The 144,179-nt window shown below is 41.5% G+C and overlaps 1 protein-coding gene and 1 non-coding gene across 2 annotated transcripts; both read right to left on the minus strand.

Annotated features, from left to right (window-relative positions):
- Positions 1 to 23,792: 23,792 nt before the first annotated feature.
- Positions 23,793 to 98,562, minus strand: RYBP (RING1 and YY1 binding protein). The gene is made up of 5 exons (XM_074313295.1): positions 98,359 to 98,562; positions 97,501 to 97,626; positions 24,952 to 25,128; positions 24,763 to 24,861; positions 23,793 to 24,359 (listed from the first exon to the last, which is right to left on the minus strand). Exons 1-5 carry the CDS (start codon positions 98,388 to 98,390, stop codon positions 24,107 to 24,109), a joined length of 687 nt encoding a protein of 228 aa, XP_074169396.1. The 5' UTR covers positions 98,391 to 98,562; the 3' UTR covers positions 23,793 to 24,106.
- A 3,724-nt stretch (positions 98,563 to 102,286) lies between these two features.
- Positions 102,287 to 102,450, minus strand: LOC141567402 (U1 spliceosomal RNA). Its single transcript, XR_012489986.1, has one exon. It is a non-coding gene; the product is annotated as a U1 spliceosomal RNA (small nuclear RNA).
- Positions 102,451 to 144,179: the final 41,729 nt, after the last annotated feature.

Below are 144,179 nucleotides of genomic sequence, written 5' to 3' on the forward strand. Positions count from 1 at the left end.
ATCACCACAAACTTAAAACAATATAAACTTACTCTCTTACAGGTCTGGAGGTCTGAGGTCCATAATCAGGACGTCAGCAGGTCTGCGCCCCTTCTGAAGTCTTCAGCAGAGAAGCTGCTTCCTTGTCTTTTTCAGTGTCTAGAGGCCAGCTATATTCCTTGGTTTGGGGCCCCTTTGTTGTTTCACCGCACTCTCTTGCTTCCACTTATGTTCACTTTGCCTTCTGTCCCTTGAATCTCCCGCCTGCCGTTTAACAAGGACCCTGTGGTTACACTGGACTCAGCAGGATGGTCTCCCAACCTCAAGAGCCTTTATTCGTTACATCTGTGATCACAGTCTGCCTCAGGGCCTTTGCACTTCTTTTTGTCATTGCTTGGAATGCTTTCCCCCCAGATATCCATATGGCTCATTCCTTTACTTCCTTCAAGGGTCTGCTCAGATGAAACCTGTCACCCACTTGCTGGTACTCCTTGTTCCTCTGATCATGCTTTACTTTTCTCCATTTCACTCATCATGAACTGGTATATTAGAGACTTGTGTATTTGTTCATTGTCCCTCACTTCCAACTAGAATGTAAACTGCAGAAAGACTGGGATTTTCTCTACCTCATTCACTGTGGTATTCTCAACACCTACAATAACAAATGAACACATGGGGCAACTGAAGTTCAGATGTATAGAGAGATTGCCCAAAGTTACACAGCTGGCAAGTGGGAAAGCTAGGGATTTGACCTCAGGCAGAGCTGTTTCCCATACATTAATTGTTTGCCTCAATATTGCCTGGCAGCCTCTTAAAATTCACGAATGTGGGTACCAGGCCTCCAGGCCCTGCCCTCTGCAGTCTCCTCCAGGCGATGCGTAACTGTGGGCTGCTGTGTGATTCAAGCTAGGGAGTCACCAAGAGGAATAAAAGTACTTTCTGTTGGCCCGGAGCGTTAGATCTCACAGCAGATTGAGGGCACTGTGAGAGTAGGGAGAGTGACTGTTTCACTTGGAACTGAATAATCAGCACCAGACACATGGCTGGCACACAGTGCTCATGAAATCTTTGTTGACAAATGGAGGACTCTCACTTGATTGCATAGAAAAGACCTGCTCCACACCTCTTTTTGTATCTGTGCGTCCTTCCATTCATCCATCCATCCGTCCGTCCATCCATCCATCCATCCACCCATCCACCCATCTTTCCTCTCTCACTGGTCTTTGGGAATCACCCATTTTTTGACCTGAAGTCCTGGCCACATTCCCTGCTTCTCTGCACATCCCTCTCTCCTCTGCCTCGCCCGGGATGGTCCCACCCAGCAGCTCCTCAAGAGGAGGCCCTTCTGCCTCCCCTGAAGTCCCTGCTCTCAGAGGTCAATGCCCATGACAATGACCCCAACAGCTTGGTGGTGGAAAATGCCTCACATTAGCATCCCTGCCTCTCAGCCTGAACTGTGCCCAGGAGGTGAAGGCAAATGTGCTCTCAGACTTCCCCATATTTCTGGATCTATCTGTCCCTTCCCCAGCCAGGATTTTCAAGAAAAACAGACCCTTTACCCTTCTGTACAGTTTCCTTCCTACCAAGCGACAGAAAGAGAAGTTTATAAATCGCCCACATTGGGAGATGGGAAAAAAGCAACAGGGAAAGTATAAACAAAGATTAATTAAACCCACATGTAGCTCTGAGGGGTATCCTGTGGCAGCTGCAGCTGCAAAGATATCTCCCAAAGGAGACAAAGGGTGACAGGAGGGTCAGTTGGGCTGGCCATGGCGGGAGGTGACTGATGCCTCATTGAAGAAAAGGGAGCAAGATTAGCAGAAGGAATGTTGGCCTGACTTTAGAGGAGGCCTAACCAATGTCACTGCAGCATTCATTCAATTCCATACAAAACATTTCAATCAACCACTAAAGTGCCACAAGAACCCAGCACTTGGTTAATTCTACTGACTCCATATCCTAAAGCCTTTGTTTTACAAATAGTAATCATCTGCCTCCGAGTAAGAATAGAACAGCCACTAGTGTGTGGCCACCGTGGGTCCAGCACCTACCACAAGCCCAGGCTCTGCACTCAGCACTATCTCCATTAATACTCAGAAGTTTCTGGGAGGTAAGGTGTGCCCATTCTACAGTGTAGAAAACTGAGGCTCAGAGATGTTAAGTCACTTGCTCAGGGCCACAGCGCTCTTCTGTTTTCCATTTTGTTACCCTTCAACAGGACTCGGCAAACCACCACTTATAGGCCAATCCAGCTACTGCCAGTTTTTATAAAGATTTTTGTTTTGTTTTGTTTTGTTTTGTTTTAAGGAGGGCGCAGCTCACAGTGGCCCATGTGGGGATCGAACCGGCAACCTTGGTGTTATTAGCACCACGCTCTAACCAACTGAGCTAACCGGCCATCCCCAGTTTTCATAAAGTTTTATTGGAACACAGCCATACGTGGTTTGATATTTCTTCTTGCTGCTTTTGTGCTATATAACAGTAGAGCTGATTAGTCACAATGGAGACTGTATGGCCCCCAAAGCCAGAAATATTTACTGTCTGGAACTTTTCAAAGAAAGGTTGCCAACCCCTGCCCTATAATCTATTCTCTGCCCGTTCCCTAAAGGGATCCTTTAAAAATCTAACACAAGGCATGACACGACCTGTTTAAAATCTTTTGAATAAAATCCAGATTTCTTCCCACAGCCACAGGGCCAGCAGGATTTGGTGTTTGCTAACCCCTCTGACTGCATTCCAACATAACGCACATTTTTCATTTATCTAATGTGCTGGGTTCTTTCTAACCTCAGGACCTGTGCACATGCCGTTCCCATGCCTGTAATGCTGTCCCCACCTTTAAGTCTTAGCGCAAATACAGTTTCCTCTGCAAGTCCTCCCCATGAGTTACTCTTCATCCCCACACCCAGACTATTTTATTTCTAGCAGTGAGACTAGTTTGTCGTTGTTTATCTGTCAGCTCACTTGTAAGCTGTCTTTAGCCCCAGGTGGCAAGCCCATGAGGGCAGGGACTGCTGTCGGGCTGCTCAAGGCGGCCCATGGCAGATGACCTGTAACTATGTGTTGAGTGACAACAGCACACGCATGTTGGCCTCTAAGCCACATTTGTCATGCAGACACTCTTGTCCTGTCTTACTTTCCACAAGCACTCAGAAAGCAATATTCATAAAAGTCTGCAGAGGGGCAAGACAACTCCAGAGAGGTGGCAACCAGGCTCACGTGCTCAGTCAATTCTCCAGGGACCAGATCCTCCCAGTTCACCCCCTTAACTTCTTCAGAAATGGCAGCCAGAGAAGGAAGGACCCCGTGACGGCTGCCTGGGAGAAGCACCCTCCCCAGGAAAGACTGCTGCACCTTACTCAGGCCCCACCAAATATCCCCACGATTGCCATCCCCCGAGAGGCTTTGGGACATAGCCTGGCTTCCCTGGAGACGTAAGAGAGCCTGGCTGGGGTTGCTGCTTCACAGGGCCCCCCTCCCAGGTGTAGTGGGTTGAATGGTCGCTACAGAAAAGATCTGTCCAAGTCCTGACCCCCAGAACCTGTCAATGTGACTATTTGAATAAAGATTCTTTGTAGATGTAATTAAGTTAAGGACCTCAAGATGGAATCATCCTGGGTTAGCTTAAGTCCTTTTTAAGATAAAGAGGAGAAGAAGACACAGATGAGAAGACCGTGTGAAGACGGGGGCAGAGGAGATGGAGTTGATGTGGCCACAGGCCCTGGACTACCTGGAGCCGCCAGAAGCTGGGAGGCAGGAAGCTCCTCCCCTAGAGCCTTCAGATGGGGTGTGGCCCTGCCGACACCTTGATTTCAGATGTCTAGCCCCCAAAACTGTGAAAGTATACATTGCTGTAGCTGTAAGCCATTCAATTTGTGGTTAATTTGTTACTATAGCCACTGGAAACTAAGACATGCTTTGGAGGTCACAGAATTTTCACAGGACACAGTCACCTGGCATTTCTTAAATCCAGGCTCCACGTGACCACTGTTTCCACATACCCTTCTCCCCTTAGTATTTGTCATCAAAATGACTTACCTCCATTCTGCTCAAATGGATTTCCAGAGAGAACTTTTTGTGAGTAGGGAGAATCAGCACCAGCGCCAATTCATTTGTCCCACCCCCCACTCACGTACGAAGGCTGACAATTAAGTCTGTGAACTTGTGGCAGCGATGTTGTTAACCTTTTTTGATATCAGAGGGATTATTCATTAGGAATTTGTACTAACTGGGCAAACAGTTAACCAAGTTTACTATTTGGAAGTGCTGAAAATGCTGCATGAAAAAGGTAGACGACCTGAACTTTTCACCAACAATTCATGGCTCTTGCATCACGACAATGCACCAGCTCACACAGCACTGTCTGTGAGGGAGTTTTTAGCCAGTAAACAAACAACTGTATTGGAACACCCTCCCTACTCACCTGATCTGGTCCCCAATGACTTCTCTCTTTCAATAAAGGAAATATTGAAAGGAAGACATTTTGATGACATTCAGGACATCAAGGGTAATACGACGACAGCTCTGATGGCCATTCCAGAAAAAGAGTTCCAAAATTGCTTTGAAAGGTGGGCTAGGCACTGTCATCGGTGCATAGCTTCCCAAGGGAAGTCCTTCGAAGGTGACCATAGTGACATTCAGTAATGAGGTATGCAGCACTTTTCCTAGGATGAGCTCACGAATGCAGTTGTCAGACCTCATATGCAGTCAACAGAACGTTTAGGAAGCTCTGGGCACTGTGCAGGGGCGGACACAGGCAGGAATCCCCGTCCTTGTGGGTCAGGCATTCTCATGTGGAAGTGTATGGAGGGTAATTGCCTAAACAGATACAGAGCTGTTAAAATTTAAAAATGTCCATTAGCATATTTTCGAAAATTGTCTGTGACCCCCAGGGATGCAGGGTGGAGGCAGAGACCAAGGTTTGAATTCTGGTGCATCACTTTCTGGCTCTGAAAACCTCGGTGTCTTCCCTCTACCAAAGCAGAAGGGATTCCCAGGCATCTCAGAGTCTTGCTACTGTGACAGAGAGAGGTGTGAGCCTTCCCCAGGGGCAGGCATGGGACTGGTCTGTGGGGCCAGGATGGCAAGTGTTTCCAGGATGCTGAGCCCTCTGGGCCCAGAGGGAGAGGTTCTGGGGGAGAAGGGACAGCTGCCAGAGCTCAGAGTTCGAGCCTACCCCATTCTCTTGCAGGCTACAGGAAGGAGTGTCCTGTGACTTGTGGGATCTGTGGGCAAACAAACTGTGAAGCAGGATGCTCTCCCAGGGAGGACAGGGAGCCTGCTCCTGAATCTTTTTGTTATAATAAGCATCCACCATTCATGCAGTGACTACAATTTGCCAAACCCAGACGATCTCTTTTATATGGGTTAGCAGCACAGCAATCACCAAGGGGAATATTCGCAGTTTACAGATGAGGAGACGGAGGCTCAGCAAGGCCACACAACTCTGTGACAAGACCAGGATTTGAACTCAGGGCTGATCGTAGCTATCTCCCTCTACCACCGTTAGCTCTATTTCTGAATTAGTAAGGTGTTTTCAGTTGCAAAGAACAAATATCCAATTCAAACTGGCTTCAGCTCACCTCCATCCTGAAAAAGAATTTATTGTAAAGTTTAGGGTTTTCAGGCACAGCTAGATCCAGATGTCAGTATTCTCATAATTTTGTCTCTTCTCTGAGCTTGTTTTCCTCAGTATCAACTTTACTTGATGGTACCAGTGGTACAATGTGGCCACCTGTGGCTCCAGGCTTCCATTCTGCTTCACAAACTCACTGGACCCTTTGTTCTAATAGTTCTAGCACAAATGCTGAATATCACTGTCATCGGTCCAGTGTGGACCAGTCATTTGGTCAAGGTAATGCAGTATTCCCATTGGCCAGAAGTGGATCATGTGTCCACTGCTCAAATTGGCAGGTAAGGACAGCAATCTGTCACCCCCAAATTACGGAGACTGAGAATGGGGCGAGGTGATTTACCAAAAGGAAATCTGGAATCATTTACTAGCTGAATGGATTCTTGGCAAGCAGAATCTATTACACCCTTTCTGTGTTCCCGAGTCTTTGGTAAAGTTCCTTTGGACAATCTCCAACCTGATCCTCATGGAAAGAAGAGGCAAAGTCTTGCCCACTCAGAAAGGCAAGATATCCTTGGGTGAGTGCCTTTGTGTAGCAGATGGGGCGTAGCGGAAGTAAGTTGTAGAGGAAATGGGTTGTAGAGGAAGTGGATTGCAAAGGAAGTGGGTTGTAGAGGAAGTGGGTTGTAGAGGAAGTGGGTGGTATAGGAAGTGGGTGGTATAGGAAGTGGGTGGTATAGGAAGTGGGTGGCATAGGAAGTGGGTGGTAGAGGAAGTGGGTGGTAGAGGAAGTGGGTAGTAGAGGAAGTGGGTGGTAAAGGTAGTGGGTTGTACATCTCCCACATCGGAGGATTGTTGGCCATTGGACTGTTTTGGGCCAGCAGAGGGTGAGTGTGCAAGCAGAGGTCTCAAATGAACTTGCTTCATTTGTCCTGGTCTTCTGTGCTTCCTCCATTTACCATTATCTTCTGGGTAAGCACTGGTTGCAGAATGAAGAAATACATAGAATGTGTCTGATTATAGACCCAAAGCCTAAAGCAGACCTACCTCAGATGACCCACAGACCCAAGAGCAAGACACATAAATGGTTGTTGTATGTGCCTGAGATTTGGGGGGAGTTGTTTGTCATGTGGCATTATCACAGCAAAGTCTGACTATCACACTTTGAAAGGTCTGGAGGTCTTACGTTGCAGGATACCACTATTTTTTGAAGTACACAGTCTTCCAGGCACTTAGTACTCTGAGCTATGGCCAGTCTATACTCTGCCAAGATGCTCTAGTGACCCAGAAAGGCATCTAGTAACCCACCACATGTTAACACAGCAGCCGTATGTCAACTCCCACCAAGGGAAGTCTTCACAAGCCAGAGAGAGTTTCAGCATCTTTTCTGGAGCCCTGCAATTTGCCCTACACTCCATTCAGAGTCCCTCAGAATCTTTACCAGCTATGTGACCTTGAGCAAGTCATTTGCCCTCTCTTGGCCTTAGTTTCCTCAACTGCAAAGGGGAATAATACTAACTCTCAGCTTTTCGGGGAACTAATCTAGAGAATATATAAACACAGTTATAGTACCCGGTACAGTGAAATAGCTCAACAAATGTTAGTCTTATATTTGCTCATTTTAAAAATTACCGGAGGAGTAAAGATGCATTTAAGTGTTCAGATTGCTCCTCTTAGCCTTGGGACCATCATGCAATAAATCACTTCCCATAGTAAAGAAACCTTGAGGTGCCTGAACCTTGGAGCAGAGGGATCTAGAACACTGGCAAAGCAGGTTTTCTTCTTTTTTGTTTTTTGTTTTAGTTACTTGAAATCATGAGCCAATTTATTTACTTTGATTGTTCATCACACAAATAAAAGTAAAGCAAAGAAAACAGAATAGTGACAGCATTTGCTACAACTTTAACCCATGAGAAAGAGCAATGGCTGGAAGAAAAGTCAAAATTCCATTAAATGGGAAAGCATTGAACTCCCACATTTTATTTCCATTGGAAATTTTCTGTGAGGTGAGATTTCAATGCCAGTTGACAAATAAGCCCCTGGTCCAGCCTTCTCCAGGTTCTGCCTTTCGTGGCCTCCCATCCCCAGCCATGCAGTAAGGACATTGGCGTGAAATAACGATCTTTGTTAAATGGCAGCAGCAGAGCAATAGCTAATGCGGAGTTCCCCAGGTGCCAGACACTGTGTTACATGCTTGATGCAAAATTTATTTAGTTCTCACTATATTTCTGCCAGGCTGGTAAACATTTTATCTCAGATGAGGAAACCGAGACTCAGATTTTATGTGATATGCCCACATCTCACATACAGAGGGGAGAAGATCCAGGACTTGAATTCATATCTGATGAAAAAGCTTGTGCCTCACATGCCTATTTTAGGCTGCACTGCATGGCCTTGGGCACAGCCATACAGTCCCCGGGGATGCTAGGTTAGGGAGAGTCACCTCAGTCTGTGTGAAGCCACAGACAGAAGCTCCAACGTCAGGACCTTTCTTCCCCTCACTCTGCACTAACGGTCCCAGCTTGGGAATTTGGACCCATGGCTCCCCCTCTCCTGGGATGGATGAATCCAAAGCCACAGATACTTAAAGCCAAGTGGCCACGTCTAGAAAGGGCATCCTCAGAACCCACACCTCTGCCCTCACCGCAAACTTCCCTTGGGGGTAGGCAGACTTCTTCACTGCCAAGAGCACTGCAGTAGGGCCTGCAGACCCACGACCCACTGTTGGTGAGACCTCTTCCCAGCTGTGTGGCCTCAGGCACTCAATAATTTCCCTGGGCCTCAGTTTTCCCATCTCTAGAGTGGCACGCAGTTGGCTCAGTGGTTTTCAAACAGTTTTCGGCAAGGCCACCACTAGTGAAAGTGCACGCAGACCTCCATGTGTGAAACTGGTGGCAGGCCAGCTGTTCCAGATGACACAGGCCTGGGTCTGGGCACCCTGCTTCTCCACAGGGAACAGCTGGAACACTACCAGCCTAGTGCATCCCTGGGGCCTCATCCAGCTCTAATGCGCTGTGATTCTTGGATCTTGATACAGACTCCCAGAGAAGTTTTTCTTCCCAAATGTGTTCATCAAGACCCAAACTCAATTCAAACTAAGTTAAGCAAAGAGGGGACTGTATGAGCAAAGTCCCTAGAATTCCATTTGTTTTTTTCAAAGCTGGCATTCCTTGCTGAAAGCCTTCTTGAGCGGCTGGCTTTGCAGAGCCCCAGGCAACGTGCATGCCTTCCTACACCCGCAAGCCCCTGCCTGACCTGGCCCCTGGTTGGCACTGCAGCCAGAACCTGAGCCTTTCCCTCCTTCCTGGCGGCTTTGACAGGCTGTGCCTTGCACCTGGGATCTTCTTCCCCAAGCTGTCCGTGTGCAGCTCCTTGTCACCATCCAGGCTTCAGCTCTTCAGAGAGGCCTTTCCTGCCACCTTGACTTAGACAGCCCCCAACCACTCTCCTTTACCTCACTTGGCCTTGTGTCCTACCAGTGTCCTGAATGACGTTATCTGGGTGAGCATGTGCTTGTTGTTTATCTCCCCAAAGAACATCCACTACACAAGGCACTGCGCGCTCTTTACCGCCATGTCCCTGAGCTCTAACACACTGTGTGCCATGTACAAGTACTCCATGAATACTTGTGGAATGAATGAAGGATTGAAGTAACTCTTCATGCTTTATCAAGTCTAGACTCCTCTGCCTTTATTTCAGCATGCACCTGCTGTAGCTTCCCAGGGGCTCTCCTGGAATCCCTTCCTGCCCCACTCCAACCTGTTCCCCTCAGTGCAACTCAGATCACATCATCCTCTGCTGGAAAGCTCTCAGTAGTGTCATGTGGCACATTCAGGAAGCCCAGCTGTCTCCTTGTGGACTACAGGCTCTGCATGGCCTGCCCCTTGGAGCCCACCTCGAGCCTTCCTGATGCTCTCTTTCTGCTCCAGCCCTGTGTTCACCGGCTCCTGCCTCTGGCCTCACAGAGCACTTATCACATTTTGTTCTCACATTCTGCTGTGCCTACTGCCTCCAGTCAGCCTGCTCCACCTCACCTATACTCATTAGGGCAGAGACTTAGCCTGGCTTTGCACGCTCTGCTCAGCCCTGTTCCTGGCACTTAGTGGTGCTTCTTAAATATTGGTAAGTGAATAGACGAATAAATGTGGTTGAATGCTTACTATATGCCAGACATTAAGCTAAACATGTAAATATATTATTTCATTTCATTTTCTCAGCAATCTTGTAAAATGGGCACTATTATGTTTGATTGTTTGAGCACATGAGTAAATGAATGAATGAATGAACAAATGAACAGACTTTTAAAAGAGGGCAGAGCCACAGTCCAAAAGCATACAGAGGTCAGTAGGGAACCTAATGGGGAAGGCTAGCGAATGGAGAGAACCATGGAGAAATGAAGCACATGACACGTCCCAGCTTGAACTGCGTTCTGCCAAAATTCCTATGTTGAAGTCTTAACCCTCCGTACCTCAGAATGTGACCTCATTAGGAGACAGAGTCTTTGCAGATGAGTAAATTAAGACAGGTCATTAGTGTGGGCCATAATCCAATACAACTGATGTCCTTATAGAAAGGGGGAACTTGGACACAGAGACAGACACAGACACAGGGAAGATGATGTGAAGGGATCCAGGGAGAAGATGGCCTTCTACAGCTGAGTACAGAGGCTGGGGCGGACTCCTCCCTCACAGCCCTCAGCAGAGATGCCGCGAAAACCTTGGTCTTGGACTTTCAGTCCCCAGAACTGTGAGACCTTAAGTGTCTGTTGTTTGAGCCACCCAGTCTGTGTACTTTGCTATGGCAGCTCTCGCAAACTAATGCAGCATGCTAAGACATTCACATTCTAAAACATTTTTCAACCCTAGTGGGCCCGATAAGACTTACTGAGAGAATGCATTCTACCCGAGGACACAGGGGGCAAGTCCTGCAGCTTCCCGTGTCCCCAGAGCACGCTCTGTCCATCAGGGAACTGGCTCTGTGGGAAACTGAGGTCAAACAGATCAAATGGGAATTCAATTATGGCTTGGAGACAAGCCCATGAGGTCACAGCTTCCATGAGGGCAGAGACTGGAGCCCAGCCTCGCTGTGGCATTTGTGCCCCAAGCTCCAGAGCTGTGCAGCTGCCTCTACACAGAGCCTGTTTGTCAAGTACAGGAGAAAACCCGAATTAAAAAGAAAACAGACTGAATCAGTTTAGACATGGCTGTCGACTAATACTTGCATATGGTAATCAATACTCTGTAAAGACCGCTGGAACTGCTATTTACAAGTATCTGTTCATTATTAAAATTGAATCTGTTTTTCCCACTCCATTTAGTTGAGAAGTCTCATGTTACACAAAAAGGTTAATTACAAACCAACTTCGAAGAACCCTTTGTTGGAAGCTTCTGTTTCATTTGCTCCAAAAGGAATCTTTGAATTCCACATTTGGGAATGCAGACTTGGGCTGGTTTAGCGAAATCATTTCCTCAATCCAGCAGACCCCTGACAGAGCAAACCTCTCAGATGGCCTGATGGAGCTGGGATTAACCAGAAACCACTTCAAAGAATCCAAAACCATTGAAAATGTAGGTTTTGTTAGTTTTTCCATTTAGGCTGAAGACCACCATCTTTTTAACATGTTGTTCTGGTTGCAAAATTAAGAAGGTCTCAAGTTCTCGAACCACAATGAGAGACATACAATATTCCAGTGGCTGCACCAATTAGGTCTGTTTGCTCCCGACTTTGGGGAAGGTAAATGGTTCATCACTTGGTGGGTAATGCATACCACATTGTGTTCCTCAGCCTCAAGGAAGCCTGAGAGACCTCACTTTTCTAGTGATAACTGGAATTACATGGTACAGAGCAGGCCTCCAGCACCAAGGCTGAGCCACCCTTTGCTGAGCCCCACCATTAGCTGAGCTAAAGAGCTTCCCTGTTTTCCATGGCCCCAGCGCAGCCATCCCTGAACTCAGTTCTCTCCAGCCATGTTGAGAAACGTCCGGTAGAAGGTGAAGGCAGGGCTGGCCTGGTGGCTCAGGCGGTTGGAGCTCCGTGCTCCTAACTCCAAAGGCTGCCGGTTCGATTTCCACATGGGCCAGTGGGCTCTCAACCACAAGGTTGCCAGTTCAACTCCTCGACTCCCGCAAGGGATGGTAGGCTGTGGCCCCTGCAACTAGCAATGGCAACTGGACCTGGAGCTGAGCTGCACCCTCCACAACTAAGACTGAAAGGACAACAACTTGACTTAGAAAAAAGTCTTGGAAGTACACACTGTTCCCCAATAAAGTCCTGTTCCCCTTCCCCAATTAAAAAAAAAATCTTAAAAAAAAATACTGAGTTTAAAAAAAAAAAAAAAAGGAAGGTGGAAGCAGTGCTGGTTTTTGTCTGCCTGGCCATTTTCTGCTTCCTCTAGCCTCTTCAACTCCATGTGTCTTCATGTGGTCTCCCCAGGCCGCCATTTTGGTACGTGGTTCCCTGAGCATCATGCTGGGCCAAGCATAGCATATATTCCTCTGTTTGGGTCAACAATGAGCCCATGACTCAAACTCCCTAAGACTTGTAGCTAGTGTGTGACAACAGTCCTCCTCTTAAAAAAAATTTTTTTAATCCTATACTATAGGTATATACACCCAAGCTTCTGGGAACCGACTTTCTTGCCTGATTGAGTGTTTCTGGCTGCACCTGGATCACAAAATAAATAACGATGATAATAATAATAGTTAAATACTTATACAGTATTTACTGTTCCAAGCACTATTCTAAGAACATGACATGTATAACCTCACTGAATCCCCATATCTCTCCTCTGAGGTCGGTACACTTATCACCATCCCCATTTTATATACACTAGGACACTGAGACATAGAAAAGTAACTTGCCTAAGGTCACCTAATGAGTAAGACTGAAATCCAGGCAGTCTGGCTCCAGAGCCTTTACTCTTGACCACTGCCATAGAGTTAGCAGGGAAAGATGGAGGGATGACATCAATTAAGCTCCTACATCCAGCCATGCCTGAGTGACACCTGGATGTCCCAGTAACACAAGCCAATTCATTCCCTTTGCTCAAGCTCAAGCTGCTTTGCTTTGTTGTCTGTCTCTTGCGGCCAAAGGAGTCCTATTTAACACCCCTCCACAGCATCCTTCCTGGGTAGAAGACAGGTGCAAACCTCCTAGTGTTTCCCATAGTCCTTTAACAGGGCTCTCCCTGAGAACATCAAATCCCTTCCTGTGGTTCTGTTATTAATCTTATTCCACAGACTATGAAACTGAGTCACTCATCAAGTCACTCATCCGAGAGTCCCCTCAGGTCCACCTGACCCACCGTCCCTGACCCTGACCACCTCCAATCCGTAGTGTTATTACGCTGATATGTAACACTTAGCCCAGTTACTTCCAAAAACAATACAAAGGGTTGTAGCAGACATGAAGTTGCCAGGGCAATTAAAAATCAGTGGGGTTTATTTTAAAACACAGATTTATTTATATGTAATTCACATACCATACAATTAACCATTTAAATGATTTTTTAGTATAGTCACAGAGTTGTATAAGTGTCAACAAAATAAACTTCAGAACATTGTCATCACCCAAAAAGAAACCCTGAACAAGTTATTCCCCATTTTTCTTCAACCCTCTCCCCAGTGCTAGGTCACCACTTAAGTACTCTCTCTGTCTCTATAGATTTGCTAATTCTGAACATTTCATGTCAATAGGCTCATACAATATATGTAATAAAGGTAGAGCTTCCATATGTGAATTTTAGAAAACACAATCCAGTCCATAACATGCAAAATTCCTTGTTGATCTAAGAGATTCTTTAGACTTTGAGCGTGTTGACTAGGGTATATCCAGGAGCATGCACACGTGTGAAGTTATCCTGTTATAAAGCCAGAACTGGGGCACAAAGTGTTGGGCTACTCACAGATGCGGTTAAACATGCACTTCTTATGAGTCCTGCCTTTGGATCATCAAAGGCAACTCATTGTCAAATGCTAAAAGACGGGCTAAATTCACACAAAGATCTTCTAGAGCAGAAACAATTAAACGTGCAACTAAAACTACATCCCTTCCCCTACCCAAAACTGCAGACCACGAAACTCCCAATTTCAGTAACATTTCCCAATTGACACTTTAGAGGAGTCTAGCTGACCGAAGCAAAAAGGTGACTGGGAATATGGAACTTTGCTCACCACCAGCCTGGCCCTTCCAGAATACCAAACCTGGCTTCACTTTTCTTCCACCTTTAACAATGCAGCAAGAATGGAAAACCAGGGTTTTCTGTTCAGAGTCTTTTCTTGGATACAGGGGGAAGAGGTGAGGGGAGTGGAACGGAGGAAGCCAGGTTAGATTTAGTTCTTTCTAGTTCGTGGTCAGTTTCTGTTTGTATTCTTAGATTCCAAAAAAATGATGTGGTAAACTATCTCATGCTCAAAACACTTGCTGCCCCTCCCTGTGGCACCTATCCTGTGGGATAATTATACATCCCTATCCTGTGTGGTCATGTGATTCTTTAGCTCATGCAATGTGAGCAGACACCACCTGTGTCATCTCTAAGCAGAGGCTTGAAGAGCCTGAGCATGGCTCGTTATCCCTTCTGCCTCAAGACTGACAATAACATACCAGGGACAGCTGCTCCATCAGCCTGGCCTCCAGAGTAAAGATGACATGAAATAGAGCTGTCAGAGACTGGTAGCATGGGTGAGAAATCAACCTTTGTTGTTGTAAGTTTTGGAGATTTAAGGTCATTTGTTATAGCAGCAAAACATAGCCTGAACTGACTGATTCAGGTGGGGATTTCTTCAATTTGAAGCTGCCCAACAGCTCCCCATTAACTCGTGTAACTGTCACATTCTCTGATAACATAGATACTTTCTTTTTCAGGAAGGAGTCATTTAGAAAAATAAAAGAGAGAGCAATACCAAAATTATCTGGATCCTTCTTTAACCTGCAGTGGTACTTCAATTTGGGATCATGGAACCACTGTAGAATCCAGTGAAACCTCTGAACACTGCCCCCCCACACCCCAAAAAAACATGCACAATTGCAATAAAATGTGCCACACACATTTTTGTAAATAATTTCAAGGAATTCACCTCATAGATCCTCTGAAACCCATTCGTGAACTCCTGATTTAAGGTCTAATTTCAGTCTCGCTTTCTTCAAATTTCCTAGATGCGGAAACTAAGTTGAGGAGCTGACACTTGAGATATCACTTAAGAAACCTTCCACTAGAGGACAGGGACTTTATTACTCAGCTCTGGCTTGTACAATATTTAGCACAAAGTAGGCAACCAAGAAAAGTATGTTGGACTAAACACAACAGCCGTGTGGGAAGGTATCCCATTGTACAGGAGAGCTCAAGGTCATCCAGCTATTAAGTGATAATTGGATCCGTACTGTTAATCTACTGACTTTAGACCCTGGCATCGTCCATAGGCCCAAGCTACTCAAATCCAGGGTACAGGATACTGCAGAAGAAATGTAGTATGTTTTCCTGGGGTATCAGTTTCACTAAGAATTTTTTAAATTGGTTAATGTTAAATTCATCTTCGTACAACAGAAAAACCCCAAATAATGGTGTGAGATAATTTATTTTGTGTGTCAACATGACTGGGCTAAGGGATGCCCAGATAGCTGGTTAAATATTATTTCTGGGTGTGTCTGTGAGGGTTTTTCTGGAAGAGATTAGCATTTGAATCACTAGACTAAGGAAAGAGATCCACCCTCACCAATGTGGGCAGACATCAGCCAATACGTTGAGGGCCTGAATAGAACAAAAAGGTGAAAAAAACATGAATTCCATCTCTCTCTGCTGAGCTAGAGATCTCCTACCCTCAGACATCGGCATTCCTGGTTCTTGGGATTATGGGCTCAGACTGAGATTTACGTCATTGGCTCCTGGTTCTCAGGCCTTCAGACTCGGGCTGAATAAACCACTGGATTTCCTGAGTCTCCAGCTTGAAGACGGCAGATTGTGGGACTTCTCAGCCTCCATAACCACGTGAGCCAATTTCTATAACCTCTCTCTCTGAGAGGGGAGGGGGTACAGAGAGAGAGAGAGAGAGAGAGAGAGAGAGAGAGAGAAAAAAAATGTCTTCTATTGGTTCATTTTCTCTGAAGAGCCCTAATATAAAGTGGTTTAAATAAAAAAGAGGTTTCTGTCTCAACTCTAAGAAGTCAGGGGCTAGGCAGGCAGACCTGGCATGGCAGCTCCATGGAGTCATCAAGGACGCAGGCTTCTATCTTTCAGCTCTTGCTATCCTTAGTATGTAGCTTCCATCCTTAAGGTCACCTCATAGTCCAAGGTGACTGATAGATACCAGCCATCATGTTCAAGTTCCAAGCTGGAAGCTTGAGGAATCAGGTAAAGTAACATGATGCTTGTCTCACTCCCATCATTTGAGGACATTTCTTAGAAGTGACACATGACAGACACTTCAGCTTGCTTCCCATTGGCTGGAATGTAGTCACATGGCCACACCTGGCTACACGGGAGTCTGGGCAATGTTTTCTTATCCCAGAAGGCAGCCTGCCCTGCTAACAACTGGGGTCCGTTACTAATAAACGAGGGAAGAACAGAAATTGGGAGGGAAAGAAGGGTCTACCACGTAAGTGGGAGATGTTACTGTTTTTATATTCAAACATGGACACATCTAATCAGACAGACCTGGTTTCCAGTCTGGCTGTGCAGGGTTGTCAAGACGTAAAGGCTGTTTTGTCTGTGCATGTGTTTAGTGGGAGGTCAGCTCAGACTCTCATTCCCAGGGTGGACTCCTTGTGGGCAAAGACTGAAGGGTGTGCAGAAGAGAAGGAAAATATGGTGACAACTGACAAATGAGGAGAAAAGCAGCCCAGCCGAGGCATACAAAACTCAGGAAATGAAAAGTTAAGACTTTCAAAGCAGCGGCAGGAGGCTGGCCGCCATCTCGGCTCCTCCCAAAGGACCTGCACCCCTTCGGGTGCAAGCTCCCAGCAGGATTGGAGGCCCTGCAATGGAAGAACGTGTCCTCTGAGGATGAAGGTAAGGTGAAAACAGTTGTCAGTATGGGGAGAAGTCATGGAATGAGTGAGTGCCTTTGAACTATGTCATTTGAACATCAAGCAGCAGCAGAGTCGAGGCTGGGCTTCTTGTGGAGGGTTGGCTTTATGTGGGGGGAGAGACAAATGAAAAACAGAGGGAGGTTAAGGACCGGCTCTGATATGGGTGATTCCCATGCTCTTTAGAGCATTCAGGAGCTTGTGTGAGACAGGGCTGCTGGCTGCCTTTGCCAACTATTAGAGACTAGGAAACGCACACAGGAGGGCCTTGGAACCCACACCTTGCCAAATAGCTATCTAACAACCCCCCTCCATATCTCCCCAAACTGGGCTCCATGTGGGTGGGAGAAAGGAAAGTAGAAGCTATCCCAAACTTTTCAACTGAAGCGCCCATTGAAGGAAATACATATATTGAGAATGTGAAATTTGAAGTTTTGCCTTTTATTTCTAAAAGATATGTTGAAGTTGTATTTCCCCACTCTCTATGCTCCTAGTATTTGTGTATTTAACACTCCTACATGCTGGGCACTGTGCCAAGCCTCCCCTTCTGGGAAATGCCAGCGTCCCCAGCAGGCACTGAGGAGGGATCACCCAGCTCAGGAATTGTCACCTCAGCTCTGGGCGCCCGGCCTCCCACATCTCCTTCTTGCAGCGACTCTATTACGCAAAATCTTCGGAGTCTGGGTCTTGGGCGGTGGGGATTTTAGAAGGCGCTGAAGTGAACGTCACATCAAGAGGCTGCCAGCCCCTCACCTGCTGTTCAGGAAGAAAGGCTCCTGGTGTCCAGGGCGTCGAGAGCAACTCACTCAGGTGAGAGTGGATTCGAGCGCGCTGCCAGCAGAGTACACTGCTCCACGTTCCCTGAGAGGCCACAGAGGACACCCAGGGGCGAGCGGCTCACAGGCCTTGAAACACAGGCCTTGGGAATGGTGTGGCCGCTGGCTGGTCTGCACCCATCCCCCAGCTGCATTCAGGAGTGTTACTGTGAGGGTTAAATGAGATAATACACCGAAGGCACACAAAACAGTACCCTAAAATGTGCCATTCTTGCCACTGAGGTGATCTTGCTGATGATGCCCGTCCATGTTGAGTGTAACTGGCTTACAGTCAGAATGAAATGAGGGGCTGTTGCAGGGCTGGGAGCCTAAGAGAAGATTCTAGAGTGAACCGTGGCTCCTACCACCACCCACTCACGTGTCTCCATCCCCAGTTCACTCGGATTGATGTAACCCAGCAACTAACACTTTTGAAGCTCCTATTGTGTGATGTTATTTTTTAATAACAGGATAGTGAACATAAAAAAAAAGGTCATATTCCTTGTAATACTGTTTGTAGACACAAACACCAAGCAGATGTCAAAAATACCACCGGATTTTATTTACATGTGGCAACTGCTCCTTCCTCTGGGTCAAGAATATAAATTCATTCATTCATTCATTCATTCATTCATTCAATAATTTAAAAATAAAACAATTACAAGACAAAACAAACCCTTTTCATTCATTCCCGGTGTTGACATCAGTGATGTGATACATCAGAATGAATGTTCAGAAGAGTATTTTGCTGCCCATTATTAAAAACATGGCAAAATACAAGCAAGCACTGGACACTGGCCAGGGCCCCTTGGAGCAGAGAATAGGGCAGTGGAGGATGTTCCTGAGATGAGGAAAAGGAACCTAAGGTAGTGACTTGCCTAAGGTCACTTAGGAGGAGGTGGCAGTCTCACCCCGTTGACTCCAGAAGTATATCCTGTTGTTTCCAGGCATCAAACCCTTTGGTGCTGCGTCCTGTTATCTTAGTCCCTAAGGTTCACTAAACCAGTGTGCCACCTGGGGCACGCCCATCTGGCCTGCGTGGCTGGCAGGCCTGTGGGTCTGGTTAACTTCTGAACAGGGAGCTGAGCTTCTGGGAGAGCTGGGCACTGGATACTGACTTTTCTTTTCCCACTCCTGCTAGCCTTCCTCTTGGAGTTCCTGTGGTTCCAGGGAGTGCCCACAACTGACGAGGATTAAAACTGGTCTTGTAAGCTTCCTCAGTTGCTTTGGGCGGGGGGGGGGGGGGGGGGGGGTTGTCCAGGGCAGGAATGGCAGGAGTTTTACTTCACAGGACGTGGGGCTGAGCTGAGTCTGAGCCTGAATTCAGCAGAGAGCACTGCGATTGAGTAGTGCTGTGTCCTTGTTTGCCAGGTCTAAGTGCAAAGCGCCTGCAGGAGTGGACCGTTCAGTTTGTACCCTCCTCGGCACTCACCCCGTTTGCTGGGTGTGTGGCAGGCACACGCTGCAGTGAGCCTCGTGGCTGCACACACGTAAGCACACATGCTTACCACGCAGAATTTGACACCTGGAGATCCACGTTCACCCCATCTTTCCAGACATGACCTACAATCTTTTCTAGGAGTCAGAGCCTTCCCTGCAGTCTTCAGTGGTCCATTTCCATTGTGCTTCCTGACAAATGCCATTAAGGGAAGCTCCTTTTGGTGTTTAGCAAGTTAGTCCTTGATCTAGAGTTTTTAATCCTGACACAAGGATGGCTGTGAACCTTTCACTGCTATGATTTTAAGGTTTCAGAGTGGCTCTTCAGAACTGCTGGGAGGTCAGCAACAAGACAGACCCCAGGCCTGACACCCCTCATCTTCGCTGCCCCAGGTGGAGGCTGGCTGCTTCCCATGTCACAGGCCTACGAATGCACAAGTGTGGGCACCTGTCAGCTTAAGACATCAGCCTACCTGTGACCAAGGTCAATTCAGGAGTTCCTTACCATGATAGTCACAACCCATCACGGTGTCCCTCAACGTGGGTCTGAGCGTCGCCTCTTGCCTCCCTTCTCATCCTCACAATTGCTAAGAACCCACACCCTTCCTAAGACATCCTTGCACTTTCACTGTAGGGGCCAATCTCTTGCTGCATGCCTGGGAAGCAGCTTCCATCCTCCCCAGAAGGGTGACACCAGTGCCACCCACAGCAGCAACCCTCACAGAGAACTCCTCAGGTACAAACCGGTTGGGTGGTGGCCTATCCCTTACCTGTATCCACACTGGCTCCTGGGAAACAGCCACCACGTGATCCCTGCCCTTCAACCTTCCCAGCATCTCCGCAAGACTTCCGAGGAGCCAGACCTGGCTTGTGATTCAGTACCAGAAAATAAGGACAAAGGAAAATGGAGTTTGCCAAGTTTTCTTTTACCAAGACAAACCCATTTTCAAACTAAGGTCCTGCACTGTTTATATTCCCTTCCTTCAGTGTTAGTTCAGGGGCTGACCTGGGACGAAAAAGAGTGACTGGGGATGGACCTGGAAGTTTCTTAAATGGTTTCCATACTCTTTGGAAGCACATCAGTGCCCTTAGCAGCAGTTTCCCAGGGGCAATAAGCCACCTTTGCTCCTGCGGCTTCTAGGTTTGACACTGCCTTTTGTTTACATCCAGTTGGCCAGAAACAGGTGTCTTCCAAGGGTTTTCAGACTGAATGAAACAGTTAGCCATCACCTCCATCCTTTCTTCAGATCACTGCGATCTACTTCAAAGGATGCGCTTACAGACATTAGTTCATTTTCTTCCAAAATCCGGTCACTCTTTCATTCACCTGTATTTCCTGCTGCAGCCGAGTACTGAGACAGGTAAACCAACTTCAGCTTCTGATAAATAATTTAAGTTCTTAGTCTCCTATTCACACTCGGAATATTCCACAAATTAAAAATCTAAGTACAAAAAGTAACTACTTTTCTACGGGCTAAAATCTACACGCACAAAAATAAAGATTTCAATGTAAATTTTACTATTTTATTTGTGAAAAAACTACAAGCAGAATTCATAAATAGACATTTCTATTTAAGCAGGAAAATGATAAAGTGGCTTCTAATAACATAGTCGTGCACATGCCAGTAACAGGAATATATTAACATCTTTTATTTGCTAGACAAAGAGCAGTGTCCAATATAAATTTCCCCCAAACATTTAAGACCTGTGAATTTCTGATCAGTTCACAAAACCACCAACCGACACTTTAGCATGAAGAAAAAAACAAACCTAAGACTGTCAGCTCTAAGGACGTTACAGAGCAGAAACTTCCAAAAGCGTTATACAAGCTGTCTTTCTGGGCAAATGAAAAATATAGCTCGTATAATACATTAACAAAAATTCACAAGGTAAGATTATGTTTTGACATACTTAACGAGCATTCTCTATTTGTCTCCAACAAACAAAGCTAAGGAAATAATGTAACCATCTTTACACAGTAAATTAAGGTTACAAGTCATACACAAGAACAGAACTGCTTGCGCATTAAAAACTGTTCAGCTCCATTGTCATACTCTAAATGTTGGCTCTTAAACCATTTTCGGTTACATACAAGCAAAGGTTATTATATATTCAGCAATTAATAAATTTTCAATAATTTAAGATATGGTAGCTTAAAAAAGTAGACTGAGAATGGTCTTGATAAGGCAGGTGATCTTAGTGGGACGAAACTCACAGAAGCTTCTGCCAATGTTTTGAAATATCCAGACTGAAATTGAAAGATTTTTATTAAAATATTTTGTGGGTGTCAAGATGTCTTTACCTTTCTTTTTTAACTGCATGACTCAAGCAGAGCATGTCAGGTAAGCTGTGTGTGCGCGCGCACAAGTGTGTGAAAGAGCATGTGGTGTTAAAACAAATGGAAACTTGCAAGCTAACACTGTGCTTTTTTTTTTTTTTTTTTTTTGCTTTTTTTTTTATAACCTGCTTACTGTGCCACTGAATACCAAGTATTTCTGGCCCTCTTTTAATGTATCTTTCTAATCTACACTAGTGTTTTTATATATGCTGCCTACTAGTTGTAGGACAAACCTCAAATGCAGTTAAGTTACAGGAATTCCATTTCCAGAATACATGCCTGAGGGATCTCATCAATTTCAGAAATTAAGTCTAAAGTACCTACCACCTCACTACCTCCACAGAATACACAATGACACCTAAAGGACCGGCCCAGTAACATCTGATTGCCAAGAAAAGTTCCTGTTAGCTGCAGCTCCTATCAAAATGGCAATTTCATCCCACCTGTCCTAAAGCAACCCTCCCTTCCTTCACCCCTCCCCATTAATTTATTCTTTAATTTATCATGGAGGCAAAACCAAAAAACCAAGACATTGGCAATGAATTAATTAGCAGCCTATGAGTAGCTGGTTAATCAGCTTTTTCCACTAATCTAGGGGTCCAATCACTTTACATGAAACAAATTTTGGAAAAGTACACAGTGTTTCTGAACAAAGTGCATACCAACACTTACTTATTGGTTCAAAAAGCAGTGCAACCCACATGAGTTTGGTGGCATTTAAATTTCTTTAAAAAGTTAATTAAAAAACTTAGCAATTCCTTATATCTCTGGAAAATAAATATGGCTGACTAATTTACCCTCCCTGAGACCCTTAATAAAAGGAATATTAAAACTTTAGAAGGAATGTCTTTGCAATATCCCACTGATATTAAAATGTGGACTTAAAATTCATAGTCAAATCACTATGTATTATATATGCTGATGCTTACAGAAAGCATCTGATTTCCTTTGGTTCATTAATAAATACTTTAAAAATGTATTTAAAAAGATAAGCATAGCTTGCATCCCAGATACAAGCATTATTTTTAAAAAGAGGGGAACATTGTCCATGCGTTTGAGTCGGACACAGCAACAAACGGCACTGCTTTATAATCTTCACCTTTGAGAACAGAATTTAAATTATGGTACATTATTGACTACAGAATAGTTTTAATGTAAATGTGAAAGGAACCTTTCCTGTTGGCTACTCAAATCAAGCTGTTAATTTGTTGTTTACTCGTTGCCTCCACAGACAGAAATTCATTCTATTTTTAAGCAAACCAGGATTTACACACCAAAATGTGGTGCTTCCTTACAAATCAGGTAGCCCTCCCATGAGCCCCTAAGGTATGATCAAACAGAGGGAAGGGGACCCCAAGTTCCCGTGCTGGAAATGATTCTGAAGTCTGTGAACTCTGTGGACACGAACGGTACGAGTCAAAGAGAAGAGAGACCCTAAATCCAAACAAAGCAAAGCAAAACGAGACATTTTAAAAATGAGGAGGGTGGAGTCATTATTAGTGGTCTTTTTGTTTTGTTTTTGCAGGACAGTAAAATTATGAGTGAAAAGACACTTTAAAAGAGAGTCTACTCAAGCTATCTTTATGTTGAGGAAGAAAAGATCACAGGCTCCCAGGAAGTATGAGCTTTCCCTGCAACTCTGGCTGCTACCACTTAAAACATTCACCACTTGAGTTCCTTCCCACAGCAGGGAATTGGGAAATGTCTCTAACCATTGAAAAGCTCCATGTCCGGACTGAATGTGTGGTTGATAACCTTTGTTCAGTAAAACAAACAAGAGTACATTTTAAGAAAGAAAAACAATCCTCACAACTGAATTGGTAGGGAAAGGGAAATAAGGGACATGAGGCAAACAAATTTCAATTACAAAAACCACCACTGCAATGTCACATGCAAAGTGGAAACAGGGATTTGCTTCTTGTATGGATCAAAAATACAGTTTAGACAGTTTTCATCCTAAAACTAAGATAGACAAGTTACAGATTTACCTCAGACGTGAGTAGAGGTCTGGAAAATGGATGGAATTCAAGTTACAGATACCGTATTTTCACGAGTGCTTATGTTAAGAACAGCAACGTTAACATGTAACCGTAATTTACACGAATACTTGGCATTCTGGAGCTGGTTTAGTTACTTTTGAACGACAAAAGCCCTCCCAACTAAACCACTTGTGATTTGTCAGTTATTCCATTGCAAATGCAGGCTACCTGGGGCAGTCTTCAAGTGTGAGATCACATTGTTTAAAAACACATATTTTTATATCATCCAGTACTCTTTAGACAGATGAGAGTCAAGCTTTTGGGTGGGTTGGAACATACTTCATGTACGACTGATTTTAATTTAAGGTCTTTCGTAGAAGGACTGCCCCAAATCTGTAACTGTTCAATGTTGTATTCACTTCACAGTGTATCAAGCACCAGCGTTGCCATGGATTGGTTTCAAATAACCCTTTATATATAATTTTATATTTATATATATAGTTATATCAAAACTGATAGCACATAGTATAACTGGAAGAACTAAACTTAAAAGGATATGCTGAAAGAATGGAGTTTGTGAACACAATAAATAAATGTTCCCTCCCCCTCCCAGCCCACCCCTCAACAAAACAAAAACAAAAAACCAGTTGTAATGTACATGGAAAATTGTGCACAGCAGATTTTTTTTTTTTTTTTTTATAAAAAGTAGATTCAGGAGCACATCCAATTATAAATGATTGTTAGGAAAATCATATAAAACAATGGAATACATAAAAGTGTCAAGAGTAATTGTCAGGGTGTGAAATTCCTTGGTGGCCGGATGCCCAGGCCAAGCAGAAAGGATCCCGGCAGCATCGCTAAGAGGTCGATGTCCACAGAAGACTCCCAAAGGGGCCGGCAGCACGGACAGGCGGAGGATGTGAATTTCATACCCTGATTCATAGTTCTCACAATTCCATGTGCAAGTTCAGAAGGACTCGTCATTTGCGGCTGACATGTCACCCTTGGGCGTGGAGGACCGGGAGGAGCCCTTGTCTGTGCTCTCGGAGCCCGAGCTGCTCTGGTTCTGCTGTTCTGACCCTGCACTGGAGGTCACTGTGGATGAGGACGTGGAGGAGGAGCGAGTCTTTTCCTTAAAGTCTGTGATAATGACGGTGACGTTACCCACAGTTACTGCCAACTGCTGTGCGGTGCTCCTGTCCACGTTTTTCAGCCGGGGCCTGAAAGCAACACCACGGGGGAATTAAATAAGCTTTAGATTAAAACCGACTTCTGGCAGATAGCATCAACACACACCTCAGCTTTCACGACAAGACGGTAATGAACCCTAGCTGCCACCACACACACCCCAAAGCGTACCACTACCTCTGCTGACCAACCTTAGCAGCAAGAGAAACCACCAGCAGCTAGTAAAGCTTTGGGCCATGGCAAAACGACCGTCCGTTCATCTGTCTCCTGTTCTGGCCACAGAGCTGGAACCGCTCACATATATTTAAAAAGGTTCCAGTCCCACAGCCCACCCCCTCTCAGCCTGCAAAGCCACAGGCACAAAACCACCCTGGCTCTCAATTATGACTACGTAAATCAGAGCAGCATTTAGAATTTCATTCTAGTTTCAAATACCTTGAGGTGTGATTTGTTTCACTGGTCTTTGTTGTAGCATTTGCAGACTGTATACTGTTTGCTTCGCTCGGAGGGTCTTTCAGAATATCGGACTTTGGTCTAAAACAGGGGATACCAAGAGAGGCATTTAAAAGATATCTTTGATTCACCCGCAAATAATATACCGTGCTGAGTGACCCCGGAACTTACTTTGTTTTCTTATTGGTACTTTTCTTGGTAACACCAGGACTAGTTTCCTTATCTTTCTCAGGTTTCTCTTTGTCTTGCTTTTCAACTTTCTCCTTCTTCTCCTTTTTCGGGGGTGGGGGAGTGGCATACTGCTGTGCCACTTGTTGTGCCACCAGCTGAGAATTGATCCGAGGTTTTCTAAAACATTCAAGGAAAGACACATCATTATTTACCTTGTAAATACTTCAATTTTTTGTATTCTGGTCTCATAATTTCTGAGGTATTTTGCTACTGGTAACTTGCATCTCAAAACTCAATTACACAGTGTTGTTTCTACATCACTATCTCTGTGTAGCACGGATAAATCCATAAAAATTTTCCTCTTTCAAATTTACTTTCATACCTTTAATGACGTATGCTCACACAAACAGTAAAAATGCCTTTCAGCCAATAAAAAAGGACACTTTCTAAGAGAACACTACTTCTTTGGAGCTGTCAAGATTATACTGACAGCTTTCAAATGCTCCTGCCACAGAGGTTAATCTCATTTTATTAAATGGACACTGGTAATCCCTTGAAAAGAGAATAAAATTAGAAGTGTGACATTCCCTCTTCAATCTATGCCGATGTGGTCTGCTCCCCTGCAGCTCTGATGGGCACAGACTACACATACAGAGCAGTGAAAGGTAACTGCTTCACACTAGCTCCCAAAGGGGAGAAGACTGAAAGCCACTATAAATCCTTAGACAAGTGATACATTCATTGTGCTATCGCCTATTATGTCCCCACCAATCTCCAACTGACACTAGCTGTTAACACTATTGTTTACAAATTCTAACTGGTGCCAAACACTTTTCACAATGCCTGACCATTCAAACCCAAATGGAAAGAAGAAAGGAAAGCCTATGCATTGTTTCTATACAATATCAATTTTTAAAGACATTCCCATCTAGATCGACATTTACAACATAATAAACTCTCCAAATCCGAGGAAGGGAAACAAATATCCAAATGGATGTACTCAAGAGGTGAGACAACTGGCTGCCACAACATCGTAAGGGTCCCCTTTCCATCCTACAGCTTCCTCTCTGTTCCCCAGGATGAAGGAGCGGCCAGATAAAAGTTAACTGGGCAGACAAGGTCTGGTCCATCCATGGGAGAGCCAGTAGTCGAGGACTGGGAAAAAAAAACAAAAACCAGAAACAAACCTAGGAAAAACAAAGTTTCTTTCTTAAATAACTGCCATTTTTTGCAAGAAAACCAACACACACACACACACACACACACACACACACACACACACACACAGAGTTGCTGGATACCTGATATGCTGAGCCCTAAGCAAAGCACGGGTACTGGGATACCGAGCACCTCCCTCCTGGGAGCAGGTGTGATGTGGCTGAGAAGGTACGCAAGCAAGGAGGGGACAGAGGCTGACTTTAGGACTTGATGGGGGGGGGGGGGCACTGGGTTTGTTCTGAGTGTTCCAGTACTGGTGCGGTAGTCAAGTGGCATTGCCAGAAAACATACCAACAAAGGCACACTCTCAGAGCAAGTTTCCTCTCACTGCCAGCACCCCAGGCCCTGGTCCCGTGGAGGCCACCACAGAAGCCAGTCAGGTACACCTCAGCCTGGACCACAAAGGTCTCACTCATCACTGAGCAAGGGATTCACACACAGATGGGAAGAAGCCCTAGAGAAGGAGAGGAATGTGCTAGCTCTAAGGCCGGACCCCTGACCCCCCCAGGACCCATGTGAAAGGTAGCTTTCTCTTTTCACAGGTTCTGACAAAGGCAGTCCACTGTGTTAATACCCACCAAGATAGTCACCACTGAGAAACATTTCACAGGCCCTTGCTAGGTATACAAAGAGACCAACTGTCTGCAGGGTTACCAAGCAGTTTACATCAGAGTTAAAACAAACTGCCATACACTAACCAAGACTCAGGTGTCAAAATGAAATAATTCAGCCAGAGTTAATACAATGAATAAACCATTAAAACTTTATGAAAAACTATACCGTGAGGGAGAATTTCCACTAAGCCAGCATATGACTTTATTCCAGGAAATCCAAAGCCAGAACAGGACACCAGTGCAAGAAGAGTGTCTTCAACAGAGTCAAAGGAACGCCAGGTGCTGCCCAGAACCGGCACCGTCCTCACCAGGCTCACCCACCCCGAGGTGAAAGGCACCCATCTCACTCCAGGGCACCCCACCCCACCTTCGGTGACAGTACTGACCACCTCGCACTGAAACTGCCAATCAACTATACACCCTTTGATGGCAAACCACACCTTCATCATTTTTGTCACCATGACATTCAGCACAGTACTAAGTATCAATAAAATTATCTACTGGATGAATAAAGAATGAACGAACATTGCAGAGAAAGACAAAGCAGGATGAGGATTGAGAAAAGGGGTCAAAGCTTTGGTGATCAGGTCACTGCGGACTTTAGAAGAACAGGCCACATAGGGTCAGACTGGGACGGCAAAGATAAGGCACTAAAGGCGGTCAGAGGGATCCTATGGAGGCAGGAAACAGAAACCCATCTGAGAATTGTGGTGCTGAGGTAAAGAATGGCCCTGGCCGCTACTGGAAGCGGTAAGCAGGAGAAGGGAGACTGAACGTGTTGTACCCTAAGGGAGAGAGACCTGGAGGCTGGCAAAGGACAGAAAGAGGACAATCGAAGGAATGGGGAAGGAATGGGGCACTTTCTTCTGAGACAGGAGAGGGATGTTAGGTAAAGGGGGCTGTGGGCAGCACGTGGCAGTGAGAAGCCGAGAAGAGAAAGCCGTGGACGGACACTAGAGGTGGCGCCTAGTGTGGGGAGCAGCAGGCACTGCCAGCAGAAGAGGGAGTTGGCGATGAACAGACAGAAGCTACTGGCATCTCACAAGTGTGCGGTGCCTTACAGACGTCCTTACCTACCCAGCTGGCATGCTCGTTCAGAATGGATGTTCCCTAACTAGGCCAGTTTGCCGACACACCGCGGACACCAGGTGAGGTGACCACCTTCCTGTTTTTGCCAATGGCAACCATTCTCTAACATTTCAGCTAATACACTCTCAGGATTCTCCTTTAGCACAAGCATCACAATCCATTATCTACAGCACAAAAGGTAAAATCAGTTATAACTCCTAACATACAACGTGTGTGCGTATGCTCAGTTGCTCCCAAGAAAACAAATTTTTGACTAGAATGGTGAAAGAAGTGTCCTCCTCCTCTAATGGCCAACTAAAGCAAAATTTCATGAATGAAAAGAACGGAAAGCTCTGTGGAATCTGTTACCAAGAAATGAGGTGTGTACTAAGACCACCTGTGTGGTTCTAAAAGTCTTGTTCTAAACGTCATATACAGAGGGTGCCAAAAATGTATACAGATTTTAAAAAAGGAAAAAATAACTATTAAAATTGCAATAATATATACCGATAACAAAAGATGAATACAAGTCACATTTGACTTCTGCAATTACAGGAGGTGTTCAAAGTGGTTACCATCAGCGTAATTTTAAGTTTTTTCCTTTCTTAAAATATGTACACAGGGGCCACCCTGGTGGCTCAGGTGGTTGGAGCTCCATGCTCCTAATTCCGAAGGCTGCTGGTTCGATTCCCACATGGGCCAGGGGGCTCTCAACCACAAGGTTGCCAGTTCGACTCCTGCAAGGGATGGTGGGCTGCGCCCCCAGCAACTAGCAAAGGCAACTGGACCTGGAGCTGAGCTGCGCCCTCCACAACTAAGACTGAAAGGACAACAACTTGACTTGGAAAAAAGTCCTGGAAGTACATACACACTGTTCCCTAATAAAGTCCTGATCCCCTTCCCCAATAAAATTTAAAAAAAAAAAAAATGTGTACACATTTTTTGGGCACCCTCTGTATGTCCTAAGTAACAACCTAACTCTTCAGTCATTGTTCAGTCCTTCTCTGCAATAAAACCCTCAACAACAGATGAGCATTTTTTCCTGTAATTATTACAGCTGCTTTTTTAAGTGAGTTCCCCCAGAGTCAGGGAACTTAGCGAGGTAGGGAAATGTACCTAATTAATTTTTAAAAGGCACACAGTGTTTCTGAACAGTGCCTACCAGCTCTTATGGTTCACAATGCACCGCAAACCTTTTGGAAAGGGATGGTGAAGGTGAAGAAAACTACAAGGTCCACTGTTGTGAGATTTTCCACAAAACTTTTAGTGCTTGCACTAAAGGTGCCACCCTATCAGAAGTGTTCTGGCAGCTCTTGCCACCTGTCCCCTTCTTATTTCTGGGCCAACACATGACTGCACGAGGAAGCACAGAACGCCCCACCTCCAGCAGTAGTGTAGAGCTCCACACACTGCACTCCTAGCCGTGCCAGCCTCTCCGGATCAGACATCACAACATGCGCCTGAAGTAGGAGAGGCAGAGCCATCGCACAGCCGACACGTGGCTGGCACAACATGAAGCCAGATTTTGCACAACCTCCTCTAGGAGGACTATTGTCTCCATTGTACAGATTAAGAAAACCAAGAAGCAGAACGATTAAGAAACTTATCTAAGGATTACAACACTTCAGTGGCTGAGCTGGGATTTTTAACCCAGACCCATGGGAACTCTCCGCGCACTCTTCTTGTGAGGGTAACTGCAAACAAGTCCCTCCACCCGGTGTGGGTGTGGGTGCCCGTGCGCGTGGAGAGGTGGGGCTGGTGCTGTGACTCCGGCACAGGGTAGGTACTAGGGATAAAAACCCAGGTCACCCCAGACTAGAGTTTAGCTAGATAACTCCTCCAAGTCCCAATACCCTCCTTAGTTTAGCCTCACCATCCTCACTCTGGCAAGAAGAGGACTACTGGCTTGTCCTTAAGGGAAGAGAAAAGGGCAGGGGAATCGGCAAGAAGGGTCCACTGCCTTTGGAGCATTGCCTGTCCTGGACGGACCCTCACTCCAGTAGTAACAGGGCTCACCAGTGAGAAAGGTTCCTCCTGGATTTACATTGCTCAATGACGTCTTCTAAGCATCATACAACACACTTTAATGGGCACGACTTATAGAAAGTCAGTTCTTCAATACAGCGCTGAGAGTCTGGGTTCTCCAAAATCACCTGTTTCCCAACTAATAGATCTTAAGCAAGCATTTCACAGCCGTCACTCTACAGTGGAAACATTAGATGACAGGCACATGGCCTACAGCTTTTGGTGTCTAAGCCTCCAATGAGGCCACCGGTTTGAGACCTCCCATAAGACCTCTTCTTACTGAACCAACAAAAAAACAAACTAAAAGCCCTATTTGACCAGAAGTGCTATATATATAAATAGAGGGCCTCGTTTCCTTCATGAGTAAGTTTGGCACCAAACAAGTTTTTAGTACCTTCTTCTTCAAAACTGTGTATTTTTATGGAAAAAAATTTTGTCTTAAAATTATTTTATAGATCTTTTGTTATTTCAATAGTTTACAAAGGAAAATCTGCTGTGAAATTTCAACAATAGATGTCATTAGGAAAACATGCCTATTTATTTGCATTTTCACATAAGAGTCCATTCCATAAAAAGTGAAGCAAATCTTTACCTAGGGACATCTTCAAGTTTGAAAAGGAAAATTTCAGAATTCAAGCATACGTGAAGGAACACAAGTGAGAACACAAAATGAGATGTTCTCATATGTGTACTTGTGCCCTTTTGGGGAACAAAGGCAAATCTTCTTTTTTAAAGAGGCATTTCTCTCATACCTTATCCCCTTTCCAAAACTTGTGTGCTCAGGGAAACCTGAGATCTCACCACTCACTTTTTGTGTGCTTCTTTATGTCTTAGCCACCACGCCAAGCAACCATGCAAAACCATGGTCTTGTGGGTTAGGCAACAAAGAGCAGGCGGCATCTCAAACAAATCCTATCTTTTTCTTAATTATGTCCAACTCTTCCTAAACTATCATGGGTGCGTTTTGCCCACTTAACAGAATTCCACCTGGTGTTCTACTTTTTCAATTAAATTACCCCAAAGGCTCTGGAATCAGATGATCAACTCATACATTTTTTAAAAAAGGTACTTTAAACTTACAAAATGTCTTCAAGTCAGCTTTCATTGCCCTTGAGTTCCTTGGACACTGCCTTCACCCCTTCCTTCCCCAGCCTTCCTCGCTTTGGCGATCGGTTAGTTGAAGTATCAGCCAGTTCGAGGATTTAACAACTCCGAGACTGCCTTTCCATCTAGCTCACTGTCAGGAGCCCGAGTTTTTGATAGATCACATCATGGTACTCTGATCAAGAGGAGCCTCTCCCATCACCTGTCTTCCTGTATATAGGACACTCAAACGTCGCCCTATACGTGTGCAACGGCCGGCCAGGATACACTTTACCTGCCCAACAATGGGAGAACTTCTTTACTGCTGACAACTTAGCAAAGTACTCTGTGCATGGCTGTTATTCAGGAACACCTGCCACCTACAACATTTTAAAAATGAAATGGGAGTAATAGCAAATCCAACCTCAGGGAACTAGGCAGGCCACATGTGTAAAAATAAACTGTATGTTTTTTCTTTGCAAAAGTACTGTGTTAAAAGCCACAATGGGGCTAGTAAATCTGATCTTTGTCTGGACTAGTCTGCATACAGTAATGTATTCCAAGTTGTAAATAATCAAATTGCAAATACATTTGTGGAATACAATCCATTTTTAAACTGGGTAATGCAATGAAAAAATGGACTGTAAGTGTTCAGCATCAGTCTGTCTGTCCCAACACCACCACCCACTAAACACTAATGGCCCCTGGTTTTGATGACTAATACAGAAAAGAGGCCCTACAAGAACAACTTGTTTTCTGTTCATTTTATCCACCGCTCCCAACCCATTCTATTTTTTTTAAATACCAAAGATAACTCAGAGGAGAAATGCTGTGAATAGAACTCAGAAGTTAGGATTCTAGCTCCAACATCTATGACCACGAGACCTTAAAAGGTGACATAAGACTTTGTTTTTTAATATAGAAATATATAGAACAGATTTAAATAGGCTACCTACCTTTAGGGCTTCTTCCCCTCCACCTGTACGGTTTTTTAAATGACCACTTTAAAAAACTGTGACTCACTTTATCCTCAACGACTTGAAAGGAAAAGTTAAGACAGCCACTAAAAAAGAGAGAGGGCTAACTACTAGACCAGAGAATCAGAATCTAGTATTCTTTTAGCTACACCATGCTAGGCTGAAAGTTTTTTAATAAAGTTTTAATACCTTAAACATTTCTATACCTTTTCATATCGTTGCAGTGTTATAGTTCAGTATTACTAAAAATCACCGATGTGATCATCCAGCCCAGTGAAGAATAACAGATGGGGAAATGCATGGTAGATAATCTGGTTTAGAAGTAAATTCCCAGGGAGGTTCTAGGTAAGCACTTTCTTTGCCGTTCAATGACTGATAATCTTAAGACAACACTGGACAAATACTCATCTGTTCAGTTACGGGAAGACGAAACCATACAACAGCTCCAACCTAACTCTTCCCTGATGCATGAAACATAAGACCTTGTACTATGCAGTTGGTTAGTCCCAGTGACCAGGTGCCCTCTAGCTTGCTGGCTCAGGCCAACATGACTCACACCCAGCTGGCCTTGCTCCAGAAACAGTAGTACTCACGGCCTTCCCCAGACCTGCTCTCGCCAGTGTCAGGCCACGCTACATCAAGTGACCTAAGTGACCTTGAGACCTTCACTGAAGCCAGCCATCATTGTAATATGGATAATTTAAGAAGTCAACTGTCACTTAACTTTGCTAGGAGCATACATTGCATGGCATTATTAATTTCCCTCGGCTCCTCAAAGAGTATCTCTTCTTGCTATTCTTTTCTCTCATAAATAGTTCTTTCTCCCTCTCATGTAAAAACACTTGTCTTCATGAAATTTCTCATATCCTTTGGCTCACCTTCTAGAACGACCTGGGTGACCCGAAGGGGTCTTAGTTTGATTCTAGGTTCTTTCCCACCAGTACACACCCTTGACTCAGGAGGACGACTCTGCTCTGTACCAGGAGACTTAAAATTTCCCCTCAAATCTGACTCCAATCATCAAATTAAAGAAAAAAAATAAACCAAAAGAAACCAGACCAAGCCATCCCCTTTCTTCCACGTTATCTTGCCATCTGTCACCTTCACAAATGATAGGGAGGGGGTATGGACTTCCTTTGGATTTTTATCTTGGCTACTGAGCTCAGGTCAATTACTCAAAATGGGAAAGTTGCCAAACCTAATCTAACAAGGAGGAGCTCAAGATTGAATGAGGTAAGTTCACTTAGGTCTTGTCACAGTATATGTACACATTCTACAAGATAATTCCCTTTAAGACAATACTGACATCTCAAAGCACTCCTTTTCCAGCTGTAGATGTGTCTACTACCCTTCCTCAGCTTTGGGGGAAACAAATGGGAAGGTTTACAAGTCCAAGAGGCTGGTAAGTCTTCCCCACATAATGGTTCTAGAGACACACATCCTTCACATACGTCAGTGTCCTACAGTGAGCTGGGCTGTGCAGCACCAACAGCTGCACCCCGCGTCCTCTGCGACAGACCTGCTGGTTTCCCTGCATATTCCAGAGAGAGTTGTGATTTTTCACATATTCCTTTTAAAGAGGATGCCTTCAGGAGGCCACCAGACTTCAGTTGCACAACATACACGGTACTCCACTTTCTCGGTCAGGAACTATGGGCTCCAAAAGAATTAGCATAAGCCTTCTTAATAAACAGCAGAATCTGAATTGTTCTAATGTAGATTCAAACTTGTCATTCTGAATATCCAAATGTCTCCTGTGCCCTGAAGACACACTTACTGACATACAATTGAGCACCACCAAGTGTAGGATAATTTCTGGTATGGGAAGTATCTGTAGAGATAAACCAACACGAGCAAAAGGTCTTTGGGGTCCATAATATTATAATTTTAAAGAGCATAAGGTATCCTCTGACCAAAATGCTTGAGAACTATTACCCCAGAACCATGTGAAATATTTTTGCGTGCAAGTCTGCTTCACCACAAAGAAAAGAAGAAAACTTTCTTTAGAAAGCACTTAAAAAGTCAACCTTAAATTCTTAGTAAAACTTCAAAAAAAAAACAAACAAAAAAAACAAAAACAACATGAAAGGCAGCATATCACCTTCAATTGCAGGTTAAGGAAACATTCTGAAAATAAACCAAAATTTTAAACTTACTAAACACCAGAACAACTTCCAAGAAGTGGGCTTAAAGTATTTCAACCATAGACTATAGATACTGGCTTCCTTCCATATCCTCTCCCCTGTGATGCCTAAAATAACTGAATTTTAGTGTGGTCATTCAAATATTTTAAGTTACTGTCCCATAAGAAACCTACCTTTTTAGATCTCCCACAGCATTTCTCCAAAAGCTAGCCCACCGACAAAAAACATACTACTCAGACCAAACCCTCAGGAAGCAAAAGACCCTTGCTGAGGATCGAGTCTGAGTAGTATTTCATGGTCATGGGCAAACTCGAGGCAGCAGCTACTAGTACTGCGACGACAGTTTGGGTGAGACACACCTTTCTTTCTTCACCTGCCTCACCTTAGAGAAAAGCCCAGTAGGCATCCAATCCCTGCTCCCTGAGCCACCATCCCCTGCAACACGGCGTACATTGGTTTGTTCATTCAGGTGAAGCAGCAGACACGTAACCTCCTGGTGACATCTCCTTTCCCGGTCTCACCTCTGGCATTCTGCCTTATGCTTCCAAATTCATTCAACAGACTTCTTTTCCTGGTGCCTACACTACATGCTGAGGCAGGGTGCTGCCTATACTAGATTCTGTGGGGATATGCTCATTTTCCAAGGAGCTGTGAAGACAGGACATAATAGACTTCAGTGGCCCAGATCTCTGAGGAAGGTCTTTTGTTTTAAGGGATGCTCCCTGCCACACAAGCTGGATCCTAGTAGTTAACAGGTGAGACACCTAAACGCTCCCTTTCTGTATTTCTTTTGTAGCCTAACTTGGTGACTTGGAACGAGTTACATGCTCTCCCCAAACCTCAGTTTCCTCACTGGTAAGAGAGCAGAGTAAGTGATCCCTAAGGTTCTTTAAGTCAGACACCTGTATTCAATATTTAGTAAAGACAACTAACTAGATTCTTTGTTCTTAACACAAGACAAGTTTGCGGCTTATGCTGTTAGTAACTCATTCAACCTCCTTTTAAGGAATACGCATCACGAGGCACATTCTACGAACTGTACTGCTGGTTTACTGACTTAGATTTGACTTCTCCCTCGCCCCCAAAAGACACACAAAAGTACCTTATAAATCACGTCAATGATTTAAGAGGCATCACAGAACTACAAATCTCTAAGCAAACCATATTTTCAGATGCAAATAAACTTGATGATGAACCAGGTTTTTCTCTAAGCAACACTACACTAAAGCAATCCAGTATGTTCTGCAAATTACTTTATAGCTGTCAAAGATCCCATTTAAAATGCACTTAACCATTTTGAAATTATAGCTCATGTCACCAAACTGAGCACTTGCAAAGCACATAAAAGAACTGGTAATTCTTCAAACAAACAAAAAAGCTATTAGACAATTCAAAGAAAACCAAGGTCTAACAAATCAGTTGCCCGCGTCAGGTCTTGGTTTCCTTACCTGTAAAATTAAAGGGTTCAACTCAATTAAGGTAATCTTTAAGAATTTCCTCAAATCTATTCCTTAAAAATGTGCATACTAGAAAGTAGCAGTTCTAACAACCCAGTTCATGGTCAAATTACATTATAATGGGTCTCCTACATCACTGGTAATCAAAACTTTCTTAAAGCCCCTCATTACTTTGGAAGGATGTATAATGCAGGGTTTCTTAACCACAGCGCTGCTGAAATTTCGGATCTCACAATCTTTGCTGTGGGGGTTGTGCTTTTATGCAGTGCAGATGTTTAGCGGCATCGCTGGCCTCTACTCAACTAGATGCCAGTAGCACAACTATCCCCAAGTTTTGACAGGCAAAAATCTCTTCAGACATTGGCAAATGTTCCCTGAGTGGGAAAAAAAAAAAATCACTCCCAGGTGAGAACCACTGGTCTATACAAGAATATAGGGCATAGAAATATTTACAAACATGGGAAGGCAGCCCAGAAAAAATAGCACTTCTATCAAAATTTTATCAAAAGATATCTGCCAAAAACATCTGGAATGTGTTCATCATTCTAACTGGTAAGGGATATAAGATGGTAGGATTTCGGAAGAAAAATCCTAAGAACTCAATATATACTAATACTGTGTTTTTCTTTTTAAATAATGTTGTATGATCATGCTTCTCAAATACTTTGCAATAGTTTTATTAAATAAACTTCTGTACTGCATAGCAGTACATAAATTTACCCACCATAAGATATATAATTTACATTGATTAAACATGATGTCTTTGGTAATTCTATATATAGCTAAGCATCATACATTTGGTCAGGAACACATCAGTTACCTAGATATAAATAACATTTTAACATGTGGCACCTGTTCTGGGGGGAAAGCCAAGGTAAAGTGTAAGGCAACCTCTGGGTATAATACCATGAGACCAGTCCAATCAGTCATCCAACAGATGCTTGAGGGAAGAATATTTGATGATCTCCACACAATTACAACACTGACAGTTCACATCACCTATACTTCAGGCATTTCAGGTTAATCATGGTCTTTATTTCCAGTAAGGGAAAATTTTAGGATCTTATTACTTCAAATGGTTTAAAATTAGATGTGAACAAAGGTGAAGACTCTGAAACCACTAGTAGCTACAAGCCAGTGACACTAACACTAAGTTTAAGAATTCTTTAAACTCAATAAATGATTTTGTTTTGCTGGGACAATGGGGGACAGTGTGACACAAGGTGAAGATGGGAATTCATATATCATTTTAAACAGTACAGCAAGTCTTTGAATTAAATGTCGATTATATTTATTACACGTGGATGAGACCTGTCTCAGAAGAAACAACCAGAAAATAACTAGAATTATTTGGATAAGAAGAAAACCTTGAATAAATGAGAAAAAGTTGCCATTATTGTCAATAGTCACATATTACATCCCCAGGTCCAAGTATGCACCTTATCTCAGTGGCACAGGAATCAGGCGTGCAAGTATCAAAGTCCACTTTAGCTAAAGAAAACATCTGTTGGCAAATCTTGATAACCACTTCTTTCTACACTGAATCCTTGTGATTCTGAAGGACCAAAGGAAGTGCTGTTTAGGACATTAACAAACATTTCTATATAAGAAGTTAATTCTGGGCAGCCGTACCCGTGAGTACTTTTCTTACCTAAGCAAAATCCTAAAAAGAACTTTCCTAGCAAATAAGTGTGGTGAAATGTCAAATGAGCATATTATAATGGGTGCTGTCTAAGGCTTTCAGTGTCACATGCAGATCACTGACGCGTTCAGAACACCTTCCTGAGAACACTGTATTCTCTCGTCTTCTTCCTCCTTCACACGCACGAGGACCTGGGAACCTGGCTCTCCAATCTGCCTTTTCCATTCTAGTTCAGGACCTCAACGCCTTCCTCCAGAGTCCTACCCGGCATTTTTCGTCTTCCCTCTAGTTATCTTACATGATGCTACTGAGACCAAGGTACAAAACCAAAGTGTAACTGCCTCTTTCTCTGCTTAAAACCTCTGCCACAACTGGTGGCTTACAGAAGTGAATCTTAACTCCCTACCTGGATACACAGGGCTCCTCAGTTTATTTAGTTCCAGCATTCCTCACCAGGTCGCCTTTACTCCTCTCAGCACCCAGCTTGTTTTTGAGTCTAGTACAAGCCACACAAGATTTCATCTTTTCTGAAGATAACTTTTTACCACTTGCTGCATTTGCTCCTCTGCTGAGCCCTTAGCTTCTGAAATGTCCTTCCCCATAAGCCAACTGAAAAACCATACCTACTTTAAAACCCAGCTCAAATGCCACTGCTTTCCCAATTTCTCCTGGCAAATTAACAGTTGGTGGCCCAATGTTCAGGGTCCCCACACCACCCAGACATATCTCTACCACTAGTGTCCTCCATGGTGCTATCACCCTAGTATCCGTCTCTCCCTACTAGACTATGTACACCCAAGGCAGTGCCAACCTCCACATTTTATGCTATGCTCCCCAAACATGCTTCAAAATAATGAGTTGTTTCCTGACAGCAGCTCAATTAATGCTGGCCGCGAGAATGAATGAGGTAGGACAAGTAAGTTCGCAAACTCACCCTAGAAAAAGTACTACATACCTCATTGCTGAATATCACTAAGGTCACCTTCCAAGTACTCCCCTTGGGAAGCTATGCACCGACGCCAGTGCCTAGTTCACCCTTCAGAGTAATTTTGGAACTCTTTTTCAGGAATGGTCATCAGAGCTGTCATCGTATTATCCTTGATGTCCTGAATGTCATCAAATGTCTCCCTTTCAATATTTCCTTTCTCTTTGGGTAAAGAAGGAAGTCACTGGGGGCCAGATCAGGTGAGTAGGGAGGGTGTTCCCATACAGTTATTTGTTTACTGGTTAAAATACTCCCTCACAGACAGTGCCGTGTGAGCTGGTGCTTGTCGTGATGCAAGAGCCATGAATTGTTGGTGAAAAGTTCAGGTCGTTTTCATCTAACTTTTTCACACAGCCTTTCCAGCACTTCCAAATAGTAAACTTGGTTAACTGTTTATACACTTGGCACAAATTCATAATGAATAATCCCTCTGATATCAAAAAAGGTTAGCAACATCGTTTTGACTCTTGATTTGTACTGATGGAACTTTTTTGGTCGTGGAGAATTGGATGACTTCCAATGTTCACTTTGACACTCTGTTTCAGGGGTCCGATTGGTATACCCATGTTTCATCACCAGTGATACCATGGCCCAAAACATCGTCTTGCTTCTCCAAAAGGTCTTGGCAAACTTCGACTCTCCTTTGCTTTTGTTCATCGGTGAGCTCCTTCGGGACCATTTGTGCACACACCTTTCTCATGCCTAGATTTTCAGTTAAGATTTTCCTAACTGTTTCTCTATTGATGTTTACTTGGTCTGCTATGCTTCTCACAGTCAGCCGACGATTTTGACACACAATTCAACAAAATTTTGCAATGTTTTCCTCAGTTCTGCTCCTTCCTAGCCACCCTGACCTCTCTTCATCAGTGATGCGGTCTCTCCCCTCACAAAAACGTTTAATTCACTTGTACACTGCCGTTTTCTTCATGGCATTAGCCCCATAAACTTGGACTAATGTCCCTGATTTCACTTCCACTCCTGCCAAGTTTAACACGAAATTTAATGTTTGTTCGTTGCTCTAAATCAAGCTCAGACATTCTCCTGACAGCACACAGAAACACGCACTATAATGAGCACCACTCAGCGAGACACCGCCACACGTCGACACAAACACAGCTGTGAGACACTGATACACCAGGGTTATGAAACCTTCCCGAGCTGTTTGTACAGCGCTGCCAATGTAAGCGCACGGTGGCAAGTTCGTGGAAGTTAATTGTCAGACTTCATATGTCATCTGGTATCGTGTGGACAGCGGATGCTGTGTCTCCATGAAATACAGCAACGCGTTATCATGCTGTACTGAACAGTCTGTGTGGGCTCAGGATTGGGGACCCTGGTATAAGTCACTTTTAGACCGCCATTTCCGAGAACCAAGCTTAGGGCAGGACGTTCTCACTGAATACATACATTTACCCTAGAGATAAAACACATCTCCCAGTTTTAAAGTGGGGAAGAGGTAAGAAGATTGACAGGTAATGAAATGCTTCCTATGAGTGTTTACATGTATCATCTCATATTCTCCCAACTTTTTGAAGTTATTGAAGGAATCAAAGCCCAAGGTCCAACAGAAAGAAAAAGGCTAAAGCAAGTTATGTTTAACCCAAGCTTATGCCCTTTCCACTAATCCACACTGCCCACCTGATGAATCTTGGGAAGCAAGGGAAACAAGCTGTAGCCAACGAATGTGAGGAAAACAAAGGGGAGTGTTATACTACTAAAAAGAGGGAGACAAAAAGTCTCTACGAAAGAACAGTCAATAATATTAAAAGCTGCAGTAAACGAAGACTGAAAATGGGCCAAGGAACTAGGACAAAATTCTTAGGAAGTCAGGTATAAGTCCTTCAGGTATGCTCTTGGTCTTTTCTGTTTGTCCATCGAAGTATAAGATCTGTGGGTAGTAACAACTGACTTCTCAAAAGCATGATACAATTAACAAGTCTGCTTACTTAACCTTAGAGAAACCACATCATTACAGGGTAAGTACTGCAGCATCCAGTGGGATTCTCACACTACCAGCAAGCTCTCCAATTACACAGACTTAGCTAAATCCTTAGCTTATCAAAGGGATATGTGGATAAATTGGGGTCACGGTCTAGTACATATATGCAATCATCTGCCACCATTTCAGTAACAGAAGTTTTCAAGTTGGTATTCCATTCCAAATTAAGCACCTGCCCTTGGCATCAAAGTTAGCCAATTTGCATGCCTGGTAGTAAGTTTCCAACATGGTAAAGATCCTGTGTGTTCTATAAATGAGTCCGAAATGTCTTTGTCTGAAAAGGACTTAAATTGCTGCAAATGCACCATCTTCTAAGATTTGCTGAAAGTCTAGTTCACTAACTTGCAAAGATTAAAGATTTTCAAATGCTTTTTTAGAAGTCTAAAAAGAAATTTTAAATGTTTTGTTTTTAACTAATTTTAGAGTTGCAAAAATAGTAGAGTTCCTGTATGCCCCTCACACAGCTTCTAATGTTAACATCTTATATAAACGTAGTGCAATGATCAAAACCAGAAAATTAACACTGATAGAATACTGTTAACTAAACTGGAAACTTTCTTTAATTCTCACCAGTTTCCCCACCAATGTCCTTTTTCTGTTTCAGCATTGCGTGTAGGCTCCCACATCACATCTGTTGTTATTACTCATTTTTTCCTCCTCCTATCTACAATAGCTTCTCAGTCTCTTTGTCTTTGATGGCCTTGACACTTTTGACAAGTACTAGTCAGTTATTTCATAGAAATGTCCCTCAATTGGTGTTTCTCTGGTGTTTTCTCATGATCAGAATGAGGTTATACATTCGGACAATACACAGCAAAGCTGTGTGTCCTCCTGGGCGTGTGACAGCAAGGGGTGTGATATTTCTACACCTATTACTGGTGGCATTAACCATGACCACTTGCCTAAGTTGTGTCTATCAGATCTCCCCACTGGAAAGTTACTGTCTTTTAGGTAACTTATCTTAGATGTTTGAGACTAAACGTACAAACATGCTGTTTCTCCTCAAATTTTCACCCACTAACTTTAGCATCCAAATGTGGATTATGCAAAAATTACTATTGTTTGTTTTGTTCTAATGGTGATTTTCCAGTTCCCCCCTTCCTTCTATATTTATCAACTGGAATTCTTCTGTAAGAGCTCTCTTCTCTCCCATTTCTTTATTTAGTTACAGCAGTGTAAATTCATGGGTGTATATGTTCTCTTATGGGTGCTATCATTATTTACTGTTGCTTAAATTGCTCCAGCTTTGGAGCTGCCACCAGCTATTCCTTCATAGTGAGTTCTTTTGACAAATCCCCAACCTTGTCTGAGCCCTCAGAGTCTAGACTAGTTTTCTAAGAGCAAGTGTTCCTTAGAGTATTTTACATTCCTAAGCACTGTAACTCAAAGAAAACCATTTTAGACCAGCTTGGGAAGGAATAAAATATTCTAACAGTCATGCAAAGCGATAAATCCTTACATCCTCTCCAATTAGTGTTATATTCCAGACAGCAAAACCATTAACAAAAGTTGGGTGGTATCTAAGCAGGTGGGAAATCTGGATCTCATAACGAGTACATTCTCTCAGAATGTTCTCGCTAATCTAACGCCTCTATCAACAGAAAACTGCCGTGTTCTAAAGACATACTTGATCTGATCCTCAAACATTTTGTGGCCAGAGGTATAAATGCCAGGAAGAATGATAGGTTTCAGTTAGTTAGACAAAGCGTTCTCTCAAACATAAAATGTTTTTCTGGTATTCTGAGGAGGGAAAGGAAAAAGATTCTAAACTCTGAAACAACCTGGAGATACCGTGCCCAGGAAAAAGGGTACAAGAGCCAAGGCTGCGTGCACATTCCAAAGAAGAGTAAGTAGCCTGTGGTGGGGGAAAGTAACCAAGAAACTGTTTCTGACTTTATCTCTCCCTCTTTATCCACAGCTCTAAAAAACTTAAGACTAGTGGCAGCTCCAAAAGCACTCCCTGCTTACTTACAGGTGCGTGGTCATCACCTGCTGTCCACACACAAGAAGAGGACCAGGAAGGGGAAGGTGCTGAGGTTTGCTGGCTTGGCCAATTTGTGCCCAGGGTAAATTTTAATGAGGTACAATTTAGACACCACAAATGCACACAGTTTTAAGAGTATAGTTTACCTTTTGATCCACACATACAGTAGTGTAATCACTACCCCCAATCGAGATCCCTTTGTGCCCTTCCTATATAATCCCTACTCCCAGCTCCAGGAGGCCATCAATTTGTTGTTCACTATGGATTAAATTTGTGTTTCCTGGAGTTTCACATAAATGGAATTATGTGGAATATAGTCTTCATTTTGTATATGACTATTTTCAGTGAGCAAAACATTTCTGAGGTTCATCCATGTTGCTGTGTGTTTTATTTACCCAGTCTCCTACTGACATACATTTGGGCTGTTTCCAGTTCTCAGCTATTATGAATAAAGCTGCTTTCAGCTTTCATATAAAGGTCTTTGTGTGGACATGTTTTCATTTCTCTTGGCTAAAATACCTATGGCAAGTGTATACTTAACTTTATAAGAAACTGCCAAACTCTTCTGCACTGATCATACCATTTTACATTTCCTCCTGTGAAGTATGGGCATCCCAAGCGCTCTACACCCTCCCGACACTGGGTAGGGTCAGTGTGGTTTTCACATGAGCTATTCCCGTGGTGTGGACTAATATCTCAGTGTGGTTTTCACTTGCAATTCCCCAATGACTAATGGTGTTGGGCCAACTTTTTGCTGAGGATGCACTTTTATATAAGTGTAGTTGATGGCTTACCAGAAACAATAAGCTTTTACAATTATTTGCGTAGATCAGCAAGCTTCTATTAATAATATGATAACTGTTGAAGCTGGGCAAGAGGCAGGGAGACTTGTCTCTACTTCTGTGTTTAAATTGAATTCATTAAAAAAAAGTTACAAATAAATGAACCAGAAGTCTGCTGGGTTGCACACCCAGATAATGTCATAATGTCTTAATTGAGGTACAAGAAACCAGAAAGAGAATGAAAGCAAAAAGACAACTACTTGTCAAATTTAGGCACAGAGTAATAGAATAAAGCTTTTTCAGACTAAGCTAAACAGCTCTTCAAGAACCTGCTATCAACTAACTTTTAAAAGTTACCCAATTTACCAAAATGAGTTAAGAGTGTGTATATTATATAAAAAGGTTTGTAAAAAATCATTAAGACACGTGACAAGACTGGAAAGGATAGCTGGAGGAATATCTAGCACTTTGGATGACAATGAAAATCTGAAGGGGTTCAGCGAACTAGAATAATGAATTTGAGATCAGACAATTAGTTTTTTACAGGACAGCAGTATTTATGAGATAATCTGGTAGCTGTATCTTAATCTGAATGTAAGTGGCCCAGTGAAGAGTGATAGATGTTATGAAAACAAAATTTTAGCCCTAATTCTTTCATTAATTTATAGAATAACTTATAACAAAGAACCACAGCCTCCAGCCTCAGTTTCCCCAACTGTTAGAGAGAATGCCTGTCCTACCTTCCTTTCAATATGGTTGAGGATAAAATGCTGGAACCAGCCAAATAAACACCTGGGGGGCAAAGTACAAAAGAGCTATTTTGGTCTTCACGTTCATGCATATACATAGTCATAAAGTAAATTCAAGTTTTAAAAACTTAAGTTTTACACCAATATGTTTCAGAGGGTCGATACTACATTAGTTACTCTAACAAGAATTAAAAAAAGACGAGCTTTAATTGCCGTACTACATTTATTGAGCACCACTGGTGATTCCTGAGTGAATTTTCTAGGTAAATAAATCTGTCAAGTGCGAAACAGTTTTTTCAATATCAGTTTTAAAAATTGTATTCCATATTCCTCATATTATTAAACACTACATGGAAAATAGTTTAACTTTCTGATTCTTTAGGCTGCTATTAGTGAGACTCCCTGGAGAAATCCATAGAGCTGCTGCAGCCCTGTACAGTCCAGGCCAGTGTGTGTGGTATGCGGCAATGACAGTGCCCTACAGTTACGCCATCTGTTACCCTGGGAGCTGTCAGTGATGCCTGCTGTTAATGTAAGAGCCATCCACACCCACATCTCATTCTGGGAATGCACTTAAAATACCATGCTAGAACTGAGAAGGGTTGTTTCTGAAGAAGATTACAATGTATTCAATTTCTGACCACTAATCCAGCATCTTCTCCAAGTGTCTTTTAAAGAAACTTGTTCTTGTAACTGCATTAAATCCATCAATCATAAAAATTTAAACTTCCTCCCACACTTAACTGTTCTGAATAAATAAGCTACAGCCATATTATCTCAATATGTACACACATCCCAAACTTAAAATCTGGTAATGAAAACTTTGACACAAATACATCAATAATCATATTCATTCTATACATTGAAATATCTCATGGGAATGACAAGTACAGTAAATCAAGACTAAAACCCTTCCCCTTCTAACAGCAGCTAGAAAATGTATTTTTGATTGGTAGGGATATGGGTGAAGACATATCAGACTAACCATTAAAACCTAATCACAGAACAAAGTGCTTCCTACTCTACAAATAACCCACCTTCTCCTGAAAGAACTAGCGGATTCAATTTCTAATTTTCACAACGGCACTAAACTCTAAATACCATGTTTCCCCGAAAATAAGACCTAAACGGACCATCAGCTCTAATGCATCTTTTGGAGCAAAAATTATTATTTTATTAAAATAAGACCCGGTCTTATATAATAAAATATAAGACCGGGTCTTATATAATAAAATATAAGACCCGGTCTTATATTAATTTTTGCTCCGAAAGATGCATTAGAGCTGATGGTCCGGTTAGGTCTTATTTTCAGGGAAACACAGTAATATTCATTATCATTCTAACTTATTTGTTATGCATAATAACAATTAGTTTCATTCAACCTTTTCAGCTGTAGAATATGACGGACCCCTTTGCTCACTAGGTTTTGGCAAAACTGAACTATCCCACAGAGTTAAGAAAAATATAAACATGTTTAAAATAGAGCAGTGATAAGGACAGCAAGTGGTTTAACTGTGGGGGAGGTACAGCATACAGCGATACCCCCACTCTATTTTTCTGAGTTGTGAATAGTTAACCACAGTCCAAAATCCATAGGCTACAAGGACTAGTCTGGACAAGGGGGCTGAAAGCCAAACTCCTCCACCACGTGGCCCCTAAGCTCCTGAAAAGCCCATCTGTGGATCAACAGGATCTTGCCCGAAGCCCCAGTGCTGTCTGTGCACAGCTGCACTTGTGAAAGAGGAAATCCACAGTGCTTAGGAGGAAAAGAACAAAACACAAAACGAAAAAAACCCAGAAGCTTGTTGCTCACTTCTGATCCTTATCAGGGAGGGTGAGGGTTCAAATCTATACATATTTAAGGGTCTGCTAAATGCAAAACTGACCCCATACTAGATGTAGTAATAAACTGAAAATAAACAAGACAGGAGCCAGGAGGTAAAGCAAGATAAATACCAAACAAGGACAAAATGTATCAGTTTCATGCAAAGAGGAAAACAGATCCAGTTGATGGGATGAAAGATACCTTTAAGGAGGAGCGGGAGAAGGTTTCAAGGGTTTCAAAAGGACTGTGAGGAATAAACAGGATTTTCAAATTTTTGAAGCCTTAGCTTGGACTTGTAGTCATAATATAACTTTACAGAAACCTAGAGCAGTTGCCAAGTAGTGTCTGGCAAGGTGCAAATATGTTTCTTGAAGAAATAAATATGAAAACACATCTCACAGAATCACCTTTAAGGCTCACAACAGGCAGTAAACACTGAAGACCTAAAAATTCTACACTAAATCTGTGTAACCGTTTTTACCTAGTGACTCCACACTTGAATCTTCTTTGCTTTTGATTGTTTTCCCTGTTTACATTCAATGGATTTCTAACTTTCATAGGGTTTTTGTTCTGTGTTCCATCTGTCTCACCATCAAAATAAAGTATGAGGACTAGTGCTTTTCTTTAGAGAGTGGGATGGGATGGTATTCTGTTACCCTAAAGGAAGTTGTGGTTTATTGTTTTCCTTTTTTCTAGCAATAAAAGTTAACTCCGAAATGTGCTTGAGTGTCTTTGAGTGTCTATGATAAACAGTCGGGGTTAGTACCCAATAGGGTAATAAGTTTATACGTCTTACACATTACGACTCCTAGGGCAGTCTTATGGCAGCTGCATGGTTACAAACGCTACTGGGAATGCTAATACTCCATCCCTCTTGCTCTTTGAGAATTCTCTTTACACCACTGCGCTGTTACAAAAGACTTACATTAGCACCTGTACGTGACGACATAAAGAAATCCCATGTTTTCACACAAAAGCGAACTTAGCACTGAGTGTTTGTTTTGCAGCAGCTGTTCCAGAGGCAGCTTGTGCCCCCAGCTGTAAGTGGCCCCACCAAGCTTCTTCCCAGGAACCACACTCAGCCTCTCAGCATCAAGCTCCAGAGCTTTGAACTGCGTCTGGAAGCGTCTGCGGTTTACCTCCATCTATTCCCTGCATCATTAGGAAGACCGCCCTAAGCTACCATGAAGCCCAACAGAGCTTGTAAAAAACTGGCATAAAACTGGCCATAATTAAGGGTTTTGATCGTGGTGTGTGAAATAAAGACATCGCGTGTATTGAAAGCTGTGTGCACCCACCATTCACACTATTCACATGCAGAAACAATCTCAAAGCTGCCTAAGTTCCTATTGGTTCTGCTAGTAGCGAAGTGGTTTCTTTTAGTGGGCCTGGATAGATAACATGGAAAGTGTTGCTTGACTGGGGTGATGGGTGTACAAAGTGTGATGTTCCATTGAATTATCTTATACTTAAGGAGAAATCAGTCTTTTTCATACAAGAAACTACACTGTACATATATTATTTCTTCTACTTTACACAGGCTATGTACTTATATTATTCCTGTCTTTACTGTATGTTAGTGTTATTTTAGGTTTCATGTGTTATTCGGTATGATTTAGTAGGTTTCTGGGATTGCTAAAATTTTTCCATGAAAGTTAATAATTGCTTCTTTTATGCCACTTTGAATTACAAAAGGTTCCACAAGAACACTCAGATAGCTGGGGATGGGTACAGGGATGGGCGAATACCTGCAGCGGATGCTGGTGTGTGCTGGGTGCTCTCTCCCCTTTCTTAGTTTCAAAGTAACTGTTTTTTCACAACAATGAAAAATTTCCTTTATTTTACAGATGAGTAAGCAGGCTTAGAAAGAACGAGCAACTTTGTTCAAGAATCGGAGTTTAATTTGCCTTCACACAGCAACAACCAGGTAACTGGCTAACCAAGACTCCTAAAATTTTTTCTGCTTGTAACGGAAGAGTAGGTGCAAACTAAAACTCTTATTCCTCTATTCCAAGTCCCAACTGATGTCATGTTCTTAACCTTCTCACATGTCAGAGGGAAATTTTTACACTTCCACTTTCCAACACCAAGTGAGATGTCAACAATGTTAACATGTGTCACCACCTCAAAAAGTGTAAAATGTGGGAAACTCGCCTATCAGAACAGGCAGAACGGTGTGATCTGACTTACTCCTACGGGTCACTTAACAGTTGCCCTAGAGTAGTTACCAGTGCAATAGAAAGATAAAGCACTTAAAAATAAAACTAAATTAATTTTAAAATACTCTGATATTCTAGTTTTGAAGTCAGATTTGACAGCCCCCTACTTAATCCAAAATAGTTAACATTCTTTAATACTTATCCTAAAGTTTCAGAGAGGTGGCTGACAGTATTACCAAACTTTTATCAATGGCCTTTAAAAAGTGCTTAAAAAATAAAAAATGTTAAAGTGATCCAGGAAAAGTACCCTCCTTAAAATGTGTTGCATTTTGTTCTGCTGTTCTGGGGCTCAAGGAGAAAAAGGAAACAGAAACATGGGCTAGTGGAAGGAATCATGTGGCATCTACACTAATGAATTTTCCCAGAAAAATTCCAGACTTGTGTCCCTGGGACATATTTGTTCACTGTGCTAAGTGCTGAGGAAACAGAGATAAAGAACACTATCTGTACCTCAAACAGATTCTTCAGGAGTTCTTAATATGGGTGGGTGGTGTCGTTCTTGGAAGCTTTTGTGAATAAAAACTATTAACCTTTCCAGAAAAAGGTGCACACACCAGAATAATGTCTGTGTGTAATTTCAGATTTGTAGATTCCATGGATACGACTGGTTCAGCAAATACCAGTTTACATAACAACACACAAGAACAGGGGGTAACAGCTAAGTTTTTATCTAGGACTTTCAGAATCTCAGGATGCTACTGTTGAAGCTGTCTGCTTCTTTTCTTATCATCTATAAGAACTGCAAATTTAGTATTTAAGTCGGAGCATGCCTTCAACAGCACCCAAAGAACTTAGCGAAATTAAAATGACTGAAAATGGTCCCACACAAATGCCATCTTACCTTTTTTTCTATAGTCACCTACATTACTTCCATGAAGGCACAATTTAATATTCACATCCAAGAATCCTTCCGTCTTTCCCTGTCCACCCAGCCCCATCATTGCTCTTTATTACAGAGGGACTATAGAGTTTATATTTCTTAACTCGCTTATCCATTCTTAAATTGAGTTTTGGCTTGTGTACTTAATTTCCCAAGCTAAACTTTAAGTATTTTTATGATCAAGAATAGTTTTCATTTATTCTTTTTTGAAATCTGAGCCTCTGTAGTATTACAGGATTGAGAGGTGTTGTGTTTCTTTTCCCCTGTGACACTTTGAACAACAGCGCTGAATCCCAAATCTGCACTTTAAAGTCTTCCCAGAATAGAGATGTTTTGGAATATGAGGAAATAAGTCTATCTACAAAGATGCGTTCAATCTCCTTCATAGCTAAATACACTGGGGCCAACTGGAAATATGAATATTAAGAGAGCTTGGTGATACCTCAAGCAGATTCCTGAGGGGGCAGACTAAAATGCGCTGGCTTGGGGGAGATGAGTTCCACAGGCTTATGTAGCAAAGCCATCCATATGAAACTCATACATGTAATATAAGTACAAATGTTATGTGTGTGTAATGAAATAATCCCAGTTCAAGGCAAAGACAGCTCCCAAAAGCAGAGATGCAGCCTTTCCTGAAGGCCTCCAAACAAAATCTCAGCCTGCCTGGTAGGAGGGACGTCTACCCTTTCCAAAATCAGCCTTCCTTCTGTATCGAACAACATACCCAGGGTCACCCATCTTCAACCTCACACCAGACATGCCAGCACATACCCTTCCAGACACACATGCCTGCCCACACCTAAGCAACCCTACACAAGCACACACAAATGTGTGTGCTCCTCAGACACACTGATACCAACAATATACACAGATTACACCACCCAAATAAACCAGTACTCCTAATTCCACCCCAAAGATACATATTCATACACCTTCTTTTGGCCATTTACCTAGAAAACTTGCCAACACCTAATATTACTACATGTAACCCAATCATACCTTTAAAAATACAAAACCAACCTCCACTCACAACTCCCAAAGCACACAACACCCTCTGCTCCTACCGCTATCACCGAAACAGATCGCACTGGTTTTAAAATCTGTTCACATATTCTTTTTGACCTCTCCCTTAAAAACAACAACAAAAGAAAAACGAGGGAGACTAATTTTCTTTTTGACTGCAGGTTGCACGTAATGACACGCATCTAACAAACAGAATATAACTTAAGTGGCTTCTGAGCTTAACTATGCTAACTATACTGGCGTTGCGGTGTCGTTGCCCTTCTTTGGACCACTGGGGGAAGCCAGCAGTCATGTCATAGACACTTACAAAGCCTTAAAGAGAGGCTCATGTGTGGAGAAACTAAGACCTTCCTTGCCTGCCAACAACCAACAAAAAAATTGAGGTTTTCAGTAAAGTTATGTAAATCATACAGCCCCAGTCGAGCCCTCAGATAACTACAGCTCCATCCAACATCTTGCTGCAACCTCATTAGGGACCCTGAACCCAAACCGCCCAGCTAAAGCACTCCTAAATTTCTAACTCTTAAAAAAGATGTGAGATTTGGAATAAAGGTAGTCAAAAGGTACAGAATTCCAGTTGTAAGATTAATTACCTGGGATGTAATGTAAAGTATGATGACTAATGTTAACACCGCTGAGTGGTATATTTGAAAACTGTTCGAGTTCTCATCACAAGAAAAACAAATTTTCTTTTTGTTTGGGTAACTATATGAGGTGATGGATGTTAAAACTAAACTAATTGTGGTCATCATTTCATGATATATGTAAGTCAAGTCATTATGCTGTACACTTGAACCTTACATAGTTCTATATGTCAATAATATCTCAATAAAACTGAAAGAAAAAAGGTGTGAGATAACGTTTGTTTTAAGTTACTATTTTGGGGATAATCTATTACGCAGCAATAAATAATACATAACACACATGCCAATCCTCTGAATGGCAAAAATTTCCCAGCGATAACACATTTTCCAAATATACATTTTATAAATATAGAAAAATGACTAGAAAAAAGCATACATGTTCAAGGTTATGATACAGCTGCTATTTTCTAGAAAACATTCTGATCACATCTACTCTAGACAGAATAATGGTTAATCTGAGAAAGCCAGACGTGAAACCTAATTAATACAAGAACCCAGCTCTGACCTCATATTCAATTCTCCATACATTCGATCAAATACTGTCAATAATATTTATTGTATTCCTTTGGACAAGCGTTCAGCAAATATTTTCTGTAAAAGGCCAGATAGTAACTATTTTGGCTTTGTAGGCCACGAGGCAAAATCAAGAAGATTATGTAGACACTTACACAACAACCATTTAAAAATGTCAACAGCACTCTGAGGTCCCAGGTGGTGGGCCCTAGTTTGCCTACTAGAGTCTAGACTACAAAAAGTATATGGTCTCTCGCACTAAAGCAAATGCAAAGCTTTCAGTGTCTATTTCAAAGGACTTCCCCACAGGTTGCATATTACGCAAATCTTAATAAAACAGCAACAAAACGTATAACATAGATTCTTTTCCTGAGAGCAAGGTTTGCCATTCCAAAGTTAACAATATCTCAACACCAGAGTTCTAAGACCAAAGACATACACTCCTGTCAAACCCTAACAAATGCCAATTTGTTTCAGTTGGAGTATCAGGGGGGTAAGATGGTGATGGCTGTAATGTCCAGCAAATAAATTTATCATTAAACAAGGAGTCTGAGCAGCAAACATGATGTACTAGTTACGCAATACAGCAAGAAATCATACAATTCACCTTCAACTACTGCCATTATCCCATCATCTGGCTTTAAAATTCCGAAGTTACAAGTTTCCTAATTTATTATTATTTTTTAAGTGCACACAGCTCTATAAACTCAACTTCTCTGGACCAATGGATGCTTGGAGTGAGTTTAATCATTATATTAGCCCTCCTAACAATGACAGTCAGGAGACCTCCAACACCTACTCCTTATATTCTGACTAGCTGCTCAACCTCTGCCAAGCCGTTTGCTTTCTGTGGAATTCAGATTCCACATGATGGAGCTGATATTTATTATATCTGAATCTTCTGAATGGCAAAAATCCATGACTAATATATGCTTAAAACAAATAGGAAGAAGCCTAATTGTCTACTTAACTGACAATAGGTAGTAAGCAAGCAGTGCTCTTATACTAAAAGGAGGCAAGAAAATGAAAAGAAATTAAAATCTGGAAAATACCTCATTTGCTTAGGTTCTCATACGAGGAAAATCCTCTAAGAAGCCAGTGAAATGCTTTCTAAAAGGAATACCAATCTCCTTGCTTGATTTGCCTTAAGGTAATGTTTTTGTCTCTGTCTCTAAAATTATAGACCCATTAATCTTTTCAGAATTCTTTCCCCCACTTCCTGTTAAATGTTCTCCTAGGTGAAAATATCACGGAAACACGGAAAGCACTTAAAATCAGTCTGGTGGGCCAATCAACGACCCTGAACACCCCCACAGGAAAAACAACAAGATCAAGCTACAATACATCTGCCACAAATGGACAGCCAGGTACTCACTGTGGAATTATACATCAAGTTTGCACCTGCCTAGCTACATGGTTCCTGCTTGGTGGCTGAGAGTACTTAGGAAAGACCTCATTACCTTCAACTTTGGCATCTGGTGACAGGTAAGGATCCAGTTTGAATCCAAGTACACTATGTACTGAGATACTGTTTTAAAGTCTTCAATATTTTAGAATATTTAGCATAAAATTGTGAATGTACATACGTAAGTAAAATATTAAGTGTCATAGGAAAACTCAATGTTCTAAGAACATTTCCATTTTCTTAAATTTACTCAGTAAATTTAGTTCTGTGCCATGGCTAAACATCTCACCAATAAATATATTTAATACATTACTTTACTGGTGACTAAAGAAATGGATAGAAAAGGTCTAAATGTTTCAAAGTAGAGTGGATGTGAAACTAATATTTAAATGGGCTGATCTGGTACTTAAAAAACTAATCATTTATTCTCTCTCCATTGTGTTCCACAAAGGGTGAAATAGTTTGCAAAACTTTTAATTGCAGATTAAATATAATATATAAATGATATATATCAATGCTAATGAGAAACAAGTGCAAAAAATTAACATTGTTGCTACAGTTAATTGAACTTCAAATTCTGGCTCTGAGTTTCCCAAGGTTCCTGGGTACTTTTGAAAACCACTGGATTAACAGCCTCTAGTTAATGCCTCCTGCTTCTTAGGGAAGAGAGTTTAGGGGCAAATAGACTAAGCATTCTCTCTCTAGTTTTCCTTTAGTATCATTATTTTTGGGGAGTGGGATGTAGGGAGGGGACACAATTTTCAGGAGTTCTACAGAATCCAGTTCGAGGAGGAATTTTCTGCTGGGGATCTAGATACCAAAAACCAGATGCAGATGTAGGTGCTGAGGCATAACAATGACAACCACGAAGACACTTGAACCAGGCCACCAACCTCGCCTTGTGGGCGAACAGCTGGGGCAGCTGTAGGCAGTCTCGTCTTCTGTTATTTGGAGAGTCCATCTCAGCACAAGTATTAAACTGACCCTCTCAAGTTCTACAAGACAGGCCATGTAAGGTGCTCTTCGTCTGGAAAATTTTCAGAAGAGGTGCACACCAGGATTACAAAAAGGTCTTCAGGATGCATGAATATTCTGGCTTTGCCAATGCTTTCCGGTGAGTTTAACCACTAAACAGGCTTAGGCTCCCTGCAAGGTTGGTCATTAGCAAAGAACACTGATAAAAATCTCTGTGCATTTTATTCCCTGGACAATTCAAAACAGGATTAAGGGGGGGGGGGGGAAGCCAACTATGATTATCTTTTTTCCTTGGTTTAGGTATAAGGATGTGTTTTCTTTTCAGTTATGAGGTACATCAGACAAAAAAGAATGGTAAGTAACCATGTTGTATTGGTTCTTCCCCCTTATATTTAGTCCAATTTCTGTTTTACAGATGACAAATAAGAAATGCAGATATTTAGTGATTTGCCAAAGGCTTTCCTGTTAGTGTCTTCTAACTCCTGGGTCCAGTGGGCTTGCTTTACTTTTATTCCTTCCTTATAAAATTCACATAAATATCATGAAAGTAATATTCATAGATATGTGAAAATACATTCCTAAGTATTAGAAATGTGTCCTAAGACTCATCTGCTAATAAGCATTAAAAAATTAATGAACTGGTTTGCCTGCCAATTTTGAATTTAATAAGGTATGGATTATCTCCATCTCTTTAAAAAATAAAGCTACCCAGAAAAGTCATAACTACCTTATTTACGTCAATCAATTTTGCTATCACTTGAAAATTCCTCTAAGAAAAAAACACTCTTTATAAACCACTATTTATTTCTCCTCCCCAAGGTTTCTCACACTGAATCCTTACTGTCCATCCTGCAAAGCCCAGGGATAACATATACCCAACACAAATTCACTCCCTTCCTAACCCAGAAGAAACATGACAGAGCCCAAATGAAGCTCCAGAACCCTCAAACTACACTCTAGTTCCTTCTGAACTATTCCATGTTGGCTTCTATTCTAATGCCAAATTCATCTTTTAAAACACTGCTTTGATCCTTCTTCTAAGACCTTCAATGTCTTTTGACAACATACGCTGTAAAAACCTAAAATCCACAATGTAACACCAATCTAATGCCTGCCTTTTCCCAGCCTGACCACAATACCCTAAACAAATACGTCTAGCTACTGACCACCCCCATGGGCCCCATAGACAACCACCCCCTTCCTGCCTACTTCTACCTGCGTTCCTGACTTCCTGTCCATCAGTGTCTCCAGCCTCAGAAGTCTGAGTTCTTATTAGCTCTCCTATTTACTTGGTCCCACAGACACAGAGAGCTAATGGAATTTTTATCCAGTTGCTTTGCACTTTTATTTAATTCAATGATTCGACATATGCTGTATCTCAAGCACTGTGCTAGATGCTAGAAATACAATAGTGTATAAAAACAGGTGATGTCTGCTCTTGAAGCGCTTCATCTAAATAGGGAGACAAACCAGCAAATAATCACACACATAAATAGAAGTACAACTGAGGGAAATGTTCCAAAGGATAGGAACCTCAAGGGTATATTCAAAGAAAGTGGCTTTGGAGTGAGGAAGTTAACCATGGTGGGGGTTGGGAAGAGTCAAAGACTGGCAGTCTCAGGTAGGGAAAATGGCAGTCTCAGCATGGAAAATGGCCCTGTGGTAGGAAGGAAAACGGTATGGTTGTTAAGACTGAGCACCCCAAGATGAGGCGGGAGGCCAGGCAGGGAGCCAGACCAGCACTGTTATGCAGGCATCATGGAGTCAGCTACTACAAATCCCCTATACTGTCTACCAAAGTACTATATGATCTGAAACATAAAACTCACTTGCTGCATGAAAAGTTACATGCATCAATAGAAATGTGCTAAAATATTAAACAAAATACACACAAGTTGCTAAAGAAGTAAGCAGCCTGGCAGACATCCTACTAGGTACATATCCCGATTCTCCTCAGTGCTTACTTACCCTTAGATCAGTGATTCTCAAATCTGACTGAATATTAGAATCAACTGAGGAGCCTTTAAAAAACTATGGTGCTCTGGCCCCACCAATAGAGTATTAATTCAATGGGTCTGAGACGGGGCCCACCGAGTCAAAGGTATTTTAAATAGCTCCCCAGGAGACGCCAATATGAAATCTGGGTAGAGAACCATTTGTCATAGGGATGGCTCTAATAACTAACTTCTTAGAAATAGCTGTTTCTCATAGCCCTTCCTTAAACCTAGACATTTTCCCCATTGGTTCCTCCTAGACTTAACCCAACTGCTGGGGTCCCCAAACACATCTGAGTAGCTAAGTCCCAGGAAAAACACTCATTCTCTTTACAGCTTTTCAAACACACAAGTGAAGTAGGGGTGGGGTGAGGTGTCCAGTTGGAATAAGATTTCCCTGACAGCAAGCTCTTCAGTCCTGACTACTTTAGTCAAAACTCCAGTTGGTAGGAGAAGGATAAAAATCCATAAGAAAGCAGACAATACAGGAAGGTATTTTGTCCAAGAAAGAAGCTTCTCTTCATCACAAGCAAAAACGGGAAAAGAACAGGGAAAGGAAACCACTAGATTCATGTTCACTTGTGTCCCATGCAAAAAGCTTTGAGAACTGACTGAGAACACTAGTTGCAGGGTCTCAAGAAACTGGAGGAAAGGAGTGCCTGCGTTCAAGATGGCTTCTGAAGTTGCAAGCAAGTGACAGTTATAACTCAAAGTCAAATACAGGTAAACTCAAACTATTAAACTGCCTGAATTTAAGTAGACAAGCTGGTTCTAGCTTGTGTTTTGTTACATAAGAAAATTGCTAGTCAGTGTTATCTGTACTAATAGGATTCTACCCCTAATACTGTTAATATATAAAGGCAATGTTTATAATAATTCAAAATTGAATGCATTTTATAAATAATTTTAGATTTCACTGGCTACTTTGGATTATCTGTGCCTGTCTGTTCACTATTAGGTCAATGTGCAAAGCATAAAAGAGACTTCAGTCATTAAGTAGGCAGTTTTACATATTAAAAAAATTCGGATTTTTACTGAAATTTACCTCAAAAGATGCAATGCAATTTTCACATTCTCTATTTTAAAACTAAATCCACTATAAGAACAGTTACAAGCGACACAATGAGAAAAATTAGCTCCATCCAAGAACTTTCCTTTCTAAGATGAACCTGAGCCAACTGTAAGTGACACCATCCAGACAACATTATTCGAAGTCATTTTCCATTTAGAGTTTCACATCAACAGCAGAAGTGCCTTTCATTGCCCATCCCACTCAATGCCCACAATCTCTCCCCAGTTCCACTGACCAGAGTATATTGAGTTGATGTGAGAATGGATTATCGGGCTTCTTAATGCCTTTACTTCCTGTTAGCTAAAGGTTGAACACTTGGCACTGTGCCCAAACTATGTAACACATGTGGAATTGTCAGCTTAACATAAAGTGTCTTTAAGGAGAGTGTTGAACGAATGTATGGAGAAAAAAAAAAAAAAGGTTTGCTCAGCAAATCCCATTCACCTTCAAACTTTTATGTTTCAAACATACGTGAAATGTTTTTTTCTTTAAATCCAGGAACAAGAACATTCCATTCCACCTTTTCATTCGGATTTTTATTTCCTTCTCAAAACATAGTTAACACTTTGAAAAAAATGATTTAAAGATGTCATCCATTAGAAGTCCTTCTTTTAACAATGGCTACATTCTTGGAAATGTGTTCTATTCCATCATCACCTTAAGGAAATATTATGTCTTTCTGTTAAAAAAACAACATTATATAAATCTTAGGACTGGCAAAAATAATGCAAAATTACTTTATCATGCACCAGGCACCCTTTTCAAATACACTTCTCTTTATGTGGTATGTAAAAGTTATTTCTATAAACTCAGCAATTTTATACTCCCCAAACCATTTCCTCTACCTTTAGTATTTCGTTCAATTGAAGTAGCTTAAAACACACACAAAACAGTAAAGTAAATTACTACTTCTTACTAAAACGTTCTTTAAAGCAATGAGCCTGTTTACACTGGACTAAGCTCAATACCAAACAAAGAAAAGATATTACAATTCCCATTTGGAGATTATGACCCAAACCTATAAACAACACAAAGTATTTAGGGCATACAAAGTAAAAACGACAAAATAAAATATTTGATGCAAACTAAATAGTGCATTCAGTGGACTGGTGAATTAAAAAGGCAAAGGATAAATGGCAGTACACTGCAACAAATCATTACAACTCCTACAGAATAGCGTAACACTTCTTGATACAGAATCTATGTAATTCAAATATTTGGGGTTACTGGGGGAGGAAACTGACAAGCTGATACTATGAGGCATTTCAGAAATAAGTGCAATTAGAAAGAAGGCTTGCATGTGGGAATAGAAAATGTAATGGAAGTGGATCCCTATGTATCAATCTGTGTGGTGTACAGAAGGCAAAGTGTGAACACATGAGAGGGCTATAATGTAATCTGTTCAAGAACGGGGGTTTGGGGATATAATAAAACAACAGATAGTGTGCACAGCCAAATACTTGAATGATAAAATTTTATTTTCATTTCTTCTTTGGGTGGTTCATATGGTTAATTACTGAAGTGGGAAGTTAATTACTGAACAGAGTTCCTAGTTTTACTTTCCAAAGTATGTAACTGTTATTCTCCCCATATACAGAAATTTAACAATATATTACCACCATTCATTCAATAGATAATCTTTTTAAAATAGGTTAATAATGCATTTTCAAAGTGGTTAAAGATCCTTCCTCACTATCAAGACTAATAGTTTAATGTAACAACAAACTTAAAGGTCTGACTTATTTCAATAATAATTAGTAAATAACTTGAACAAAAACAAGTAATGTTTCCCAAGAAATCAAACCCAGCTTCAGCTCCACCAGTTTGTAAAGGCAAAGCCTGCAGAGGTCCACAGCGGAGGGCAATCCTTCACAACCCCACAACTACTACCACTGCACACCCCCACTTTCTTCTATCCGTCTTTAAAATAGGAGTACTTTCATGGCTACTGTAAAAATAAATGTTATCTATTAAATGCCTGGTACTGGGCCTGACATAATGGTCACTCAATAAATGGTTATTAATTATCCCACCTCCTGCTGTAGATCAAAGTACTGCTCACCTGAGCTGCTTACTACAAACCCCCTTGCCTATAGTACTGTCCTTAGTTTATCGCAAAGAACGTCATTCTGACAGTCACTGATTATACCATTCCCTTCCTCAAAAATATCAGCGTGAGTGCCCACATGCACTATGGAGCCGGTTTAGGTTCATTTCACACTCCATTCTCAAGTAGCTCTGGTGCTTCGAGACACTCTCCAAAGGTACCGTTTGCTAGATGACTCTTTCTGTACCCAGTTCAGCCTAGTGTCATGCCTGTTAGTTATATCCTGAAGCCTCACTTCTTTCACTGACTCAAGAAATATTTACTAAATGATATGCAAGGCCTTATTTAATTCACCTCTCTGGTTGACAAAAGAAGTGATAGCTAGAAACCTCGATTTAAACTTAGAATGTTTCATTTTGCTAAACTTCACACTTCTATTTTGTTGCTTTCCCACTTTCAACAGTTGCTCATACATTCTCAAGCAATTCTCTCAAAACAACAATTTCCTAAATAAGAAAACTACAAGAGGCCCAGAGATTGTACTGACCTTTTTAAGACCTAACTAATGACAACAGAATTGATCTCATTTAGGTCTTCTTGGTACATACCTTCTTTGATGCTCTCTCTATCCACCTAACGCAATCTGTTTTTTAAAAGACCCTGTTGGCTTGTTCTCTGCCATTAATTACATACCTGTATTTGACGTATTAGTCTTGTGTCACTCAGGACATGTTTTAATGTCTTTATGCTACTGTCAGCAAGTAGTAGCAGGGTTGAGTGTTTTGTTGATGAGGCCAAGATTGTATTTTTATCTCCATGTGGACCAAAGACCAAGGTGTTCTGCTATTTGGTGCCCAGAAACACTGCTGCCGTTACCAGTAGAAAACTTTACTATGAATGCCTACCATTACACAGCAAAAGAGTGCAAAATGAATCATTCAATATTCAAACAACATACGCGTACACACTAGGTACTGACAAGTTAATAGTCCCTGCCCTCTGGGGATGCATAAGGATAGGAATGGTGAAACAATTCTGTGAAATGTTATTTTTAAATGTGAAAGATGATGGTTATGAAGCTTGGTATTGTGGCACAAAAGAGGAAATACCAACTTTGCCCTGGCAGATGAGTCAAGAAAATGACTAGGGAGTCTTCAATCAGTGAATCAGGTGAACAACGGGAACATCCCTAAGAGGGGAAAATATCTGTCAGGGGAGAGACAAACACGTAGGTGTGGGGAAGTCCAAAAGATCTGGGCAATCAAAGCACATGATCACCAGTGACAGAAAGGACTGCAGGAGTGGACTAAGTATCTGGGTTACAGCAAAACTAAAAGCATATGCCAGGGGGGTGATGTCTCAAGTACAAAGAATATCTTTGTTGCCAGCTTTGTTTTGCATTTGTAAATTCACATGAGAACTGATTACATACATCACAGTGTATTCTTCTAGGTCCACCTAGAACCTTCTAGGTTCTCAGCCTGAACCACAGAACACAAAAAAAGGATTTCACTGATTCTTTTCTCAATTCTCCCAAGGATATGTATAACTGGTATGATTTTGAACGCATGTGGAGAAGGTAATTCACTATCTCCAATGGAAGCCTTAAAGCAGGGGTGTCCAAACTGCGGCCCGCGGGCCAACTGCGGCTCGCAATCCATTTTTAATTGGCCCGCAGCAAATTCCAAAAATATACTTGGTTTACTTAAATAAACCAGGTGAACAGGTGAGGCAATACGCACTTCACCTCGAGGGAGGGGCCTGGCTGTTTGTATACTTTACCGCATATGGCCCTTGGTGAAAAAACGTTTGGACACCCTGCCTTAGAGCAATAGAGCAATAGAGCTTAATTCTCTCAAAACCAATTAAAAAACGGCTGTTGGGGGTCAAATATATGGTGATGGAAGGAGAACTAACTGGGTGGTGAACACACAATGTGATATATAGATGATGTAATACAGAATTGTACACCTGAAATCTATGCAAATTTACTAACAACTGTCACCCCAATAAACTAAAAAAATAGAAATTCTGGAAAAAAAAAAAAAAAAAAAAAGGCTGTTGGGTTTAAGAACTCTGTCTTTGCAGTTATCTTAGTGGCGAACACAAAATGTACTGTTGATCCCAAGAATGAATGTACCTGTTGAGAAGAACTCCTGGTGGCTAACTGGTGGGCTCAAATTTATAAACAGAGCCTAGCAACCCTTTCTCCACAGGGGCCTCTCACACAAGCCAAGCTTCAGGGAGAAGCCTGCACTGAACTGCCTGCTTCAGGGAGAAGCCTGCACTGAGTTCCTGCTGTCTGAGCCAACCCTTATGAAGGAGTTTCTGGAATTGTATTTCAACCAAGAGGACTAAGGCTTTCCCTGTCTAACTGGAGCTGTGTGACTCTCTATTAGCATCTTCACTGACCAGAGTGGCTCCATTCCAGCCAATCAGGGCGGTGCTTTTTGTACCAATCAAACTGTGGGTATTTGGAGTCCTCATTTGCATGAAGACAGACTAATCAGGTACCTGGGGTGGGACTTCTCTCAATGTAAGTCAGCTCCCCTGGCTTGGAGAGCGCACTTTCCCTTTCCACCAAACAAAAGCCTGCTGCTTTTCCCCAAGAGCAGATCGCGCAGAGTGGGCCAGAGTGGGCTGGAATGAAGCAGAGCTGTAACACCATTGAGCTGTTTGTTCTAAGTTTCCTTCTTCACCACACCCCAAACTGGGGATTCCTGTTGGCACTGAACTGGTGCCAATGATTGTATGTAATTCAACCTGCGGTTTGTGCCCTTATGTGAAAGCTACTAAATGGTAAGGAATTTCCATTGCTGTTATATTTTTCTGTCAGAGGTGAAGGGGGAAGAAGCAGTAAGATATGCTATTTTCCAGCCTGTAAAATACCTGCAAAAAATTTAATTGTTAATCATCTCATATGGTGTGTTTATTTAAAACAAGGCTTTATAAAAAATTACAACCCACAATTTAGAGGATTTAGAGTTGGAAAGAACTGCTAATACCTAATAAGTATAAGCCTTTCCGTTGTACAGATTAGAAAACAAAAGCCAGGAAAGGTTTAGGTGACTTGCCCAGTCACATGCAGTACTTGGGAAGAGGCTGAACTGAGTTCAAGATTCTCCATTTCGGTTCACTACTTGTCCTCCTCTCAACCGACATGCTCCACTTCAAAATAAAAGGACTTTATAATGGAGTAATAACATGCAATAGCAACGAACAGGAAAGAAAAAGCATTACTTTATAATGCTTCCCAACCTCTGCATTTATATGCCCTTGAACAAACATTGTAACTAGGCTTATCTGGTTGTAGTTCAACGTTGTCTGCTTAAAGTCTGAAATACTCTTATATTTGTTTACTTATTATTGACGTTGATGCTCTTGGCAGTGAGAAACTGATTACTATCAGGCTGAATATTCCCCAAATTGCTAGAACATCTAACTTACAGATAGCCAATTTTGTAGTATTCTTTTTTAAAGTTTAAAATACAAATTCCATTTCTGAGGTTTCTATAAGAAAATATTTTACAAATTCAACTCTAGTAACACCTTTGCTTTACCAGGAGGAATAAGCAAAGTTTGGATTCACTTGGCTCAAACCAAAGTAATTTATTTTCACTGTACTACAGGTTTTCACAGTTGTTATTCTTTATCTTTTGCCACGGTCTATTTAGAAACTTCAAAGTATATTCTAAATTATATAGTTACCTCAGAACACAAACCTCAGTAGATTTTATATTTAAGAAAAATAAGCAATCAACTTTAGCCCAGATGACAAATTCCAGACCAACAAACAGCAAAAATTAAGGATGATTCAGCCAATTTGTAAACCTGTGATGAGAAGCCATCTCAATATTTATCAATAGAAATAAATGTAAAAAGAGTATCCAGTATCCCCCAAGTCCCAAGAAACCATCTTAGGCAATGAGGACTATATTATGCACCCTGCAGCTTTAAAGCAAAAATCTGCAGGAAAAAGTGATGTTGGTTCACTCTTACCATTCTCAGAAGATTCACAAGGGTTCCATTCCAATCAATCCTTCTACAGCTATGCTAATGATGTGAATAATAAACGATAGATAATCCAACGTTTTTTTCCTATAGTGAACCAAAAAGGATTCCATTATTTGTTAACAGATTTATCTTTTTATGCATATTTATGGTTAAATGGAGTGGAGCACCATAGAGATCAGATAAGTTTCCTGGTCAAATAGGAATTCCTTCCCCAAACTCCCCAGTCTTTCCTGCTCCCAAAGACATTGATGTAATTAAGTCATATGGTGAAAATGTAGCCAGTAAGAGTAAAACATCATGCTTGGTAAGAAAATTAGAGGTGGTTTAAGTCTAGTCACCGGCTCGGTGAGCTTTCTGGTTGGAGATTGAGGCAAAGCATCCAAATGAGCTCAGGGGCCTTACACATCAGTTTACTACACTACGGTTGGTGAGAGGGCAGGATCAGACAGCCTGTGTTACATAGCAAGATCCTGCTTTGCTAACTGGAGCTTAAGCAGAAGCTCAGCAGGACTCATCACCACAGGAGGCTTGAAAACTGTTATTTAAAGTCTGTTTCTGACAAACTCCGAAACAGTAGCTGTTTAAAAGGTCATAGCACGCTTATTAAAAGTTTCCCATATTTTTGCTTCTGTGCATCAACTATGTTGTAAAAAAAACTGTGTCAAGTTAAATGTCTGCAGTTAAATGTCTGCAGATGAGCCTCCATATAATTGTACACAATGGGAAAAAGGAGGTACCTTCCAAAAGGCCCAACTCATTCTGATGGGAATGACTGCAGAGGAACTTAACGTGTTCCTCCAGCAAACACCCCACAGGCAACACGGACCTTCTCCTGCACAGAATTCTCTCATTTAAGAAGCTCTTCAGTAAAGCACAGCTAAATTCCCAGTAACTTCCCCCATCCTATCACCAAGTTTAGATATATTGTTTTACTTCTCAACAAGAAAAACGTGTATCTTTTGCAGGCCGCAATATGCATAGTGTACGTTCCCCGGCTCACACTACTGTGCACTGACAGGTGACCTCAGGCCCCTCAGGTTTATGACCTACAGTATCGGTCACTTACATGGCTTGCAGCCCATGTTTACACACTGCCCCAAACACAGAACTGTTGTGCACAGGGGAAGTTCATAAAAGATACCTGATGCAAAGTAGTGCTAAGCATATGGAAAAAGTACTCCCATCTTTTACGTGTGCCCATCTTGAAATTAACCTGAAAAGTTCACTTCCAATTAAGTGTTATCACTGTGCTGTCTTCTGCATGTGAAGATGACTGGGGAAGAAATCCAACCCTAACACCACAATTAAGTGTACAGTTTGCATTCCTTCCTTTTGAGTTTGTTCTTTAATTTAAAAAACAGAATTTGCTCAAGATCTGTCTTATACTTTGATTATTTATTATGTGAGCAGATGTCAAATGAAAACAAAATGGAGATATAGGTATGAAGGGAAAACAAGATATGACAAAAATTTGACACCTTTCAAACCAGAGTTACAGTAATTGACCTCCAGATGGTAGTTTTTTAAAAGCTTGCTCCAACAACACTAAAAAGTTACAAAGGGAAAAATTAAAGAGACTTTTCATTTCCTCTGCTATGAGTTTTAAACAGAAGGAAGACAGAGACAACAGGGTTCAAACAGACACTGCATTTCACTAGCCTGCATTTCTAATAATAATCCGATGGCATTTGGTGTTAGTTAGGACACCTATATATAGTGCATCTTGATCAGGCTTTGTAACTTGCTCAAGAAAACGTCCTGAACAGGCCTACGGTACAAATATTTCTTGCTTTTTCAATATAAAGTAATACGATGAAAACCAAATGCTTCACATAGGATTTGAGACATTCAGAAGGTTCTGGGGCAAAAATATAAATACTATAAGCTGTTTATTCATTGTTGGGTAAGAAAACTTAAAACCAAGAAAAGATTTAACACAGTAACTCAGTATCATTTTAGAAACAGACTAATGAAGGCCCAGCTCATAATGAATATACATCCTTCTTTCACTAGTAAAATTGCCTTCTTAAAAATAAATATACTTCTCTAAGAGGAAGAAAATGATAAATTGGACTTCATCAAAATTAAAAACTTTAGCTCTTCAAAAGACATCAATAAGAAAATGAAAAGACACATATACTTAAATAAGGACATACAGCCAAACTATAGAAAGAATTCTCACAACTCTTATAAGGCAGACAACCCAATTTCAAAAATAGGTAAAATATATCAACAGACATTTGAACAAAAGATATACAAATGGCTAATAAGCACAAGAAAGATGCTCAACATCACTGCCATTTGAGATATGCAAATTAAAACCACAATGAGGTTCTACAATACACCCACTAAAAGGCTACAACCAAAAAAAACAATACCAAGTGTTGGTGAGGATATGGAGAAACTGGAACCCTCGTATATTGCTGGTGGTAATATAAAACAGTACAACCACTTTGGAACAGTTTGACATTTTCTTAAACAGTTAAACATACAACTGCCACACGTCAGCAATCCACTCCAAGGGTATCTACTTAAAAGAAACAACAACACATGTCCATCCTATGTCTACAGCAGCATTATTAGTAATAGCCACAAATTGGAAACAATCTTAATCCGTTAACTGGTAGATACAGAAAATGTGGCTTACCCATACAAGGAACTACTACTACACAGTGATAATCTAACAAGGTGGACACACCTCAAAAACAGTATGCTAACTGAAAGCCAGACACCGAAAACTATATAGTGGTCAACCAAGACAGCGCAGTAGGTAAATGCTCTTTACCTACTCTCACAACCACATCAAAATTACAACTAATCTACAAAAACAACCATCATTGGGAATCGCCTAAAATCAAGCTGAACTGAAGCCTTTCAACTAAGGACATGCAGAAGAACGTGCACCTCCAGACTGGTAGGAAGGTCAGAAACGCGGCACGGGCTGGTCCCACACCCATGTGTGACCACTAAAGATCGAGGGGGCTATTTCGGCTGTGGGGGTACCCCCATTCTCTAAAGGAGCGAAAGATACCAGCCTCACCCCAGCCCAGGATTCCAGTGCTGGGGAGAGAAGTCCCCATAATTTCTGGTTGTGAAAACCAGCTGAGATTGTGACTGAGTGAGAGAGTACAGCTGCACTCACAGCGCTCCTCTTAAGGGACCACGTGTGGACTTTCCCACCAGTGGAATCACTTGCTCTGAGCTCCAGTGCTGAGGCAGCAGTTGGAGAGGTGGCAGGGGGAAAATGGTGGGGAACTGAGTTGTCTGGCTTGGGACAGGGGCTGGAGAGGCGGCTTTCTCCTGGATGGGGGAGTGGGTGGAGGCCACTGTTTATTTGTTGAGCCCTCCCCCTTCCCAGCATGTGAACACAGGCAGCCACCATTTCTGAATCTAGTCTCTGCGATTCGTTTGCTCTGACCTGGCGATTTGAGACCTGGCCCCACCCAACTTTCGGGCACACCCACGCCACTTCCAGTGGCTTTTTCATGCAGACCCCCTGCCTTGGCTCAAGCTACAGACATTCCTAGGGTCTCTCAAAAGTTCGCAGAATGCACACAAGCAGCAACTGGTTTGAGGGTGTCCTGTACCTCTGGCTGAGCAGCCTAAGCAGCGGCCATCTGCAGATTTCTTTCTGGTTCCTGCTAGGTGGCCCAGGGTGGGGCACGGACGGTGGCTAAAGTAGACCTACAGTGGTTCCCTTCCCAGGTGGTCCTGGGGCTGGTGCCCCCAGTGGCCAGCTTCAAAGTGAGGTGGAGCATCACCCAGTCACCTCCAAGTATGACACACCCAAGGGGTGCACTGGGCAGGCACCACCAGAGTCCTGCTGAGGCAGATTCTGCTCCGTAGAATCAGCCCCTGCACAACAACTCTTCCACTATACTCAAGGCCAGTTCTCACAGCCAGTGAGCCCAAGGGTCAGTCCCTCACACTGATGTGAAATTATCAACCAAGGCTCAACTACAAGAGAAGGGCACACACAACCCACACAAAGGACACACCTGGAGCGTGTGGCTCAGGTGACCAGAAAGACTGCACCACTGAACCCCATACCCATAGCACACCTATTACATAAGGCCATTCTAAGACCAAAGACCTAACAGTCCTACCTAACACACAGAAACAAACACAGGGAGGCAGCCAAAATGGGGAGACAAAGAAATATGTCCCAAATAAAAGAACAGAACAAAGTTCCAGAAAAAGAACTAAGCAAAATGGAGATAAGCAATCTCACAGATGCAGAGTTCCAAACACAGATTGTAAGAATGCTCAATGTTCTCAGGGAGAACTTCAACAGAGAGACATGAAGCATAAAAATGGAGATGGAAACCATAAAAAAGAACCAGTTGGAAATAAAGAATACAATAATGGAAACAAAGAATATATTACAGGGAATCGACAGATTAGATTAAGCAGAGGATCCAACCAGTGATGTATATTAATAGAAGATAAGGTAGCAGAAAACACCCAACCAGAATAGCAAAAATAAAAAATAATTCAAAAATTGAGGAGAGTTTAAGGGGCATCCGGGACAATATCAAGCGTACTGATATTCACATCATAGGGGTACCAGAAGGAGAAGAGAGAGAGCAAGGAATTGAAAACCTATTTGAAGAAATAATGACAGAAAACTTCCCTAGCCTGGTGAAGGAAATGGACAGACAAGCCCAGGAAGCACAGACCGTCCCAAACAAGATGAACCCAAAGAGGCCCACACCAAGACACATCATATTTAAAATGCCAAAGGTTCAATACAAAGAGAGAATCTTAAAAGCAGCAAGAGAAGAGCAGTCAGTTACCTACAAGGGAGCTCCCATAAGACTGTCAGCTGATTTCTCAACAGAAACTTTGCAGGCAAGAAAGGAGCAACAGAAAAGAGTCCAAGTGATGAAAAGCAATGACATACAACCAACATTGCTCTACCCAGCAAAGTTGTCATTTAGAATTGAAGGACAGATAAGGAGTTTCCCAGACAAGAAAAAGCTGAAGGAGTTCATTACCACCAAACCAGTGTTACAAAGACTCTTAGAGGGACTTCTTTAAGATGGGAGGGGGTTAAAAATGGGTGAAAGGTAAAGGGATTAAGAACAAACTGGTTGTTATACAGAAGTCATGGGGCGATAGGGTACAGCATAAGTAATATAGTCAGTAATTTTGTAATAATTAGGTATGGTGCCAGTTAGGTACTAGACCTTTCAGGGTGATAGATGGGAATAGGGTTGGGGTCAGGGTGGAAAAAGTAAAGGCATTAAGAAATACAAATGGGGGGAGGCGGCTGGTTTGCTAAGTGGTTAGAGCACAGTGCTCATAACACCAAGGTCGCCAGTTCAATTCCCACATGGTCCAGTGAGCTCACCCCACCAACTAGACTGAGAACGACTTGACATGGAGCTAATGGGTCCTGGAAAAACACATGTTCCCCAATATTCCCCAATAATAAAAGGAAAATACAAATTGATAGTATGGGGAATATAATCAACAATGTTGTAGAGATCATGTAAGGTGCCAGATGGGCACTGAACTTATCAGGGGGATCATGTCATAGACTGTGTAGATGTCTGACCAATGTGCCGTACACCTGAAGAGCTGAAGTAAAATAATATTAAATGTCAACTATACCTAAATATATAGGTATATATAGTCACAAGATGTGGAGTACAGCATAGGGAAGATAGTCAATGGTACTGTAACAGCTACATAAGATGTCAGAGGGGTAGTAGCTTGGAGGGTGGGTTATCACTTTATAAGGGGATTAAATGTCTATTATGTTGCTTTGTACACCTGAAACTAATAAAAGGATAAAATAAAGTAAAATAAAATACCATCCAGGGAGAGTTTGAAGCTACAAGTCAATTAATTATTAAGTTTTGGTTTGGTGATGTTGACTAGCTAAAGTGTCTCCATTTTGGACTGTTTCTTTAACAAAATAGAAAGTGTTAAGAATGCTTAAAAAACAAAAAACTATATAGTGAATAGTTATGCTGCCATGAAACTTTGAGACTAAAAGGATAATCAGTGGTTACCTAGAGAGTGCGAACTGACTGCAAATAGGCACAAAGGCATTCTACAACTGGACTATAATGATGGCTGCACAACTGTGTAAGTTCACTGAATTGTTTGATGGGTGAATTATATGGTAAATTATAATGCAATAAATCTGTTTAAAGTGAAAACTTCTGCAACCCAATTCTTCAGAAATTTTTAATATAGAAGCTAATTTACTTTTCAAAATATTCTCATGTCTTATTCTTTACTTACCAATAGACAATTATGTTTTCAAACATAAACTGTATTAGTGTTAAAAGGAAACTCAAGATGGTAGCAGTTTCCACTTAAGGCATGTTGTTTAGAAATTTCTAACACAGCACATGTTTCAGTAGGGTCAAAAAATACATAAGCTGCCCAATCACTGTATTCTTCGGTATTATCCTAGGGAAATGAAAACTTATGTTCACACAAAAAGCTGTACGCAAGTGTTTATAACAGCTTTATTTGTTCATAGCCCCAAACTGGAAATAACCCAATGTCCTTCAGTGGGTGACTGTTAAAATTGTGGTACCTCCATACCAGGTTATACTACTTAGCAATAAAAAGGAATGAACTATGGATACTACTGAACTATTGAATGGATCTCAAAGGAATCATGATGAATGAAGAAAAATCTTAAAAGGTTGTATGTATGATTCCATTTATGTAAGATTCTCAAAATGACAAAATTATAGAGATGGAGAACATAGTAGTAGTTTCCAGAGAGGTTGGTGGCAGGAGAGGTAGATGACTGTGGCTCTAAGAGTAACAGAAGGGATTCTTGTGATGGGAGTATTCTGTATCTTGACTGTGATGGTGATTACCCAAACCACACATGTGATAACACTACATAAAACTAAATATGCATTTTCATATTCTCTATTTTCCCTACCCCTCCTCACAACACACACAGGACCAAGTAAAACTAGAGGAAACTGAATAAAGTCTGTGGATTGTATTGTTGTCGATTTCCTGGGTGTGATATTGCAATACAGTCATGTAAGATATTACCATTGGGGAAAACGGTAAAGGCCATGAGATTTCTCTATAGTATTTCTAACATGTGAATCTACAATTATTTCAAGACGAATTTTTTTTAACTGTTTAAAGAATCAACATACTACACGTGCACTACTTCTATGGAATACTAATAGATCACATATTCTGAGAAGGCATTATGTTTAAGTCTTGCAATATATTATTCTTTTTATGGGATAGAAACCTTTTCCTGAACAGAAGTAGACCTAATAAAACTTGTGATCAAAATCAGTCAGTAACTATTGATTCCTAAACACCGGAGGAAAAAAGTAGGAAAGAGATTCAGCACTTACAACTTCTACAACCAACCCAGATAAAATAATCTCTGGAGGGAGACTAAAAATTGTCATAGAGCACAAGAACAATCTCATCAATCAAAGAAATATTTTCTATAGTGTGGTATACCGATGGAGTCATGCCTTCAAGACAAACAGGCATATCTTTTGTTATGGATTCTAACTTTACCAAACAAGTTCAAATCATTAACTTGGGTTCTTAGCACCTTGACAGGTAACAAAGTACACCTGACAGGATACCTGAGCATCTGGTTAGTGGAAAAAAGTAGCACAATAAACTGTCATGCCCGATTTCATCATCTGTTATCTCCACCTAAACCCTGCAAAGTCCAGTCCCTTGAATATGGTGACCTATTGATGGCAACCAGCAAGTGTTCAAATGGAATGGACAGCTGCCAAGACAAGGAGGGCTTGGGGTCCAGGTGGGGAAGCCTTCCTTCCTCTCAATTTCAAAGAAAGGACAGCTCTAAAGCAGCCATGTGAAAAACTGTAACACTGCCTGATAGTTATAACAATATAAAGAAAAGCAAGACGGGCACATACTACAGTCCTTTTGCACCCTGAACTCATATACAACTAAAGACAAAAGATAGAACACATGAAAACAGACTTTATAAAGGGATCAAAAGAAAGGACTTTGCTAAAGTTCAAATTATAACTCAGAGAAGTATGTCCAGGAAGATTAAACACTCTCAACAGTCTAAAACACAGTTAACAAATACAAAAGACTTTAAAATAGCATATGAAAAGATATACCACATTTGAAGATTGGAAGACTCAATATTATTAAGAAGTAATTCTCCGCAAAATGATCTATAGTTGTGCTATCTGATAGAGTAGCCACTAGTGACATGACTATTTATATTTGAATTTAAATTAAAATCAAATAAAATTTAAAATTCATTTCCTCAGTCTCACTATCGACATTGCAAGTAGTCAACAGTCATATCGTTAGTGACTACTATATGATGGACAGTACAGATACAAAACATAACCATCATTACAGGAAGTTCTATTGCTATTAGACTGTGGTGATCTATAGATTCAATGCAATCCCATCAAAATACCAGCAAGTTTCACAGAAACTGACAAACTGATTCTAAAATTTACATGGAAAACCATAGGACCTACTACAGTCAAACATTTTTGAAAAAAAGTACCAAGTTGAAGGACTCGAGCTGACATGACTTATGCTGACTACTTACAGTAAAGACAATGTCATACTGGCAAAATGGCTGACAAAGAATCAATGGAGCAAAACAGTACAGAAACACATCCACAACATATATCGCCGTTTGAAACATACTAATGTAGTTCAATAGAGAAAAGTATTTTTCAACAACTGATGCACAAAAAAATTGGGACATCCAGATGTAAAATTGAAGAACTTCAATCCATACCTTTCTCCGTAAGCAATGATTCTAACTCAAAATAAATCATACGCCTATTAAACCTCAAAATGGGGAGTGCCTGATTAGCTCAACTGGTTAGAGTGTGGTGCTAATAACACCAAGGTTGCCAGTTCAATCCCCACATGGGCCACTGTGAGTCTGCACCCTTCTTAAATAAATAAATAAAACCTCAAACTTATTATACAGCTCCCAAAAAAACATAGAAGAAAATCTTTATGATCCTGATTTAAGCAAAGATTCCTTGGATAAAACATAAACCATGAAAGACAAAAAGTGATATATTGGGTTTCATAAAAATTTATTTCTGCTTTTTAAAAAGACACTGTTTTTTTCCAGTTTTACTGAGAATTAACATACATCACCGTACAAGTTTAAGGTACAGAATGATGATTGGATTTACATAGATTGTGAAATGATTATCACAATAGGTGTAGTTAACATCTATTACCTCATATAGACGACAAAAAAAAACCCCAAAAAAAAGGAAAAGATTTCTCCATGAGATGAGAACTCTTTTAGATCCATTCTCTTAATTTTACCATGCACGATACAGCAGGGTTAACTATAGTTGTCATGCTGTACATTAAATCCCCAGTACTTATTTATCTTATAACTGGAAGTTAGTATCTTTTGACCACCTTCCTCCAATTCCTCCCACCCTCAAGACACCATTAAGAAAATGAAAAGCCACAGAAAAGGAGAAAACATTTTCAAAACATGCATCTGATAAAGAGCTGTTATCCAGAACATACGCAAAACTCTAAAAGCTCAATAATAAACAACAGAATTTAAAAATGGGCCAAAATGTTTGAAGTCACTTCAACAAAAACATATGTAGATGACATATATAAACATATGAAAAGAGGCTTATCGTTATGCAACTTAAAACTACAATGAGATACCACCTATTATAATCGCCAGTAAAAAAAGTCAAAAACAACAATTGGCAATACCAAGTACCCAGGAGGATGCACAAAAACTGGAATTCTGTACACTGCTGCAGAGAATGCAAATGGCACTTTTTAGGGTGACGAAAATATTTATTTTTATTGTAATTACAAGACTGAGTTCACCAAAGTTCACAGACCTATATACCAAAAGGGTTAACTTTACTATATTTAAAAACCTCCTAAATCTGACTTTAAAAATTCTCAAATTTTTCTTAAGTATTTTCTCTAAACTATTTTAACATTTCAGTTTTCCATTCAAAAACTCTTCATGTACTTCTAAATGGCTCTGAGAACCTCATATAGTCAGCTCCATCAAACCTCAATTCTTCAAGACAAGGTGACCTCATGTCCCACATTACTACACAATCTGTTTCAAATGCATAGGAATGTATAACCAATCAGATTAAGTTTCAAAAAGGATAAAGACATGTAAAGTATTCCATCTGTGTCAAAGTACTCCAGGTGCAAGAAAGTCATCAAACAGAATAGTCAATATGAAAGGATACTAAAAAAAGGAACTCTTACAAAGGGAAAGGAAGTACTACACGTTATACAGATGGTAACTTAAAAAAAAAAAATCACCAACCCATATTTACACATACTTCCCACTGGGGGAAATTAGGTGGGAAGAAAAGAGAAACATGTCAAGAAGGCAGGTTCACACCCTGAAACCCCTCATATCAAATAAGAAATTTACCTGTCGAGTAAACGAAACCATAGACTTCCTAGGACAACACATAAGCAATGAAAGTCTAAGATAGTTGTAATTATGAAAGAGAATACTTCAATAAGTATTTAGATGGAGAAAAATGAGAGCTGGAAATTGAGAATAGTTCTTATTTCACTGTGAAATACACATGTGCCTGGTTTAGTTTTCAATCTTAGAGGTAAGAAATCCTAAAATATAGAGCATAGCAGCAGTCTTACTGCATCGAGTTCAGAGAATAATACATCTAGTCATCTTATTAATGCTCAGTTTGTCACACTGGCGGTGTAATTTGATGGGAAGTAGACAAGACTAGTAACGGCATCTAGTCCAGGCTCTAATACTACTAATCTGCTCCATAACCTTGGGCCAGTCATTGAACCCAGTTTTCTTGGAAATAATGGTTGGATCAAATTATCTCTGAGACCCAATCTAAAGAAATTTTTTCTCAGGAGGAATATACAGTAGCCAACGACAATTCAAAGGATTCTAGCTCTTCTATGGCATATTTCTTACTATAAATTGCAGGTTTAACAATATCTTATTTTGTACAATTCTGTTATGTATTCCCCAATGAGATTTGAGCTTTAACTAGAAAGTAAAATGCTGCTCAAAAAACCCCAGCACAAGAAACACGAAGAAAACTAACACCAAGGACCATGATAATCAAACTGCTACAAACCAGTGATAAAGAGAAATCTTAAAAAGCAACCAGAGAAAAGAGTGCTCATGAGAAATGATGTAACCCAGAAGACAATGGAACACATCTTTAAGGTACTAAAATAAAAAACTGAGCCTAGAATTCTATATCCACTGAAAACATCTTTCAAAACAAGGGCAAGAAATTGGGAGCTTCACACATTGTTGGTGGGAATACAAAATGGTGCAGCCACTTTGGAAAACTGGTGAACCTCAAAAGGTTACCATTTGGCCCAGCAATCCAGGAGAAATTACAACCCCTACACAAAAATGTGTACACAAATGTTCATGGCAGCACTATCCACAATCGCCAAAAGATGGGAAAACTCAAAACATCCATCAATTGGTGAATGGGTAACAAAATATGGTGTACAAAGTCTGCCAATTAAGTTTGCAAAGTCATCCTAGAAAAAGTGTTACATACCTCATTGCTGCATATCACTAAGGTCACCTTCAAAGTACTCCCCTTGGGAAACCATGCACCGATGTCAGTGCTTAGTACACCCTTCAAAGCAATTTTGGAACTCTTTTTCTGGAATGGCCATCAGAGCTGCTCTCATATTACCCTTGATGTCCTGAATGTCCCCCTTTCTGTATTTCCTCTGTCTTTGGGTAAAGAAAGAAGTCATTGGGGACCAGATCAGGTGAGTAGGGAGGGTGTTCCAATACAGTTACCTTTTTACTGTCTAAAAACTCCCTCACAGACAGTGCCATGCGAGTTGGTGCAATGTCGTGATGCAAGAGCCATAAATTGTTGGCAAAAAAGTTCAGGTTGTCTAACTTTTTCATGCAGCCTTTTCAGTGCTTCCAAATAGTAAACTTGGTTAACAGTCCAGTTGGTACAAATTCATAATGAATAATACCTCTGATATCAAAAAAGGTTAGCAACATCAGTTTGACTCTTCATATGGACTGATGGAACTTTTTAGGTCGTGGAGAATTGGCTGACTTCCAATGGGCACTTTGACCATTTGTTTCAGGATTCTGTTGGTACACCCATGTTTCCTCATCAGTGATAACACGGCCCAAAACATCGTCTTTTCTCTCCAAAGGTCTTGGCAAACTTCAACTCTCCTTTGCTTCTGTTCATCGGTGAGCTCCTTCGGGACCATTTTTGCACACACTTTTCTCATGCCAAGATTTTCAGTTAAGATTTTCCTAACTGTTTCTCTATCGGTTTACTTGGTCTGCTATGCTTCTCACAGTCAGCCGATGATTTTGATACATAATTTGACATTTTTCTGTAATATTTTCATCAGTTCTGCTCGTTACTGGCCGCCCTGACCTCTCTTCATCAGTGACATGTTCTCTCCCTTCAGAAAAACGTTTAATCCATTTGTACACTGCCATTTTCTTCATGGCATTAGCCCCATAAACTTGGACTAACGTCCCTGATTTCACTTTACTCTTGCCAAATTTAACAAGAAATTTAATGTTTGTTTGTTGCTCTAATTCAGGCTCAGACATTCTCATGACAGCACACAAAAACACTCAACAACAATAATGAACACCGCTCAGCAAGACACCACCATACGTCGACACAAACACAGCTGTGAGACACTGATACGCCAAGGTTATGAAACCTTCGCGAGCTGTTTGTACAGCGCTGCCAATGTAAGTACACGGTGGCAAGTTTGCGAAGTTAATTGTCAGATCTTGTATCTATACAATGGAATATTATTTGGCTATAAACAGGAATGAAGCACTGATATATGCCGCAAAATACACAACAAGGTGAGCCTTGGAAACACTATGCTAGTGAAAAGCCAGTCAAAGACTGCATACTGTATGACTCTATTAATTTGTATTAAATAACCACAACAGACACAGTGTCTGTAGACACAGACAGTGTATTAGTGGTGCCCTAGGACTGGAGATAGGTGTCTGGGGTGGGGGTTGGGGCACCCCGGAAGGTGATGGCTACAAAGTATGGGATTTCTTTTGGGGTTGATGAAATGTGGCTGAATTATGCACTTTAAATGGATGAACTGTATGATGTGACTTGTATCTTAATAAAGCTATTACCTGAAGAACAGCAAAAAAATCTTCTAAGACATAAAAAAATAAAACAAACAAACAAAATCACTGGCAGACCTACATTATAAGAAATGTTAAAGAAAGTCCTTTAGGCAGAAGGGAAATGTTACCACATGGAAGTCTGGATCTACACAAACAAATGAAGAGCACCAGAAATGGTAAGTATGTGATAAACTGACTTCTTTCATTGTATTTTTAAATCTCTTTAAAAGACTATTATTAATTAAAGCAAACATTATAATATATTGTGGAGGATGACAACTTACATTGAAGTAAATATATGACACTAACAGCCCAAAGGCTACATGTGAGAAAGAGGCCGACACCGCTATAAGGTTCTCAGGCTGTGTGTGAAGAAATGTATCACTTGAAGGTTAACGGTGGTAAAGGTGTACACCAAAGCAACAACTACAACAACCAAAGAGTTATAGTTAAGCTAAATAAATGGGATTAAACAAACAAACAAAAACCTCAATTAAGCCAAAAGAAGGCAGAAAAGGGGAAACAAAAAATGGGTGGGAAAAATAGAAAACAAATAGCAAGACTAAGTTTAAAACCAATCATATCAATCACATTAAATATAAGTGGTCTTACACCAAGATTAAACTCAAAGATTCTGATATTTAATTAGAATAACGAAATCAAACTACATACTGCCTATATACAACTATATATTAGAAACCCATTTCAAATATAGACGCACATATAGAAAAAGGTATGCCATGTTAACCCTAGTCAAAAGAAAGCAGGAATGGCTATATTAATATATGACAAAGTAGATTATCGGAGCAAAAAAAATGATCAAGGATAAAAATCATGTCATAATGACAAAGGGTTCAATTCATCAAGAACATAATTCTAAAATATTTATGCACTTAATAAAATTGACATAATTAAATTAGATGCCAAAACAGAGATATGTAGAAAATCTTCACATATTTGGAAACCAAGTAACATAATTCTAAATACAATCACGTATCATCACATAACGATGGTTTGGTCAATATCGGGCCACATATATGATGGTGGGCCCTTAAGATTATTATAATAGAGCAGAAAAATTCCTATTGCTTAGTGACATCGCAGCTATTTTAACGTCCTGGTGCAAGCCATTCCTCATGTGTTTGCGGTAGTGCTGGTGTAAACAAGCCTACTGCACTGTCAGATGTCTACAAGCATAGCACATACAATTACAGTAGTAAGCTATTATGATTTAGGTCTGTGTAAGTGCACTCTATGTTTGTGTAATGACTTACCACTAAAGACACATTTCTCAGAATATATCCCAGTCACTAAGCAGCACATGACTGTAATGTATCAGTCAAAGAAATTAAAGGGAAAATTAGAAAGTATTTTGAACTGAATGAAAATGAAAACACAACATTATATCAAATTTTATAGATTGCAACTAAAGTAGTACTTGAGAGGAAAATTTACAGCACCAAATGCCTATACTTGAAAAAGAAAGTAAAAACAAAACAAAAAGAAAGCTTTCAAATCAATAATCTCAAGTTGTACTTTAAATAACTAGGATAGAACAAATAAAACTTAAATTAACCAAAAGAAAGTAAATAGCAAAGATTAGACTAGAAATCAATGAAATAATATAAAGTGAAACAAAGAAAAATCAGTGAAATCAAGTTGCGATCAATAAAATCCTGATTAAGACAAATTCATCAGGAAAAAGAAAGACACAAATTACCAGTGAGGAATAAGACAGGGACATCTTTAAGATGCTACAGATACTAACGGATTATCTTAGAATATTCTGAACAACTTTATTTCAATGAAATGAACAAAGCCCTACATTCCTTAAAAAGCACAAACTGTCAAAGCTCACTCAAAAAGAAATAAATAATTTGAATATTCCTATACATTTTAAAGAAATTTAATTTGTAGTTAAAACCTACCTCTAAAGAAAACTAGGGCCAGAAGGCTTCACTGATGAATTCTACCAAACACATCCAATATGGATTATTGCCATAAGGATACATCATGACAAAGTGGGATTTATCCCAGGAATGCAACATTAGTTTACAGTTCCAAAAATCAGCCAATGTAACTCAACTCTAAATACGAAAACCTGTATGATTTTCTTAGCAAATAGAGGAGGAAAAATGTATCTGACAAGTCCAACATGGATTCCTTAATTAAAAAAACAACACCTCAGCAAACTAGAATAGAAAGGAACTACCTCAAACCTACCAGACACAAAAAAACCACAGCTAACATCATACTTAGTAGTAAAAGACTGAATGCTTTACTCCCTTAAAAATCAGGAATAATGCAAGGATGGTCTTACAACTTTTATTCAACATTGTACTTAAGGGTTAGCCAGTGCAATGGTAAAGTTAAAAAAAGGGGGGGGGGGCAAATGAAAAAAGAAGTAAAACTACCTTAAGTCTCAGACAAGATCATCGATGAAAAAAACGCCAAAGACTCTACAAAAATGCTATTAGAACTAATAGGTAAGTTCAGCAAAGTTGCAGGATACAAGATTAATAAAGATATTTCTATAAAGTAATTACGAACAACCAGAAATCGAAAAACTTGCAGTAACATTTACATGCCATCAAAAATGCGAACATTTTGTGATAAATTTTACAAAAGATATGCAAAACTTGTACACTGAAAATCACAAAACACTGCTGAGAGAAGACCTAATAAATGCAGAGCTGTATACCATGTTCAGGAATCGGAACACTGAATCCAGTACTGTTAAGATGCAGTTTTCCCCAAATTATAGATTCAATGCATCCTAATAAAAATCCCAGCAGGCTTTTATTATGGAAATTGACAAACAGATTCTAAAATTTAAATAGAAATGCAAAGGATCCAGAATTGCCAAAATAACGGAAAACAAAAAGTTAGAAGTCTTATAGCCCCTGATTTGAAGACATTATAAAGCACATTAAGACAGCAGTATCTGTGTAAAGAAAAGACAAACAGATCAATGGAACAAAATAAAATCCAGAAAGGGCGACAAATAACAGTCCACTGATTTTCATCAAAGATGCTAAGGCAACTCAATGAGGAAAGAACCACATTTTCAGTAAATGGTGCTGGAACCACTACACAGCCATAAATAATAAAAACTTAACCTCACCCTTACAAATTTGTATACAAATCTTAATTCAAAATAAAATAAAGACCTAAATGTAGGAGGTAAACTACAAAACTAGAAGATCTGAGAAAATCTTAGTGATGTTGGACTCGGCAAAGATTTCTTAAATATGACACAAAAAGTCATAAAAGAAAAATATAATAAATTAGGTTTCATCAAAATTATTAAGTCGGATCTTCAAAAGACTAAAAACATGTATCTGAATCTGGAATAAGGAACTCTCACAATTCAATAAATCAAACCAAATTTAAAAACGGATAAAAGGTATGAAAAGAAAATAAGAACTTAAAGAAAATATACAGATGGCAAATAAGCACATGAAAACATGTTCAACATAATTAGTTATTAGGGAAACAAATTAAAACCACAATGAGATACCATTAGACACCCTCTATCAGTCTAAAATTTAAAAGACTAATAACCACATGAAGGTTGGCAAGGATGCCGAACTGGAACTCTCCTCCAGTGCTTTGGGGATTTAAAGTGATACAACCACTTTGAAAAAACAGTTTGGCAGTTAAGTGAACAAACCCACTGATTCCACTCCTAGGTTATTTGCTCAGGAGAAGTGAAAGCATAATCCACACAGACTTGTTCGGGAATATACAAAGCAACTTTACTTGTAACAGCCAGAAAGTGGAAACTCAAACGTCTATCAACAGGTAAACAGATAAACAAATGGCATAATATGCACTCAATGGAATATTATTCAGCAATAAAAAGGGAACAAACATGGATGAATATCAGAATAAGCATGCTGAAAGAAAATATCGCACCCCCCAAAAAAGTACATACTATATGATTATATTTATATAAAATTCAAGAAAATACAAACTAATCTATAGTGACAGAAAGGAGTGGTTGTCTGGGGACCACTAAGAAAGGGGAAGAAGAAATTACCAACAGGTAAAAGAAAAGTTTTAGGATTGACAGATGATTATTATGTTGTTTTTGGTGATTTTCAAGGTTATTCTTTAAATATGAAGTTTCTTATATGCCAATTCTACTTTAATAAAGCTGAAAAAATTAATCATAGATCATTGTGCTTTTCTCCTGATTGCAGCACAACACTTTTTAAAAACAGAGGGTTAAAACAAACATTAATACAGAAATTATACATTAATATACAAAACTTATTTTATATAAGTTTTACTATTTATCATCTTCTAAAATCAGATTTTAAAATCGAGTTATTACCGTGTTTCCCTGAAAATAAGACCTAGCCGGATCATCAGCTCTAATGCGTCTTTTGGAGCAAAAATTAATGTAAGACCCGGTCTTATTTTACCGGGTCTAATCTAACATAAGACTGGGTCTTATATTAATTTTTGCTCCAAAAGTCGCATTAGAGCTGATAGTCCGGCTAGGTCTTATTTTCAGGGAAACACGGTACTATTTGAGGGTGTATCCTAGATACGCTACAAATAGATTGTAATTTTATAGAGCAAAGTATTTTCTCACTAGCTTAAAAGTATTTTCAAAATACTTTCCTAGAAATTTTCATTGGCAATAGAGCCTAACATTTTAGCTGTAAATTTAGTATCAATACACACACACACACACACACACATTATAAATTATAACATGCATCTCTTCAGAAACAATCTTGTACCACCAGGGTTTAACCAAAGCATAAAGTGGTTTTTCTGACGATTGGAAGAGATCATAAATCTAGCCTGTTTAAAACTTCACGTGATTTTGAGGTCACTATACTGTATGTCATGTTCCCTACAGTAGAGTAATCCTACTCTTGCTTCCTTATCTCCACACCAGTACATGGTCCAAACATTTTTATGTCCAGCACAAGAAAAGATGCGAAAGAAACACAACCAGACTGAATTTGCTCAAAGGTGAATTATCTAGTTAGCTCTTTCTTGTTTCACACCATCTAAGTTTTCATGGGAACGGACAAAGGGGGAAAGGTAAGAGTTCTTTCATTACTTTTGAATCCCCAGTCTTAAAAAGCAAACGGTAAAGAAAGTAAATCAACTTTCATTTGCCAGATGCCTTTTGTTTAATTCCAGGATTTGGGGTTTTTTGGCAGAAGGGGAAGGAAGGGAGGGGGAAGATGGTGATGAGAAGGTTGAAGCCAATGATTAAAGTGAATTTTAGGGTTAGATGAGGAAATTCTAAATCATGTAAGACAACTGGAGACCGAAGCTAATTGCTCCACATTCATCATTCTTATGTTGCTCTCTGCTGTAAAGCAGACAAGAGAGGAAGCCAACAAGATTGTTTTCTCTGATTTTAAGTAGCCAGTGGCAGGAATTAAAAATGTGTTCATTCATATACAATAAAAAGTGTTCCACGACTTGAATGCAAACATTTGCTAAACTAAAGGTCAAATTATATCCTGAAGAACAGAACTATACAAAAGTCTGATTTATCTGCATGCCACAAATATTCTGACTCTTAAAGAACAATCATTGGTCCAAGTCTAGAAAGAATACAAAGTACACAATAAAGCCACACACTATATTTTACTGTCTACAATTCAGGCATATTTACTCAATTACATAGACATAAAAGAGTTTTAAAATGAAAAACTAAGCAGCAGACACCACCATAAAGTCAATGTTAGAAGTTTTAGCTCTTATCTCTTTTCTTGAAAATCTGGTTCATTAACATCAGGATTACAAAAGTTAAAATGACACAAAACCATCCAAGATACATTTATCATTATGTTAGAGTTTGAAAAGTTTTCCACCTCCCCATACTGCCTATTACTAAGAAGTTGGAAAACAATAAAAACTATAAATTTGAATTTCACTTTATAGACCATACAGACAAACTAAAGAGTTACAAATAAAAATCTCATTTCTAATGCATTACTTCATATGAAACTATAGAGCCTGGATAAAGGAAAGGGGAAATAGGAAAAGATAACTAGGACCCATTTATGTGACAAAAATCACTGAACTGGAAACAAAACAAACTTACAGTCATAGCAAAAAAAAAAACTAAAAAGTACACTTTAAAGAATTTATTGGTCACTGAAACAAATATCCTTATATCAATTTTCTGTGATCATGTTATAAATATAATTAATTCTGAAAATACTGTACACCTTTCAAAACCAAAAGAGGATCATAATGGTTCATCAAGTTACCATTAGTTGATTTAACTATTAGGATTAAGTCTAATACTAAATTTTGCAAAAAAGTTCCCCCGGCTTCTCCACATTAAATTTATTCATTTTTGTACATTTGTTCGTAAACATTTTTTTAAAGTAGGTATAAATTTTACAAGTTTCCATGTAAACATCTATTTAGAAACCAACTTTGCAGTTCAGCATTAAGCTCTATTTTCACTGAGAATTTATTCTCCAAGTTTGTGCTCCAGTGCTTAATAGCTAATAGGTTAATTTAAAATGTAACAAATTCTTTTTACCAAAACATCCCAATTCATCATGAGAAATATCTTCTCTCATGAATTTCATGATGAGATCAAAGAGCTCTGAAAAATACTAATAATTCTAAGGCTTCATATAAAACAGTACCAGCTGACAGGGAAAGGTCACCCAAGACTTCACTCCTGACAAATAACAGAAAAAAATCAAATATCCAACGTATTAATCAGTTCAAAAAATTATGTAGCCCACCTCTTGAAAACCTTTACTAAGAATTACAACCATTCTGCTCCTAATTCAGCTGCAATATTTCAAAGAAAAATACAGACTTCATGATTTTGCCAATTTTAATCCACCTTTTCCTCCTTAAGCCATATTCTTATCTAGAAAGGTATTCTCTTAATCTCTAGTCACTGTTTTACAAACCTTTCAAGAATTTGTTTCTAAAACCTTGAGCCAGCAAGCACAAAACAATGGAATTTAAGAGGAAGGCATTCTTTAGGAGTTCTGAGAGGGACAGACACTGAAGAATTCTATTGTGAAATCAACTGCTGTCTCAGCTATAAGCAGTAAAGAAGGTATGAACTTGATAGGGAGATAATTAAGGGACCTACCTTAAGAGTAACAATAGATTATGCAAAAATTAGAAACTACAGAGAGAAAGTAAACTAGTGTGGTATTATTTCCAAGTGACTTACGAAGTGTTTTTTTATTTTTATTTTTTATACTGCGGTTTGACATACATCATTATCTTATTATATTAGTTTTAGGCGTGTAACGTAATGATGCACTATCTGTATGTACTGTGAAATGATCACAATAGGTCTAGTTAATATCCGTCATCGTACACAGTTATAATTTTTCTTGTGATGACAACTTTTAAGATCTACTCTTAGCAACATTCATATATGCAAGCATTTCCTTTTGTTTGATTACTATGAATGGATGTCTAAATTGAAATCTATAGATTGGGTGGTTGTACAGATGGTAATGTCATTATCAAAGAAAAAAACTAAAGAGAAACCATATGCAATCCTGTGACGCTGGAAGAGGTCTGAGTTAAGTGCAACTCTGCTATATATACCTTGGATTGGGAATGTCAGCTCGAAGCCTCATTTCGTTATCTGTAAAATGGGGATATATCTACGTATACATCACAGCCTCTTAAGGGTAAAAAGACAATGTATGAAAGGGGCTTAGCACAGTGTCTGCTCTATGTTCAATACCCATTAAATGTTGGCCCTTGTAAGCATTATCATTGGGCTGGATGCACATCACCAAGACAGCCTTTGATAAGCTGTGTGCCAATGTTCTTCCTGTTACCTAATGAAGCTCCTTCTGGGTCTGTGTTACACTTACAGCACCTAGCTCACTCAGTAAACAGTTGAAAAAATGTGAAGCATGAAAAATGTCCAATGTACACCTCTTCTATCAGAACCAAGCTTTGCCTTTGGGGCGTGACACAAATATCAACTGTTTCAGTAATACAAACTTTTTAAAAAAAGATGGACTAGAGTCATTCTTTCAATTAAATGATATAACAAGGACTAAGTAAGATACCCCAGAGCTGTAGTACATCTTTCTGCACTTAAACAAAAGAAAACAAAAGAACACCTCACCTTCCACACCAGGTGTTCTGAGGAGAAGCCCTTATCTTACTTAACCTAGGGGTTTTGGTCAGTATGCAATGAATTTCTCAGACTGGGAAAATCAGGTACTAGGATTTGTTACCCACCCATAAATGAAGGCTTTCAAAATAAAAACATTAATTATAACTTAAATAAGGAAACTTGTTCAGCTATAAATAAACTCTACAATGCCAAAAGGTTTTAATAGACAAATCTTTGCTATTCAGAGATTCTAAAATGTATAAGTATCTACTGATATATCTTGGGGGTACGGGGGTGAGGCATTACAAATTTTCTATATATTTTAGGACAAGTAACTTGGCATTGTATATTTAAGAGTCATTTTATTATTTATTATAAACTACCAAAAGTGACATAAATCACAATATTTTAGAACTGAAGGAATTTAGTTCTAGTTCTGGGAATTTCAGAAAATTTCAAATATTAATTGCAACCCACAGTTTTAAATCCAAACCTAGCACAGATATCTGTACATATATAATGTCTTACACTGTGATATTTTAAAGCTTTTACTCATATAATTGCAGTAGCACAAATTATGCACAGTGAGACTTTTAAGAATTCTAGGTGCTGAGATTCCCCATACCATTTGATGGAATGATTACATTCCATCAAATTTCATCCAAAAATTCAACCAGGATAGCTACATTCCACAATCCTCATAACAGCCCTTAAATAAAGAAAACAACACCAATGCAGAATTTGATGCTGCAGATTCACCGAGATCAGGAATGATGAGTTCTTCATACAGGACTCTGATGGGTTCTTTGTACTATAAGATTGATACTCCTAACTCTATATAGTCAAGGTTGGGTAGGCAGGAAGAGGCGTTGTCAGGCAAATCATGCAGGGAGACAAAGGGGAAATACTCTGAAAAGGCACAGAGAAAAACCAAGGGGCAAAGAACACACCTACCTCCACTTCCACTTCCCCCATCATCACTCCATTTCTAAGCACCAAAATATAATTCTTCTTATAAATACATTTATACCAAAAGTACTTGTCAAAATGTGCTGATAGATTACTATTGTACATTTTATTCTAGAGTACTCAGCAACAAACTGGATGTCATGCAACTTCAATTTTCTTAAGTGGAGAAGAAACTGGAAATAAAGGCAGCAATGACTAACAGTGAAAGCAGAATCTACATATTAGAACACAGGAACTGAACACCTAATGATACATATGCTGTCTGACTGCCCAGAAAACAAGTGCCATCCACTGCCCCTCTGCCTTGGGAGTCAATCTTTCAAACTCACAGCCTCTCGCCACTGATTTTAATGGTGACATGCAATGTTCTTTCAAAAAACTGTACTTTCCTGAATCAGTCAAGCGATGAAGAACATCTGATTTTAAGGCGGTTAGTATGTATTGCACATTCTCAGTCCATTTTTGTGGATGTATTTAACCAAGAGACAGAATAAGAAACACTGAACTTTATAAAGAGAAACATCACAACAAGCAAAATAAATCAACTAATCTATACAGGTTTGTGTTAACTTTCTTCACCACAGGTTATCAGATTAGGCTAATACTCTTGGGATAAGTCCGAGCAAGGTAGCTATTCAACTGACATATCATTGCCCTCTTCTAATTCAAATGGCCTTGGAAGAGAGGCCATTCAAATGTGCTCTTTTTTGAGATGACAAAGATGGAAGGTAAAGAATCAAAAGAATGCAGTGAAAACCCTTTGGTACCCTATTAATTTGTTTAACTAAATCACGTTTCTGTTCTATTCTACTAATTGGGTAATCACCTCAATCAAATCAATGAAATCAACTAAGTTACTTCACTCTTCTGAGCCTCAGCTTCTTCAATTGTGAAAGTTGGAATAACAACTACCTCTCAGGATCGCTTTGAGTATTACATTGGGAAAATACACATAAAACTGGCATGCAAAATGTAAAGTACTATGCAAATATATAGTACTTGCGGATATCATCCTAAGACTTAAAGTCTCAATGTTCAAGTGCCTGGTGCAATATTTTGCACAAGTGCTCAAATTCTGTCCACTCATTCAGTCATAATTTAAAAGTTAGGGCCCAAATTTTAATTCTAAAAAACAAACAGTATCTCATGTACTAATTATATATTTACTCACTAGTAGTATTATAAAGAAATCAGTCATGTCTTTAGAATGATTAGTCATTCAATCCAATACACACGCTATTGCAATAATAAAATCACCAACAGTTATATATTGTTTACAGTACGGATTCTGTGCTAGGTCCAGTGCCTAGTATGCTACACACATTCACTCATTTAATCCTTATAATACTCACCTATGGAAAAGTTATTATCCATAGATGAAAAACTAAAGCACAAGTTCAAGTAACATGCCCAAGGCCACAAGGTTAGCAAATGACAGAGCTGGTGTTACTCGAACTCAGGTCTGACACCAAAGCCCTGGCTCTCAACTACTATTACTACTCTCCAACATGGCAACCACTTGCCACATGGGGCTACTGAAACGTGGCCAGTCTGAATTGAGTTATGCTGTAATTGTAAAATGCACACCAGATATTGAATACCTAGTATGAAAAAGAGAATGTAAGACATCTCACTGCAATTTTCTACTGATTAATGTTAATGTGATAGTATTTTGGATATAATGGAATAAATAAAATGTATTTAAGTTATTTTTAAATTCCTTTCACCAGCTTCTTTTTACATTTTTATTGTGGCTACTAGACAGTTTAAATTTACATGTGGCTTGCAATGCATAGACTTATACTGGACAGCACTGATTTAGAACATCATACAGGATATCTTATAATACCAAGAGCACAAAATAATCTTAAATTGTAAACATAACACGTTTTAAAGTACAGATACTTTCCAAACTTAAGTTAGTGTAAAACCAAAACTTTAAAATTCCTTAATGTAAAAATATAGTTCTGCTTATTTAAATTTCAATATTCCACAATAAGATCATTTTTTTGAATGTCATAAAAAAATTGGTCTTCCAACTATAAAAGTGATACCTATTCATCCACAAAAATTATAGAAAAGCACACACAAAAAAGAATCCATCATCCCACCACTCAGAATTAATCTTCTGATCAGGTGTGTATATTAAATGGTGTGAAATATTACAGTGGGACGATATTGTTCATCATTCTGTAACTTGCTTTTTTCTATTACATTTTCTTTTAAGATCCTTTCTAAAATTTTTGTTAAATTTTTATTTTGAAATAATCATAGGTTCACAAGAAGTTGCAAAAATAGTATGATCCCATATACCCTTCATCCAGTTTCCGTGAAATGGATGCTCTTGATTACAGTACATCAAAACCAGGAAATCAGTACGTGTGTGTATAGGTCTATGCATCTTATCACGCATGTAGAGTCATACAACCATGACCACAATCAAGATACAGATCTAGAGAGCATCTGAGATCTTGCTTCCTCACGTCATCAGTTTCACTCAAACTCTTATAAAAAATTAAAAAAAAAAAGATACGGATCTATTTCATTACCACAAAGATCTCCCTCTTGCTACCCCTTTACAGTCATATGCCCATCTCCCTTCTCCAGCCTCACAAGCCCTAAATCTTGGCAACCACTGCAAAATATTCATGGCTATTCCATACTTTTGTAGCAATTCCCTGCTGATTACCTGATGTAGGTAATTTTCATTTTTAGTTATAATAATGATGCAATTAGTATACCTGTACTTACACAGAAATTTTTACAGGCAGATCACACAAATTCCTAGAAGTTAAATTGTTAGGTCATAGGGTACAAACATTTTAAAGGTATTTGATACCAACTGCCATAACGGCCTTCAGAAAATTTCAATCGACTAACACACCCATCAAAGGTCTGTGAGAATGTATTTCCTAGCTTCACTAAAATTTTTTTTAATCTTTAAAATTTGACTTGTCAAAAAATGTTATCTTGGGCCGGCCCGGTGGCTCAGGTGGTTGGAGCGCCTTGCTCCTAATGCCAAGGTCACTGGTTCGATTCCCACATGGGCCAGTAAGCTGTGCCCCCTACAGACAAGATTGTGAACAACAGCTCTCCCTGGAGCTGGGCTGCCGTGTGCTGCCAGGAGTGGCTGGTGGCCAGCGTGAGCGGCCGGCAGCCCAGCTGGCGAGAGCTGCCGTGAGCTGCCGACTGGTGACCCACTGCCTCAGCCGGGGAGAGTGCAAGGCTCATAATACCAGCATGGGTCGGGAAGCTGTGTCCTACACAACTAGACTGAGAAACAACAGCTTGAACCGGAGTGGGGAAGGGAAGGGGGGAGAAGGAAACGGGGAAGAACAGGGGGGAGAAGGGGGAAAATGTTATCTTGTTTTGTGTAACAGGAAGGTTATATGCTTCTCATCTTTTCTAACTTAATTTGTAGTTTTTATTAATGACCTGTTCATGTTCTCCACCAACATTTCAATGGAACGTTGGCTTATTGTAAGGCCTGGTTCTAACATGTTGCAAAGAAACAGGCTTTTAAAATACATACATCTGAAATCCAATGCAAGTGTCAGTAATGTAAGGTAATAGCGGATTTTATAATGTAAAAGAGTTACAAATTTAGCTGACATTGTCCCCCAGTTTATAAACTTTCCTATACTTCACACAACATATTTAGTAATTAAGAAATCACCTCTACTGGCAGCTCTAGATTAAAAACATGGTTCCTAGAATGTGGATCGCTTACTTCTCTCTGAATTCACCTTGAAATGCCAAGACATTATTTTCCATTAACAAACATCAGCAACTCTCTTCAGCTTCATTAGGAAGCTGGGCTGAATGCTGTTTGAGGTCATCTAAACCAGTTCTCAAAGTGTGCTCCCCAGACCAGCAGCAAGCAACACTGCCTGGGAACTAGTAAGAATGTAAATTCTTGGGTCCTACCCCAGACCTCCTTAATAAAAAATTCTGGGGGTGGGACCTAGCAATGTGTTTCAAGCCTTCCAGGTGATCCTGATGCATGCTAAAGTTTAAGAACCACCAATCTAAACAAATATAGTATGAAAACATTAAGTCTAGGTTCCCTTATATATTTGATTGTTCTCTAATAAAGAACTTGGGAGAAGGTCAAGTTAATTATGCTACAGATATTAAGAATTCAATGACACATTTTCATTCCTCCCCAAATTAAAACAATCCAAAAAGAAAACTGGAAACTGGATTTTAGGTATATGTTCTACAAATAGAATCCTAAAACCATGAAGTGTTCAGAAAAATTTTCCCTTATAAGAATCCAAAATGAACTCTATAAACAGATCGGACCACGTCTTTCGAATCAAGAGAGTCAGTTTGTTTCACCTCACACACTTTCTGATTCCCTACTCCCACATGGAACTACCCTCTACATCACTTTGAAAATTCAACCAACTAGCATATTAAAACACAGTACCTGGAAAACTAGTTACTCAAATAGTTGTGGTCCAGTGAATAAATAAACACATTGCTCAATAAATAATTTTAGATGGAAGGATTATGGGTGACCTTTGCTTATTTGTTTTTGTGTTTGTCCCAAATTTTCTGTAATAAGCAAGTATTACCTTCTAACTAAAATAAAGGACAAAGAACCAGTGACTAATGATAAAGAAAATTAACCTACAGAACATCAGTCAGTATTTTTAAAATTTTACCAACATTCACTGATAATCTTTCTTTTATCCATGTGATAAAAACTTACAAGATACTACGGTAATGCCAGATAAACAGAGCTCCCGCCTTCAAGAAACCTGTTGTACGTAGTTTGAAATTAGAACTGAACATATCCTGTGCATTAGCCCAGCAACAAATCCAATATGGAGTACTAACTACGGGAGCTAGGCTCAATGTCCCAACTCCCTTCCAGTAACATCCTACAGATAGATGTGTTAGGCTTGGCTAATCCCAGTATCCCAACATCCAGACTACAAAGACCAGTCCAGGAATTGGGCAAACGACAGGGGTTCTGATTCCCATAGTTCTTCCTCTGATTCTGAGTTCAAATGGTATCCTTGTCATTACTGGCTATATGGACCAGTAAATTCATTATTTTTTGTTTTGTTTTGACGTAAGGTAGTTTTAGTTAAATTCCTATTTCTTGCACCCTTGAATATTCTTGCAGCACCTAAGATACTAAACAACTTTGTGTTTTAAGACAATATACTGATGAAACTGGCATTTTACATTGCACTTAATTTCTTGTCTCTCCCAAAGGCTATCAAAGTTTCATCTTAAATTGTATTGCTATGACTCTTAAATTAGAGGAAAATGTTTTGAAGAAGTTTTAAGTAAGATGAATTTTTTACATATCCCTTCTACTAGTTTCTTTTCCCAAAGGATAAATAAGGTAGATTTTTCTAAATTGACAGAGAGAGAAAAAGAAAGCAGGAAGTAATATCTAATCCTATTAAAAAATAAAAATTTCACTGTTTACTTTGTGATTTCAACTATGATTTCTGTGTAACAGTTTATTTGCATTGCATTTACTGAGAATTCAACACTGACACCAAAGTCTGTGTCAATCACTGCACGGAACTGAAATTATAGCTAAATTAAGTGAATGAGTCAAGACTTCCAACAGAAATAATCCAAATTACCAAACAAAATAGTAATGTACACCATGTACAACCATCAAGTTATGGATACGTTGACCGAAGAGAACTTACAAAATGGACAGCACACCATTTCTAACACCTGAAGTGTTCGGTAGCCATTTTTAACTATCTTACAAGCACTGGTCCAGTTCCTTATCTATCACACCTCTAAATTGTTTTTGCACAATATGACTGACCCTCTGCTTTACCAGACTTTCCAATATGACGTGACTGCTTAAAGCACCAAATGAGCAACCAAAAAAGGATTCAGAATCATCACAGTTGTTATTTAAGTGTGCTACAAAGCTCTGAAGCGAAAAACCACTCCAGAAAGCACTTTAAATGCACTGCCTACAGATTCCAAGGCTGTAGTTCAGTGTTTAATTTCTAGTACATGTTTCGAAAACAAAACCAGAAAAATAGGAATACTACTTTTAAGGACACACTTCATAAAGACAACTTCCCCTAACATTACGCACACAAGATGCAAGCCCTAAATGAAAAGTTTAACTGGAACAGTTAAAGAGGGCTCCAATTGAAACTCCAAGTCTTCATTTATTCTATATACATTACTGAACCCCTGCCAAGAGGCAGGCACTGTAACAGATAGGAAAATAAAACTATGAAAAGAAAGGTCCCACACTCAACATAACAAAGGCAAACCAATGAAAATGCAGTGCAACTGTTACACATCAATGGGGGGCAATGGAAAGGCTTCCTGAGACATCCAGAGGGACAAACAGCGTCAGCCAGGCCACAAAAGGAAGGAAAAGCATTTCAGGAAAAAACCCAGAGGAAAAGAATGTGTGAAGGTATGGAAACGAGACATCATGGTCCATGCTTGGAAACACCAAGCAGTTTGGTATGAAACACACACGCTGTACATGGAGGACAGGTGGGATGGTGGTAGGCTGCTTCCAGAAATTCTAAAGAAAGAAACCGTAAAAGACCAAATCAGAAGCCCCTTGTAATGCTCAGGATTTGGACTACATCCTAAAGGCAATGAGGACCAAGAAATAATTTAACTTGTTCAAGTGGAGAGGCCCAAAAACCAGTTGGATTCTTTGTCATGCGTGTGTGTGTGTGTAGGGGGGAGTGGTGACAGGTGGTTAAAAGATAGTACTTGGGAATTACCAGTTTGTGGAGAGAAGTGGAAAGGTGTGGATGACACCTGAAAAGAGTAAACAGTTAATAAGAAGGTAGGAAGAGGCAAAGAACTAACTTGCATCAGCCTCTACAGAAAACCCTACATCCCAGAACCATGAAGGCCTAGTTTAAATCCCAGACTGAGTGAGGCCTTCCCTCAGACTGTCTCTACCTCCTCCAAAAAGCACTTAGGTTCTCTACCATGTACTCATTCGTTCCATGACACCATGAAGTTCATTCAATCAGTGGGTGCTTTACACCATCTTTTCTTTTTATGGTCTTTTCAACAAGTTTGTTAGGTTCCCTGAATGCAGAATTTTGTCTATTTAATCAATGCCTTGAAATATAAATGAGTGATGAACAATACAACAGATGAGAGGCAAAGTATATCCGTATACGTACTCTAGAAAGCTCCACACATCCAGTTTTATTCCTTTCACCTAATGATGTATGGATTTATGCTACTGCTGGTAGGAGACAGCAGTGTTCAAGTATGTAGGTAATGAAGACAGGTCAGGAGAGATCCTATCTCTACAATGTATGAGGGTCTGCATACAAAGAATTGAGCTCTAAGATATTCTTAGGACTAAACGGCACCACAAGAACAATACACAACTGGGATGCATCTCACAATGAGTGGAAGAAGCCAGACCCAGAAGTATACATACTGTATGACTCCACTATATTAAGTTCAAAAACAAGCAAAACACATCTCTGGTGTTAGAAGCTAGGAGAGTGGCTAGGGTAGGAGCAATGACTGCAGAGTACACAAGGGGCTTCTGGGGTTCTCGTAATGTTCTGTTTCTTAATCTAGGTACTGGTTACACAGGTGTGCTCACATTGTGACAGTTCATCAAGTATTATTTATTTGCACACTTCTATGTATGCTACAGTTCAAAATGTTTACTTATGAGTAAACAGGCAAAAAAAGAGGAGAGGAATACCAGTGATGGAGGGTATAAAGGAAGATGCCACGCCATAAAGAGAAAAGGCCCTGGTGATGGGGCAAAAGAGAAAACGAGAGCCAAGCCGATTGTAGAATGTTTTAGTTCAGGTTGGAAAGGAGACAATTAGAGACCCACTATCACCTAAAGCAGTAATGAACTGAATTAGTGCTGATACTATTTTGGTAAACTACAGCTACTTAAGGAAGCTTTTATTAATCTTAAGATTTCTTCAGCATCTATAGAAGCACACGAGAAATGTATGCCATGTCAATAAATAACACAAAACCTCCCATTCTTGTAACTAATAGGATATACTGGCAAATCAGCTGGCCTGGGTTTAGTCTATGATAAGCAACTAAAAAAAGTTAAGCAGTCTGTGCACAAAGACTCCAACTCTAAACTGTCCCCAAACATATGCGCTAAATGGCACAAGTAAACCTACAGAAATAACTATGCCCTTGCTCCAAAAGGAAGCAGCATTAATGTTTCCTAAAAAGGCAGGTGTCCCCACAGTCTACAAAGCAGCCACTGCATCCACTTCTCATCACTCTCAAGTTCCCAAACCTGCTCTAAATTCTTAGTAGCACTCGTCACTAGCTGGTATTATCTGATTTTTCTGTTTACTTGTTTCTTTTCTCTTCCTCTCCACGGCATTTTAAGCTCCCTAAGAACACGGTCCTTGTCTGTCTTTACAGAACTGTCACCCAGAACTCAGGTGTCTGTGTGCTCAATAAAAACTTGTCAAATAACCACAACTACCCAGATAATTTACTTTAAGGTCACAAACTATACATAAGATCAAGTCAGTACCAATAAATCAGTAAGTCCAATGTAACGGCAAATAAACAAAATAAATTATCACTGTTTCTGGGTAAGAGTGATTGATCCAGCTTTTGTACCAGCTTTAAGGCCAAAAGGTTTGATGATTTGGAAGACAGGTAATTTTCTGACCTATGTTAGGAGAAATTTTATGAAAGACAAACACTACAATAAAACCAATGTGACCTAAGGATAGTGGTGGATGACCCAGGACCTTAGGGAAGAGTCCAAGCTCTGTTCCAGGTTAGTTAACCTACTCCCTCTGCTGCCTGGGAGTTTTCCTATCTGAGCAGTATTACAGGATGATGCACTTTTGAAACTTCCAGCAAAGATCAAAACTTTGACGTTATCACTAAATGTGTGCTTCCCCCTAAAACTAAAGTACTTCATTACTACTGAAGATATTTTCAGTTGTCAAGGTACCTAAATTTACGAGAAAACATCCAAAATTACAACTGCAAAGAATCAGGGAACAAGGAAAACATTTTACACAGAAAACAACCGAGTACCAACTTCCAATTCAACAATCTAAGTACCAACTTTTTTATTAAGCTACATAATCTTTTAACGCATCTAAAGTAAATTCCTCATATTTCCTTCTCTGTAACATCTCTAAAAACAGTACACTTTTCAGAGGAATAATGTTCAAATAAACAAGGATTAAATAAAACCTAATTTCAACTCAACACTAGGATAAAACGTGGAGTCAAAGACTAGAAAAGTTCTAAATCTATGGTAATTACCCAAAGCAAAAAACTTCCAATTTTTCAAGTTGTGTGATTTAAGCAGTAACTGAAGTTCAAAATGCAGCACTACTGTCCAAGAACCATTCATCAACAAGAGTTGCAGCAATGTCTTGGTAATTTTTATTTTACAATAAAGACATCACTACATTCAGAGAAATAACAAGACCAGAAGTAAAATATATTTATCACTAAGTCTAAAGGTTACTATGCCCAACACTCAAGAACTTCAATTTAACAATGGTTAAATTTGTGGGGATTTTTTTTCTTTTTCTTTTAAAAGCTGGTATCTTCTTTCATGAAACTGGCAAGTGGGCTGGGAAATACTACTTTAGCTATCACTTAGAAAAGGGATAGTGTTTCTTCCCCAACTACCGCCACCTTACATACACAGTCCGTTATTTTTCACCTTGAAAGGCTTAGAGTACATCAGCATGATGGGTCTGAAGAGGCATCCTTCCCAGCTACAGATGACTCCTCCATGTTCTAGTGTTAAAGACTACTTAAAAGTATATCACCCAGCAGGCATGGTGAAATCATATGATGTGACGGAAATGTTCTAAACTGGTGTATAGTGATGTCTGCAAAGCTCTTCAAAATTACTAAAAATCAATGAATTATACACTTACAATTGGTGAATTTTAAGGTATGTAAATCACACCTCAATAAAGCTATAAAAGATAACCACAGCAAGGAATAGAGACCCACTACATAACTGATAATATATCCAAAATATAGATCTCTACTCCCCCCTAAACCTCCAAGTAGCCTATTAAACATCCCCTACTTCTTCCCTTAACATGTTTCTCAGGAGTTTCTGACATTCCTTTCATTCTGCTCTATGCTGCTTCAAGAAGCATAAAGATCTTCTAATCATTTTCATGATTCCACCTGCAGAATTAAATATATCTGGTCCACAGGGCAATAATAGTGAAGAGTTGGTAGGTGGTTTTGTAGAGATCAATTTTCCTTGCCCAGAAGAAACAGGGGAAGGGGACTCCTAATTGATCCCCCAAGTCAGACTGCGCCAATCTCTCATATGGTAGCTCTTTATTTATAGTTCTTAGGGCCTTTATAACTTGGAGTACGGTCATTCCACTGCATGTTCTACCAACCTTTAACACCCTGCTCCCCTCCCCAATGTCTTGAGCAGTATCTTTCACATCCTGGGATTAATAAATGTTATTTGGATAAGTGACAATATTTTCCTAATCAAATTGAGGAATATTAATTCTAACTTCAGAGGCTAAATACAGTTCTGTGTCTTACTGCACACCACTAATTCAAAGCTGACTTCCTTGTTTGACTGGTAGATGGCAACAATGATGAACTATGACCACTGGCTAACCAATCAGGTAGGCTACCATACCAAACACCAGCTCAGAATAATAAAACCCAACTTCTACATCAGTCAAAAGGTTAGAAAAACTCTTTTATTACTTAAAAATTATTCTAAAAATCACAGGTTTTTGCCTATTACCCAGTGTCCAAAACCCAACAAGTTTTCTACTGCCACCAATATCAAGTCTGATTAAACTATGCAAATCAGAAAATGTCAAACCTTTGAGGTACTGAAAAAATTACAAGAAAAGAGCTCCGGAAAAAAACATAGTAACTACGATCACAGATAAGTTAACTAATAATACACTGGATAGGACAGGATGAAAACCTGCAAAATTTCACCTTTCAGCACACATGAAGCCCATTCATAACAAGAAAGCCAAAATGTTATCTGCCTTCTTTCCAATTAAAGATGACTTCTTTAATAGATCTAATACCAAAATATTGACAATAACCAAAATGAAACAAATTTAAGGGCTATGTAAGGGCACCTATTGTGAGTTGGTAAGAGTCTAAGTCCTTAGATCTCTGAAATCTGTGTTCACAGCCTACTACTCAACAACAGACATCAAAAAATTACACGAAGATCCTTAAAGACAGTAGGTAAGTATTCCGTTCCTGAATGGACTCTAAAATATTTTTATTATTAATAATTTAATGTTTGTTTAAAAAACTGATTTTCACTGTCATAATCTGTGACTGAAAAAACTTTAAACATTTTTCATTGATGAGTCAGGTTTTAATACCTGTAGAAACTGAAATGTACTTCATTATGTGATAATTATTCCCAGCAATACATCAGATGTAAACTTTTGAATTTGGGTAAGTTTATTTTCACCACTGAAGTTTCAAGTTCTTAGGAGTTTCCTAGTCATTTACTTGAGCATCATCTACGGTAACACTCAAAGCAAAACCACAATAAAGAGGTTTGGCCCCTGTGGGATCATGTTAAAAAAAAAAAACAAAACTCATAAATAAAATACAATCACTACTACTTTAAATAACACATACATTTCTAAACTTTCATGCCATTTGATGGAATGATGTGTTTTAGATAGCAAAACAAAATCTATTAAGATAGCAAAACAAAATCTACTAAGCTCCCAATGAGGTTGTTTTATCTTAACCTATAACACAAAAATATTAAAATGAATTTACTTTAAAAACTACTTATGGTGAAAATACTGTCACTTCTTGAGTATTTTTATTCAAAGGTCTCATTACCTAAAGAGGTAGTGGAATTCTCAGAACTGTTCCACTAGTAACTGGGCCCATTCATCTCAGATATATTCTTTAGGTGGCCCAATATCCTATTTAATCCCAGTTATAAGTAAAGCAATGAAATCCTAACAGGACACATTCATTTAGTCAAAGAACAACATCCAGTCAAAACTATGGAGTACTACCACACAGTCTTATTGGAAAGCCACCAATTCAAGAACAAGTTCCTGATGAAATGAGACTTTTGGCAAAGTATTCAAGGATCCACCAGGAATTCATTCATTTTTGTCTCCAGTTCACACACATACCCCAATGTCTGCCCATTAAATGACATCAAGACTAGTTTAACTTCAAACTTTAACATCACTGAAACAAATTCAAGGTACAAGTCAGAAGTTGACTGGAAAACTACAAAATTAGCTTTGGCGTTTTATTCTCGTATATCTAAATGTTAAATATGGAGTGACCTCGTTTTGATGCCAGATGCAGTTTACTACCTTCACCAAAATGAAAATAAATTCTTTCAACATTCTTTTTATTATAATAGTTTAAAACACAAACTTCAATATAGTCAGTCACACTAGTCACTTCACCATTTTGCAAAATCATCCTCCATCACCACTCTACATGAGCTAATCAGAAAAAAACCAAACTGTCAACTCAAGACTTCCAAAAAATGCATTTCCTTTATCAAGCCCCAACATTTATTTTCAAGTGTAAGAAAATAGACATTTGCAGCTCAAAACAGGAAAAGCACAACCAGCGTCACTGTGCAACCACCACTAAATTTCTCAGAGGACAATAATTCAAGACAGGCAAATTAAAAACATTCTACGCATGGCAAAAATAAAAGGTCTATGTCCTACAATCCATAGCAAAACTACTGCTCCCTCTCTTTTTGAGCCAATACCAGTGTAAAATAAATTCAACGTCTGTTTGAAATAAAACGAAAACATGGAAAAACTCCTTCCCATAAATTTTATTGAACATGATACTTTGCACCCAACACGAAATACAACCAAAACCGCATTATCACCCACCTCACAAATGCAGAAAAAGCCGTAATCAACAAGTTGGAAAGAGGACAAAAAGTAGAGCTGACTACCCTCTCCCCACTTAAAAAAAAAAAAAAAAAGCCGTTTAACAAAAGGTAACATAGATCTTCAAGTACCTGGTGGAGGTGCCTTTCCTCACATCGCAGATGCTGCATTTAAAGGCTTCCGCGCTGTTTCTGAAGGTGCAGACGCTACAGTCCCAAAAGCCTTCGTCTGCGGCAGGTTTCGCTTGTCTTTTTGGCCTTCGGAGTAGTGAGGAGTGGGGGAAAGGGGAGAAGAGAGACAGGGAGCAGGAGAAAGGGGGAGACAGCAAATCACAGGCGCTAGTGAGCCGTCGTAATTTCGCAGGAATCCAGCGCTGGAAACTTCGCTCGGGCGACCACCCACCCACCCTCTTCGGGGACTAGAAGAGGGACCAGGGGAGGGGACAGGGCGCCCCCACCGGCACCCTGCCGCCTCAGGGCCCGGGCCGTGCAGCCTCGCACAGCAGGCGGCGGCGACGGCGCCCGGGGAAGGGCCAAGGCGGGCGCAGGAAGCGGGCGGACTTGTGGACTTGAGCTTGGGGCTGGGGGGCCGGGAGGGGAGCCGTGGGCCGGATCTGGAGCGGGTGCGCGGGGGCAGCCCGCGGCCGGCGGGGGAGTGGGCCGGTTCCTTCCCTCTCCCCTCCCACGCTCGCGCCCTCCCCTCCCTCCCTCCCCACCTGGTTAAATCTCCCTTTGTCTGGGAGGAGCGGCGGCGGCGGCGGACGGCGGCTGAGGAGGAGCCGCCATGGCTGCGGCGCGCACGGCCGCCGGCCCCCAGCGGGAGCGACAGCGCTTTCCGCCGCCCCCGCCGCCCCCGCCTCCCCCCGTCCCCGGATCTCCATCTTAGCGGCGCCTCCCCCCGCCCGGGTGGCTCCTGGGCCTAGTCCTCGCCGGCCCCCGCCCGCCCCCAGCCCTCCCTCCTCTTCCGCCCCCTCAGCTCTGAGCAGGTACCTGGTCGGGCTCTTCTTGTCGCCCATGGTCATGGATGGGCTGTACCCCCGCCCCCCCAAAGCTGAAACCGGCGCCGCTCGAAGGAGAAACGCCGTCCGGGGAGTCGTCTCGGACCGACCCCCCTCCCTCCCCCGCGCCCGCCCTCCCTCAGCCGCTGGGGCTCGAGCTCCGGCCGCCGCCGCCGCTGCTGCCAGTCTCCGGACGAGACTAGTCCCCGCCAGCGCCGCCTCCGCCGAGTGACTGACGAGGGGCGGGGCCGGGCGCCGCGCGTCACGCGCCTTGCGGCCAATGGGAGGGCAGTGGCTTGCGCCGCGAGGGCGGGGGCGGGGCGCGGGGGTGGGCGTGGCGTGGCGAACGTGGGCCGGGCCGTCGGTGTGCGTGCCGTGGAGTGTGTGCACGCTGGGGGCGCGCGTGCCTGCTGGTGGCCCCGCGGCCAGGCGCGGCGGAGCGTGCGAGCCCGGCGGGGCGCACGTGGCGGTGCCCGGGGGCCGGCGATAGGCTTCGGGTCCCGCATGGGCGCTTGGTGAAGCTGTCCCCGTGACCCAAGCCGCCCTGGGGAAGTAGTTCCGCGCAGTTTTCTCACACCTCTGGGGTTTGCAACGGCCGCGCCTACACCAACGCCTCGAGGCTTGCAGTGCCACGGGAGCCAGCAGGGCCTCGTTGGCCTGGGTACACCCCTCCCCCCCCCCCCCCCCCCCCCGCACCCTTCTGCTCCTCTGCCACGCGGAGCTTTGAATAGGCTTCCCCTGAAGTCCCCGCCTCCAGCCCATACTCCAGCCTGAAACCCTTCCCAGGCCCCTGACGCATGAGGGAACTGTGCAAAAAGGGTGTGGCACGATTAAAGGTCCCCCGAGGATGGACACAGCTCCTGCGCCCGTACGACCGCTTTACCCACCCCACCCCAGCCTAAATAGGGCGTTTCCCTAGGGAAGTGGCTGTTGGAACCCTGGCAGCCACGGGCCAGCAAACCTTGGGCCTCAGCTCCATCTCCAAAATGAGGCTAATAACCCTCCTGAAGTGGTTTGGAAAATTCAGACTTAATGCAAGAAAAGCACGCAGGTCAGTGCCTCGGTCTTCGGAAGGGGACCAAAACAAAATGCTGGGTTGAGAACTATCATAATTGGGCCTGGGTAGTGCACTATTTCCCCCACTTTACAAGATTTTGACGGTAAGGAACATGCAGTACCCTTTACTTTAGGCCCTGCTCCAAGAATGCTTACCAAACTGACTCAGGCCCCTCTGCCGTCAGGCACTGCGGAAGGGGGGTGAGGGGTAAGGAGTCTGGTAGGGGGTGGACCCCAGATGACAAGATAAAAGGCTTGGCTGGGCTGAAGCCTTGGGTGGGGTGGAACAGGGTCAAAGAATACTGCTAGAAGTTGGGGGGGAGGGGTGTAGAGGGAAGATAAGACATGCCCTGGGCATCCACTGTGCTAAGCCCTGTTTATATGCAAACACAGTCGGTTATTATCACGACTGCCCCACCAGAGGGAAGCATACAGAGCCTGAGTGCCCAGGGAGCAGGAAGTTCTAGGATCAGTTCAGGGATCAGAAGCTAGAGAATAAGAGGGAGGGAATGTGTCAACTCTAAGCTTGCTCAGCACACACTGTCCTTTCCAGGCAGGCACGCCCTAGAGGGCCAGGAGCGACAACGCTGTTTAGGGTCAGCCCTCCTGGCCACTCTCACTGCTGCCCCTGCCTTCTCAGGAAGGGAGCGAAGAAAAGGAGGAAGAGGAGGAGGGAGGTATGGGTGTGGGGCGGAGGGCCAAAGGAGCCTGAGAAAGCCAAGGGGCTGCCCACCAGCCATGGCCCAGTGCGTACAGCCTTGGCCTCTGGTGCTGCCTGGCATGCTCCCAGGACTCCACCCCTGGTGGAAGGTACTGAAAGAAAAGGAGCCTTAAGAAATCCCAGCTGGAGGGAGTAGCCTCTGGGGAGGAGAACTGGGTAGCTGGGAGCCATAGGTAGTGGGAAGGAGACTGACTTTATTATGACTTATGTAAAGTGCACAAATCATTTTTCACCACTGAATTGTTTGTGTCTATCTACTACACCTTTGCATCCACCATCCAGATCAAGATACAGAACATTTTCATCCTTCCAGTGAGTTGTTCTCCTCTAGTTAACCACTATTCCATCTTCTGTTACCAAAGATTAGCTTTGCCTATTTATGAATATCATACACATGGGTCATATGCTATGTACTCATGTGGCTGGCACCTTTTTCTCAACATACTATTCGTGATAGTCATCCATATCGTTGACTATATCAGAAGTTCATTTTTGTTTGTCTACCTAAGTGTGTAAAATTCCATTGCAAGTTCAAGGTAATTTAGTTATCCATAGGAGACTGACTTTTTTTATTGTATTTCTTTTAGTATCCTTGACCTGTTTCACCTTTTCAAAAGAGGACAAAGTTTAAAAAACGTTTTTAAGAGAGAAGGTCCACTATAGAGAACTAATTTCTAAGGACATATCAGACCCACACATCACCTTGTGGTTGTAACTGTAGACGCTCCAATTTTATTCACAAGTTAGAGGTAAAGATCTACTGAAATTCTCCTTGTAGTTACAGGAGCCAGACAGCGCTACTTCTGGAGCAGCGTGCTGTAGAATAGCACAGCTCTAGGCAGAGCATCAGACTATGATCCTAGAGCCGTGGTTTCAACCTGAGCTGGGTGGGGGACAAACCTTCCTCACTGTGTTGCCTTGAACCAGTGTAGCTTGAAGGGATGACACCCTCCTGGGCTCCTCCATTTCCGATCTTGAACTTCCGTTTCTTGTTTCACTTGAAGGAAGGGTTCTGCTTTAAAAATTATCTGAAACCCATGGCTTTAAAATAGCTGCTGATTAGAAGCGCTCTCCAAAACTGCCGCATGTAAGTGATTCCACACATACGTTGCAGAAATTAAAAGAGCATATTCTACCTGCCTTCCCCTCTACTTCAGTCACAATGGCTTCTTTGCTGTTCCTGGAAGTTGCTCTCCCACTTCAGGGAGCTTGCACTTGCTGTTCTGTCTGCCTGAAATGCTCTTTCCCCAGATACCCACATTTTCAGCCATCTCACTTCCTTTAGGTCTTTGTTCAAAAGTCACATTCTCAAGGAGGTTTTCTCTGGTCACCCAATCTAAAAATTTCATACATCAGCCCACAACCTGATGCCTCGTGTTCCTCTTCACTGCTTTACTTTTCTCTCCTTAGCAGTTATCAACATCTAACATACCATGAAGTTATCTCGTGTAGCACGTCTTGCACCAATAGAATATAAGCTTCATAACGGCAAGGAATTTTTTTCTCCCCCCCCACTGTTATCTATAAGTACCTGGGAAATACGCATTAAACAGAATTTTTTTTCATTCAACAATAGTAATTTACTGAGCAGCAACTAGGTGCCATGCCCCATACCAGGGACTGGAAGATCAGACAAACAAGATAGACTTGATTCCTAATCTTTTGGACTTTACATTCTAGTTGAGAAGCCAAATTTTATACAATTAATTAATTATGATTGTGACAGTTGCTACAATGACCAAGTACAGGATGCTAGTGGAGACGGCATTAAGGAAGGGAGAGGGTCCCTGAAAAAGTTAAGATTGCCTAGAAGAGAAGGAAGGAGTGTTCAAGGGTATGGTGTTGGGAGGACCTGAAGGCAAGCAGCTATGGCAGGAGCCCTTGGGAGGAGGAGAGGTAAGGTTGGAGAGCTAGGCTCTGGCTAGCTCCTGTGTGGCAAGGAAGGCTTGGTAGGGATTTGGGGTCTTTATCCTGAATGCGTGGAAGCCATTGCCTATGTAAGAATCCTCCAGATCTGTAGAGAATTTTTATGTGTTTATTTGAGCCAAAATTGACAACAATTGCCAGAAGCAAAATCTCAAATGCTCCAGAGAATGACTGTTTGCAGTTTTTTTTTTGTTTTTTTTTTGTTTTTTTTTTTAATCAGGGAAGAGCGCGAACGCAGTCCCCCACTACCACAAATTATGCAGTCGAGTTTCCCACGTTTGGGGAAATCGCAGGGGTCAGCACATCCGGAGTGCAATGGATAAGCCTCGCCCTGGGAAAACCACCTTCGTGATCATGGTATCTCCCCTGCCAGGTAAGTATTTTTTTTTTATTTTTTTATTATGCATTTTGAATTAAGGAGGGAAGATTACATGAGGGTGGGAGAAAGCGAGGTGGGGATTGGATTATGGGATAGTTAAGATTATGTGTTCTCTTGAGGGTGGTTACACCTTCAAGGGGTATTACTTCTGGTGTTTCAAAGGTATATTAACCTAGATAAACAAGAACAATGGACAGGGCTGGCTTAAAACCTTTCACTAAAGAGGATATAGGCATGAGGCATGACTGCCCACCATGACCTGCCCAGTTAGAGATTTATAATTTATTACAGCACCCCTTTTTCATCTACACCATTGATGAGCTTACCAAGAATATTTGTTTACCTGGGAGTGCCTTTGATCTGTCTTAATGAACGAGATGCTGGGAGAATGCAGAGCCCTTGCGGGGAGGAGATAATGAAAGGACCTTTAGATTGGCCCTAGAGATGGGTCAGGAAGGGCCGCTTGTCTGGGCTTCCCTCCTGTCTTTTGTCCAAGAAAGAAGCCAACATTATTGGTGCCTGCCAAAGGAAGGGTCTGGATTGTTATTAGCTTCTTTGTGCCTTTAAATTTGCAAGTGCAACTCCCAGGTGGAAAATCTAAGTACTCACTAAGACTGGGACTTTGAACCTTAGGAATAAATAAATTTATCCAATAAAGTTATTATAAATAAGTGAGAGAAAAAATAACCTTTCTCCAAATACCCCACTCCACCCACGTTACACCTTATGGTCTGAGTTCCAAACTGTGGTTTGGGGTGGGGTGTTTACCAATCTCTAGTGAAATGAGAAAACTAAGGGGTAAATGTATGCATACTTTGCTACTTTCAAGTAAATTACCAACAGTTGATTCTTAGGAAAGACTTTTTTATTAGGAGATTATGTCCTTCCAATTTTTTTCTTTTCTCGGAGTGTTGGGTAATTGAAATGCCCCCTCTGTAATGGAATAATGGCAATAGTAGATGGTAGTTGCCTTTCTTAAAACGTCCTCAATAGTCCATATCACAAGTTGACTATCCTGTGTTGGCTTCCTAAACTTTTTCCTCACCAGTTTTATTCTTGTAGTTTAAGGGATACCTAGATATAAATGATTTTAATGAAATATTAGAACTAGTATTATTCAGGGGAAGAGGAAGGAGAAAACAGTATCATTTGGTGGCTGAAAAAGCCACTCAAGAAGGACAGAAACTAGACATGTTTACGATTTTTATCCTAATTGCTAGGACTGAATGTCCCATTTTGCACCAAATGTTCCTACAGTGGTTTACAAGAGAACATTGTTTCTTGAAGCAACTAACTACCTGGAGTCAGGAACTGGGGAGAACCTAGCTCATGAAAGACTCAGGCTTGTTGTGGTGTTACTGGTGACATCTGTAGAGAGATACTGATGACAGGATTCACTTCTACAGAAGCAGCCCTGGAGTCAAAGACAAGTGGAGCTTCCTTAACCATTTGTATTTGAACTTTAACCAAGTTTTGCAACAAGCTACAAAGTCACCTGTGCACGTGCTTATCAAGAGATGTAAAGTTTTATTGATCTGCTTCTTGCATAGTGGAAATATAATGAGTCAAAATTGTCCTGGGTTTTACCTTACACCATTTACAAAAATTAATTCAAATTGGATGATAGACCTAAGTGTAAAACCTAAAACTTTAAAACCTCCAGAAAAAAATGTAGGAGAAAACCTTTGTAGCCTTTGGTAGATGATTTCTTAGATATGATACAAAAACAACCAACCAAACAAAATCATGCTCCATAAAAGAGAAAGTTGGTGTCTTGGACTTCATCAAAATGAAAAGCTTCCGTTCTTTGAAAGACACTTAAGAAAATGAAAAGACAAATCAAAGACAGAGAGGAATTATTTGCAAAATGCATATCTGATAAAGGAATTATATCTAGAATATACAAAGAACTTTTGTTACACGATAAAAAAAACAAGCAACCTAATGAAATATTTAAATGCACATTTTGACAAAAAAGATATATGAATGATTTAAAGCACGTGAAGAGATGTTCAATATCATTATTCATTAGGGAAATACAAATTAAGAGGACAGTGAGATACGACTGCCCATTAGAATGGCGTAAATAAAAAATCTTGACAATCTCAGTTCTTGGAAAAACGTGGTGTGACCCTCACATAGTGCGGGTAGGTGTACAATATGGTACAGTTCCTCTGGGAAAATGGTTTGGTGACTTCTTTCTTTGTTTCTTTGTTTCTTTGTTTGTTTGTTTGTTTCTTTCTTTCTCTTTCTTTCTTTTCCTTTTGTTCTTTCTCCCTTTCTTTTTCTTTCATCACTGTTAATTCTATTATTTTTATTTTTTAAATATTTTTTATTTTTAATTATAGTTGACATACAATATTATATTAGTTTCCGGTGTACAACATAGTGATTATATATTTATGTAACTTACAAAGGATCACCCTGATAAATCTAGTACCCATTTGATATCATACATATTACAGTATTGTTGACTGTATCCCCTATGCTGTACTTTACCTCCCCATGACTATTTTGTAACTACCAATTTGTACGTCTTAATCCCTTTCCCTTTTTCACGCATCCCCCAACCCTCTTCCATCTGGCAACCATCAAAATGTTCTCTGTATCCATGAGTACCTCTGTCCTATTCATTTATTCTGCTTCCAAGATTCCACATACAAGTGAGATCATATGATTTTTGTCTTTCTCTGTCTGACTTATTTTACCTAGCATAATACTGCAGATGGCAAAATTCCATGACTGAGCAATATTCCATCGTATAATATACACATACCACCTCTTCAGTATCCATTCATCCATTAATGGACGGACACCATGCTGCCTCCATATCTTGGTCACTGCAAACAATGCTGCAATGAACATATGAATGTGTATGTCCCCCTGAACCACTGTTTTGGGTTTCCTTGGATAAATACCCAGAAGTGGAACCACTGTGTCCTTCTTTGTCTATTGTTATGGCCTTTGTTTTAAAGTCTATTTTGTCTGGTGTAAGTATTGCTACCCCAGCTTTCTTTTCATTTCCATTTTCATGAAATATCTTTTTCCATCCTTTTACTTTCAGTCTCTGTGTGTCTTTTGATCTGAACTGAGTCTCTTGTAGACAGCATATGTGAGGGTTTTGTTTTCTTATCCATTTGCCCACCCTACGTCTTTTGATTGTAGCATTTAATACATTGAAAGTAATTGTTGCTAGATATGTAGTTATTGCCATTTTATTACTTTTTTTTGTATCTTTTTTTCCCTCTTCTTAAAGGAGTCCATTTAACATTTCTTGTAATACCGTTTTGGTAGTGATGAGCTCTGTTAGTTTTTTCTTGTCTGGGAAGCTCTCTGTCCTTTAATTTTAAATGCTAATCTTGGTTGTAGTTCTTACTTTTCATGAGTGAATATCTCGTGCCTATCCCTTCTGGCCTGCAAAGTTTCTGTTGAGAAATCAGCTGACAGTCTTATGGGAGCTTCCTTGCACATAACTAACTGCTTTTCTATTGTTGCTTTTAATATTCTCTGTCTTTAACCTTTAGCATTTTAATTATGATGTGTCTTGGTGTTGGCTCCTTTTGGTTCATCTTTGGGACTCTGCACTTCCTAGGCTTCTATGTCTATTTCCTTCATCAGGTTAGGTAAGTTTTCTATCATTATTTCTTCAAATAAGGTTTTAAATCCTTGCTTTTTCTCTTCTCCTTGGTGGCCCTTTATGGGAATGTTGGTACGCTTGATTTTGTCCCAGAGGCACTTTAAAGTACCATCATTTTTTTGGATTCTTTTTTTGTTGTTGCTCTTTTGCTATTCTTGGGTGTTTTCTGCTACATTATTTCCTAAATCGCTGATTCAATCGTCTGTTTAATCTAATCTACTGTTGATTCCCTCTAATGTCTTCATTTCAGTTATTTATCTTTATTTTTTATTAGTTTCAGGTGTACAAAACAATGTAATATTTAGACATTTATCATTTATATCCCTCACAAAGTGATAACCCCCTTCCCCCAATCTACTACCCCTCTGACATCACATAGGGCCGTTACATTTCCACTCTTTATTCCTTATGCTATACTCCACTTCTCTCTCTCTCTCTCTATATATATATATATATGTGTGTGTGTGTGTGTGTGTATGTATATATAATTGTAGTATATATAATTGTAGTTGATCAGGTGTACAGTGCAGTGATCAGGCATCTACACCATCCCTGACGTGGTCTCCCTAATAAGACAAGTGTCCATCAGATACCTTACAAAATCTTTACATTATTGATTATATTCCCCAAATTGACTTTTGTATCCCCATGGTAATCTTGTGGTTACTGATTGTGCTTTCTAATCCCCTCACCTTCTCCCTCATCCGCAACCCCCCCCGTCTAGCAACTCTCCGTTTTTCCTCTATATCTCTGAGACTGTTTCTGATTAGTTTGTTCATTTATTCTATTCTTTACATCCCACATGTAAGTGAGATCATATGGTATATGTCTTTCTCTGTCTGACTTATTTCACTTAGCGTAATGTTCTCTAGGTCCATCCATAGCATTGCAAATGGTAATATTTCATTCTTCTTTATGGCTGAGTAATACTCCATTGTATAAATGTACCACAGTTTCTTAATCCAGTCATCTACCGATGGGCATTTCAGTTGTTTCCATGCCTTGGCTATTGTGAATAGTTCTGCAATAAACATGGGGTGCATAAATTTTTTCGAATTAGAGTTTTGGATTTCTCTGGATACCTAGAAGTGGAATTGCTGGGTCATAAGGTAGTTCCATTTATAGTTTTTTGAGATACCGCCACACTGATTTTCATAGTGGATGCACCAATCTGCAATCCCACCAGCAGTGCACGAGGGATCCCTTTTCTCCACATCCGCGCCAGCACCCATTGCTTGTTGATTTATTGATGATAGTGATTTTGACTGGGGTGAGGTGGTATCTCATTGTGGTTTTTATTTGCATTTCTCTAATGATTAGTGAGGTTGAGCATTTTTTCATGTCTGTTTGCCACCTGTGTGTCCTCTTTAGAAAAATGTCTCTTCATGTCCTCTACCCATTTTTTAATTGGGTTGTTTGGTTTTTTTGTGGTGAGTTGAATGAGATTTTTAAATAAATTTTGGATATTAACCTCTTATCAGATATATCATTGACAAATATCTTCTCCCATTCAGTAGAATCTCTCTTTGTTTTTTGTTTTGATTTTTTTAAAACTTTTCCCCCCTTCTTCAATCTCCCCCTCTCCCACTCTAGTTCAAGCCATTGGTACTCAGTCTAGTTGTGTAGGACACAGCAGCTCCCTGGCCCATGCTGGTATCCTGAGCCTTGCACTCCACCCACCTGAGGCAGTTGGCCGCCGATCGTTGGTCGGCTGCTCACAGCAGCTCATGGCAGCTCTCGTTGGCTGCCAGCCACTCACACTGGCTGCCGGCCACTCACACTGGACACCAGCCACTCATGGCAGCACATGGTAGCCCACGGCAGCATACAGCAGCACACAGTAGCCCACGGCGCCTCATGCTGGCTGCCAGCCACTCATGCTGGCTGCTGGCCACTCACACTGGCCACTAGCCACTCCTGGCAGCTCATGGTAGCCCAGGGCATTAGGAACATGGCGCTCCAACCACCTGAGCCACCGGGCCGGCCCAAGATCTCTTTTTTGTTTTATTGATGCTTTCCTTTGCTGTGAAAAACTTTTTAATTTGATGTAATCCCATATGTTTGTTTTTTTTTCTTACTTCCCTTGCCCGAGGGGATATATCAGTAAAAATATTACTCCAGGTAATGTCTGTAAACTTTCTTCCTATATTTTCTTCTTGAAGTTTTATGGTTTCAGATCTTACATTTAAGTCTTGAATCCATGTTGAATTTATTGTTGTATATGGTGTAAGGAGGTGGTGGTCCAGCTTCATTTTTTTCGCATGTGTCTGTCCAGGTTTCCCAGCACCATTTATTGAAAAGACTGTCTTTATCCCAACATAAATTCTTGCTTCCGGTGTCGTAGATTAAATGACCATATAGACATGGATTTATTTCTGGGCTCTCTATTCTGTTCTGTTGATCTATGTGTCTGTTTTGATGCCAGTACCATGCTGTTTTGATTATTATTGCCTTGTAGTATAATTTGATGTCAGGTATTGTTATACCTCCCACTTTGTTCTTATTTCTCATGATTGCTGAGGCTATCCGGGGTCTTTTACGGTTCCATATAAATTTTAGGATTATATGTTTATTTCTGTAAAAAATGTCCTTGATAGTTTGACAGGAATTGCGTTGAATCTGTATATTGCCTTAGGCAATATGGACATTTTAACGATATTAATTCTTCCTATCCATGAGCATGGTATGTGTTTCCATCTATTTGTATCTCCTTTTATTTCTCTCTTCAGTGTCTTATAATTTTCTGAATACAGGTCTTTTACTTCTTTGATTAAATTTATTCTTAGGTATTTTATAGTCTTTGAAGCAATTATAAACGGGATTGTTTTCTTAATTTCTCCTGATATTTTATTATTGGTATATATAAATGCAACCGATTTCTGAATATTAACTTTGTATCCTGCTACTTTACTAAATTCATTTATCAGTTCTAATAGTTTTTTGATGGAGTATTTGGGGTTCTCTATATATAGTATTATGTCATCTGCATGTAATGACAATTTTACTTTCTCTTTACCAATTTGGATGCCTTTTATTTCTTTTTCTTGTCTGATTGCTGTGGCTAGAACTTTCAGAACTATGTTGAATAGAAATGGAGAAAGTGGGCAACCTTACCTTGCTCCTGATCTTAAGGGGAATGGTTTTAGCTTTTCCCCATTGAGTATGATGTTAGCTGTGGGTTTATCATATATGGTCTTTATTATGTTGAGATATGGTCCCTCTATTCCCACTTTCTTAAGAGTTTTTTTTATCATACATAGCTGCTGGATTTTGTCAAATGCTTTTTCTGCATTTACTGATAATGATCATATGATTTTTATTTTTCATTTTGTTAATGTGGTGTATCACATTAATTGATTTGCGGATGTTGAACCAACCTTGCATACCAGGAATGAATCCCACTTAATCATGGTGTATGATCTTTTCAATTTATTGCTGAATTCTGTTTGCTAATATTTTGTTGAGGATGTTTGCACCTATGTTCATAAGGGCTTTTGGCCTGTAGTTTTCTTTATTTGTAATGTCTTTGTCTGGTTTTGGGATCAGGGTGATAGTGGCCTCATAAAAAGTGTTTGTGAGCCTTCCGTCCTCCTGGATTTTTTGGAATAGTTTGAGGAGACTAGGTGATAATTCTTTTTTGAGTGCTTTGTAAAATTCCCCTGTATTGCCATCTGGTCCAGGGCTTTTGTTTGTTGGGAGCTTCTTGATTACTGATTCAATTTCCCTAGTAGTAATCAGTCATTCAGGTTTTCTGTTTCTTCTTGAGTTAGCCTTGGAAGGTTGTATGCTTCTAGAAAATTGTCCATTTCTTCCAGATTGTCTAATTGTTGGCATATAGTTGCTCATAGTAATTTCTTAAAATTTTTTGTATTTCTGAGGTGTCTGTTGTCACTTCTCCTCTTTCATTTCTGATTTTATTAATTTGGGTCCGCTCTCTCTCTCTCTTTTTTTTTTTTTTTTTTGATGAGTCTGGCTAAAGGTTTGTTGATTTTGTTTATCTTCTTGAAAAACCAGCCCTTCGCTTCATTGATCTTTTGTATTGTTTTTTGTTTTTGTTTTTTTGGTGTCTATTGCATTTATTTCTGCTCTGATCTTTATTATCTCCTTCCTTGTACTCCCTTTGGGCTTATTTTGCTGTTCTTTTGCAGATCCCATAAGTGTAAGGATAAACTGTTGATTAGTGATTTTTCTTGTTTCTTTAGGTAGACCTGCATTGGTATGAATTTCCCTCTTTGGACTGCTTTTGCTGCATCCCACAGATTTGGGGTCATTGTGTTTTCATATTCGTTTGTCTCAAGATATCTTTTGATTTCTTCCTTGATCTCATTGTTGACCCATTCATTATTTAGTAACATCTTATTCGGCCTCCATGTATTTGTGTATCTTCTAGTTTTTTTTCCCTGTAGTTGATTTCTAATTTCATAGCACTGTGGTCAGAGAAGACACTTGGTATGATTTCAATTTTCTTAAATTTATTGAGACTTTTTTGTGGCCTAACATGTGGTCTATCTTGGAAAATGTTCCATGTGCACTTGAGAAGAATGTGTATTCTGCAGCTTTGGGGTGAAATGCTCTGAAAATATTGATTAAATCCAACTGGTCCAATGTATCATTTAAGGCCGCTGTTTCCATATTTATTTTCTATCTACCATGTTGTCAGAGGTGTGTTGACGTCCCCAACTATGATAGTGTTACTGTTGATCTCTGTCTTTATGTCAGTCAATATCTGTTTTACATATTTAGGTTCTCCTATGTTGGGTGCATAGATGTTTACTAGGGTCATGTGCTCTTGTCGGATCGATCCCTTTATTATTATATAGTGCCCATCTTTGTCTTTTAATATATTCTTCATTTTAAAGTCTATTTTGTCAGATATAAGTATTGCAACTGCAGCTTTTTTCTCATTTCCATTTGCATGAAATATCTTACTCTAACTCTTTACTTTCAACTTGTGTGTCTTTTGATCTGAGGTGAGTCTCTTGTATACAGCATATGCAAGGGTCTTCTTTTCTTATCCACTCAGCCACCCTATGTCTTTTGATTGGAGCGTTTAATCCATTTACATTTAAAGTGATTATTGATAGGTACATAATTATTGCCATTTTGTTATTTGTGTTTCTGGTCTTCATTAGATTGTTTTCATCTTTCTTCTGTTTACAGAAGCCCTTTTAACATTTCCTGCATTGCTGGCTTGGTGGTAATGAATTCCTTTAGCTTATTCTTTTCTGGCAAGCTCTTTATCTCTACTTCAATTTTAAATGATAGCCTTGCTAGATAAAGCAATCTAGGTTGTAGGCCTTTTTTTTTTTTTTTTTTTTTTTTGTCACTTTGAGTACCTCCTACCACTCCCTCTGGCCTGGAAAGTTTCTGTAGAACAGTTATTTGATAGTCTTATCGGAGTTCCCTTGTATGTAACCCGCTTTCTTTTTCTTGCTGTTTTTGGGATTCTCTCTTTGTCTTTAACCCTTGCAGTTTTAACTATAATGTGTCTTGGTGTGGGCCTGTTGGGGTTCATCTTGGTTGAAACTCTCCGCACTTCCTGGGTTTGTATGTTGGTTTCCTTCACCAGGTTAGGGAAGTTTTCAGTCATTGTTACTTCAAATATGTTCTCCATCCCATGCGCCCTCTCTTTACCTTCTGGTATTCCTATGATGCGCATGTTGTTGCGCTTGATGTTATCCCAGAGGTCTCTTAAACCATCTTCATTGTTTTTTTATTCTTTTTTTCTTTTTGTTGTTCCACTTGGGTGATCTCTGCTAACTTTTCTTCTAAATCACTGATTCGATCCTTTGCCTCATTTAACCTGCTGGTAATTCCTTCAAGTGTGTTCCTTATTTTAGTTATTGTATTCTTTAGTTCCAACTGGTTGTTCTTTATGATTTTTCTATCCTTCTTTATGTCGTCCCTAATCTCCTTTTCTATTTTTATCGGCAGTGTTCTGAACTCTGTCTCTGATAGGTTGGTTACTTCTATTTGATTTGGTTCCAATTCTGGAGGTTTCTTCTGTTCTTTTATTTGGGACATGTTTCTTTGTTTCCCCATTCTGGCTGACTCTTTGTGTTTGCTTCGATGTTTTCTAGGTAGATCCCCTAGGGTTCTCGGTCTTTACTAGGTGATCTTATGTAGTCTGTGTCCTTTATATTTGACTTGCACCACTTACCTATTCTCCTGTTCATGTGCTCCAAAGGTGACCCTTGTGTTGTGTGTATTCTCCTGTTTAAGTTGAGTTTAATTGCTTTTGGCTTGTCAGTAGGCGGGATTGACTCCTAGGCTGATTAGTTGTGAGAGTTGGCTCTGACCACAGTACATGAGCTGCTGCGTGAGAGTTGACCGCTCAGATGAGGCTTGGCTCCTATGGACTCTTGTGCCTGTAGAGAATTCCCTCTGGGTGTGTCACTTGTAGGTCAAACCCAGTAGTACTCTGGTTTGGTCTGGCGTTGGCCTCTGGGTGTGTGTAGGGCCCTGGTGTAGGGCAATTTCAGAACAAAACAAATCAATAAGCCCAACAACAACAAAGAAAAAACCAAATACAGTCACATGTAAGAACAACTGATAACCCACACTCAACACAGGCAAAAATATCAAAAATACCAAAAAAAACAGAAAAAAATAGAGAAAAATGGAAAGAGGGAGGAAAAGTAGGGGCAGGGAAGAGAAAAAAGAACAGAAGAGATAGAGAATGGGGAAAATGTATATATATACATATATATGCTAAAAATGATAGGAATACTAAAATAAATAAATAAATAAATAAATAAATAAATAAATAAATAAATAAAATAGCACCAGTCTTGGCTTAAGCCCACCAAACAATCTCCAGGTTTTCGTCTGCCCTACAAAGATTCCTCTGAGTCTCTTGTGGAGGCAGAGCCAGCCACCTGGCGCCCAGAGTGACCCTGGCACTGCAGTTCTAGATGAGTGGGGCTATGGGGTGTGGTTGGTAGTTTCTACAAAGTCAGTGCAGTTTCTGCTCTCACCTGCACATACGCATGCTCAGAGCACCACAGCCAGCCACTGGGAGGTGGGTTTATTCCCTGTGCCCAGTTCTCCTGAGTCTTAGGGCACTTCTTTCATGGAGTGTGTGGAGGACGCAAAATTTCTGAGCTGCTTAAAGCCCAGAGCTGCCTCTGCCACCTGCTGTTGACCCCTGCATGTGTCTCTGCAGCTGTAATTGTCCTGCAGCAGCAGCCAGAAAAAGATGGGGGCTGGGAAGGTAGGTGTCTGCAGTCTCCCAACACAGCAGTGTCACACTCTTCCCAGCCTCTTCCCTAGGTCACGGTTGCAATGTGGCTTTTTCCAGGTCCTGAGCACAACAGCTCCTCTGTAATCTGACACTACTCTTCAGTTCAAAGACCAGCTTGAGACTCTGGAAGGGCAAGGGTAGAATTGCGGTGGGAGAGTGGGGAAAGGGGCCCAGGTATGGTGTTTGCTATTTTGTCTGACCTAGGGCCCAGCTGGAGATCTCCTCTGAGGTTGCTGCCTCAAATGCTGGATAAGCTGCTCTTTCGGCAGGAGAGATCAGCTGTGAGATGCAGGGAAAGAGCCCACCGCCTGGCTCTTGTGATCTCTAGTCTGTGTCCTGGGGCCTCTGCGTCTCTGCAGCCACAGATACGGGCTGTGTCTCCACACTGCTCCCTTCCCTCTTCCTCTGCTCGCCCGGTTTGCCCACTTTCAAATAATCTGACTGTCTTAGCTGTTCAATGTGTTGAGCAGAGAGTCCTTTGATGGGTTATAGATGTTCAATTTGTAGTAAGTTCTGGAGAACTCAAGAAGATCATCTCGCTGCTGCCGTTCCTATGACATCACTTCTTCATTTCTTTTTTTATTTTAATTTAATTTTTTCCCCTTCTTCCACCTCTCCCCCCACTCCGGTTCAAGCTGTTGTTTTTAGTCTAGTTGTGTAGGACACAGCTCCCTGGCCTATGCTGGTATTATGAGCTTTGCGCTCCCTCCGGCTTGAGGCAGTCGGTCACTGGTCATGGGTCAGCCGCTCACAGCAGTCACTCCTTCATTTCAATCATTGTACTCTTCATTTCTCACTGGTTCTTCTTTATGTTTTCTATCTCCATCTTTATATTTCCTATCTCTTAGTTGAAGTTCTCACTGAGATCATTGAACATTCTTATAATGAGTGTTTTGAAATCTGCATCTGGTAGATTGCTTGTCTCCATTTTGTTTAGTTTTTTCCCCCTGGAGCTTTGTTCTTTTTTTTCATTTGGGACATGTTTCTTTGTCTCCCCATTCTGGCTGCCTCCCTGTGTTTGTTTCTATGTCTTAGATAAAACTACTATGTCTCTCAGTCTTGGTAGAGTGGGCTCATGTACTAAGGGTCCTGTGGGGCCCAATGGCACGGTCTCCCTGGTCACTTGAGCAGGATGCTCCAGATGTGTCCCTTGTGTGTGTTGTGTGTGCCCTCCTGGCATAGTTGAGCCTTGATTGCTGTTGGCACATCAATGGGAGGGATTGACTCTCATGCTGATTGGCTATGAGGACTGGTTGTGCAGGGGCTGACCCTATACAGCAGGATTTGCTTTAGCAGGCATTCTGGTGCCTCCTGAGTCTGCCCTTTGTGGACATGGTTGGGTGGTGCTCAGGTCTTGTCTGAAGCTGGCCACCAGGTGTGTAGGTTCTGGGGCCTCTTGGGAGGGGCTCTTGTGCAGGCCAAGTTCAGCTGAAGCCTGTGTCCTGCCTGGGGCTACTTGGTATGAGTTACAAAGTGATCTTTAGATGGTTGCCACTTGTGCTGGGCCTAGAGGTGCCTGGGAGAGGCTAAGCTGTCAACTAAGGTTGGCTGCCACTAGTGCCAGGCTCAAGGCTGCTTAGCAAGGGATATGAGACATGCTGAGGCCAGATGCTGCTTGTTTGGGGTTTGTGAACCTTTGAGAGATTTCAGGAAAATCCACAGCATGAGCTAACACAGTCTTTTTGTATGGAGAAGCTACTGGAATCTTTGGGTGGGCCTGAAAGTTGGGTGGGGTATGATCTCTAGGAATCACCAGGGTGGGGCAAATGGTGTTAACTAGGTTGATGGAGACTGAAATATGGTGCCCAGCTGTACATGCAGGCTGGGTAAAGGGAGGACTCAACTAAGGAACAATGGCTTTTGCCAGCACTTCTACCTGGGAGAAAGCTGCCCCTCTAGCCCTCCACCCTGAAGCCGGACAATTGAATTCCTCCCCATATGTCCCTGGCACCTTTTGAGATGCTCCCCCAGCACTGGAGCTCAGAGCAAATGAATTCATCAGACAGTAAGTCTATGTGTGGGCCCTTTAGGAGGAATGCCTGGGACTCTAGCAGTCCTTCATCTCACTCAGCTACAATCTCCACTGGTTTTCACAGCCAGAAGTTATGGGGACTTCTCTTCCTGCCACTGAGACCCTGGGCTGGGGAGCCTGGTGTGGGACTGGAACCCCTCACTCCTCAGGAGGGACCTTTGCAGCCAAGATATCCCTCACAATTTTTAACTGCCACACATGGGTATGGGACCAGCCTGTTCTGCATCTCCACCCTGCTACCAGTCTTGATGTGGCTTCTTCTGTGTAAAGAAGTTATAAAACTTCTGTTGAACTAGACTGCTGGCAATTCTCAATGATGGTTTTCTGTAGTTGTAATTTTGATATAGGAAGAGGCGAGCACAGCATTTACCTACTCTGCCATCTTGACCAAAACTAGTTTAGCAATATCTTATAAAGTTAAACATACACTTATCATATGAGCCAGCAATCCCACTTCTAGAAATTCACCAAGAGAACTAAGGACATATGTTAACACAAAAACCTGTACTCAGATATTTATAGCAGTTTTATTTATAATCGCCAAAAGTTGGAAACAACCCAAATGCCCTTCAGCTGGTGAATGATAAACAAAGAGTGGTCCAACCACACCATGGAAGATAAAGAAAGAAACTATTGACACGTGCAACACAGATGAATCTCAAATTATTATCCTAAGTGAAAGAAGCCAGTCTCAAAAGGTTACATACTATGTAATTCTACGTATGTGACGTTCTGGAAATGACAAAATTGTAGGGATGGAGAATAGATCAGTGGTTGCCAGGGGTGAGGGGTGGAGGGAGGATTTGACTACAAAAGGAGAAGCAGCAGAAGGGAATTTGGGGAGGTGATGGAAGTAATTTACATCTTGATTGTGAAGGTGGTACAAGACAAAATGCATTTGTCAAAACTTGGACCAATAGGCCAAAAAGAGTAAATTATACTGTATATAAATTACAGTGTAAGAAATCTAACTTTTGATTATTCTGGATTGAAGAGTTACCCAAGCCTCTACATTTCATATTGTCTGTCCCCTTAATAGTAATAACCACAAGAGCTCTCATTTTGTGCTTTAGACATGTGACTAGCACTGTGGGGAGACTCCTGTGCTTTTCTGAGTGTTCTTCCGTTTGCTATTCACCCAGTTACTCAGGCCATAAATCTTGGAGTCATCCCTGACTCCTCTCTCCCTGATACCTTGCATCCAGTCCATCAGCAAATCCTTTGCACTTGACCTTCCATAGATATACTGAATCTGACCACTTCTCATTATCTCTACTTCTATTACTCTATTTCAAGCTAGGATCATCTTTCAGCCTCCTAACTGGTCTTCCTATGTCTCCCCCTGCTCCTTGAACCTGTCAGGATATGCTAGATTATGCTATGGTTATGACTCCCAAATCTTCATGATTTATCTGTACAAAGGTTGATTTCTCACTGAAGCAACATGTCTACTGCAGGTCAGCTTCATCTCTCTCCCATATCTCTTCCCCTAGGACCCAAGCTTAGGGAGCAACCTCCACCTGGACATTGTTTGTCCCTGGGATAGAAGGAGAAGGGGCTCTGGAGGGCCTCACACTAGGAATGAATTGCTTGGCCTGTGACACTTGTGACTTCAGTTCACAGCTCACTGGTCAGAGTTGCATGGCTCCACTCGGGACCAGGAAGTATAGCCCACCATGTGCCCAGGAGGTAGAGAGCAGGAAATATTTGGCCATCAGCTTTGTGGTTACCATGATTCTTCAAAGTCTCTTCTCCAAACAGCCAGAGGGATCTTGTTAAGATGTATACTACAAAGACACTCCCCTGCTTGAAATCCTCTAATGACTTCTTATGACACTTAGATTAACAGCCAGAATCTTGACCCTGACCTTCAAGGCCTGCTGACTTCTGCCGCTCCTAACTCAGCTCCAGGCACACTGGCCTCGCAGTTTTCTGCCAAGCCTAGCTACGCCTCAGGGCCTGTCTACCTGTTCTCCCCCAGAAGTTCTCATGGCTCCACTTTTCTCCTCATCCAGGTGTCTGCTAGATGCCCCCTCTTCAGAGAGGACCTCTCTAAGACATTTTACATGGCATAACCCCAGTCAGTGCCATCCCTATCGTGCTTTATTTTTCTTTACGTCGTTATCATGACTTGGCATTACATGATGTATTATTTATTTTTGCTTGATTCTTCCACTAGAATTTGATTGCTGTCAGGACAGTGATTTTGTTTTATTCCTTTCTGTATCTCTAGTGGCTAGAACAGTGTAAGAAATGTTCCTACACATAGTAGGAACACAAAAATTATTTGTAGAATGATTTTACATCTATTACTCCATTGAAACCCCAAATGACCCAGTGAGTAAGAATTATTATCACCTTACTTGATAGCTGAGGAAACTGAGTTAGTGAAGTGATTTGCCCAGAGTCAGGAACAGAGTCTGAATTCATACTTAGCGTCTGACTTCCCAACTCCATCCCCAGTCTCCCTCTTCTTTACGCTGCCTCTAAAACACAACTGTCATTTGAAAAGCACCAGCTGGTTTTGGAGGGTGCCTGAGGAAGGTGGGCAGACATGGAAGTTCAAGTGGTCCTTTCCGACAGAGGATCCCAAGGTCCTCTCAGAGACAGGGAGGTTTTCTGGCCCTCGCACACCTAGTTCATGGGCCCGCATTACTGTGAATTATTGCCAAAGTAGACAGGCCACATGTGCCAGAACCCAGGGAATGAATGACCCACTTGGGCACTGCTCTAGTTTTGGCCTTAAGAATATGCAGAGTGTGTGTGAGGGGGTCCCTACGATGCTGTGATTTCCTTCATTGATTCAACAATATCTATTGATGCCTTGGGCCCAGACATTGCTTCCCCAGCAGCTTGTTCTATATACTTGAATTTCTACCCTTACTTAGAATTAGAGTCATAGAATTTTGAGGGTGGAAAGGAGAGTCAAGATAATCCATCTGGTTCTGTCTTTTCAGTTCAGAGGCAACAAGCTGGGGGCATGAAAATCATGGAGGCAGTGTTGCTCTTGACCCTCACTGCACCCTTGCTTTGAGTGGCCACCGTCCTCTTCCTCAGGGGGAAGATGCTCGCCGAGGCTCAGGCAGGGCACGTGACTGGCCTGAGTTCACAGAACCCAAAGCAGGTTTTAAACCCAGTTTGAAAACCTGCTTTTCTGATTCCAGGTTCTTTCTACTAGTAACACAAATGGAAACCCTAGAACCCAAACATCCTGGGATTCTTTAATTCAGAATTAGTTTAAGAACGAGGTTCACCCATAGGAACATCTAATGTTGTCATGGACTGAATTGTGTCACCCTTAAATTCATTAAGTGCTTACCCCCAGTTCCTTCAAACGTGACTGTATTTGGAGACAGGGCCTTTAAAGAGGTGAATAACTTACAATGAGGCCCATGGGGTGGGCCCTGATCCATCTGTCTGGGGTCCTCATAAGAAGAGCAAATTTAGACACACAGAGAGACGCCAGGGATTTGTGCACAGAGAGGAAAGGCCATGTGAGGACATGGTGAGAAGGTGGCCGTCTTCAAGCCACACAGAGAGGCCTCAGGACAAACCAAGCCTCCCACACCTGGATTTTGGGCTTCTAGTCTCCACAACTGGGAGATAATACATTTCTGTTGTTTAAGCCATCCAGTGTATTTTGTTACAGCAGCCCAAGCTGACTAATGCACATATCATGAGTTTGGATGTAGCTAAAGAGAGGCTTCCTGGGGGGGGGGGGTAATAATAACCAACATACGTGGAGTATTATTTACTCATGTGAGGTGCTAAACATTTTAAGTATTTTAACTCAATGAATGCTAATAATAATCCTGTAAGGTAGGTTCTGTAATGAGGCCCCTTTTATGACTAAGGAAACTAAGACACAGAAAAGTCACTTGCCCCTGAGCTACAGATTTTGAAAGTGGCTGTGATTTGAACCCAGGGGGCCTGGGCTCCCAAGCCCATTCTCTGAAGAATCTAGTTAGGTTAATTATCATCATTCCTAGTTTTCAGGTGAAGAAACTAAGACTCAGACAGGAGGGGGCAGAACCAGAATTTCAAGTTCATTGTACTTCATCACAAACCAAATCCCTGGAACTCAGGAATCCTGAAAGCCATTAACTGGAGGAAGGGGAGGGGCCCATCTGGAGAGCTAAGAGCAGAAATCTATGCACACACAAAATGAGCTTGCAGAGGTATCTGATAATAGAAATTTCGGCTACTTAAAGGGTGAAGCAAGATGGTAAAATCAAGCCAGAACCTGGGAAGGCTAGGAAGAGAGGAAGGGACAAATGACAGAGCTTTGAGGACCACCTCATCCCTTGTCTTCTCTTTGGATCCTCTCCTCCCTGTTGCTACTGCCCAACCACAGAGAGGTCAAGTAATTTGCCCCAGGTCACTCAAGTAGGAAGGCAGTTGGGAGGATTCATTCAGGTCTCCTTGACTCCAAAGTCCACTCTCTTCCTACTTTTCTTTTTAATATTGACAGCTATTTATGAGGCACTTACTATGTGCCAGATACCAGGTGCCAACAATACTGGAATAAAGTACAAGCGAGGCCTTGGCCTCTAGAATGCACAGTCAGGAGAAATGGGCACAGATTGAGATAATGACAGCAGGGTGGTGAGGGCCGTGGTGCTCAGGGGATTGCAACTGTCCCTCTGTGTTCTTCTGTCCCCTGGTATCATTTCCTTTCCAAAGCAATTTATTGGGCCTGTGTTTTCTCTCTAAAGGAAGAAATGTGCTAGAGTAGAAGCAAAGGAGCCTGTCAGTCTCTGCCTCTTGCACTCCATGATCCTAACCTCTCAAATTTCCTGCATGGGAACTTAGGGGAGATGGGGGACAGACGAATGTTGGGAAGAAGGATGTGGAGGGGAGTGCTTTTCCCAAACAAGAAAAGTCTTCCCAGGTGCTGTGGGAGGGAGAGAACACAAGGAGGTACTGAGATGGAGAGCACCGAGGGCCAAGAAGCAGAGTGCTATCTATAAACAGAACCACAGTAAGGCGGCAAGACCTCAGAGCAAGAGTAATGGTGTGGTATCTACGCAGACAAAGCCAAGGCTGCCTTGCAGAGGTCCCAGGGACCCAGCGTGGAGTAGACGTTGTCAGGATGACTCCTGGACTCTAAGGGACCATGAAGAGAAAGCCAGTTCCATGGCAGCCTATGATGACCGGATGCCCTGAGACCAGACAGACACCTCCCTCAGCACTCTGACACTAGAGGGTCTAGAATTTAGACACAGCACTGGAGAAAGGGGAAACTCCAAACTGACTGAGATTGAGTCAGGATGGGGGCTTGAAATAAAAATCAAGGGGAGAGAGATGAAAATAAGGAAAGATATTTCTGGCATGCCTGAAATTCACACCTGCTATGTTGTACCAAAGGCAAACCAAGGTGCATGAGAAAGTGCTGGCCAGTCATGATTGTCCAGGGAGAACAGGCAGGGAGGGCATCCCAGGCCCAGAGCACTGGCCATGCAGGGTGTTAAGCAGCAGTGGCTCGCGGGCTCACGGAAGTCAGTGTGCTGTAGCTGAGGGCCCATGGAGGGGGGGGGGGGGTCTAAACAGGCCAGGCCCCTCTTGAAGCAGCTTACAAACCATCTGCATTGGTTGGATTATCTTGAAGACAAGGGTAGCCTATGGACACATTTTAATCTAGAGAGTAGCAGGATTAGTATTGATTTTTAAAAATCTCTTTGGGAGCAATATAGATGGTAGTGGCTTGGGTCAGAATGAGAAAGGGGGCAGAAGACCAGAAAAAATGGCAAAGAACTAAAAGAACAAGAGGAGGGTTAGTGGAAAGAGAGAAAGAAAGATTTCTAACAGTAGAATCTCCTGGACTTAATTCATGATTGAACTTCGGGGCTGAAGGAGAGGGAGGAATCATGGATGATGCCCAGGTTTCTGACTTGGGTGAATGAATCAATAGGAGGGGAGGCTGTTTAGAAGAGGAGATACTGAGTTGAGTTGTGGATATGATGAAATTGATGTGTCACTTAGGATGCTTTTGGCTGCAAGTATGAACAACAACCACAAAACAAAACAAAATAAAAACCCATAAAACAATAAGGAAATGTATTATTTAACATAGTTGGAAGCCCCTGTCCCAGATAAGATACAATCGTCTGGTGATTAGGGACCTAGGTTCTTTCTCGTGTTGGATTCAACCTATCCTTCAGTGGTGCAGATGGTTGTCACCACTCCAATATTACAAAGCACAACATCTAGAGGAAGAAAAGGAACCATCTCTCATGTGTCTTTTTAAGAGGGAGAGAAACCTTTCCTAGATATTTCTAGCAATCTTCCGCATTACGTCTTACTGGCAGAATCGGGTCACATGATTGCCCACCTTTTAGGCAATCATGGCTTTTGGCCAATCATCAGTAATGGAGGGGCAGGTGGAGAGTCAAAAATATTCATTTGAAGAGCAGTAAACAGTAGGATTCCACAATCTGTGAATATAACAGCTCCTCTTCATTTTTTATTTTTTTGTGGATAAAGCGAAGGTGGCTGTTTCATTAGAAATATGTTACATTCTTTTGGAGGGTTGTGTTTACATTACCATTTTATTGCTATGTGGCTCTTTTTTATATGACATATTTTGCAACCATAAAAGCAAACAAAACCCAAACAACATATGTGCTTTGCATCAAATTCAAAAAGTTCAAACCCCTTGCTTTGTATACATTTTTGAGGCAAAGTGTGGGATAGGAAAACCCTGGAAGAACCATGCAATTTGGCAAATCCTCCCTTAATAAATGATAGCAATTGCTTTTGAGACCAGTTTGGATCATGTTTGTCAGGGTTGTTGTTAAAAGCCTGATATTTTTCCCATTGCAGAATGTCTCCAAGTCATCCACATGCAGGCAGAGGCCAAGCGCGGTCAATTTTGTGACTTCTTTCCTGCTACCCCCCACCCACTCCTGGCTATCTCAGCTCCCAAGTGGATGATCCCTCAGCACTAGCAACAACTGCAGCTGCTACTGTTTCTTGATTCTGGCAAGAAAAGTGGGGTTGGGGCCAAGTCTACTGTCCAGAGCTCCCCATGGAAGATGCTAGAAGAGAGCACCAAACACGCTCTCACTGTCAGTGACCCACGTTCATCACTTCTGCCGGACATCTGGATTGCAACACAAAGTTCAAAGGTCCAGTGTGTGTGTCTGCACCTGGCCTAGCTGTTTAAACAGAGCTGACCTTAAACTAAGCACCACGGCTTTGATGCTGTTATTTGTGTGGAGGCTGGATGCCAAACGTAAAGATTAAGTTCAGCATCTTCACCCTCAGGCCTGTTGACTAAAGAAGGCATGTTAACCATCTGCCATGCGTAAAAGCTACCCAGCTCGCCTCTGAGTCCTGAACGCTTCTTCCACACAGGCGGTTTTCCTTCCCACGGTCAGTTTGAATGTTTGTTTAATAGTATCACAGCTCTTTTCTGCCTCTGGCATATAAAGTCGTCAGGTGGTGGGCACACTGCAGAGGTGGGGTTTTCCATCCCTGGGAGAAGCTATGAGTGAGCACTATGTGTTATTAAGACCTCTCAGAATTCAGTGCCAGGGCTGGGCACACAGCCAGGGGAGAGCGAGGCCGAACGGTACGGGGACACGGAAGTGGGTTCTCAGTTCTCAGCGGCTCTGAGCCTTGCCTCCTCCTGGAAGTCCGTGAAGGAAGATGGATGAATATGAGTGTGGCAGGTGTGACTGAGAGCAACCAGGGTCATAACAGGTGGAGAAGTACAAGAAAAAGGGAGATGGGGAGATTCCCGGGCACAGGACTGGACAGAGTTTTTCTGTTTAAAGAGAGAGGCCTGAAGACAGAGCATGATTTAATTTCCACAAACATTTGTCATGCGGGAGACCCTGCTTGCTGCGCCATTTGTCGTGCTGGGTGGCCTGCAGGGTCTCTGCTCCCGCTCCCCATACAAGAATGCAGGATATGGTGAGGCCAAAAAGAAACACCCACGGAGCCATAGGTAGGGGAGTCATACCACTACGGTCTCACTGGAGGCTGGGTTCACTGGACGTGCGACCTGCTGTCCGTTTTGTCTGCAACCCACCGACGACTCTCTTTCACTCTCCTCCACTCTCCTCCGTAGCCGCAGCAGTTATATTAGCGGCTAATTGGCTAACTGGCTACAGCTGACGGCCAATCAGCCACAGCTGACGGCCATCTACTACCCGAGCCAGCACTCCTCCACGTGAGGCCGAGAGCCTGTAAACTACTTTCTGGGGCTCTGTCCCCACACTCCACCCCTACAGGCTCTCGCCTCACAATCTACGCAACAAGCGTCTTCCGCGAGGGGCCCTGTGCGAGGAGCCTGAAGGTGAATGCAATATCCTGGACACAGCCAGGCTCTCTGGGCACAGCCAGGGTTTCTCAGGGCACCACCAGTGCTTCTGGGCACGGCCAGACTTCCTGGACTTCTTAGGGTACCACCTGTCTTTCCAGACACAGCCAGGATTTCTCAGGGCACCACCAGTGCTTCTGGGCACGGCCAGACTTCCTGGACTTCTTAGGGTACCACTAGTTTCCCCGGGCACAGCTAGGATTTCTCAGGGCACTGCCACTCTCTGTGGGCACAGCCACACTTCCTGGACACAGCCAGGGCTCTCAGGGCACTGCCACTCTCTGTGGGCACAGCCATACTTCCTGGACTCAGCCAGGGCTTTCAGGGCACTGCCACTCTCTGTGGGCACAGCCACACTTCCTGGACACAGCCAGGGCTCTCAGGACACTGCCACTCTCTCTGGAAACAGCCCGACTTCCTGGGCACAGCCAGGGTATCTTCAGGGCTCAGCCAGACTTGCTGGACTCAGCCAGGGCTCTCAGGACACTGCCACTCTCTGTGGGCACAGCCACACTTCCTGGACACAGCCAGGGCTCTCAGGGCACTGCCACTCTCTCTGGGCCTCTCAGGGTACCCTGCTGGAACAATAGCGACTCACAATCAAGGTGCTTACATATTCTCAATGGCGGCCAGTCAAGACACAAAAGCAAATATCCCCCAGTTCCACTAACAACAGTTCCCAAACAAACAGTCAAGCTGTCCATTAAATTAGGGATGGAAGGCAATTCCCCATAGTCCATAGTCATTCGCCAGGGCTGTCCTGGGGTGAGGGATGACCTTGACCTCACCCTCATCTCCCACGGAGGACTCAGCAAGCGTTACCTCCTGGGACTACAAGTCCTGCATCCGGGCTGCCTGAGCAGGAACTTCCCCGGCCCACAGGGCTGCAACGACCTTCGCTTTCTCCGGCCTGTGCTGGTTGGGGAACCATCCACATCTTTCCACCTCTCCACGGGGCTCCATCTCTCCAGCAGCTGCATGGCTTTTCCTGTGCTGGTGGGAGAACCGTCCACGTCCTCCCACCCCTCCACGGGGGTCCAGCTCTCCGGCAGCTGCTCCTCCTGGTCTTCCTGAGACTGAGTGTTCATACACACAAACTGCTCCACCGTCCTTTGGAGAGCTTTGGCCAGCACCATACCCTGCTCGCTGCGCCATTTGTCATGCGGGAGACCCTGCTCGCTGCGCCATTTGTCGTGCTGGGTGGCCTGCAGGGTCTCTGCTCCCGCTCCCCATACAAGAACGCAGGATATGGTGAGGCCCAAAAAGAAACACCCACGGAGCCATAGGTAGGGGAGTCATACCACTACAGTCTCACTGGAGGCTGGGTTCACTGGACGTGTGACCTGCTGTCCGTTTTGTCTGCAACCCACCGACGACTCTCTTTCACTCTCCTCCACTCTCCTCCGTAGCCGCAGCAGTTATATTAGCGGCTAATTGGCTAACTGGCTACAGCTGACGGCCATCTACTACCAGAGCCAGCACTCCTCCACGTGAGGCCGAGAGCCTGTAAACTACTTTCTGGGGCTCTGTCCCCACACATTTATTAACACACAGATTCTAATTATTGAACAATGTAGGAAGTGCTAGAAGACGGGGGCATGTGCAGAATATCATGAGGTAAAGAGAAGAAAGGACGGTGACCTTGACTAAGATAATGAAAGTCTCACAGAGAAAGAAGTGTTTGAAGGGGATCATCACTCATTCTTCATTCAACAAGTATTAATATTTTTGGAGCCTTACCACATTCCAGTGCTGTGCTGGACACTAGACACACGTTTCCACCATGGAGCTCACTCTTTTGTGAAGCTAGACTGCATGCCCACTGCATGCCATGTCCTGGGAGATGCCCCCTTGGAGATAACAATCTGTTGAAACACATGAGACAGTCAAACAAGTCACTTCGAAAAAGTGCCATGAATATTATGATCAGGAAAGAACAGGACACTGTGAGATGATTAAAAGGGGACTTGATCTAGTTCAGTGATTTTTAAACAGGGACAATTTGCACCCCAGGACACATTTGGAAATGTCTGGACACAGTTTTTGTTGTTGCAAGTTGGGGAGGAGGGTGACCAGCATCTAGTGTGTGGAGGCCAGGGACACATCTGAGCATCCAGGCCCAGGATGGCCCCCAAAATAGGGAGTTCTCCAGCCCCAAGTGTCAATAGTGCTGAAGTTGAGAAACTCTGGTCTAGTCCTGCACTCAAGAAATGCTTTGGGGAAGAAGTGTATTTTGATTTGAGAACTGGAGGATGCTAGGAGTTCAGAATGCTGGGGAATAGGGATTAAGCATCTAATTAGAGGAAGTAGTGGAGAGAAAGAGGAGTTCCTGGGAGCTCAAGCTAAGGATGCACAGAAGGTGGAAGGAAGATGGTAGGAAATGAAGCACAAATCCCAGCCTGGACTCAGAGTGACTGGAGGGTCTTCTGTGCCATGTTATAAAGTCTGGACTTCATTTGGGAGACGTGACAGATAATATAACCTTCCCATTAACCCCCCTCCCATACACATCTACCCCCTTGGAAAACTGTAAAGCCAGTGATATTATTCAGTTTGTTTTTAGAAAATCCACTCTAACAGCAATGCAGATGATTGAAGAGGGGAGAGATTGAAAGCCTGCGAAAGACTTTTAGAAATGATGAATGGAAGCTGTGACAGTGAGCATGGGGAAGCTGCAAAAGACTTGTGAGAATAGAGAAATTGTTATACTAGGTGATTAATTGGAGGTTGGGATAGAAGGAATTGCTTAGGATAACTGAGGTTTCCCGCTGAGGGCTAGTGTAAGTGGTGATGTGTGTGACAGAGGAGACGTAATTTGTAGGGGACATAACTCACTTTAGAAATATGGTGTTCACGGTCCTGTGGGGATATCCAAGACATGTCCTACTCACAGAGAGAATGGTGGCTCTGGTCCTGAGGAAAGGTCTGCGCTGGAGACATGGATGTGGGATCATTAGGGCCCAGGGGTAGTAACCGAAGTCTCAGAAGTGAAGAAGGCATTCAGAGAAAACGCCTGGTGGGAAATGAGAAGGCAAAGGGAAGAATGTCGGGGTTCATGGTTAAGGGGAAGAAAGAGAAGAGACCACAGAGGGACCAGCGTGGTAGAAAGAGCAATGACTCCGCCAAGGGATGGACTCACTTGAAGAATAAGGAAGTGGTAGCCTGTCCAGTGGAGCTGTGTTTAAGCCAATGCAGAATTGGATGAAGCTGTTGGACATGTCAATCAAGAGGTCATTGGTGACCTTTACAGGAGCAGTTTTACTATAACGGTGGGTATGGAATTTATTTAAAGAGACTTGATTACCCAAATGTAGGGGAAGAAAATGGGAACTTAATGTCTTTATATCTGGGCAGAATTTGAATAACCAGGCTTGGCAAAGAGAAATAAGAGTGTATCAATTAAATAGCTGAAAACCAAATTAAAAATAGCTCAAATCATAACAACCATTTTTGTGTACTAAAAAAAGTTTTTGGGGCAAGCAGCTCGAGTCGATTTGGTAGCTTAGCAATGTCATTAAGAATCTGGACTCTATTTTTCTGCTCTGTCATCTTAAACATGTTGACTGTTGTCCTCATCCTTGTAACCACATGGTCACAAAATGGCAGCTGAAGCTCCAAGTATCACATCTTCATATGAGAGTACCTAAAGTAGGAAGGAAGAGGGCAGGAACCAAAATAGGGTTCACCTCATAGTCTTCTTTCCTTCTATTGGGAGACTTTCCCTCATATCTCATTGGCCATAACTCAATCACATGCCATCCCCTAAACCAGTTAAAGTAAAGATAAATGGGACTGCCATAATTGCCTTGCACCAATCATGATTCCTCCCCTTGTGTTAGGCACATGACTGCCAATCATGATTCCTCACCTGGGGCTAGGCACAAGGAAGAAGGGGGACTGGCAGTTGGAATGGCAACCAGCAGTGTTGGTCATAGACAACCATCCTTTCAAAGCCATGGAGGGGGGTGGGAACCAAAGATCTTATAGAATGGGACAAGCCCTTGGAAAGCTTTGAAAAGGATTAGATTTTAGAGATGATATTCACAACAGAGACATAATAACATCCACCATTTATTGAGTGGATGTTTGGGCAGAAGGCTGATTGCTTTGCAGATCTCTTATCATACATTCAGCAACACCAAGATGTAGGTAATAACTATGATGATGGTGCTGGTGATAACTCTTTGGTATACTTATTGAGTGCTTACTATGTGCCAGGCACTTTACATTCATTATCTGAATTGCTTCTCAAAACAATTGAGACAGATAGATGTTATTAATATTTCTGTTTTTTAGAGGAGAAAATTGAAGTGAGAGGAGGTTCAGTAATTTGCCCAAAGTACCTCAGCTAGTAGCAGACAACCCAGGGCTGCCTCATCCCAAAGTCAGTACACACACTGACTACACTATCCTCCCTCATCAGATAAAAAGAAGACACTGGGAAGTTTTGTTATACTCAGAGGTAGAGGCAATTGTACGTAAGAATGGAATTTGCTGTCATGAGCATTCTGTTTACCAGTGTCCTGAGTTTTCATCATTTCATTTTCCACACAACGTTGTACCTAAAGTACATCCAATAGACAGCTCATTCCTTCCAGCTTTGCACCCTTGTTAACAAGCTCATTAGTCTCCCATTGCACCTCTGGGGTTTGAAGAACAAAACTGTTAAATGTGCTCACTAGCTAAGAGCACATCATGGTGACCAGAACTTCTCCTGGTGGGAGTAGAGACATGGGCAGAGCTTTGGGCACCAGGATCACATTCTGAGGGCATTCACGTGGAGGAAAGAGAGGGCCTCCAACAAAAGATGACAAAAACTGTCCGGTGTTCAACAAGTTCTCAACTGAAATTTAGGTTCACATCTAGAGACATGAGAAGAAGAGCCGGCATTGATGGGTGCTAAGTTCTCAGCTCTGTGCTCAGCATTTTACATATATCATCTCACTGAACCTTACAGTGAAGTTATGGAGAAGGAATTTTTTATTATCTCTGTTCTACAGTTGAGGAAAATGAGGCTTAGACTGTTTGAGCAATTACTTAAGATTATACAGCTAGTGAGTCACAGAGATGAGACCTGAACCCACCCAGATCTGTCGCTCCAGACTGATCATTTGTAACCTATGCTTTGCTGTCTAGGTACTGCCACGCATAAATATATCCAAGTATTGAATGAACCTGGGGTAGGGACAGGAGGGATCCTGAAACTCAGAATCTTTCTGTTCCTTTAAAATCCTATTTCTGTTTCAAATATATTCCAAAGTGTGTATATTTCAGGATGAGCACACATACATAATTAAAATCATGGCAGCATATTGTAAAGTCATCACAGTACCTAGGAACAAAAGTAAAGAGACCATAAATTTGATGTAACACCTCAGCTACACCCATAGTATCCTGGGGGTTAGGTGGAGGGTCTTTCAGTTTTCTCAGAAGGAAAGAGCTGTAAGGCAAGCCATCTTTTCTGGGGGTTAACATTGGTCTGCTCTAGGTTGGTCTTCACCAAGTTGTTTTGCTAACTGAGTTCCAGTTTATTTCCTCACCATTCCCCAAACTGCGAAGATTATCCCCTGGGGCTTGGATTAGGGGCTGTGGGTAGAGAGGTGGGGGACAAGCTGGGAAGTGGCAAGGAGAAGACCCCACATTCCAACCATTTGGAAACCCAGTCCAATCAGCGATGCCAACCCCTCTCTCCCTTCAGAATGACTTAACAGAATTTGGATTCCTTTGGCCAGTATGGAGATTAGAAGTATCCAGAAATGGCATTATCACAAGTCACAATCATAACCTGAAATAATGTTATAGCTATCCTAGGCTGCCCCTAGTGCACAGTGCCACCATAGGGTGCCCTAGGGTATGAACTAGAATATGGCCCCTCTTTCTCTGGGTGAGACAACCTGGGGCCAGGCTATATGCCTTGGTGAGTGGAGGACAGCCTTGATTTCAGCCCTCACTGTGCAAAGTACAATAAAAAATGGCGGCCCTGACCCAGGTCTTGTCTCAGACTCCCAAAATGTTTTCTTGTGCATGAAAGCAGAAAGCTGCAGGACGCATTCTCATCCAGCTTAAAAGGAAAGTAGGGAAATTCTGAGAACTCCTATTTTTGTATTGTTGAATTACTTAAATCCTGCAGTTCAGCCTAAAAAGACTCAATTAAAAGGAGTTGTAGGAAAATCTCAGAACCATGATAGGCCTAAGGCCATGTTCAAAGAGCTTTCAAAAATTGTTAGCACAGAACAATTTTGTTTAGTTCACAAAACTGGCATTGACCCAGCCAACACCTCTCCTCTTAGCCTAATCTCCCAGCCTCCTTCATGACTCTTCATTGTATAGGAGGAAGGAAAATACAGTGCTTAAGAGATCTGGGCTATGGATTTAGGAGCTGTGTGACCATAGGCAAGTCACTTACTTTCTCTGAGTTCCAGTTTCTCACAGGGTTATCATGGTGGATAAATGGAATAATGATGTATAAAGCACTTTACGTTATGTTTGCCTTTTGGAAAATGGACAATGCATGACAGCTATTATTAACCCAAGCAATGCTAGAAAAAAGAACTCAGGAGTATCAGCCCATCTGACTCCCTCTTTTTTTCTTGCCTCAATACCCAGGTAGCTTATGTCCATCATGGCAAGAGCCATTAGAAGTATGTATGACTAGCAATGGGCATGACCAACTTTATCTTTTTACTTATTGAGCATCTTCTATATATGAGGCACTGAGCTAAGAATGGTGTGAAGATAAAGACAAAAAAAAGTCTCTTACCTTTAAGGTATTTGTATATTGGTTAAAAAAAAACAAAAGAGGGAGCAAATAGGAATCAGCTATTATCAGTTCAGAAAATATTCTGAAGGTATCTATCATTTCCTCCCTGTCCCATCTGTCACCTGCAAGGGCTAGCACTCCATTTCTTGTGACCTCTGACTCATCCTGGGTACAGCTAACTGGACCAGAGCTAGACTTCTGACCACACCAATCCAATCCAGTTCTCTCCTGGGGATTCAAAATGGAGTGAAATAAAATTCAGATTCAGGATGAATTTAGACATAAGGATGGGTACAAAACTAAAGTGATGAATTCTCAGCCTTGGGCATGCCCATTGGTAAACAGAATTCCAGAGGAAGGCAATGATGAGAGGCCAGCTAGCTCCAGAGAGAGGTGAGAAAAAGAGATGGAGGCAGTAGCCTTTTTTGGTTTCTAATGACCTTTCAGTTCCCGTGAGGCTCTACTACCCTACCTTCAATGGGGTTTCATGAATCTTCTCTTCTGATAAACCCCTTTTGCTTGAGCAATCCCGATTCCTCAGAAGGGTTGAGTGTGTGGGACCCATTGATTGTGTATGAAAAGCTTCCAAAGGTCATTCAGATATGATTTCTTAATCAAAATAACTGCCTTTCAAAAGCTCAATTACATTAACTATTTGATTTTTAATCCAAACAACTGTTCGGCAATTGGTTCCATTTAAACAAATCCACAAAAACAGGAATATCACTACCTTTTACTCTGAGTACCACATGTTATGTGATGGTAGATCTTTATGAAGCAGTCCCTGAAAAATACATATGCTGGGGAAATAGAATTTAAAACGTTGTAGATAAAAGAGAAGTGCAATTAAAGTTCTCTTAGACTCTTTTAGGCCTGCCTTGTGATTTTGGGGTGGGAAGAGGAAACAGCTTGCTTTCAGGTCTTGAGCTTCTAGGGGTATACTTATTTTCATGGCTGGTTTAAGGGACACTTTATGTCAGTGTCACTCAGTTATGTAGAAGAAGGACAGCTGGTCAACAATCCATACACAGTGTCCATTCAAAAGATCTTTTTTAGGAGAAGGTCCAAGATGGCAAATTAGGTAAACACTTTGCCTACTGCCTCCCAGGATCACCAAAATTACAAATAAATTATTGAACAATCAACCTTAAGAATCATCTGAAGACCAGCTGAACAGAATCCCTATAACTAAGGATATAAAGAGGTCACATTGAGACTGGTAGGAGGGGAGGAGATGTGAAAAGGGCTGACCCCAAAACCATGAATAGTGGTTAAATACCGTTAAGGGACACCTCAGTGGCAGAGGTCCCCCCAGAAAAGGGAGGGGTCCCAACCCCACACCAGGATCCTCAGCCCAGGGGTCCTGTGCTGGGAAGAGGAGTTCCATGGCCTCTGGTAGTGAAAATCAGCAAGGACTCTCTCTGCCTGTCCTGGTGAGACAGAAGATGGCTAGAAACCCAGATGCCCTCTTAAAGAGCCTGCACGCAGACTTGCTCACTTGCAAACACTCCCCTGGTCTCTGGTGGAGGGGCAGCAACTCGAGAGGCACCAGAGACACACATGGGAAAACTGAGTTGTGTGGTTTCAGAATGAGGACAAGAGGGACAATTGTCCCTGTGTGAAGCCTGCCTCATGTGTAGCCTAGAGGAGGGCACCATCTTTTCTGTGTTGAACCCTAACCCAAAGGGCCAAATCTGAGACCACATTTGTCTGGTAAAATCCATGTGTGTGTGTGTGGTGATGTGCTGGGTGATCTTGGTGACACCCTGAGTCCCTTCCCCTGCACAGTTAATACTAATCCCCTGCACAGCTAATACTAATCACTCAGGGCACTCTTGGCTACTGAGCGATCAGCCGCTGCCCCACAAGCTCCAGAAGTCTTTTACAGCAACAGACAGTCTGCAGCAGTCCCAAGAAATTTTGCTGGTGAGCAGCAAGCCACACCCTGCACCACAGCCTCTCCTGGGCAGCTCTTGGGGACCTGCGGGGCCTGTGGCAAGTGGTGGCTGGCCATCTGAGAAATGCTCAATGTTCTCAGAGCATTTCTGCAAAGAGGTCACAGGCCCAGCTCCAGTGCAAGAACCAAAACTGCATTAACTTTGTAAAAATCACCGCTCATACTCCATATCTCCCTGAAATTCCACCCCAGCCACCTAGAGCTGCATTGTCTGGGGCACTCTCAGAGCCTACGGGTGGCTGGCCCTGCCCAATAAGCCATAGAAGCCTTTTACATTAGCAGACAGCCCATGGAAGCCCAGAGAAATTTTGGTGGTGTACAGTGACCCCAAACCTGCACTGCAACCTCTCGTGGGCACCTGTTATGGATTTGCAAGCCCAAGGGGAATGGTGGCTGGCTGTAGAGTTCTCAGGGCATTTCACGAAGTGGTCACAGGCTGGCCAATGGCATAAGAACTGAATCTGCATTAACTTTGTAAAAACCACTGGCCACACCTCATGACTCCCTGGAATCCTGCCCCGCGCAGCTAGTGCTGCATCGGTGAGGGCACTCTCAGCACTGGGTCAACCAGCCCAGCCTGAACACCTAAGGAGGCTCTTTCAACAGCTGAGTCTGACTAGAAGCTGGCCAGTGGCAACAGGTTTAGGGGGCCCTGGTCTTTTTGGTAAGCTACTTCAGGCCCAGTACTGGTGGCAGCCAGCCTTGGTTCATAGCAAGGCCACCCCCACATACCTCCAGGTCCACCAAAAGCAGCAGCCAATCACGTATAGCTTTGTGGCTCCTACCAGGTAGCCCCAGGCCAGTAACAGGCAAAGATGAAATTGGCCTGCATGGGAGCCATCCCAAGAGACACCAGAAACAACATACTCAGAGGCTGGCTTCAGATAGCACCAGAGGACTACCTGGTTAGCCCCACCCAAAGGGGGGATCTCCACAAGCACATGAGCCTATGGTGGCAAATCCTGCTCTGAGGGGTCAGCCCACACATAGCAGCTCATATGCTGTGGGCATAGCCAGTCTTCACTGTCAGTCAATTTAGGAGTCAGTCTCACCTACTGACACACCAAAAGCAATCAAGACTCAACTATAATAGAAGAACACACACAACACAAGGACACTCCTGGAACACATGCACAGGAGATCAGGGATACTGTGCCATTGGACCACACAGGACTCATACTACATAAGGCCACCCAGAAAAGACTGAGAGAAATAAGAGATCTACTTGCAACATAGAAGCAAACACAGAGAGGCACCTGGAATGAGGAAGCAAAGAAACATATCCCAATCCAAAGAACAGGAGAAACCTCCAGAAATAGAACTAAATGAAATGGAGGCAACCAACCAACCAGAGACAAAGTTTAAAACACCCGTTATCAGAATGCTTAAGAAACTTAGTGAGAATTTCAACAAAGAGATAGCAAGCATAAAGAAGAACATAAAAACTGTAAAAAACAACCAAACAGAAATAAATACAACAACTCAAATGAAGAATACACTGAAGGAATCAACAGCAGATTAGATGAAGTGGAGTATCAAGTCAGTGACTTATAAGACAAGGTAGAATAAAACACCCAATTGGAATAACAAAAATAAAAAATAAAAAAAATATGAAGATAGTTTAAGGGACCTGTGGGAGAACATCAAGTGTAACAATATTCATAGCAGTATCAGAAGGAGAAGAGAGGGAACAAGCGATTAAGAATCTATCTGAAGGAATAAATTTGAAAAGTTCCCCAACCTGGTGAAAGAAATAGACATACAAGCCCAGGACGTGCAGAGAGTTTCAATCAAGATGAACCCAAACAGGCCTACACTAAGACAGATCATAATTAAAGGTTAAAGGTTAAAGACAAAGAGAGAATCCTAAAAGCAGCAAGAGAAAGACAACTAGTTATTTACAAGGGAGTTTCCATAAAACTATCAGCAGATTTCTCAACAGAAACTTTACAGGCCAAAAGGGGGTGGCAGGAAATATTCAAAGTAATGAAAAATAAAGGCCTACAACAACCAAGTCTACTCTACCCAGCAAGGCTATCATTTAAAATTGAAGGAGAGATAAAGAGCTTCCCAGACACACACACAAAAAAAGCTAAAGAAATTCATAACCACTAAGCCAGTGTTACAAGAAATGTTAATAGGACTTCTTTAACAAAAGAAAGGAGGAAAAACCAAACAAATGAAGATTAAAAATATGAATAATAAAGTGGCAATAACTACGTATCTATCAATAATCACTTTAAATATAATTGGATTAAATGCTCTAATCAAAAGACATGGGGTAGCTGAAAGGATAAGAAAACAAGACCCATATATATGCTGTCTACAAGAGGCCCACCTCAGATTGAAAGATACACATCAACTGAAAGTAAAGGAATGGACAAAGATATTTCATGCAAATGGAAATGAGAGAAAAGTTGGGATAGCAATACTTATATTGAACAAAATAGACTTTAAAATGAAGACTATAATAAGAGTCAAAGAAGGACATTACATAATAATAAAGGGATCAGTCCAATGAGAGAGCATCACCCAGTAAGTATTTATGCACCCAACATAGGAGCACCTAAATACATAAAGCAAATATTGACTGACATAAGGCAGAGATCAACAGTAACACAATCATAGTAGGGGATTTTTACACCTCACTGACACCAATGGACAGATCCTCCAGATAGAAAATCAATACAGAAACAGTGGCCTTAAATGACACACTAGACCAGATGGATTTAATTGATATTTTTTAGAGCATTTTACCCCAAAGCAGCAGAATATACATTCTTTTCAAGTGCACATGGAACATTTTCCAAGATAGACCACATGTGAGGCCACAAAATAAGTCTCAATAAGTTCAAGAAGATTGAAATCATATCAAGTGTCTTCTCTGACCACAATGGTATGAAACTAGAAATCAATTACAAGAAAAATACTGAAAAACACACAAACGGAGACTAACTAACATACTACTAAATAATGAATGGGTCAAAAATGAGATCAAGGAAGAAATCAAAAGATATCTTGAGACAAAAGAAAATGAAAACACAATGACTCCGAATCTATAGGACACAGCAAATGCAGTCCCAATTGGGAAATTGATACCCATGCAGGCCTATCTCAAGAAACAAGAAAAGTCTCAAATAAACAGTCTAACTTTACATTTAAGGGAACTGGAAAAAGAACAGCAAACAAAGCCCAAAGTGAGTACAAGGAAGGAAATAATAAGGATCAGAGCAGAAATAAACAAAATTGAAACTAAGAAAAAAATACAAAAGATCAATGAAACCAAGAGCTGTTATTTTGAAAAGATAAACAAAATTGACAAACCTTTAACAAGACTCATCAAGAAAATAAGAGAGAGGACCCAAATAAATAAAATAAAAAATGGAAGAGGAAAAGTGACAATGAACACCACAGAAATACAAAAAAATTATAAGAAAATACTATGAGTAATGATACACCAACAAACTGGACAATCTGGAAGAAATGGATAAATTCCTAGACGCATATAATATCCCAAAGCTGAATCAAGAAGAAACAGAAAATCTGAACAGACTGATTACCATCAATGAAATCCAATCAGTAATCAACAAGCTCCCAACAAATAAAAGTCCTGGACCAGATGACTTCACAGGTGAATTTTACCAATTAATTCAAAAGAGAATTAACATCTATTCTCCTCAAACTATTCCAAAAAATAGTTTGGAAGCTGTTCAAGCTCATTTTATGAGACCACCATTACCCTGATTCCAAAACCAGGCAAAGACATTATGAAAATGGAAAATTATATGCCGATATCCCTGATGGACATAGATGCAAAAAAGTCCTCAACAAAAGATTAGCAAACGAAATCAGCAATATGTTTTAAAGATCAGATACCACAATCAAGTGGGATTCATTCCTGGTAGGCAAGGCTGGTTCAATATCCACAAAATGATTAATGTGACACACCACATAAATAAAATGAAAAGTATAAATCATATGATCATATTAGTAGATGCAGAAAAAGCATTTGACAAAATCCAACATCCATTAATGATCAAAACTCTCATCACAGTGAAAATTGAGGGAATATACCTCAACATAATAAAGGCTGTATATGACAATGCCACACCTAATATCATACTCAAAGATAAAAGCATTCTCCTTAAGATCAGGAACAAGACAAGCATGCCCACTTTCACCACTTTTATTCAACATAGTACTGGAAGTCCTAGCCACAGCAATCAGACAAAAAAGGAAAAAAAGGAAAGAAAGAGAAATAAATCAGACATCTAAAATTGGAAAGGAAGAAGTAAAACTGTCATTATTTGCAGATGACATGATACTATATATAGAGAACCCCAAAGAGTCCACCAAAAAAAAAAAAAAAAAAAAAATCAGAAACCAAAACACACAAAAAAAACTATTGGAACTGCTAAATGAATTTAGTAAAGTAGCAGGATACAAAATTAGTATTCAGAAATCCGTTGCATTTTTATACACCAATAATAAACTAGCAGAAAGAGAATTTAAGAAAACAGTTCCATTTACCATTTACAATTGCATCAAAAAAATAAATTAAAAAACTTAGGACTAAATTTAACCAAGGAAGTAAAAGATCTGTACTCAGAACATTATAAGACATTGAAGAGAGAAATTTAAAAAGATACAAAGAAATGGAAACATAGGAGGTCAGACAATTAAGTTTGTGAACTTATCCTAGAAAAAGTGCTACACACCTCATTGCTGAATATCACTATGGTCACCTTCCAAGTACTCCCCTTGGGAGGCTATGCACTGATGCCAGTGCCTAGTCCACCCTTCAAAGCAATTTTGGAACTCTTTTTCTGGAATGGCCATCAGAGCTGTCGTTTTATTAAGCTTGATGTTCTGAATGTCATCAAAATGTCTTCCTTTCAATAGTTCCTTTATCTTCAGATAAAGAAAGAAGTTATTGGGGGTCAGATCAGGTGAGTAAGGAGAATGTTCCAATACAGTTATTTGTTTACTGGCTAAAAACTCCCTCACAGACAGTGCCTTGTGAGCTGGTGCATTGTCGTGATGCAAGAGCCGTGCACTGTTGGTACATTTATACTATGGAGTATTTACTCTGCCATAAAATAGAATGAAATCTTGCCATTTGCACCAACATGGATGGACCTAGAGGATATTATGCTAAGTGAAATAAGTCAGACTGAGAAAGACAAATACCATATGATCTCACTTATATGTGGACTCTAAAGAACAGAATAAATGAACAAACAAAACAGAAATAGACTCAGACACAGAGAACAAATTGATGGTTACTAGATGGGAGGGGAGTTGGGGGGAAGGAGGAGAAGGTGAAGGGATTAGAAAATACAAATTAGTAGTCACAAAATAGTCATGGGGACGTGATATACAGTATGGGGACTATAATCAATAATGTTGTAAAAACTAAGTATGGTGTCAGATGGGTACTGAGCTTATCGGGGGTAGCACTTCATAAATTATATAAATGCCTAACCACTGCACTATACACCTGAAATTAATATAAAATAATATTGCATGTCAGCTATAATTAAAAATGTATGTATAGTCACGGGATGTAAAGTACAGCATAGGAAATAGAGTCAATGGTATTGTAATCACTACGTACGATGTCAGATGGGTAAGTAGACTTGGGAGGGGTTATCACTTTGTGAGGGGGGTAAATGTCTAATCATTATATTGTTTTGTACACCTGAAACTAGATGTAGATAAATAAATCTTTTTAAAAAAACATAAATGCAGTTATTTTCATCTAACCACCTTTTCTGAATATTCTGTGCTTACTGGAACCTTATTAGCAACATTATTTTGCCATTGCCAAAGCCTAAAATTTAATTCAGGAAAGTCTATAAGAAGGGTATTGCATTCGAGGAATATGTATATTGCCTATATATCAATTGGCATCTTGGGACTGCTCTGGGGCACTGAGGTCAAAGCTTAGTGATGCATGGAGTTGTCCTAATGGTAAGTATTGATTAGTAGCCTCAGAAATAACCAGTGGGCACTCAATCTCCTCCAGCCAGACGCCAGACTCCAGGCTCCCAAAGAAGGAGTGTCTTTCCCAGAGAACCTTGGAAAACAACGAATGGAACACTCAAGTCTGCAGTACAGAGAGACACTAAGATAGGGAATGAATGCTTAAGCAAGATGTGTGGAAAATGATAAGCATCGTGCAACATCTGCATTGCTAAGATACTTGGTATTGTAGGAACGGACTGAAAACCAACAAATATCATATACACATAAGTATACTAGTTTTTTATGGCTGTCATAACAAATTAGCCCAAACTTAGTGAATGAAAATCACAGATTTTTATCTCATACTTCTGTAGATCCAAAGCCCCTGTTGACTGGATTGGTTTCTCTGCTCTGGGTTTCACAAGGCCAAAATCAAGGTGTCAGCGGGGCTGCATTCCTTTTTGGAGACTTCTGGGATGAGTTGCTCGTAAGCACATTCACGTTTTTTACTGAATTCAGTTCCTTACTGATGTAGGACAGGGTCCCAGTTTCCTTGCTTGTTGTCAGCCAAGGCTGTGCCCTGCTCCTGGAGGCTGCTAGCCTTCATTCTCATGGTTTACACATCATCCTCCCCAGCAACTGTGGGGTCCCCCTCACACTTGGAATCTCTCCAACTTATACTTCTGTTGAATCTCCCCTACTATCAGCCAGAAAAAGTTATTTGCTTTTAAGGGTCCACGTGATTAGATTGGTCCCAGTTGGCTCATCCAGGATAATCTCTCTTTTAAAGTTGGAAACCATAATTACATCTGCAATGTCCCTTTTACCAGGTGACATAACATACTCACGTGTTCCAGGGATTAGGATGTAGACGTTTTGGGGAGCCCATTATTTAGCCTACCATAATATACATATATTTTTATATCCCAAAAGCAGAATTGTAGCTGGAGATCTGGTGGGGTCCGCATTGCAATCTGATGGAGCAAAATGTAATTGATGTTGTATTTGTTATCTATTGTTGCATAACAAATTACACCAAAACATAGCAGCTTGAAACAACAAATCTTAAAAAAACAACAAAAAACAAATCTTCCATGTGTCAGAAATCTGGTGCAGCTCAGCTGAGTGCCTCTAACACAAGATCTCTGGTGAGGCTGTCCAGCTGTAGTTTCACCTGAAGGAGGTTTCATTGACTTGGGGGTTAAGATCTACTTCCAAGTTTATTTACGTGTTTGCAGGTATCAAAAGATTCGCCTTCAAGTCGAATGAGTGTCCTCCCAACATGGTGGCCGGTGATCTGAAAGAGAGTCAGCGAGAGCCAGCCACAGAGAGTGAGGGCATAGAGAGCGAGAGAGCCTGAGTTGGAAGCCTGAGTCTTTTTTCTTCTTTAAACCATATTAGCTACTTTTAAGTATGCAGTTCAGTAGTGTTAAGTATATTCACATTGTTGTGTGTCAGATCTTGAGAACTTTCTCATCTTGCAAAACTAGCACTCTATACTTATTGGACCACTCCTCAGCCCCCACCGCCAGACACTGGTAACTACCATTCTACTTTCTGTACCTATGAATTTGACAATTCTAAGTATGTCATATAAATGGAACATTACAGTATTTATTTATTTTGGTGTAGTATGTGATAGGATATCCCTCTCTTTCAAAGCTGAATAATATTCATATATATGTATATATATGTGTGTATATATATATGCACACACATAGGTATATACACACACACACACACACAAACACACATATCTCACATTTTCTTTATCCGCTCATCTGTCAATGGGTACTGAGTTGCTTCCAGCCCTTGGCTATTGTGAATAGTGCTGCTGTGCACATAGGTGTGCAAATAACTCTTCAGATCCTGCTTCTAATTCTTCTGGATAATAATCCAGAAATAGGATTGCTGGATCATATGAAAGCTCTATTTTTAATTCTGAGGACTCTCCATACTGTTTTCCATAGCAGCTGAACCATTTTATATTCCCACCAACAGTGTATGTCCTCACTACCACTTGTTATTTGCTGTGTGTGAGGAGTGTGTTTTCCTAAGGGAAATTTGAGAAAGTCTGCAAACTTAACTTTTACAGGGATATCAAAAGCAGTTTAGATGCCTCAGAATCTTGTAAAAATGCATGTTTCTAGGCCCAACCCAAATCTGAATTACAACCAGGAATCTATATTTTAAACAAGATTCTCAGGGAGATTCTTTTGTATACTGAAACTCAGAAATAGCAGAAACGAGGTGAGTGCATAGCAGGAAAAGTAGTTATTCCCTCTAAGAACATTATTCCCAATGGGCACCTTTTCAATAGTTTTTAGAGGTGATATGATGAGATGGCAGTTCAACATTTAGCAATAAGACTATGATGAAAAGACCTGAAAAGAAGTTTCACGAACAGAAAATCTTGAGGTATATGGAGAAGGTAGTCAAAGATGATGCCTCTACTGTTCTTTCTATTTTTTGTTTGATCCCTCTGTAGACCCTGCCCTCTGGCCAGCCCTTGGCCCCCAACCAGCTTCTTCTAATATAAGAATTTAGCTAAGTAGGTTTAATGTCATAGATTCTTAGAGGGAAGAAGAACTTAGGAGTTATCTTATCCAATGGCTCCCAAACACAGCTTCTCCTCCAATAAACTTTCAGCATTCTTTTAAAATTTCTGCTTTCCATCACTCCTGCAGAGGTTTAGATTTGGTAGCTCTGGGACCTTGAAATCTGAGGCTTTACAGAGCTCTCCAGATGAACCTGATGGGCAGCCAGATTTGATAACTGGTCCAACACTCATTTTTCAGAGCAGGAAATTGACTCAAGGTCAGACAACTCTGGAAAAGAACATTGCCTAAAAGTTAGGTCTCCGAAATCCTCATCAATATTCTCTGAAACTTGTTGCAATGCAGGGTCTCAGCTCCTGGCAGGTGAACACAGGAGATGCTGAGACTGAAAAGGAACACCAACGGAGCCATAAGTAGGGGGTTCATACCACTATATTCTCGATGGCGGCCTGTCAAGACACAAGAAGCAAGCATCTGCCAATACCCCAGCAAGGAGTCTTCCTGCACCACAGTCTTGCTGATGGCTGGGCGAGACACAGGAAGTAGGATCTGCACCATCCGTGATCCGCGCTTGCTAACTGCAATCCACAATCTGCACTTGCTAGCATAGCCATGGCAGTTATATACAAAACAATAGTGGCTAATGGCCAACTGGTTACAGCTGATGGCCATCTAATAACCAAGCCAGCGCCTTTCCACATGAGGCCAAGAGCATGGAAACTGCTCTCTGGGACTCTGTCCCTACACTCCACCCCTCCAGGGTCTTGCCTCACAATCTACACAACAAGCATCTTCTGTGAGGGGCCCTGTGTGAGGAACCTGGAGGTGGATACAATATCCATGAGCCATAATAGTAACAGTTGCTGCAGCAGACCACCAGCATCCCACACTCAGTACCTCAAGCAGGGGTGGATTTGATTCACCCAGACCACGAGAAAAAGTTTCAGTACAGTCCAAGTAATGTCCCACGGGGTGTCCCTCGATGTCCACCTATACAGCCATTGCCACCTGGAGCGGCAAATTTTCCGTGGCAACCCAGGGGCTGAACTAACAGGCAGTTCCGTGCTGATCTGACAAGATGACTGAATTGCCACACCAGTAAAAGTGTGGGCCTAATCCACTATGGTATTAGCCCATAGGTACCCACGGGCAGAAAGAAATAGCAGTCATAGGAACTAGCAATGGCAAATCGCTTCCGTCTGGGAGGATACATGCTAGCTTTTTGTCCTGGGAAAGGAGGGTCGCTGCCAGTGGCACCTGTCCCAGTTTGTGGTACCAGAGCTTTATGGCAGTGCTTGGGGTCCCTTGCATGGTTTCAACATATAGCAGAACAGGGGCCCTTATAATAGGCCATAGTGAGAGCACATAGGTTCCCCACAAATCGTCCTGGCATCAGGACCTCCATATACCACAGTCACTTGCGGTGGCCATTTGGCCACCATCCCTGGTGTCACTTGCAAATCATGAGTCAAACTGGCCCTCCATGGGGCAATCAGGCCCAACCACCAACAGTGGGGGCTTTTGACCTACCAGAGCCAAGTCTATTGCTGCCGTTCCCCTGCTTTCAAGCATGTGGGTGCTGGCAGCAAAATGTTTCCATTTCTGCCATAGCCTGGCCTTAACAGAGTTTCATTTGCAGTAATCTGTAACTGAATGGGAGTGGCCATTCGATGTAGCAGAGCTTCTACTGGTGCGGGCCCTCCGTTTCGTGGTCTCTTATTCAGGATTCTCAAGATGTCCCACAGATGCAAGGCCCAGTCATGCATCCTGGGAGGCTGTTTTGACACCCGGAGGCCTTGCTTCAAAAGGCCGTTGTAGCGTTCAATCATGCCAGCTGCTTGTGGGTTATACAGGGTGTGAAACAACCATTGTACGCCCATCCTGGCAGCTCAGCGCTGCACTTCTTGCCCTGTAAAATGGGTACTCCTGTCACTTTCAATGATTTGGGGGCACCCATAGAGGGTGCACAGCTGTATAAGAGCGACCACTGTATGCCGCTGATCCGCAGCCGGACACGGCCAAGCAAACATCAACCCCGTAGCAGTGTCCACTGCTGTGAATGCATACATTGCATTGCGGGCCTTAGGCAGAGGTCCAATGTAATCCACTTGCCAGTGAGTGAGGGGCACCCTCCCTCGTATAGTCTGCTGTGTCTCCCAGGGGAGCATCTGCCTTCGGGGGCTGTCCTGGGCACAGACGGCAGTCATAGCAGGCGTCTGCTATCTCCTGCCATTTCAAAGGCAGGCCCCAGCGTCTGCTCACCTGCCACATGGTTCGGCTTCCGGCGTGCTGCAACTTCCTATGCAGCCAATGGGCCACATCAGTGGCAGGAGCCCGCTCTAACCATCGTACCCGTGCTAGGGCATCTGCTTCATCATTACCTGGGGACACTAAGGGGGAGTGACCAGTGACATGCATTAGGGTCACCTCCTTTCTCTGCCACATTGCCTGACCCCACAGTGGACGGTGTCCTACCAACCAGTTTTGGTGTTAAAACATGGGGAGCCACAACATTAGGCCCCGGAACACCACCCAGCTGTCAGTGCAAATAACTAGGGGCCCAGGCTCGTGGCTGATTACCATCCACACAGCCTGTATCTCAGCCCACTGGCTACTCTAGTCTGGCCCAGTATCAAACCAAATGGTGTCTGTTTTGGGCTGTACAATAGCCATCCAATTGGCTGCAGCTCCCTGGCTAGAGCCATCAGTATACCAGGCATCCTCAGGTACTGGGGGCTGTCCTTCTTTGTAGGGTGAGGGCTCCAAGTCCTCCCCACTAGGTGGAGCATTTGGCATGGCCTGGGCTACAAGCTCCACAGGCCCCAGGACCTGTTGTAGCTCTGTGCTCAAAGGGCTTGAACTGAGGGTGATACAATGCTCCAAGTAGGCTCCCCACTTGGCAAGGGTGGTAGTCTGAGCCACCCCCATTTTAGGCCCTTGGCTCCACATACCAACCCACTCCTGGACGGGATAGGTTGTTTGAACCAACACCCGTGCCGTTCCTGTGATGGCTTCTGTGACCACCAAAGCTGCATACACAGGAGCCAGTTGTTTCTCTATTAGAGAGTAGTGGACTTCCACTCCTTTCCACAATTGGGACCAAAATCCCACTGGCAACCGGAGACGCTCCTGCCATTGCCAGAGGCCCCAACCATACACCTCTTGGGTTACGTGAACATCAAGTTCAAATCGGCAACCAGAGTCTACTACTTGTAGGGGCTCTGCCTGCTGCACTGCCCATTTTGTGGCGA

The sequence above is a fragment of the Rhinolophus sinicus genome, linkage group LG10, assembly GCF_036562045.2.
Source record: "Rhinolophus sinicus isolate RSC01 linkage group LG10, ASM3656204v1, whole genome shotgun sequence".
Classification (NCBI taxonomy): domain Eukaryota; kingdom Metazoa; phylum Chordata; class Mammalia; order Chiroptera; family Rhinolophidae; genus Rhinolophus; species Rhinolophus sinicus.

What these genes read in the sequence shown, in the direction of transcription:
- RYBP (XM_074313295.1), bottom strand. Translation starts at nt 98,390, where the DNA reads ATGACCATGGGCGACAAGAAGAGCCCGACCAG. An exon ending in AGGAAAGGCACCTCCACCAG is followed by an intron (nt 25,129 to 97,500) that starts GTACTTGAAGAT and finishes TGAATGTTTTAG; the next exon opens with AAAACCTCGGATCAATTCTC. An exon ending in GAAACAAATCACACCTCAAG is followed by an intron (nt 24,360 to 24,762) that starts GTATTTGAAACT and finishes TGTTGCTTTCAG; the next exon opens with GCCCCGGCTGAAAAACGTGG.